The sequence below is a fragment of the Ixodes scapularis genome, unplaced genomic scaffold (assembly GCF_016920785.2).
Source record: "Ixodes scapularis isolate PalLabHiFi unplaced genomic scaffold, ASM1692078v2 PGA_scaffold4__175_contigs__length_147842914, whole genome shotgun sequence".
Classification (NCBI taxonomy): domain Eukaryota; kingdom Metazoa; phylum Arthropoda; class Arachnida; order Ixodida; family Ixodidae; genus Ixodes; species Ixodes scapularis.
Window position 1 is genome coordinate 124,781,703 of NW_024609879.1, and position 144,179 is coordinate 124,925,881.

The 144,179-nt window shown below is 46.1% G+C and overlaps 2 protein-coding genes across 2 annotated transcripts in view; one reads left to right on the plus strand and one right to left on the minus strand.

The window, feature by feature from the left end:
* Nucleotides 1-137,392: 137,392 nt before the first annotated feature.
* On the plus strand, nt 137,393-142,018 carry LOC120836462. The gene is made up of 2 exons (XM_040205380.1): nt 137,393-137,626; nt 141,317-142,018. The coding sequence occupies exons 1-2, from the start codon at nt 137,393-137,395 to the stop codon at nt 142,016-142,018; spliced, it is 936 nt and encodes a 311-aa protein (XP_040061314.1).
* Nucleotides 142,019-143,703: 1,685 nt separating this feature from the next.
* The window catches only part of LOC8040103 (alpha-(1,3)-fucosyltransferase C-like), a 7,148-nt gene continuing 6,672 nt past the window's right edge, over nt 143,704-144,179 (minus strand). The window contains exon 2 of the mRNA XM_002413936.4: nt 143,704-144,179. This exon is cut by the window's right edge and continues 379 nt beyond it. Within this exon, the coding sequence (XP_002413981.4) occupies nt 143,704-144,179 (476 nt within the window).

Below are 144,179 nucleotides of genomic sequence, written 5' to 3' on the forward strand. Positions count from 1 at the left end.
CTAAAACATTAATACCAATTGCTCCGAGAGAAGGAAAAATAAATCAGGTGACAAATGACACATAAGAAATATTCAAATTGCGAGGCCTACTGTACAGATATGTTAGAAGGTGACTGGAGAGGAGAAAACCGTCGATCACGGCGATCACGAGAGCTTGGCTTGTCCACGCAGCTCCGCTTGGGAGGTTTGGACGGCGCATTGAGCAAACAGGTATGAAGCCACCGGAAGTAAGTGGCTTCTCCCGGAAGCGAGCGCTTGACAGGCTTTTCAAATCCTCCGATTGCTGGTTCGAGCAGCGTACAGAGCGCTGTATTTTTTTTTTCTCGTCATCTTATGAGAGCTTGTTTGTTGCGCAATAACATTCAGACCCGAGAAATCTCCTGGGAAGCCATTCGATGTGGAAATCTTGAGATTCTAGTTGATCAAGAGGGGCATATCTCCCACGTTCAAATGCCTTATCCTTGAAATCTAATTAAACACGGGATTATTAAAACCCTCTGAATCACGCAAAAACGCGTGGACCAAGACATCCATCGAATGCACTTGGAAGCCCAGCAGAAACCGTACTTCCGGGACGAGAGTCGAACTTTCGCTAGCTTCACTCGCGCCAGACTCGGAGAGCAGCTTACAGCCGCCATTGCTGACCTTCTTTGGTCTTACCGGTATGTACCAATTGACTAAAACAAACCGTGTTTTTTTTTTTTTTTGGGGAGGGGGGGGGGGGGGGGGTTTCCCGCGCATTTGCGCGCGCAAGCGTTACCCCCTAATTCTGAAATGCTGTTCGTCTGTCCGTTTTCCCCACTAAATTTAGCGAGAAAATCGATATAACGAGACCTGCGCACGAATTTGGTTTCTCGGCTAATCTTAGCGGGAAAAAAATGATGTCACGTGACCTGACGTCACGGAACGCAGATTCAGCCAATGAACCAACGTTATTAGACTAGCTCAGTTGCGGAACTGCTCATAGAAGCTGCTCCCACGAGCAGTACATCCCCCCTTCTGCCCCCACGGCTCGCCTTCCGTCGTTCTTATGGTAACTGCAGTGTGTTGTTCTATGAAATACGTATACGTTTTGAAGCACAGCGTCCAGATGACGTTCCAGCTCTGCTCCATGGCACACGCTGTTTTGAAACGAAAATCAAGATGGCGCTTTAAACGACGGGAGGCGTACAGAAGTGACTGGAGGTAAGTTGTGGAACTCCCCCTCCGCGGGAGTTCCACAACTGAGGTAATCTACTAACGTTGCAACGAACTGGCCTTGGTGTCACGGGGTGAATAGACCAATACAGCTTCCGCGCTAAATTTAGCGTAGAAAAATTTACGTCGCGTGACTTATACACCAGTTCAGTTTTCCCGCGGCGGGAAAGTGGCGTGACGTGACACACCAATTTCCTCACCAATTCACTAAAATTCCTTATATAGAACTTCAAAAATAAAACTCGCTGCCTTTTTTTTTATGAACAATGTGACGAGATCGTTACACAAGGAAGAAACACGCCCGAGACACTGTCGGCAGACTGTCTTCTGCACGATGTTTTGGCAGTGCGACCGCAGGTCCGCAGCTCTTGGGCGGTGTCACACCGGTTATGCATCATACAAAAGACAGTCTGCAGACAGTTTCGAACGGAGTCAGTGTGAGATTTGTGCTTCGAACGCCGCATGGCAATAACGAGTTCAAGGAGGAAACTTGGGCACGCGGCAATAGACTCTTTCCGAAAGTCAGTTTACCCACCCTGTGCAAAGCCAAACCCGGTGGCCAAACCCCGCGTTCTAATGGCTGCTCTGCACAGCTTCTCCACACCAGAAAAAGCGAACGTCTTCAAAAGCGTAGTGCAGAAAAGAGAAAAAAAAAATGTTGTTCCTTTTACGTGACCTTCGATTCATAAAATCCAGGGTGCTTGATTTAGCCGAGCACACCGCCATTAGAGCGGCAATATTGTTGTCGCCTTTGGGACTGCCACGAGGTGACTCTGACTTTTGACAAGGTTCTATTCGGATTACAGATATTTGCGGTGACTCGGGCTTCCTGGCTGTGTTTTGTACGATGTATAAGCAGGGTGAACCCGGCTTTAGAATGACCCACGAACATGGTTTAGTCAGGGAGAGGGCACCACCGACCGAGATATACCGGGGCTAGGGGGCATCACGCGTCGTCGCGGTATGATACACGACCGCACTTTTTTTTCTTTGAGGTCGATTATACAGGACCGCTGAACAATCGGCGAATCAGCCCCCCCCCCCCCCCCCCCCCCTTTCCCCCCGGGGGGTCACAAGGGCACGTCACGTGCCCGGGGCCGCGTGCCCTGATTGGCCCGATTTCCGGAGGACCCCCGCGTGTTGTTGGTGTCTTCGGGTACTAGCGCGCGGGGCGACCCGGCTGCCAGAGATAAGAACGGCCGGCCTCTGTGCGTGTTTTGAAGCAATACCACCACCTGGAAGAGAAGGCCTGCGAATGACGTCATCGTTTGTGGATCCCCGACCGACCCGCCCCCGAGCGGCAAACGCGCCGAAGCTCGACGCAAGTCGCCGCAAAGCGTCAGACGCGCGTAGTCTCGGCGTCGCCGCATATGTTACAGCGTCTCGTTCGTTGTGGGACGCTGCGAGACGCGCGCTGGCGGCGACGCTGACGCCAGCTATGCGGAGCGCAAGTTCGTCTGCTTCTGGTAAAGGGGTTGCGATGATGATGACAGAACGCCAAGCTCTTATTGGCTGATTGAAATAAATAGTGGGCACACCTCAAGACGTCTTGAATTGAGGTCTACCCACTATCCTTCCAATCAGAGCCAATCAGAACTTGGCGTTGTTCTGACGTCACCGCAACGCCTGCACAAGATGCAGACGAATTGCTCTCCACACACGCGGCACTGCGTTGGTCCACTAGCGGTGACGTTTGGCGGGGAAAGGCGCAGGCCTCGTATCCTAGGTGGCATCGCTTGGAGCCAATCGTCGTACCGGAAATGTTCCATTTCGTTGACCGCGCGCGCATTTACATGGTGTGAATATTGCCAGCGATCAGGTCACTACAAAGTGAGTCGATTACTATCGGGAATACGTTCTTGTTCGCAATTCGTGCGTTTTTTGTGTGTGTTTTCTTTTTAGGTAGAGCAATGAACCAAGTAACTCAACTTTTTTGGACTGCTGATGAAATTGGGATAAAGGTTTTTTTTCCGGTTGACATAGATCGTTCTAAAGTAAAAGATATTTTGTAGTTTTGTTTTTCCTGCTGATTATATTTTATATGGTTTCTTCGTTTATTTTCATGAATGAAGAAAGATAAATAGCTTCTGATAATAGCGATCAAAGTTTAGCGAATTAAGACCTTGCTTGATTTCGTTGCGTTTGATGAAGTACAAAAAGAAAATACAACCTAGATGCATTAACAAATGGCTTGTTGATTGTGCCTTCTCCCAATCGAATATTAAAACAGATACGATGTAAATGTAAATTAAATGCGCAGCAAGTACGGAACGAATACGAAATTTATACGAGAAGATTTGTCAGCAAATATGAAGTAAATAGAAAATGAGACAACGCACAATAAAACCGATGTCTAATAAATAAATAAAAAAATTAATGGTTAGTTTCGAAGGATAGTACTGTTAAATTTGTTATGTGGTTTAAAATTGAATAATTTCACGAAAGGCTTTCAAACGGAATTAATTATTTCCTGGGGAAGGCGACACCGACTAAATATCATAGGTGTCTACGCCTCTAAACATGAGGGCCACAATATAGTTTGACAGCGTTTTTTTTTTTTTTTTTTCTGCACAGATAAACATTATCTAAGGAAAGTAACTTTAGACTTTATTTGAATCAGTTTCTATAGCTATTTTTACGTCTGCCCAGGGTGCGGGATGGTTTTATTAAATCGTGGGGCGACTTATAGTCATTTGGACTTACGGAATATCCTGACATTGTTATAGAGCGACGTGACACGCCCTTGGAAAAAACAAAAACAGAGAAATAAGTCATTAGCTGTTTCTGCATGAGGAGTTTTGCCTGCCAAAGTAGGGCGACATTGGTATCCCCACTGTATTTGAGAAATTTAGCTACTGTACGACTGCTAGCCTGGGGTCTTTTACGTGAGCCAGGCAGTAGTGATTTGCGACCAGATGCCGGTAGGGTGCTCATCTGGATCGAAACGGGGAGGGGTGGGGATTGAACGATCCCTATAGAGTGTGACGTGCACACCAGCCGCCATATTTGTATAGTGGTCAGTTGGAAAGGAAGATGGTGTGAAGATGCTGCCTCACTGGTTTTGGTGGATTTTTCAAAACATTATATCTGATTTTTTTTTTTTTTTTTGTGAATGTAGCCAACACATTTTTCATCAAGATATTGTAAACGTTGAGTGAACTGTGAATAACAGCAGATACTTTATGAACACAGCTACACCTCGCGGGAAGAGGCGATTCCTTCTTCGGATAGGTAAAAACATTGACCTGTATAGTTTTAAATAACTTCTTGTTACATTAGACTACATATTTCTTAAGACTACATATTTTTTAATACAGTGGGACATCTCCATACTGTGGTCAGTGAGTCTAGAAAAAAAACTGATAATAACCATGTTTTTCTTTAATGTATCGGTACAGGAGACGCCTCGTTAGTTTTAGCATGTGCAAGCCGTGTGCAAGCAAGTTTTAGCATGTGCAAGACGGAATATATATCGATATATTCCGTACATCAACTTCTACTAAATGCTCAACTGCTAAAAAAAAAAAAAGACAACCTTGGCTATGGTCTAGTTTGGAATTGTCGTTGAGATCCAGAGGGGTGCACCAACCAAATACTATTAATATTTCTCTCTTCATTTTTTTTTTCTTGTGTACAATGGCGGAGTTTCTTCGCTATATCGGTATATTCGATATATCAGTCTTTACTTACGAAAGGCAATACTGGAAAACCTGCTGTTTAGTTAACCAGTTAAAATTATATTTTTATTGCGCACAAAGCTGAGTAGCAAGATACTCTTTTTTTTTTTCTGTCGTGCATCACAAGTGTAGTAGCTCCGTCCCTATATCAATATCTTCGGTGTGTAAGTATAGACGTTTTGAAGCAAATGTTCATGGGCGCCGCCATAACCGACCTTCAGTTTTTGTTTTCTATCTATTTGATCACTTTGCTCCATCCTTACCACAACAGGACAGGTTATTTTGCCACTTAAGACCCGACTGTGTCCTTCTCCCCAGCATTGGCCTTTGTGGAGGCGCGTCAAGGCCCGCATCAGTGGCTTCGTATCTGGGCAAGCTGTAATCTGACCCGTGTGCAAAAGCGTCCATAGCTACACATGAGGGGTCCTACTGTACCAGAAAATACATTGATTAGGGAACAAGGCTAGCGGTGTAACGAAAACCAAATGCTGTTTTTCTCCATTTTTTTTCTTTCCACGTATGCAACACGTGGCTGAGTTCCTCGCCCTCTCTCTCTCACGAGAGAATGTTGTCGAGTTCCTTTTGCACCGGGCCGAAAACAAAGTGCTCCCAGAAGAACTCGCGCGCTGTTCGACTGCAATGAGAAAGAGAGAGACAGCCCGAGAGGATGAATGGAGGCGCGCGGCCATTGAAATGTCAGGGCGGAGACGTATCCGCCACGCAGAGGTATTGGCGGTAGCCATCTTTGCCTTCTCTATTGTTTCGAACGAGAAGCGCAACTGCCAACTCCGTGGTCTCGGCGTCGCAGGCGAAGGAGTATAAACTGCGAACGCTTCGCAACATGCAATATAGAATATACTACAAGTATTTGCTACTTTTTTTTACTTTTAGGAAACATCTGGAATCCGCGTCAGTCCTAGCTCATAGAAAAGTTAGAGGCCGTTGAAAACAGAGACACTCTTTTCATCCTCCACAACTGTGCTCGCACAATCATAACCGCGCTAAAAAAAAAAAAAAAAAATTAATATTTCTCTTCCTTGCAGATCGCCGCAATGTGCCTCGCTTGTCGAGCTGTCAGTCCCCATAAACGCCATTTCACTATTCCTAGGAGCGAACATCTTTAAATGCCGCCTCCTCTGTAGTTATGATCAGTGTCCGGCTCCCGGGTGATGTAGCAACCTTGCAGGATCCTGCTAATTTTCAAAATGCACTCACTGCCTTGCTTAGAATGTAACAACCTGATGACTGCTTTACTGTATCTTTTTGTGCGAGTTAGCACGTATTTTGATGTTTTATACCCCTTTTTGGGCGCGATTTAAGGAAAACAATAAATGAAATCAAATGAAAAAGTAAAACATGTTGCTTTTTTGCGAAACAAGGCAAAGGCCGAAGCTTCCCGTAGCTTCGTACAAGTCATACACTCTATAAAAAGAACTGTTAAATCACTTCGTTTTTTTTTTGTTTTTTTTTTTACCGTGATTGACTGTCTTTGTGTTCTGCCGAAAAGAGATGTCATAGACGTTGTTTTCGAGTGCGTGGCATTCTCGTCTGCCAAAATTAAAGAAAAAAGATTAATATAACCTTTACTTTTTTTCTTTTTTAACGAAAGAACAGAACTTGTAACGATACATCGCACGCGGGCTTGCGTAGCCAAATCGAAAAGGTAATTACACGACTCTCGCAAATTCCCGTCGCACGACGATGTCGGGCGAGACTGGAAGAGCGAGAGCTGCGCGCGCAGGTCATCGGCCTCAATGGTAATCACAGGCGTACTCCTTACCTCCTTATAGAGGCCGCCATTTTTGTGTGTGTGTTTTATTTTTTAACGCTTGGTTCACTTTTGCATTTGGTGTTTTGTTTTTCTTTCTTTTCTCACTACGCCTTTTACTGGTTTTACCGCTTCTCTTATATTTCTCTCTTCCCTTTCCCTTCCTCTCTTTTTGCTGCGTGCATACGTCTGCTGAATAAAGCGTACGAGGGGGAGAGAACGATGCCAGTAGTACCACATTTTCAACGGCATTCGTGCGTGCGTGCGTTCGTCTATGACATTACACTGTCGTGACACTGACCTAAATACGAAACTACACGTTCGCTGGCTCTCTCTTTCTCTCTCTCTCTCAACAGGTATACGCTGGGCGGCCCGGCCGACTTGACACTGTCTCCCGGTGTGTCGCCTGCCTTGCTGGGCCAACGTCTGCTGGGGAAAAAAAAAGCGTCGTCTGCTAGTTTTCGGTGTTCCATTTCAACGAACGCAGGGCTGCAAAATTGGACTCGCTTATCTGCATTTTCTTTTCTTTTATCCGTGCGTACGTTTACGTATTTTGTGCCTGTGCCTTCCTCCTGGCGGAAAATGTCGACAACTATTCTGACTTGAGGCAAAGGACTTTATGTTCTGCCTATTTCTTATCGTTTGTATATGGTATACTTAATTATAAAAAAAAAACAAAAAAAAAACGCTGACTCAATGTAATGAGCCACAACCTTCGTCTCTTAAATCTCGACACCGTTTTCTTTTGTCGAATACTCCATCTCTAGATAAACAAAATCGCATTTGCAGTAACACATTTTTAATAGAATGACTTTGTTCAACCTCTACAGACCTGTGTAGCTCTCAAGTTTTGCGCAGCGCCCCCGGCGAGCAAGATTGGATGTGTTTAATGTCGCGTTTTCGTTGTGCGTTACATTGCGTGCTTTGAAACGCTGTGGACAGGCGCCGAGGCACGCTGAAAAAAAAAATCTTGCGCACACCTGTGGATTGTGCATGATGGGATGGGCTAGGACGCCGTTTCATGTCAGCATTAAATGGTCTCGCGGATACTAACCGAGCGCGCCACTTTTGTGGTCTATCCTCCCCATTTCCACACCAAACACGTATCTACATCAAAATGAGTGAACCAATCTATTTTTCGAGTGACACGCTATACCACGAAGAGCGCAAGTTCGTCTGCTTCTTGTTTAGGGGTTGCGATGATGTCAGAACGTCAAACTCTTAGTAACTAACTAAATACAAAAAAAAAAAAAAAAAAAAAATAGTGGGTAGACTTTAAAGGCTTTTACCATTGAGGTCTACCCCCACTATCCTTCCATCGGAGCCAATCACAACTCGGCGTCGTTGTGACGTCACCGCCACTCCTGCGCAGGAAGCAGACGACTTGCCCACCGCATAACGGTCGATACGAGCCGCCGAGGACACTGCTTCTAACTTTATGAGAGAAAATAACATTATAGCCAAACACGCACATTAATCGGGCTTTCTAGCTCCACTGTAATGTTTTCTTTTATAGATAAATAAAAGATGTTAGAAATCGTACCTTTGGACGAGATGTACTCCATTCGAGTGACACGTCCATCTGGGTGACACGTGTTTAGTGCGTGACGCTGTTAGCGCGAACACGACTTCGGCGTTTCTTTTTTTTTTCTTTTTTTTTTTTCGAGAGGGTATCGGTGGGTATCAATATTTTTTTTTTTTACTTAGGTTAGTAGCCCAACTCAGCACTTTGCACCACTGTACGGCAGTTTTAATGAGAGTCCTTCAATACTGACAGAAAAGCAGACAAGATTGACGATGGCTTGTTCGCGCTAACATTGCTGCGGAGCGTGCATGTGATTACCACGCGCTAAATTAAAAATAAAAAAAAAGGTAAAACTACAATGCAGGAATGACAGTCAAATTATTTATGCCACTGCGCAGGAAAGCTCCCGAGACGGAAGCAGCGGTTGGTAGGAGGAAAAAAAAGGCGGGAATCCTCCGCGCTTTGCAGCGAGCGGCCTTCAACGGCGCCCATCCAAGGCCCGGCGAGGAAAGCACCGTCCGAGTGCCGACTACGACAGCCGAAGGAGACATCTTGGAGGAAGTTTTCTGCCTCGAATGGCTCGAATCAGCGGTGGCGGGAGGGAGAAAATGGTGTTTCTCTCTATCTCTCTTCCTCCTTTCCAGTTTTCCTCCTCGATGCGCCATTTCCGGTTGCGAAAGACAGCTCAGTCGAGGCTCTCTCTTCCAAGCCGACAAAGTGCCGACGGGATTTGCGTGTCTGTTTATTTCTTCCTATCCTCGTCTGCTCGTTCTCCAACTGAATCTTCGTAAAGGACTTTGTTTTTAGTAACTTTCTTTGTGACTGGGGTGTATCGATAATAAAATTACTTAGTATGACTTGGTTAGTCCCCAAGGTTCAAACTCCGTTGTGGAATCGTAGAGCGACACAATATGAAAGTAGTAAATTGTTTCGGTGCATTGGATCAATCACTCTCGGTCAATTCTCCATGTTCCTCTAAGGTCCAGTGTGACACCGCATTTATCGAGTCGTAAGTATAGGCCAATACACGATTCGTGATTTCTCCGTGAATGTTTATGACAGCAGTAATGTGTCGTATCACCAGCATCGTCATAATATCCAACCTTTAGAATACAGACGCATAGGAGAAAAAAAAATTATTCAGTTCCGAAAAAGAAAAAAAAAAAATGCAGCACCAACTAACCAAGCCGTTAAAATATATGGGAACGTGGCTAGGTTGTGAAACACGCTACGAACATATTCAAGTTCAACATTGTAAAACCCGAGACGTAGGACAAAAAGGAGAAGAAAAAAGGGGACAAAAAATATACCAATAAGCCTGAAATTTCAGACCGAGCTAAACAAATAAATTATGTATGACGAGACAAGAACACCAAGAGGTTCCTCACCTGGTTCCGCTGAGCGACACTTCTATACTGAGCTACATTTGTGAATGAGCATGTTTTGCTCGTTGGAGAAATCGGCTTGACTTTGAGCGAAGTTCAGACCGAAAGCGCTAAGCTCACAAGGCGATGGGAGCATGTATCCTTCTGGCTAGACCAATCGAACGCCTGCCTTTTACAGCCCCGCTCCACCCTCTGTGCAATGATCAGTGCAGATCACGGTGTGCGAGATGGACGGTGCACTGATCCAACCAGCGAACACCTAATAGACAGAAAAGCCATAGTGCTGAGTGTTCTGCGTCGCCTACAAGGAGCAAACGCAGGATACAGATCGAATGAACGCGAGAGCTGCTGTCACCATTCGGCAAGGACTCGTGTTCTCACTGATTGGACTCCCGAGTCCCGGCCGAACGCTGACACAGCACTCGTATATCCAATCAGTGCTCCGCGGTTGCCTTTCGTAGGGGACGCCGGACATTCGAGCGCTACGACCTTACCATCTGGGAGCTGTTTAATGAGCAAGTAGCTTCCACCGCCGCGTTGTCAGCTTATCGGGAAAGGAATTATCGGGGAACGAATCGAACGCTTCACCAACTACACGGACGGTTGACGACTTTTGTCCCAGGTCCTCCCCCTTCTCCCCGACTGAACCGAAAGCGGTTTTCGGGTGGCCTTGACGGACCTTCAGCAGGGAGCGAGGGAGCCACGCGACTTTTGTTTGCACACACACACACACACACAAAAAAAAAAAAAAAGAAAAAGATTTCCTTTCCATGATGGTCTGGAAAGGGGGAAAGTGCGCTGAAAGGGGAAGGGGAGGAAGAGTGCGAGGGAAAACTGGGTTGTCTGATTAAAGACCCCTGTTCCGTTCATCTCTCACCTGACAGTGCGGTGGAAGGTACGCGGTCTTCGGACCAGTCCTACATCTGTCTTTCACCACGTGATCACGCGCCCCGCTCATATCCGTGCGCAGGAGGGAGCAGGGCCAGGTGGTGGAAGGCAAGCGGTTGATTGGTCCAAGGGGCGCGTAGCTCCCACCGCGCTGTCAAATCAAGAGTAAACAAAATTAGGCTAGTTTTTTTTTTGCTCGAATTCGTTTTGTGTTTCGGCGCTTTATCTTTGCGGCCGCGGAAATGATGGTCTTGAACTGCGACGCGAGGACGGACGTCCGGACTCGTCATTAAAAGTGTTTAGAATGTCGATTCCATTTCCGTTCGGCGGTTGACTCGTTTATCATCGTCGCCACCGGACCCCTTTTTCCTGCAGTTCCCGGCAATCTTTTGCGGAGAAAAAAACAAACAAAAAACAGTCACCGTACGCATTTCTCCGAATCGCCGTAGGGACACCGGTTAAACGGAACCGCGCTTGTCCTTGCCCATATACTCCTTCGCGTTCGTCCCCTGTGTTTGCCACGAGTTGACTCGGGACATTGTATAAGGTCGAGGCAAACGCTCTGTCGTCGCCACGCCTGGAGCCGCCACTACGTAGCGCTTAGACTATTGACACCCCATTCTCCGTTATCTGTCGTGGGCGACGCCATTTCGGTGCTCAGCGCAGAGTTGCGCGCCATCTAGTAGAGGTGGCGTGAATTATCCGAGCCCGAAATTGTTTTGGCGCACGTACTCCGAACGTTTATTGGACACGAGCACAGCGGCCGGCGTTCGGAGACGACTCGTATCCAATCACAGGCTTCGGGCCCAAAAAATAGCGACCGCCAATGTTGCTTGATGGGGTTACGATTCGAAAATGCGAATTTCCTGGGCTTTACTCAGATACGGCGTCGGAAAGGTTAGGCGGTATCGTCTTGCTCTGTACCGTAGACTGTGTAAACTTCAGTTTATTTTTTTTTTTTTCACCGCACTGCTTTGTTGGTTTGTTTTTATATGTTCCTTCGCTACTATTATTATTTGACAACTCCAGTACGCCAAAAGGAGATTCCAGTGTTCGCAAAACAAAAACTCAAAAACCTAAAAAAAAAAAAAAAAATCTTATACGTGAAAAAAAAAAAAAAAAGTCTTGAAACATTTTCTTTTTTTTCTTTTTAAGTAACTCATTGATAAACGGAGAATAATTCATTTTCTCGCACGCCAGAGATATTTTACTTGTGTGAATTTGAGGTACCTGTGCCGCATCGGCATGCAGTTGCCGTTTTTTCTTATATTTTACTTCACTAATATTATGATCTTATCGCTCCACTACTGAAGAAGAACATCTCTGCTTTCGCAAAGCGACGCCAACGTTAAAATTGAAAAAAAAAGGAAAAACTTAAACATCTAGCACAAACAATAAAACTTTTCAATTTTTTTCTTTCTTCTGAAGTCACTTCTGAAATCAACTTCAAGCCGAGTTTTTCTGGATTACTCAAGGTCCGCGATGCGAGAGTATCGCCCTTAGGCCATTTAACCTATATGCGGTTTCAAAACCCCCACTAAAAGAAGAAAGGAAAATACGCCATAAAGAATTTATGACGTCACGCACAAAGCTGAAGAAAAAACACACGCACATACAAAGAATAAACGTTACCCGGAGCGTTCGTACAAGCAGTGCCCAGATAAAAAAAAAAAAAAAAAAAAAAAAAGAAGATAGTAATAATAATAATAAAAAAACACATTTTTATTTCGAAAGCTACTAAGCCCCACCGTTCAACGCAGGTAAAGTAGTTTGGCGTCGGTATAAGTGAGCGCGATCCGAGGAAAATTAGCACCCTGCGTGCATTCGTTGCAGCTTGTTGCGAAAAAAAAAAAAAAAAAAAAAAAGACATATCGTTTTTCTAAGAAGCGGTCAAGTTCCCCTTTTTCTTTCTACTTGCGCCAAACAACTTGGTCTTACTTCAAGGGTGTTAATTAAAATAGAAACAAGAAAAGAAGAAAGCAGCAGCAAAACAAAGACGACAACGAGGAACGATTGTTGGCTAAGAGTCAGGAAGACGCTCACCTTCCCGAGAACAATGAATCTAGCCGTCTCTATTAGATGACGTCATCCCTAGGGTTACGTCATCGAAAGCTGGCAACACGGGGTCATAAAAACAAATGGTAGCTCTCTCACTCTCTCTTTATATATTTCCCCACACTGGTATAGCATGAAAACGACACCGAATGTTGCCGAGTGCAATGAAGGTACAAAATGAGTCGGAAGAACTTAGCAAAGCGTCCGTCTCGTACAACATTTTTTTTCTTCTTCTACTGTATAGTTGCTTGCGGGTTGAGAATAGTGGGGCAAGCCCCTCCTATAAAGCATTCCTGTCAGTCTTGTACACGCTAGTATGAAAAAGTCATGGATTGCAATGACTTTTGGTTTAAAAAGTATTTAATTATTACTTAATTACCCGAGGCGAAAAGTCATCGACCTTTACTTGAAAAAGTAACCGTAACTTTTCCGATTACTTAAAAACTTTCAGAACAACATTTTTTTGCCGGTTTGGAAATGGTTTTCTTGTACAATTCATTATTGAATTAGAGCCAGCGGATTACAAAGTACTCAACTTCTCAATACACCAATTGTTTTGTGGACGACCCTCCCGTCAGAGTTTACCTCAAAAACTGCCGTAAAAGAAGTCCGGCTCTTCGCAAAGCATGACTTCAATTTTCTCCTTTACGTAGAAAATTAAGATATATGTAAATGTATTTTAGATTCGATGTGCGTTATCTTATCAGGACGTACTCGGTGTCAAACGCCAAAAAGAGCATCGCTTCTTCCTCCGAAAACAACCAAATATTGTAATACCCTCGTTGTACGGGCACACCCAACTGCAGTTACGTTAAGCGGCCAATTAGCGCACAACACTTGCGAACAGCATCTGCAGTCAAAGCTCTGGGCGAACGTACAGATGGGCATCTTGAGCACCCATCAGAGCAGTGCACGCGCACTCTTCACCTCTTCTGAAATAGCTGTCTCAGAGTATAGTGCCGTATTGGCAACGTGGTCGGCCCACCACGTGGGCCGACCACGTTGCCCACGTGGTGGACCGCGTTGCCCACCACGATTGGCCGAATGCTGACTATGACGTCAGCAAAGGATGTCTCATCGACGGAAATGAGAGGAATGTAAGAACTTCAAGTTTGACGGTGTTGGCAGTGTCGCTTTGAGAGCGCTATGATTTCAGGCTTCCACCATGCCCATTACAAACATGATCGAACTTGTTGTTCACAAGGTAACGACGTCAAGAAAGGTAACCATAGGAAGGCGCCACCGAAACATCTCGACACTAATAGCTGTCAAGGGCGTGTGAACATAGCGCAAAACTTTCTTTTTTATTGAGGTGAAAACGAGTAGTTTCGGGGATTCATTGGTAGGAAACTTGCAGAGACAAAGGACGGCATGGGAAAATAGTAACGGATTCATGTAATTTTAGTGCTTGAAAAAGGAGTCAGATTACTCTTGAGCTTACTTCCTAATAAAAGTAATCGAATGATCAAAAATTTAGTCCAAAAAGTCGAGACCGGTTATAACGAAATAGCGGCTACAGCGAAGTGATTTCCGATTCCCGTCGACTCCGTTATAACCGCTCTTGACAGTAATCGAATACGAGCAATTTGATTACTTGCAATGACTACCGTATACAAGTCTGCAAGCTCCTGCTTGCCACGACTGGTGGTTCCCTCATCACCAGCGTTCGCACTGCTAAAGTGAAAAGAGTGGATGGTGATGCGGGTGGGAGCTTTCCCTCCTTTTTAAAACTGCCACAGACTACGATATATATATATATATATATTCTAAGCGATAGCTTTTTGGGGCACACTTCACTGAGATTTTGTCCTCGTAGGCTTCGTAGGCTACAAGACTAGAAAACCTTTATTCTTTCTCCGCTCCTGGCACGAGGAGAGGGCAGTCGGGAATCACCTTCGTTCGTACCGCGCGAAGAGAGCGAAGAGAGCAGCCCTGGGTATCCCGCCGTGAACGCGCGACGAAGGGAGAATCTTCGTATCGACTGCTAGAATGTCTGGTTTTCAAACATTACTCGCGTTATTCGAAATCCCTATTTGGCAGTATCCAGTTGCTACGCGTAATGTTGGATGATTGTAGAAACTTTCACCGCGCTTACCCGCTCACTTGACGGGTCACAGGTGGCAGTCGTCATTGGCATTCACGACGCCAACCACGACGGCTATTTTCTCGCTCGCATCTCTCTGGTTATGGAGTAGCCGGTGTAATTTCTAGAATCGAAAGCACGCAGGGAAGCTGGTTGGTGAATGAACCACGATAGGGACACACCTCAAAAAGGGTAGCTTCGTTACTTTTTTTTGTAACGTCCGGGTTTGCAACCATGCCTCTTTTTAAGAGTAAAAAAAAAAAAAAAAAAGACAACCTCTATTCACTGTCGGTTTTCAATTCGTACCATTTCTAGTGACAAATGAAAAACTGCGTCTTGGAAGCGATAGAGAAATCGCCTTGATTCTAAGCTCGTTGTCGCCTATCGACAAGATTCAAGTCTTGCTCATGTTTCCGGCCTCCACTACGCGTTCTGATTCGTACCAAAATTGTGTAGTAAAAAAAAAAAAAGAAGAAAAATCTGTTTTTGTGTGTGAAACGTGTACGTTTTAATGAAATAACCAATGACTGATTTTAAATGTAGCTATAGTCATTTTAATACACAACATAAAGGGAGGCATTAGTAACACACCGCAAAAATCATAAAGTCGATTTTTTTTTTTTTACTGCAGGTTTTAAGGTTAAAACCAGTAAATGTTCTTCCTTTTTTTTTTTCGCCACAACGTAACGTGGCAGGTAGAATTTAAAACAGTGTTGCTGGACCGCTACAACGATCCGTCCCTCGTAAAATGACCGGGTCGTGTGTTGGAGCACTAGTGTGAAACATTGCACGCAGTATTTTGGAGATAGTTGGCCACCTGGGCCACGGCGCTATCTCTCACAAATTGCGATGTGCTCACTCTGCAGATTACTGGTCTGCGTTCTGCTTTCCTTGCGGGAAGTATAAATGACTCCCGAAGGCGGACAGCAACCGAAGAAGCGTTATGTGTGAGGACTCGGAGTGCGAAAACACACAAACAAAACTAGTTGCAACAACGGAAAGGATTGCAATCAAAGATCTAAAACCAACCCTTTCAAAAGAAAACACGAGAAATAAAACAGTCTGGTGCTTCGTCGAATCCTCTGAGGAAGAATAAAAAAGCCACAGCTCATTTGACCAGGAGACTCGGAGGACCCCAAGGCCAGGAACACTCGCTTCCTGGAGCAAATCTTCGCTTATTCCCGGACCGTCATCTGCAAAGGACCAAGCGACGGCCATTCGTGGGCTCCTCCCTCGCCGTCCATTCAAGGAAGGGCTGCTTCGAAATCGCCCATCTGTGTGCTTCCATTTCCGCCGCTGCCGCATACAATGCAGCGATTACCGTCCCCTCTCGGTTGCTGGGACTCGAGAGAGAGCTCAGCCCAGCCCAAGGCCAGAGTCCGAAGAAGGGGGTGAACTGTGGAGGGCGCGGACAACTTTCCTCCGCCGCCAGGCGGTGACGGGCAGAACGACAATGCAGGGGCGCTGGAGTTGGTGGGGACGCCATGTTCCGCTGAACAAGAACTTGGGGCGTAGCGAATCTGCCGAAGGTTGTGGCTTGAGTAGATTAGGGCGTTGGGGAATGTGGTCGGTCGGCTTATTTTTGGGAGGGGTAGAAGTACAACTTCAAATAAACTTTGTACTGTCTTTTCTTTTTATGGAACAAGAAATTTACTTTTTTCCGCCTGCATATTCGACTTTGAGGCGTTGCTGAAAATATGAACATAAGGACGGACAGAACGACACTTGAAAGATGTGTCGTTCTGCCCGTTCTTGTGCTCATACTTTCAGTGCCGTGCAATCGCAACCAACGTGCTTACTTTCAAAACGTAGATCGCTTTGAAAGCAGCGGCTAGCTTTTTTCAACTATGCCAGGGAATCCAGTGTGATTTTATCTAGCCCTCGAGCCTCCATGTTACGCACAGTGAGAAAAAAAAAAGTTTTAGCTTTTTGCGTAAACTGGATGATGACTAGGCTTTAATAACGTCGATTTAGTTGCAAAATTAGGTTTATCACCGCGTCACAAATCTACCTGCGCACTGCTCTTACACCTTAATAGTTCAGATTCAGGGCATTATTTAATGAAAATGTGCATGGTCAAACACGAAAACCATCTCTCTCTCTCTCTCTCTGTGTGTGTGTGTGTGTGACAATCGATTTTCAGAACTACTTCGCTCAGCGTAAGAACTATGCTCAAATCTTTTTCTTTAGATGACGAGTGTATTTGTTTTGTCAAGACAGGTGAATGTTACAGACGCAGTAAGATGTACGTAAACAGCTCGTCAATGTGAAGGTTAGTACGAACGAAATATTATGTCTGCGCACAACCCCCACTTACACGAAAGCAGAAAGTAAGAGATGAGAACGCTGGTTTGGACTTGGCCCATAAGCTAACGAAACAACCACGTTAAACTCGCCTTATGCCTGATTCGCGTGTCGTGATTTTATTTGCGCTTTCGCTCTTGCGACGTCGCTTTTGGCGCAAAAAGAAAAAAAAAAAGCGTAGTGGAAGCTGCGATGTTCGATGTCGCAACTTCGGTGCCGGAACGGCGAAATCGCAAGCAAAATCGCACCATGCGAATCAGACTTTAGGCTTCATCAGTAATTATCATCGGACCAGAATCCAAGCCCGAGTTTTTTTTTTTTTTTTTCCTTCTAAGCCTAATCTTCTGCACGATTCGCCGTACAGACTTGCGAAATAAGGAGAATGACTCGACAAAATTTATCGCGTGTTCCCCAATCCAACCAGAAGGAAACAAAAACAAGCGCAAAAGAAAGAAAAAAAAAATAAAGAGTCGAACCTGAAATAATAAAAGAAAAACGAAACCAAAAACAAGTCAGAAATAACGTTTCCTACGCGCGGCGTCGTCACCGGCACCACTGCCACCACCACCGCCACCAAAGAGCCATCAACAACAAAACGAGTCCTCTTTTTACTTTCTGTTTCCGTCCATTTTCTTTTCGGTTTTTAGTGTTTTTACTTTTTCGGCACGCCCAGTCGTCTTGCTACCCCGCTTCTTCAGTGGGTGAGAAAGAGGGTTGCCCATTTTCTCGGAACGGAAAAAAAAAGAAAAAAGAAAAAGGAACTAAAAAAAAGAAAAAAAAAACAAATGATAAAAACACTAAAAACCTCTCCATTCTCCTTTCGGTGCCACTAGGCATACATTGGGACGGCCTCCCCTCTGAGAGGGAGGGGGGGCTTCAGGAAAAGTGGACCCGACCGTTTGAGAAAAACCGGTCCAGCCAGTCCTAAGGAGAGACAGAAGTGTGTGTGTGTGTATGTGTGTGTGAGTGCGCGTCTGTGTGTGGTGAGCTGTTTTCTAAAAAGAAAGTTGTGGCCGCGTGCGGCGTTCTCTTTTGCTGCAAATTTTTTTTCTTGTTCGCTCTTTCTTTTTTTTTCTTTGTACTGGAGAGGGAGATCGTCTCCCGACGCGCTCGCGAAGCAACGGGGAAGCTCAACTCGACGTGAGGCGGGACCAAAAAAAAACAACAAAACAATGAGCTAACAAATAAAAGGGATATAAGCGGAACTTGACAATGAAATGAATACCATCAAAGACGAAGGTTAACAACAGTACTTAAATGGGAACCGACATGAAAACGGCGTTTTTGTTTTACATCGTTAGCGGCACGGTCCGTACTTTCGTAACAGACTTCGCAGCAATCTTCTGCCGAATTAGGAACGGAGCAGCCTGAACAAGAACAACTGGGAGGGAAATGCATAACGGGAAGGGACTCCATGTTCCAATTGAGAGCTCTATAAAGTGGCCCATAAAACTTTTGAACCAGATAAAGGCAAAACTCTGCAGCTTTGTCATTTGGTCCGGACAGGCAGGGCTACATTTGAACGGAGGCTGGGTATTCGACGATGAGAAGGTTATTTATGCGGATAGAAATACATGGGTCTCTTTTCTGTCAAACACCCAGCATGTGACGAAAGTTGCGAATGAAATGAATATGACCAGAAAGGGAAGTTTAACGGCATATCTAAGACATAAGTGAGACAACAAAAAACACGGTTTTTGTTTTGTGCTGTTAGCGGCACCGTGCCTACTTGTGTAATCAAGCAATCGTCTGCAGGAAGCTCTTGGTCGAAAAGTCGGCCGAAAGAAGAAACGGTAGGATTTAACTCATTTACAGAACTAAAAACCGACCCGTAAACCGTAATGTCGCTTTTCTGTTCTTTCTTTTTTCTTGGAAATTAACAATTAAATTCGAATATCGCAGCACGCGAACATTTATTGAATGTCGAGTTTTCCTTTAATGGTATAGGTTGCATATACTATTTAGTAAGGGACGACCAAGACTGATTTTAAGCAATGTGTAAGACATATTCGTGGATGGCTGTTTTAGCCCACGGGATTTACACTCCCTGATTCTGAGATGCTCTCAATCAACCGTCGCACACCCGTTTCCCTAGGTTCAAATTGCTTTGAATCTTTGAAGACCAGCCTAATTAGTTATCATATTCTCAGTTTATCAGATTTACGTAAGCATGCGAAACGTTTTAGCTCAGTGAGTGTCAGCGTAAAAGTCAGTGGCATAATTACGTACCACTTGTCACTGGAGAAAAGGCAAAGCGGTTCGGCACCAAGGACGCGTTTTGCGTTCTCTTAATCATATAGGTTTCTCAAAAAAAAAAAAAAAAAAAGATGCGTAAATTTTTATTTTTGTTGGAATGTGCTAGATTTTCCATCAGCTCGAGAGGGTTATTCTCTGTGCACGTTTCTAACTCGTGAGGCTCTTAGGGACATTCGCAGACAAAATTAGTTGTTTCATTCCAGATTCCAGTTTAAGCGCTTACTGCTAATAACCTCACGGCTTGAACACATGAGGGCCCTTACTCTACATTGCCGGAAGAAAACGAGATAAAGTATATATATATATATATATATATATATATATATATATATATATATATATATATATATATATATATATATATATATATATATATATTTAAAACTGAGAAGAAACAAACCCTTAGTGAAAACAGCAACAACGGACGATTTAATCTTCGACGTTTCGGCCGGAGTCCGGCCTTCGTCAGGAAGACGAAGGCCGGACTCCGGCTGAAACGTCGAAGATTAAATCGTCCGTTGTTGCTGTTTTCACTAAGGGTTTTTTTCTTCTCAGTTTGATACCCACGCCTTCGGCCTCCCGCCACCATGCCCGTTTTATATATATATATATATATATATATATATATATATATATATATATATGACGAAAAAACAAATAATCCGATGTGTGAGCCCGCATATGTATGGAATGAATGAGCATGATCACTCTTCCTCACAATGCTATCTCCACAATGCCCGTCACCGGTCAAGCGCATATATATGTCTGATTGGGCTTACTATTGGCGTGGTATATGGACGCATTGTCGGGTTTTGTTTCATGCTTAAGTTAGAACCTCTCTGTTATAGTTTTCTTTCTTTTTTTTGGGGGGGGGGGGGGGTGGGGGTGGGGGAGGGTTTACAGTTGATATGTAGTACTTGGCACTGGGACAACAGCGGAAACATCTTTATTAATTTCCGCATGTTAAAAAATAAAAGAATTATTGAAGAACTTGAAGTAAAACGCCGATTTGTGTGACGATTTGTCAGTTGACCGTGGTGGCAGTGACGGATGTCCGCACTGTTTTTGCCGCTTACCATTCAGATTCCAAGCACTAATTACCGTCAAGCCGGAATACAAACTTTGAAAGAACCCGTTCCGTCCCCAAACTGTCAAGTAACCTCTTGGCTGAAAGCATCTGTTAGGAAAAGTTTCACGCGACAGAGATATTCTCACACCCAACCGAACCTAGCGCTTTCGTCACTCACATCAACATCACGAGAATTAACCAAAACAAACCCTGTACGGCGTAACCACAAACACACAAAGATTCCTAAACAACCCGTTAAAAAAAAAAAAAAAAATCTATCTTACATCACACACTTCAACCAAACCGAGCTCAAGTAGGCCTCGGAGACTGGTCGTTCCCAGCCTTCGCAGCGCACCAAAATATCGTCTGCTTTCGCGATTGCGAGCAGACGACGCAACCAGTTGGTGGAAGCATACGAAGAGCCGTCGACGACGCTCCACGCAGCAACCTTGCATCTGCGCATTTGTTTCATTTTTTCATTCCGCGCCTGCGCGCTTTTTTGTGTTTGCTTTAATTCTCCCGCCTCGCTGTACTTTTTTTTTCATGAATAAGGGGGTAGAAAGAAACGACGAGGCAGCGGGCGTCTGACTGTCTGCTATCATTTTCAGACCCCCTCTCGCTCGCTCGAGGAAGCGCGACGATACGCTTCTCAGAACGACGGTCATCTGATCCTCGCTTTTCTAATTATCCGCGAGGAGGCGACGATAAAAGTTGGACCGACATTAGGGGCTTGCGTTACCCGTAAACAACCGTGTAAGATTTCCTGGTAGGCGTTAGTTTTCGACGGCGAGATGTACCCCGCAGAAACAAAACATGTCGGGCGCACAGTCTCTTGTTTGAAGACCAAGTCTAGGCTCACACAGCACCGGGCGTCTGGAACGCGCGTTCGACTGTCGTGTTTTAGCGTTCTTCCCTGTCCCTACGTCAAAAGTGGTACCGAGGTGGCATCGAATGGACGTTACTGAAGCCGTTGTGTCACGCTGTCGGACGTCGCGATCCTGGCGGTTGGTGCTAGAAGGCCCGGCAAAAAAAGTACGAGCGAACGCGAGTGCCGCTGTCGTCGTGGAGTCTCGACTCCTGGCTGCCGAAGCTTCCGTGATCTGCCAAGCTGCACATCGACCTGCAGCAGAACCAGGCGTCTGCCACGTCCACTACCGCTGCTGTCACACCGCCAGGATCGCGGCCGGCGACAGCGTGACACGCTTATGACGTCATAAGGCGACGCGGTAAACACGCCAGTCGGAGACGCGTTCGAGGCACTGTGCTAGGAAGGTATGCAGAACGCAAGTCTGTGCTTCTTGTACAGGGGTCGCGATGACGTCGAAACGCCGAGCTCTTATTGGCTGATTGAAAAAAAAGATAGTGGGTTAGACCTCAAGGCATCTATCAAAAAAAGAGAGAGAGAGAGAGAGAGAGAGAAAGCAGACGACTTGCTGTCCGCAGACGCTCAAAGTATGGGCACTCTTTCTTTCCCCGTTGTCCGGCGCAGTTACGACGTTAATTCTTGAGATTCACGTCACGTAACGCTTGTGTACGGCCAAGCTATCTAGTGACTTCAGGGCAGGCATCTTCGGGACGACGCCCATTTGGTGCTCAGAGCCGCGCGTTTGCGACAGCTATGGTTCCTAAATGCAACTTTTTTGAGCTGGAGATAGGGTTGTTAGTCGGTCGTCATGGTATCCTCTTGCTCTCTTGTAGACTGCTTTGCCAAGCAGCATGATGGGAAGTGCTCCTTGTATATTCTGTCAGGTATCGACAAAACCTATTGACAAATGGCAGCATTGCTTGTACCCAACAATGTGGCAGAAGTGTCGCTATATACTCTGGAGCGTAGCTCACTCAGTGACTCTTGCCGAGTCAAACCCTATAGTATTCGATGCGGCGCCATATCTTGATTAGATTTGTGTTCGGCTTTGATCAGCCTGCTAAACTTATACCCGTGTCACACGGGCAACTCGAATGCCATTTACAACGAATGACATTTGTGTGATCGGCGAATCAGCTCGCAATCTGTCGCGCGTGGAATGCGCCACGCCCGGAGTATCGCGCGCTGATTGGCCGTCCGCTCAAATGTCATTCGTTGTAAATGGCATTCGAGTTGCCCGTGTGGCACGGGTATTATTCAATTTTGACTTGCACATGTAGCGGCTTAGGAAGTTGAAGTGAAAGACTTGAAACATGTAGTATATGTCGAAGGTCATCGTGCCTATGCAAGGCTATGCCGCGACCCCAGTCAAGCCTAGCGGCGAAAACACGAAGCTCTCGAGTGTGTCAAACTTCCGCCACTTGTCGAAGTCGAGCCTTTCTGCCGAACCTGTGATCCGTCCGCAGAAGTGTGTCAAGCTGGCCGAGTTGGTATGATGACACGGTGCAGCCAGTGACGTACCAACTTGGTCTTGAGGGGGGGGGGGGGGCAAACCATTCCCCCCCCCCCCCCCCCCCAAGGGCCGCCCTTGGTATCCCTTGGGTGCCGCCGGCCAGTGTCTGCCCTGCCCAGTGGCGGCAGTTTCAGGGGGGGCAAAACACACGCTCCCCCCGACCTTGAGAACTGTGGGTGGGGGGGGGGGGGGGGGGGGGCAAGCGCCCCCCTCCCGGTTGGTACGCCCACGAGTACAGCCCACGAAAAGACAAGGACAGAGAAGAGGAAGTCAGCGCTTGTGCGTCGTGCATGTTTTTCTCTGTCCAGGTCTTTTTGCGCGCTGTACTGTTCACCAACACTTGATCCATCCGTCATAATATCCCTCTCTGCAGAATGAAGACGTAACGTCATGGCATTCTCCACAAAAATAAAATTCAACGTTCGTGCATTCTCATCTTTTCTTTTTTCTTTTCTCCAGAAGCCTGGCATCCGACCTACAAAAGACACCCGACATTCAAAAGACACTCCCCGTCCCCTTTTTCCTTTCAACCGAGAAACCACACGCCCAAAAGCAAAAAAGAAGTAGAAAAAAAAGCAGAACGAAACTAAAGTCACGAAAACCAAGACATCTTCACGATCTGCCCTAGACCCAGAGACCGTGCCCAAAACCGCCCACTCCATTCAGCCGAAAGAGAGAGAACTACATTACCAGCCCGCAAAGCAGCCGCTGAATCGCCAGCGGGGCGACCTTGCTGAACGGAATACAACGGACCAGCCAGCGGCGACGACCAGCAAAGACAAACAAAGCTACAGACACAATGGAACGGAGAGCTCCATTGTTCTACGTCGTTTCAACTCCGCTCGCTGGCTCCCGGCGGACAGTGACGTCACGGATCAGCGGGAGCACGCTTCAATGACGTCAGAGGCGAGCTATATATAGAAAGACTCGTTCCGGTAAACTTTGATGGATCGGAATAGTGCAGCGAATTAGGGAAACTGAAGAAGCCGTTTATTTAGCGGGCGCTATCATGCGTGGCGTGACTGGCTATGACCGTAACGTCAATGGTTGCTCGGCGTCCGACAGCGCCATCTATCGGTGGCGGAGGCAGATTGAGTGCAGTATAGATCTAGCGTAGATATAGATTAGGTTGGTCGTTGGCTGGGGATCGGAACATTCTCTCGTTCAAAGTGCACTGCATTCTAAATGACTGGTTCTTCATCGTCTCACAGCGACACCTGTCGGAGGTGGTAGGAGACTTATTGCAGTCGAACTTACGAGCATCGATGAGATGTTCGGAAAAAAACATGCTTCCAAACATGCGTGAGGTTTGTCCGTAGATTGTTCTTTCATGGTGTCTGCAGTGTCTTGTCACGTGTTCTGTGCGAGCAGTCTGTCTCTGCCGCTTATTTCCACCACCAATGGTAACCCTGTGCGTGCTCGACTTTTATTCTCCTTTTTTGTTTTGTTTTTCTAATTTACGCGTGCGAAAGAGCAATTAAGAATCTTTGCCGGCGGCAGGAGAGAGCATGCCTCAGCCGCAGAATGCCGGAGGCTTAACGCGCGTCGCCATCTTGAGTGTTATCGGTCTTTGTCTTCCACGCGCGCACGATGACAATGGAGGCCGTTCGCAGACACACGCGCACGGTCACGCGGCCCGTACGTATGTACATACATACACGCAGCCGAGATTTGACAGACAAATTGACTGCAGACAGGAACCGACAACCTCGGGCAGAATGACTCAGCCGGCTGGGAGGATGTTTAAACGAGGTAACAAGAGGAAATGTTTACACATAAAGAAATCTCCACACTCCATCGGCGAATCGGTTGGCAGCACCCGTATAGAGTAGCGGACGTCTCGAATTATATACAAAAAAGAAACAAAAACATATTTAACTACCGGTTTTTATAAAACAGATGTATTTATTACGCCCAAATTCGGAAAGTTATAATCCGAAATTATAGTACACTACTTACGTGTACTATATTGTTCTCATTTTATGTTTCCTGATATTTTTTTTTTCTTTTATAGATCTTCGTAACGTTACCGTCTCAGACAAAGACCGGAGCAGTTCGTCAAAATTAAGCTAAAAAATAAAAGTGAGGTAAAAGTATAAAAAAAATGGAAAAAAAGCGAAGAGAGAGAAACACGCGTGCGTCTGCGTAGAATACGATGATGACGTCACACACCTTCTCACTCGAGGAAAGTCCAGTTTCGGTTCGGCCGGTTGTCGCTACTTTTCGTGCGTTGTATTTCGTGGGCGTTGCACTTCAGGAGGGAAAAACGCTAAATTCAGACACACATCGCTTCCCATAGAAATTGAAAGCGATATTTTTGGAAATATATTTAATCGTATTTAACGACATTTTAATACCACGTGCCTGTTGTCCAGCCAGGGGTCCCTGGCGCATACTTGCCGCTTCAGTAAAAGAAAGAAAAATATCTCAATCGCATTAATGACATCTCTTTGCACGAGGCGGTAAAAGCCTCCTTGTTTTTGCCAACTTTTACTCTTCGCGCCAGGAGGGAAAAAGAGACGGGAAAGGGGAGGCGGGTGTACTTAATTTAATTTATTGGATCCCAAAGTTAATATAGTGTGATAAGAACCGTCTCCACGTTTAAGTGTCTTAAAGTCAGAAAGAAAAAAGAAAAAGAAACGTCATTACCTTTTTTGTTTTACGTTACACAACAATTCTGCCGTAAGAGAGGCCCGAAAGCTTGCACTTTTTCTCCTTGCATTTAGTAATTGTCTTTCATCTCGCGTGGATGAGTCAGGGCTGGCTTTAGAGGACTTTTGTGACGACCAAGTGGGAGATATTTTTCCAACAATCGAGAGAGGCGACCGCGGATAGGGAACACTTTTCGTTCGTGTAAGCTAAAAATATAAAAAGAAAGTAAATAACGTTAAGAAAAAATACTAGAGAGAAAGGCACATTTTTCGGGTTTTCAGACTTTTTTTGTTTGTTTCGTTTAGAAAGAAACTTCAACTTTATTTCCTTCAATTTGGGTGATTTCTGGAAGATACCTTTTTTTACATAAAGGCGACGCCAAGCGGCGGCAGCTCGAAGTGCGACTGGCGTCCGGGAGATGAGTTGCTCTACCTCTCCTACTAGAGTACTAACTGCGCCCTCCGCGATTCAGCTTGCAGAGGAGCGAAGAGAGGTAGCGCAGCTCTCCCTCCAGACGCCAAGCGTAGTTCGAGCTTCCGCCGCTGCGACGTGATCACATACTCACCCTAACGTACATATTTCAGAACACATGTACCGAAAACGCTGTATTTATCGCAAGTGTGGTGGAATCAGCACTATCTTTTTATCAAGCATCGTTTCGTGCCACATATCAGTCGGGAAACTAAAACCGAAATGCGTAGGCACACGCACACAAAGCAAAAGAGGGAGGCAAGGGAGGTGGCGCAACAGCCTTTCCGAAGGATACCAACCCTAGTTCAAGTCTTCGCCGCCGCAAGAGGATCACATACGTATTATAATATTAACACATCTTTGAGAACGCATACCGGAAGCGCTGTATCTACCACAAGTTAGGCAGAATCAGCACTATGCACACACAAACAAGCACACACACTAAGAAAAAAGAGATACAATAAAAGCAAATGACCCGAAGCACTCCTGGAAGGCTATCTTGCGAAAGGCTCCGTAAAAGACGGCTTCCCTCCAGCAAAAGTCAACATTGCATCGTCGGAAAAAGAGGAGAAGGGGGAAAGGAACGCCTTGAGCTGCGCAAACATGATAAGGCTTTGCCTCTATCTGGGAATGGGTCCAAATGCTCTGGCGTGGGGGAGGCTACCACGATAAGGACACTGCGCCCCCATAGATGTCTCCTATCGCTAGTTTCTCTTATCGCACACAGAGGGGCGTCCGTTTTCATGTGGCAAAAAGCTTTTTGTCACCTAAGAATAGCAGGAGCACCGAATGGTTCATCCCATTAAGATAAACTTGCGGAAATGTTAGTTTGATACGGAGTTGTATAACGGGCTCACCTGCGCAGCCCTGAAGTTATGGCTGCCGTAATCTTCTTCGTGAAGCCATTGTAAAAATCACTGCACAAGGAAAAAAAAAAGTGTCCCGTCATCGTCCGTAAAGAGATTTATTATTCTTCGTGAATGAGTTCGCCTCTTCACAATCAGCTGTGGAGTATCACGTGCAGCGTGATTATCAGCGGCCTTGGATAATAAATGAAAGGAACACAGGCTGCATGAAAAATTGCCTCGTCATCCTCCAGTAGGAGAGGAGATCTAGTCTATATTCTGTGTCGGTGTCAGTCTCGGTGAAGATGAGTTTACCTATTCACAAGGAGCTAGGGTGTGTTTCTAAAACCGCTTTATCGAAGAAGACAGGCCGCGCGAGAGAAAGCGCTTCGTCATCCCCCCGAGAGGGGATGGATGGATGGTATTAGTCATGCTGTTTGTATCGGGCGGTAGCTTGCGCCACCTAGCCTAGAGACACACACACTGCTCCCTCTTTAAAATTTTGGTATAAATTTCGTCTCTCCTTAAATCACCTACCCCGCCAATATTCCTTGTTATCACATTTTTCTAATCCTTTTCCACAAATATTCTAATCTTCTTTTGCGACTAATACATTCTGAATTGTTTCGATGACAGTGAGTTTGATGATCCACAGGGAGCTGAAACATGTTTCGGCGGCATCCGCATTATCAATGGGAGACATTAAATAGCAATCAAGTTCCCCGATTCAGACGAAACACACGTTTGGAGCTTCCCAACAAAGTGGCGCGCGCCATTCCTTGAAGGAAGACGGCTTTTTGTCTCGTAAAATGTGATTCGGTATGCGCCGCGTTGATTGTCGTTAGTCGCAAAAGAATACATCGAGTGACTTTAAACACGAATAGAGGAAGACAGGCTATCACGCCGTGTCACCGCCATCGCTGCAAGTTGCAAATACGCACTTGGCAGGGAAATCCTATTTTCTCCCTCCCTCAAAACTCCTCCTCTCCCGTCATTCGTGATACGTGCCAAGTATAATCAATTCCAAGTAACACGGATGAACTTGCAAAACAAGACGGCAAAAAGAGAAGGCAAAAAAAAAAAAAACGAATACGGGCAAGAAACAATTTCTTTTTGCAATATTAAATACGGAAAAAATAACAAAGAAATACCAACCCCATTAAAAGAAAAAAAAAAAGGAACGTAGTTTGTGTGTGACCTCAATTCGATGGCGTCGGCTCTTTCTTTCTCTGACTCTCTCTCCATCTCTAATGTCTCCCTTTCTCATTTTGCGAAGTCCTCCTCACCACCCAGCGTGTGTCGCCTTTGGTAGCAGTTCATTGACCCTGAAGCGTTCGGTTTTCTTTTGTTTGTTTTAGGTCTTTTCCCACCTTTTACTTTGCGTCACTCTCGTCGTCGTGTGTGACGCGGACACGATTATTTTTTTTTCCCCCACGAGGAAAGCAAGTTAGACGCTCCGACGACACGGCCTATCCTCACGTCATAGCGTGACGTGACTATCGCCTAGTAAAAAATGAATAAAAGAAAAGAGAAAGAAATCTCGAGGACCTTAGCATTAGGTGGCCCGTGACGTCACTAAGTGGATAAAAGCTTAAACGCGAGTTACGTAGCCTGCAAATTACAGGTTTTTCCCCCATTTCGTGTCTTTGTTAATACTTGTATCTTCCTTTACTGAAGAAACGATGATAATAGGCATGTCAGAAAGAAGAAAAAAAAAAATAGACTCCTGATATCTAGAAACTTGCGATTGTCCGTCGTACTAAAGACAGTTTTGAAGGTCCCTGTCCAACCCGTTGTGTAAACTCATTTCTAAAAAAAGAAACAAGGAAAGAAAAAAACCTTCGGAATACATGATTTTAAAAAGAAGAGAGCAACTCTTTCACGATGCATGACGTGAAAGCAGACATTTCTATGTATACATTCGAGGTAAAGGAATGAAAAATAACCCCTCCCACTGCAATATAGACACTAGATAATTTTTCTAAAAAAATTGTTTTAATGGTTCGACGCAAGCAGTTTTAACAAAACCCAACGGAGTCAAACGCAACTGCGTAAACGATCATTTACTGTAGCTTTATGAGCGTTGCACGAAAGCTCGAGGCGGACACAGAGCTTCTGGTAGAGATCGTATACGCTGGTGCAACGCGCAATGGAACAGGAAGGCACGCGTACGCTCAAATTTTGACGTCATAACACTACGATCGAGTGTGGGCGCAGGTTATAGACACGAGTACTGCACTTTATATGATGATTTCCGGGAAAGTCCTCAGGGGGCGGAAGATCCACACTTCGACAAAAGCTCATCGTCGGCCTATGGTCCAGTAGCCAAAGTGCCTCCGTCGTAATGCGATGATGATGTTTTATAAAGAAAACAAACAAACAAATAGATTTATCCGGTGTGGAATGAGGGTCGTCGGATTTCGAACATGCACAGTTGCTACATGCCTTTTCTGCCAAAACATCGCACGCCGTTTTGTCCGTCGTCTGCAGCAACCAATCCGAACCGGAAGTGAAAGGCGTATATCTCCACGAGCGGCGAAAGAGGATCTTGTAGAGCAATTCTCACGAATCGCGATAGATCAGACACCGGATATCCGGATATCACACTCGTCTCATCGCAAACCACACGCTGAACTACGTGCTTGGGATCCTCTCGAACGCGTTCGTGAGAATGCAAAACCGAAACAGTACACCCCCGTCCGCCGCAGAACCACCATAGTTCATTCCCTCCACACGTCGTTCTTTTTTTTTCTTTCTTTCCCTACATCAGCTCGCACGCGTAAACGCAACACTATCTGCGCTGAACTTCGCCCACCCGGCAGACAAGCAAAAGCGGCCTCCTATCTTCTTTTCGGCACGACTCGGTAAACGGCGGAAGCGGCGGCCCTGCAACGAGCCAATCGGAACGTTGCAAGCGAGTCACGTGGCAACGTACCATCGGGGTTCACTCCTTTCGTACATAGTTGTCGCGTGGGTCGCGAGGCTTAACATATTTCGATATCGAAGTCGTTCTTCCAGTGAGTGTAGTACCACTGCCGATAGCGGAAGGTGCTGAACGCAGGCTGTTTTGCACAGCCTCACTGCTGCGGAGGAGGTGATGTTTGTGCACGCGGGCAAACAAGCCCAAACGAACTCCCCTTATAAAGGGACGCAGTTTCGTTTTAATGTGACACTGTCGGTATAACCGTCGTATGTGCGATCCTCGAAGAGCAAGTCGTCTGCTCAAATTGCGCAGGAGTAGTGGTGACGTCAGAGAGACGCCGAGCTATGATTGGCTATGATTACAAGGATACTGGGTAGACCTCAATGCTAGATGTCTTGAGGGTATACCGTCTAGTTTTTTTTTAATCAGCCAATAGCTGCTTTTCATTCTGACATCATCGAAACCCCTGCGCATGAAGCAGACAAAACTCCGCATAGGCAGGCGAGCTGGTTGTTATTCGACATACTAAAACCCGAAACGGAGTTTTTGGAAAAAAAGAACAAGCGTTGCGTTTGCCGTCTTTTTTTCTCCCCCTCGTCTTGGCTGTTTAGTGTGTCGAAGACCGATATATTTCCCTTTGGTCCTTAATAAACGAAGCTTTTAGGTTTCTACGTTCTGTATCGCAGGACACATTTGTCTTATCACAAGCCACTTACGTGGATAAGAGTCGCGTTGTCTCTACTTCGTTCTGCACATATATCCTCAGTTCACCAAGGTGTAGACGTCTTCAACGGTTTGAACATTTCTCTTTCGGTTCACGAGAAACGGAGACGCTGTTTGAAGCCTGTGTGCCTTCACAACCTCGACGGCGCATCATGAAACGCAAAAACGACATTTTAATAATCCATACATCGATAGAAAAAAATGATTACTTTTACCACCGCGTTTGTGGAAAACTTGAACGACAATATACCTTCTTTCAACGGAACTGCGTTATTGCGAGTGGAATTTAGCAACATACTAAATTCTCCGCTCGGACAGCGTACAAAATACCCGGTGTCCATTGCGGACATGAGGTATTCTGCGGCCAGGACGCAAGCACCTTCGAAGCCCGTTTGCTTAATACATGCTTCCGTCTTATCTGGATACTGGAAGACAGTTTTAAAGTGCTTTATACCGCCCCCCCCCCCCTCTCCCCAATCCCAAAATTACGTTTGACGTCACGTGACCTATAAAGTCATTTAGTTTCCCGCTAAATTTAGCGGAAAAAATATATGTCACGTGGCCAAAGCAATTCCCTCACCAACTTAAAGATCGCTGCACATTTTTTTGTGACCAATATGACAGAATTGCTATACAAGGAAGAAGCACGCCTCAAACAATGTCAATAGTCTTTTTTTTTTTTATATGATGCATTAAGGTGTATCCACACGACGGACCGGGCCGCGGACCGATTGATCACGTGATGCGCGGCCCGCGGACCGCCCGGCTGCAATGAGCATCCACACGGCGGACCAAAAGAGCAGACGACAGAGTGAACGGGCCGGTCTAACCCTCGACCTCACAGCTCCGCCAAACGCATGCAGCGAGCTGCTTTGAGGCTATTTGTAAGGAGCCAAGATGGAGGTTGAACGAAAGAACGAAAGAGACGTTTGGCCGCGGTGGCCCTGGCGTTGACTATTGAGGACGAGGAGGACTTAAGTTCAGCGAAAAAGGCATGGGGACATCTTTAGATGATTATTTGAGTAGTCGTCGCGACTATTGTCCCGCAGAGCAGGGAATTGCTCCACGAGCGCGATGAGGTAAAACTACACTGTAGTAAAACGTTGCATCGTCGCACAACAAGAGGTTCGCCTTCTTCGTCTTCAACAATTGGCGCCAAAAGAAAACGATTTTGGATTTGGATTCCAATCTAAACGACAAAAGTCAGCTTGTTGCCAGACTTAGCGTTTCAATTATACTAAAAACGCCGCGGTCCGCCGCCAAGGTCCGGGCGAGAAAAATGGCTTGGCATTTCTCAGAAGCGCGGGCCGCGGACCACCGGCGGACCTCGAAAACCGGTGACGTAAGATCACGTGATGCGCGGCCCGCGGACCGAAACAGCAATCCGTGGCTGAACGGTCAATACTATACTTTCCTTTACAAATCGCTACTGTGCAGACAAAAGCACAGCCGCGCGAGCCTATTGGCTACGTTCGCGACCGAAAGCGTCGCTGTGGTCGGCCTTCCACGATGGGCCGAATACCGACTATGACGTCAGCAAAGGATTTCTCATTGACGGAAATAAGAATAACGAAAGAACTTCAATATTTTGACGCTTTTGACAGTGTTGGGTTCAGAGCGCTATAATTTCAAGCTTCCACCGTGCCCATTACAACCACCTTCGAACTTGTCGTTCGCGGGGTCATGACGTCACAAGAGGGAACCGTAGGAGGGCGCCACCAGAACATCTCGCCGCTAATAGCTCAGCCGATTGCTTTGTTTGTACGAGGACTCAAGCATAGAACTTTCCAAAGCACAGCTCCTAAAACTGTACGCGCTCAAGCCCGTGCCTTCGAAGTCAGCACTGCTGACAAACGACCAAGACGTTATTCTCACGTGAGGTTCATTCCCAATGACCATTTTACTTAAAGGCGTCCGCTTCCAAGTAGTACGATAATGGACACTTTTTCCGTAACGAGTGCCATCTGCGGAGTTGTCTTGGAACTACAAATGAAGGGCAGCCCAACCTGCCTCCGCCCGTCGGAATACATTAGCGTCGTGCTATTGTATGGATCTTAGTTGCCTTTTATGAGCCATACTAGCGTATACGCCAACAAGAATGGCCGAAAAAGATGAAATACGCGCTAAGATATGTGCTGAATATGTTGGTCGACGGAAACTTTGCCCACCGAAAATGACGACAGCGGGAAGCAGGTTCAGGGGAGGTTGTACTTATGTGCAGTAGCATACTGAAAAAGGAAAAAGGTTCGCCAATGGAGGTAAATTAAAAAAAATACAAAAAACGAAAAAAAAAAACACGAGTAATTCGTCTTTTTTTTTAACATTCGAATTGGCATTGCTATTCGGGCACTCAACGTGCGCTTCTCGCTTTTTTTTTCTTTTTTCGGAGAGGACATTTTAATGGTCCCGGCATCCCTGGCCTCAATTCTTTCGGAGACAAATTTGCGTTTCGAGCACTATAAAAGGTCGCGCGTTTCGTCGTCCGTCCGATACGATGATTTGTCCCGAGCGTTGTCCTTCTCTGTGGATAGATTAGGCAAAAGGGCAGCATAATCGCATTAGGCTTTAAGCGAGCTTATTTCCCTGATCCCCATCCATCAGATGGACTCATTCATGAATGCCGTCGTTAAGCCAGCCGCAAGGCGACACGTGTAATATGTTAACGTCCGTAATGTCCCTTTCTATCAGCAGCGTACAGGGCAGCTCGAGGAAGAGTGGCTCGAATGACCTGTAGTTTGTTTGAATATAGAAACAGTTTTTATTGTTACAGGTACCTCATAACGACGCCCGGAGAAGGGGAAGGAGGAGCAGGTTGCCCTTGAAGTAGACCTGCTGTGGGCCGTTACTGAGTAATTATCCCACCATCCCCCCCCTCCTCCCCCCCCCCCCCCCCCCCCCTCTTTCCCGGGACCTTCGGTCACTATGGTGACTGTCTATAACCAAGTGACTCGCTACAAGTCTCTCTGGGACCTACGTTCTTTGGTTCTTTTTCTGACTACATGGGACCTATGGTCCCTATGGTGACCGTCTGTAACCAAGTGAGTAACTATTGGTTTCTTTGGAACCTATGGTAGTTATGGTGACAGTCCATAAACATGTTAGTGACGATAGGCCTCTTTAGGGCCGACCGTCGTTATGGCGACTATCTATAAAAAATGTTTACGACCACTGGCCCCTCGGGCCCTATGGTCACTACGGTGACTGTCTATAAACAAGTGAGCGACCACCTCCATCCGTCCCTTTGATTTATGGTTACTATGGTGACTGTGACTGTCTATTAACGAGTGAGGGACGACGAGTCTCTCTGGCACCTATAGTCAGCTATGAAAGAGTTTGCGCTTTTATTCATTTCATACTTTTAAAATTTATAGACAAAATAAATTACTGTGAGCCTGAAGAGATGCCAAATGCTCCCGTTGCAAACCGGTGACTCATGTGCAGCTCTCACGACGATAGAACGCACGTGTCGCGTAAAGTACGCGACTGGCATTGTTTTGCTCACCCTCCCATAGACTCTGAATTATTAGGAAGAGATTAGCGGTCTAATCTTTTCCAAGATACCCGCTATTTACGAACAGGTTCCTTCGGTTTCGAACGCAGCGCTGGCCGCCAAAACTCTCGACGGCCTAGCGGCACGTTGATAAGATGGAGTACTGTACGAACCGCGAAACAACGTCCGCGTCGAAGGACGCATCGCCGGAAGGTCGCTATCGTCGCGAATAGCTCACATAAGTAACAAAATTAATAAAAAAAAAATCGGAAAGGTAATGAATTTAACGCGCAGGATTAAGGCCTCAAAGGGATAACCTTCAAGAGCTTTTCTCTCCCCTCCCCTTTTCAGGATGAAAGTACAAGAGAAAACTGGCTAGGTCAAAGCACGCACGGGACGACGCAATCCTTCGCGTGTCTAGCCGCAAAAAAGGCAAGCAACGTTGTCGAAAAAGACAAAAAAAAAAAGAACGCAAGAGAGAAGAAACGAAACAAAAACACCATAGAGGAATGAAAGCGTACACCTTGGGGGGGGGGGGGGGGGGGGGGGGGGGCTTTTGAATACGTGAAAGAATAAAATGCAAGACAAGACGGCCTTCTATCCGTCCAACACGCACTGCTGCCTTCCCCTTCCCCCCTTTGGGCCCGCAATCTTGTATTGCGTTCCACGAAAAACGTGCAGCAGCGTGGAAGCCAGGGGGATGTCTGTAAGGACCTCTTTATGTGCGTTGTTAGCTCGGCCGCCTCCGATCACAACCTGCCTGATCTTCTGTGGACGACAAGACGTTCGGTAGACATCGTTATTCTTCCATCACCTTCGCTCCGTAGGAAGCGAAAGTGATGGAAGAAGCATATAACAGCAGACGCATCCCGGCCAAACTTCTGCAAGGAACCGCCAAACGCTTGCACTTCCTCTGTAAGAATCAATGACTTCAGTTCCCAATGCTTACGAAAAGGGAGGTATACGTATGCTCTTGGATACGATACAAGCTAAAATCAACCACCAAAAACGTCGGGCAAGTATTATAGACTGTTCCTCAAATCCTGACTTTGCAAGAAGAACTCAAAATGATCTCAGACTCAGACTGGAAGGTGACTTACATGGCAGATTTCCTACATGAGGTATGGTCTGTTACTGTTTAAGAAAAGCAGGAACAGTTTCTTTCTTAATTAAGGCCCTTCACTCTTTTCAGTTTAGCAGAGCGAACACCGGAGAGGAGGCGAGAGATAAGAGGAGAGTCCATTCGACTCTCCTACGGCGTTTGCTCTGCAAAAGGGGAAAGAATTGAGAGTACGTAGTAGTCCTCAGGCTCAAGGTACCCAAAAGAAGTCGATGACGTGTCCCTCTGGCGGAGCACGCGCAGACAGGCGTAGGGTTCTCCAAGAGGTTCGCCCAGCCTTGTCTACTTTGCACGCATTGCCCTCAAGGCTGGCGCACTCTACAGTTCCTACTACAACGCAGGCAACCAGTCCCGAGGCTGCGTGTTTCCTGAAAGGCAGCCCCCGAGAACTGCGAAGGTCGCGTTGCGCGCCGTTTGACGGCCACGGATTGTATCAAGGGTAGACGCGCGTGTCTGCGCTGCGGGCTGGGGGATTAATCCGGCCGCAGACCGAAGAAGCAGATAGCCGAATACGGGTAGAGGCAGGAAATGCTGGGGACACTCGGCGAGGGGAGAGGTACCAAGTCGTTAGGAGCACTTAGGGTGACGTCTCACCTCTTAAAGCTGAAATTGGTGAATACACGACAAGAGCAATCGCGCTACCAAACACATTCTGGTCGCTGTCGGTGTGAAAGCGCTCTGCGGGGAATCAGTTTGGCAACCATGAATAGGCTTTTGCCTCGTGGAAATGTTGTAGACTAGGTGTAGCAAGTTAGAGATAGCGCCCAATACAAAGGGTATAGCCACTACCATCCATCCGTTCATCCATTCAAACGGGTTCAAAAATCGGGCAGTGAACACACATACACACACGTGTGTGTGCGCGTGCGCGCGTGCGTGCGTGCGTGTGTGAGTGTGTGCGCGCGCGACCAACAAAGCGCGGTACCCAGCTGGTCCGGACCCAAACCAACTTGTAGGAAATATTGCCTTTCTGCACAGAATATAATCTTTTTACCGTCCTCCTCTTCCAAAACCACAAGAGGAGCCAAGGAAGGGCGAGAAAACTAAAAAAAAAAAGGAGGATTAACGTTTTTTTATCTTTATGGGCACAGATTATTCCTTGTTCCATCGTTTTTTTTCTTTTAAACAAAGCCGATCCATAAGGCATTCTCAGTCACCTCAAAGGCCGACGTACCAATCTCGGTTTTCTGCAGGGAAGATAGTCATCTTAGCTCTCCCCTCTCCTAAACTGCGAGGGGAGGCAAGTTGGGAAAAGGTAAAAAGTGGAGGGAACGTAGGAAAGGAGGGGGCCGGCAACAGTGAAAAGCGCAAATTGTACGTCGGCCTTTAAATACCTGTACATGCACAAACCGCTGTATAATGCACATCTATCGCAGCGACCACAATAAAAGAGAAAAAAAAAAAAAAAAAAAAAAAAAACCGGATGCGCAGATTGCTCGACCAGTTTCCTCCGATCGAGAGGTGTAATTTGAATGCCCTCACGGTTGTCTAGGGAATTCTTCCCGCCTTTTATCGGCCATTTGTTGTATCGCGAACGACGCACTGATGACGTTTGGCTCGGGAATCCGGCGAACAGCTCCTCCACGGTTGCCAATACATCGCTCGGCTGCCAGAAACGGAATTCAGAAGGACATTACCGCGTGCAGGAAGTGGGAAGTTGCTCGAATGGGATGGCATGTGTGTTCCCTTCTTGATGGAAACAGCAAGACCTTTCTCGTCGATTTTTCTGGCACGCTGGATGTCTGCGGAACGACGTGACTCAGAAGAATGATTTCTCGAAGACTTTTCTGGCATGGTTTGGTGCCAAAAACATGCTGCGCTAGACGGTCTCCGACGTTCCTGATATAGCTTTGCTTTGCACACAGGGAATTTCAGAGTCCACGGGGAAAGACTAGTGGAAACGCTACAGGGATCCAAGACAAGATAAAAGACAACAGGTGCGATATATACTGATATAATCGGTTTCACGTGAGGTCCGACAACAGCCAGCACTGGGACTTGGGGGAGCAATTTAAGCAGCAGCGCTAAAAGTGCGTCACGGCGCTCGTTTGTGTTGTGTTGTTTTGTGTTGTGTGTGTGTGTGTGTGCGCGTGTGTTTTGACGTTCTGGACGACATTCGGAGAAGGGTATAAAAGCGTTGCACGAAATAAATTTTGCTAGCTGAGATTGAGGCGCTTGCCTGCCACCTTTCTTACGTCCCTTCTGATATATTCTTCAAATTTTCCTTCACAGTTTAAACATCATGAGAAAAATGCTGACGTGTCGAAGATCTGAAGTCATCGGATAATTAACGCTTAGATTTTTCAACTCACGCCCATATACTTTTCTTCTCAAGTAATCGAGTAACCTAATTGACATTTTTAACCGAGAGTAATTATAATTTTAATGGATTAATATCTTTTTTTTAGTAACGTGCGCAAGATTGGCCCCTCAGTGAAGTTCCAGCCTCCAACTGACTCGTGGTTGCCAGCTTCCTTCCTTTTTTTTCTTTTCGGGTTGCTAAGCGAGCAGTCGGCTGCTGACCTTGAACATCCAGAAAAAAGCGCCCCTTGTGCGCAAGAAATCGCACGATGAAGACACGTCCGGCCCTGGTGGTGTCTCTGGCTCGTCTGGTTCTTGTCCACCAGGGCTGTGCTGTTGACTTTCCGGCGAAGGACACGGGGGAATAAGCGGCGTGCCTGTTGCCTTGCTCTAAACTCCCCTCCTTTGGTTACAAAACAGACAAGTACAACGAAAAGTGCACTGAAGACCAAGGACAGATACCGTGTTTCTTTGATCTGTGGAACTCGTCCCGCTGCTGTCAGACTCGTTCGCGGCACGGTACCGATTATACGAGTCAGACCACTTGTGGTTAATAGCGTTTCGAGACCATTTTTGTAAACTGTTTCTTCTCGTTTTCCTCGATGCTGCCGGTAGGGTGGTTCTGACGACTTTTTACAGAGGAGCTGTTAAGGGCTATAGGTTCTGCAGTTTCGTGTCCGAGGACAAATAAATCTCGACACAACCCTCTGGACAGGTAACTCCATCTATAGACCAACACGCTGCCTGACGTCACGCAGGTGCGGTGGCGCTGTCGACGGCACTGCGCATGCGCAGATGATGCACTTCACGCGAATTCGGTTTCTGCTAACGCGCGGTGCCCATACCTGGTGTGGGCAAACGAGGGCTTGTTTGTAAACAGCATGTCGGTCTATAAGCGACGGCGGTAACCAGACAACCGGCTTGCCGATTGTCTGGTTGCCGCCGCTGCTCATAGATGGCGGCACATAGTACAGCTCCGCTGCTCTTCCTTCTTCACCAGACTGGAAAGGCTGAAAGTTTTTATGAAAATTTGGCAAGTGAAGCTAAGCTTTTAGCTCTACTCCTGTATAGGGCTGTGCGGCTGAAGTTTCGCCGCGCGTACGCAGCGCCACTCCTCCCCCTGGCGAGGCGCGCCGATACTTGTTAGAAGTACGAGGAGCAGACGACGCAGGGGGCTGGTGCGCTTGTCGTGCTGGCCTCGCGCTTCGTAAAGTAATGTACCGAATGCAAAAGGCACCCAAATGTCACAGCATCGTATTATACAGAAAGGTATCCGCCTCCCGAAAAGTTTTGTTTAGTTCCTGGGACGGGTGATTCAAGAAAGATCGCCAGAAGCATGAATCGCCAGCTGTGCGGAGGACGTTTGTCTCTCTTGTCGCGTGATTCAGTAATGCAGCTACGCTTGCTTGTCACATTATAGGGAGCTTTCGTAGGTCACACGCGAGAGCTTGCAGGGGTTTTGCGTTGGTTGGGGGCGGTATGAGCTGGCGCCCGTGGGGCCCGCAATCCGACACTGACGTTCTACGATAAGTTCCTAATGTAATAGCTACAATGGTTCCCCATGGCTGTCTACAAACGAAACCCGAATATGCAGTTACCATTTTTTTATAAAATACTTTAAATTTGGGAACCAAGCTCACTTTGGTTACCCGCCAATTTTGTTCCCCGATGCTAACAAGAGAAAGCGGGTAAACGGCAACAGACTTGGGGAAAAATTAGGCAGATAATCGTAGCCCCTATTGCGTACTGGCTTGGACGCGTAATTGAAAACAAATTGACGGCTGTATTTTAGTTTTTCTATATAATATTAAAATGATGTAGTTAGCCCACAACAGGCATAATTACTTCCTAAGTACGTCACAAAATTAGACTCTAGAACCTCCCTGGGTCGACCAATTTGAGCGTGTTGGCGATTTTAGATGTTCCTAATGTAATAGCTAGGATGGTTCCCCGTGGGTGTCGACAAAATAAACCCGATTATGCAGTTACTATTTATTAAACAAGTTTAAATTTGAGAACCCAGCTCACTTTGCTTACTAGCCATTTTTTTTCATTTTTATACATTAGTAGAGACTGGGTCGAGAAAACTAGAAACATCAACCGTGGACAGAAAGAGGCATCTCTCATACACGGTTAATATTTTTAGATTTTTCGCCCCAGTCTCGGGCGATTCATCTAAATGGTTAATATACACACCGGCTCGCCTGCGCTCTCACAGTGATTTCTATCAATTTTGTTCCCCGATGCTTACAAGAGAAGGCGAGTAAACAGCGAAAGATTTGAGGGGAGGCAGATAATCATAGCCCGTATTGAGCACTGACTTGAGCGCATAGTCTAAAAGAGATTTACACTGACGGCCGTACTCTAGATTTTTTTTTATACTATTAAAATGATGTAGTTAACCTACAACAGGCATAATAACTTTCCCAAGTAACTCTAAAACATCAAACCCGGACATTCCTCGGTCAACCAATAAGAGTGTGTTGGCAATGTTAGATGTTTGAATTGAAAGCAGCATAAAAAGGACGAGGACAGTGCACGCCACAAAGGCCAATAACTAAACCTTCAGGGCTGAAATTTAAAATCAAGTAATATTTTCTTGCAGAAAGAGAGAGAGAGAGACATGTAATATTGACGATGCTCTCCTGGCACACAGACTCAAGATGTATCAAGTTTAATTGTACCTAAACAGCTAACAAAGCAAATAGTGACGCAAAATTTTTTATTTGTTGTGCACCGGAACAGTTCAAAATTATCATTCTGCGGTCACATAAAAATAAGTTTAAAAAATGGGACTCTTTACAACGCAAATGCAAGTCGATTGGAGATCCCTTTCTTCACTAATAAAATTAAAAGTGGGTTACTGACGCACGTGCATGAATTGCGATTCTACCGCTTTGAGGGCAGCGACAGATGCGCGCAAACACAGCAAGGTGTTGCGGCGTATAGTAATATATATATATATATATTTGTTGTTGGACCCACTCAAAATAAAAGCGGAGGCCTTATTGACGTACCGTTTTGGTTTTTTATTAGAACTTGACCCAGCGTTGCGATCAGGCTGTACGTGCCTCGTCATTAACTTCACCCGGATGAATTAGAACAGGCGCGGCATGCTTCCAGCAGCCGGTAACTCTGAGAAGTGACCTGAGTTCAAGGTGTGTATGCGACAGCGCAGTTGTGCGCTAAAAGACAAATTAAACAACATTGCATCCTCATCTTTGTCCGAATACTCCTGACTTTGAAGAGCTAGAGAAACCATAAAGATAAAGAGCATTTATCTCGAGGCGGATGTTAATGTCGACGCTGTCTTGCACTTGCGACACACACTTCGCAAACGACAAATATTCCTATGCCTGGATTATTTGCTCTGCCCCGGAGACCTGACACACAGACAACCTTTCTCCGCGGAGGTTCGCCTCCCTAAAAAATGATCGCAGTTTTTTAACGGACAGAAAGCTTCAACGCGGTGCCCGCCATTGCAACTGGCAGCGCGATGGGACGGGCGTACGGCTAAGTAGGGCGAATTTGGGCCACGGCGCGGCGCCACTGGTATCGCTCCAGCGCGCCCCCTGGCCCAGCTGAACGGTCCCATATGGCGAATCCCAGTAATTACGTCGTCGTGTCAAGTTAATATGAAGATGCTACTGCCTTCTTTTTAGGGCCAGTAATCGGGTATTGTCATGCGAACCTTTTTAACCGGTGGTAGTTTGAAATTGTAGTATATTCGTGTGTAATCACGTAACATGCACAAGATTACCACTGATAGGTGGCGCCGTCTTTTAGTGGTGCCACCTTTTAGTGACGTCCTCTTGTAGTGGCATTCCGAACTTTCTTGGACATCCCTCTTTCGGTGTTTCTCTGATAAATGCACTAAAATCAGAATTTTACCTGAACAACAACAAACATCGTAATGATCCCCAGGAATATTTCAGATAAAAGCCATAAAATATTAATAAGCAGTTATTGCAAGTTTGGACGCTTCTAGGTTTAGGCCGAAAGCCTTACTTGTCCCGTTTCGCGAAAAGGCGGCGGCGTTGTGCCCGAAAGATGGCCACAAAAATACGTCAATAAGCACGCGCTGCTCAATCGTATGTTCAAAAACGACGCTGTCCTCGACGTCGTCCTATACGTCGTCCTAAACTTTAATATGTGTAGAAACATTACTGGAAAGCATTTCACCCGTGGGACTATATTGCTTTCGCCTTCCTACACGTATGAAGTGTCCTCCTGTTATGTTTAATTCCGCAACACTACAAGGTTTCTTTTTAATTGAATCATAAAGGCCGCATTAAGAAAATCATCACTTTTAGATTTTCTTGACAAACGATCGTAATGTCCCCGAGGACTAGTAATTGCCTGGGTATCATAGAAAGCAAATCAGTTAGAATTCTGACATTTTCCTGAGAACTTCCCATTGCACGGAATGTCCCAAAAGGTTGGCCATGCGCCATCGTCCAGAGGGGATAGTTTTTAGTGGGGGCGTCTTTTTGGTGCTGCAACCTTTTAGTAGGGATTTTTAGTCAAGTAGTCTTTAAGTGGGGATGTTTGCTAGTAGCGCCACCTTTTAGTGGGGCCACCCTAAAGGCTTTTAAAGTGTGTCTTACCATCGTTTTCCTAGAGTAATAGACATGTTTTGCCAACTGATCAGCAGGCACCCAACTCACTGCTCTTAGAAAACGATTAGCCACAATGGTTCTGGCAATCCTAACGGCATCACGCGGACACGTGGTCGGCACGTGCCGGAGGAAGGTCAGTAAGCTTTTAACGCAATGGAATCACCTAAATACTCGACTGGACATTTGCAGTGAGGTCATTCTTCTCTCATTTAATACCGGAGAGAATCAGTCAAAGCCATTCTCAGAGTCCACAGGCGCCTCTACGGCCTGTTCCGGTGATGGAGTAGGACTAACTTCCTGGCCTGTGAAGTTGTCTGTCGAGAGAATGCTGCCACCAGTCCATTTTTCAGGCGCGCCCATCGGATCGTTGTGTAACGTTCTTGATGTTAACTGATGACTTAATCTGCTCGTTAACGTTCTCTTGCGACGGGAACAAACAGTCTTGCCTTGCAAAGCAGGCCCCATCTAATCAGGGCGCACCGCTTACTAAGCATTAGGGAAAACTGCATTTTTGTTGTTACGTCTCTCGTGCGGAAACAGTTCAACCGACAAGTCGTACGTATCTCAGTGCAGGGCGATTCACACACTCGCGACCGAGTGCGATGGTTGCTATGGAAACAGTTGCGTCGGCTCCAATAAAGCGGGGTAAAACGGCGCAGCGTTCCCTGAATCTTGATCTCTTCATTTCATTACTGGCATTTAATTTCAATTGAAGCCTCCTTCTCCCACCTGGACACAAGAAAGAACTCACCGTGTGTGTCTCACAGCAAGAACAATGGACGGATGAATACGGCTGAGCCTTTGAAATCGGTCGACGGCTAGCGCCACCTGTCGCTGGATCTGCTAACCAAATGTTGGGACTGCCGAGTGCAAGCAGCTGCCGCTAGCTGCGCGAACTACAGCTCGCTCGCACCGCACGAGAAAGAAAAATAATATTAATAATTGTAATAAACTGCGACTTTGTTGTATTTATTTACCCTTTTCCTGGAGTTCTGTTCCATGCGGCAAAAGCTACAGGGTGTTCCAGCCAGGGGGGCGAGGTTTAAGTGCAGCTAAAAAGCCTTGTCTGGCGCCCCAAGCTTGCTGTATTTTTGCAGCGCAGCTGATTGATTGCAGACGTTGCATTTCGTTTGCTGTCTACTCTAGTCTCGCTACGCACGCGCTGTGTAGCCTCCGCTATACTCCGCTTGCACTACACACGAGGGAAGGAAGTGAGGGTGCCCCAAGCGGGCAAACGCGGGCAATTGTTGGGGGGGAAGAGAGTGGAAAGAGATTTCGTGCTTTCGGGCGCACGCAGTTTTTCGAAGGGGAGGGGAAAGGGAGTAGAAGTCGGGTGGACCCATTATCGGCGCCATTAAATGGCCGACTGCAATAAATAAGCGCGGAGCGCGTTCCAGAAATGCAGCAACGCATAACTAGAACATAACTAAGACAGAATAAAGAAATAGAGGATAGGCCCGGCACGCAAAGCACACCACGACACTTACGAAAATGGGTAAGTAGTCGAAAGGCGGGATAAAAAGCTATAATCAAACAAACTTAAGAACACAAAATAAGAAACGAGACCCTTGAGGCGTACGGGTGAAAGAGAAATGGTGTAGAAGAGAAAAAAAAAAAAAAGGAAAGAGAGAAGAGCAAAGATGGGTCTTTTGAGAAAGAGCTTTGCTGCTGAAGGAGAAGTAATCTCTTCTCGAAAGTGGCGCAGCCCTAGGGCGGAGGGCTTAGGCTTGACTTTGGCTTGGCTGGGTTTGGATTAGAGATGGGGGAGAGTTGTTTGTAAAGAAAAAGCAAGGGGCAGCAGAGAACATCCTGAGGCAGGGGAAAGTTGTTACTGTTGTCCGACTGTTGAATGAGGACGCTATTTAGGTGACAGAAGCACGCAAAGAGAGCGACTCGAGAAAGATGGTGAAATAGAGGAGAAACGAATTATCCAGCCAGAAGTGCTAGTTTTCTTTCTCTCTCTCTTTCTTCTTTCTCTAGGCTAGGGCGCCTTGTTGGAACTGATGAAAGAAGCCTCCCTTGATTTATTTTTCTACTCCGGTAGGGGGCGGTTACAGTGGAGCGGTTTTGATTGCTGTATGGAGTTCCACTCATAGACCCGCGACGAACTTTCTCTCTTCCGAAACCGGCAGTAAACAGAAAGCAGACAATTAAATGATAAAATAAAATAAACAAACAACATACGAACATCGTATGGCTCACGAACGGAAGAGCTGACTGTAAAAACGGAAAGCAACAATCAATAAATGTATTTACCCGCAACGTTACCAGCACGCTCCGATTCGTTAAAAGCCAAAGCTCTAATTAAAAACATTAAAAAATGAATTAGGGGCTTTCTTTGATGACGAGGATGTTTCTAATTGGAATCACGTGTTTACCATAACAAATTGAGAAATTTGGGTAATCATTTTGCCAGTTGGTATATTTTTGGCCATCCCTGACCTGCGCCGTGGCTAGCCAACACCACATAAACAGAAGGGCTCCACACGCGTCATCATAGTCAGATCGATCGAGGCGAGAGATTGGGCACGAGTGCTGCGTCAGTGTTCGGCTGCGGCTCGTGGCCAATCAGCGCGTCGAAGGTCGGGCTCGGGTCCAATAGCCGACCGAGCGCGATCCGACTGTGATGACGTTTCATAGAAGAAGAGGAAACCATGCGGAGGCCTTCTGTCTAGGTGGTGGTGGGCTAGCGGTCTGTTACCGACACGAGTTTCTTCCTCTTTGAAACACCCTGCAGCTTTACACGAATATCTAAAAGTTTTCGCAGAAACACCCGGCAGAGGGTGTTTCTGCCATATACAATGCCAATTTGGTTCTTCACGTACACAATTTGTCGGCTACCGTAGACACTCCGGACAGTTTTAAAATCCACGCGTTTTGTATTTCGACTCCCGGATGTGTCACGTCACACCGAGCGAGACTGATCGCTGTCGGCCGACACAATGGAAAAACAAAATACCTAGGGTTAACTGACTGGAATTAGGATCAATAACAAAACACACACGGCATAAGAGCCCTCGACAGTTGTTGTTGGCCTCGTGTTCCGGTACTCCGGTACTCGTTTCCTAACTTTTTTTTCTTATTTCTGGAATAGACACTTTTTTAAAAGTACGCGCCATCTTGTGGCTGCTGCGCCAATCATCCGAGCTTGCCATTACTTCGGCATTTACTCCGAGCATCTATGGGACACGAATATGACGTCAGCGTTCGGCGAGCACTCGGAGCCAATCACACGCTTCGTGCTCGAGAAGCGGCGACCGCCAATGTTGCTCGATGAAGTTTTGAAAAGGGACAATTGTTTGCTAGTGACATTGCGATATACGATCATGTACGGGGTGGCCTAAAATAAAATTCACAATTTCTTTTAACAAAAAAACAAACAAAAAAAAAAAACAAGAAGAAACGCATCGTTGATTGTTCAATTTCATGTTCTGCCCAAATGTCGGGGGTGGCCAAGCTGCTGCTCTTCGAGTGTTAGGAGGAGGAGGACAGAACTTTATTTATAATCTTTTAGATTTGTATGGTGAAGCTGATACGTGGAGAGACAGCCACGTGTTAAAGTGCGGCTCGCGGCTCCGTCCTCTACCCCCCCCCCCCCCCCCCCCCCCCGCCCCCCGTCTACGAGCACTTCCACCCAAAAAGAAATGGAACGCGTTTTAAAAATCGAAAGACAGGTTGCGGTTCGGTAGTGTTGTGCTACTGCTACCTTACGTACAGTTGGACTGCTTTTGACTCGAATAGATTGAGAGTAAGTAGTTCGAGTTTCGTCGATTGCTCGAAACAAAAGTTGTTGGAGTTTCGCGGCACTGTAGAGTGGCGAACAGGTTCGGTCCGCCCTCGCTGGCGTCTGCTCGTCGTCTCCCTCGTGTATATGCGCTTGGGAGACGGACGAACCGCAGACATGTCGTCACGTGATCCATCCGTCCGCGGATCAGTCCCTGGTGCGAATCTGCCATCAGCGACGTGCACTACCATTAGCGTCCCTGTAATCGAATTTCGCGACAGATAGCTTTACCTGCAAACTGATAATGCCTGCACCAGGGCCGTACCCAGAAAAAAAAATTTCGGGGGGGGGGGGGGGGGGGGGTTTTGCGGACAACGGCGGCCATTTTGAAAGTGTCTATTGTCTTATTTTCGCCTATGAATCATGTGCATCGGTGGCATATAATGGAGAGTTACAGCAAACCGGAGAACCGGTCCCGGTTTGGTACCCGGTAGCCGACCGGCGCCACTGCGCGTGCGCAGAGGTGGAGATTAAAATCGGCTGGCTGCAAGTGCACCGACCAGGGCCATACCCAGAAAAAAATTTCGGGGGGGGGGGGGGGTGAAAACCCCCCCCCCCTCCCCCTGGTTACGGCCCTGGCCTGCACAATTGCCGGTTAACGGCGAGACAAATCCTGCCAATCACGGCGATGGCACGAGCGAATCCTGTCAATGACGTCGAGGCAAATCCTGGTCGTGACGTTACGAACAGAAACCGCAAGACAGGGCGCCACCGAAACATCTCGACGCTAATAGCAACTGACAACTTAAGAAGGGAAGGGCGTGGTAAGTCCTCATCGTCTCACCATCGCGCTGCGGCTAATCAGGTCGTAGCATTAGCCGATAGGAACGCCGCGAAACCAATCACGAAGCAAGAAGCGTGTGTACATAAAGAGCCTAGGGAACAGTCACAGACTGTTCCCCAGCTATCCCTAACTCTTTAGAGGAGCTAGGGAGCGCAATCCCTAGCTATTGGACTATCGGCTTCAGAATAAAGCTGCTTGCTCGCCTCTTCTTGACGTGAAAATATGAAGGAAGGCTTTTATATTAACTCACATTTAGCAAAATCAGAATTTTTTGCGCGTCGTAGACCCAACCAGTCGTAAAGCTATTCTACGACAATCATCCGGATGACAGCCATTTTGATAGGGACTAGTGCACCACCTACGGGCCGTGAAAGTTGCAAATATCTGTTTTTATATTTTACGCAATTGTTCTTTTAACGTTTCTAGCCGTTTAGGTATACCAATAAAACAACTTAACTTGTCAGCAATGAATTATATGAATAAACATTCATTACTCATTAGTTGTAAAAATAAATGGAATCTACACAATCAATTCTCTGAACTATATTAATCGCGCATAAATAGATGTCTATTTGCATTGAAGACAAAACAAACAGCTTGTCGGCACCTCTGGTATCGCATAAAAAAGTATAAAAGAAAAAAAAAAGAACGAATCAATTCGAGTTTAGAGGCTCCATATTCATGGTATCTCCAAGGACACGGCCCTCCACCACACAACCAGCGGCGTATACAACAGCATCTTCTCCGGTTATAAAGCACACACTAAAGGCCGTTTAATATGCTAAAAACAGTTAGTATACCCAAGAAAAAATTGGGATGCACCCAGTGTACTAGCGTTTAATCTCCCGTACCATCGCTCCAAAGAAAGCGAGGCAAGGTAAAAATAACACAAAAAAAAGAAGCAAAACGTAAGTACAAAAAATAAAAAAAAAAGTAGCCAAACTAGTTCGCACGCAATCTTGTTTTTCACGTAATTTATTTTCGGGGTCTTTATATTTATTTCTTCGGGCTGCATATACGCTTCGTTTTATCCGATGCCCGCTTTATATGTTGTTCCCTGTATTGTGTTGGGCGCTGCTACTTTTTTTTTTAATTTCGTTCTTTTTTTTTATTTTGTTCGCGTGAGCGCGCCGCGAGAGTCAGTGGAATCACGTACGTTGGAGAAGGCACGGTCAAGGATTTTGCGATAGCTGCGGCGTCGGCGGCCATAACGATGTGGAAAGTAAGCACCACAACAACGCACAAATGGTGGCCAAAAAAACCATAAACAAAACATGAAAAAAAAAAAAAAAAAAACACGCGCGAAAAGGCAAAATAAAAATGAAATAAAGATGGCGGGGAAAGAGGGCAAGAGGGAAAGAAACGTTAATCTGCGAAGGAACGAAAGCGGCCGGGCTCTCGTTAAATCTCGTTTCCGGTGCGTTGCATAGCGTGATCACCCCCTCGGGCTGCTCCTGCCCTTCTTGCGTTTGACTTTCGCTGCTTCTCATACGATGAATCTCGATTGGTTTTTGCTTTTATCGTATGTTTTATCCTTGCATCTTTGAGTTGTTTGGGGGCTGCGTTCCTGCGAAACACTTGTTGCACTGCTGCAGATTGTTGATGTTGTGCAGCGTGTTTGTTACATACATTTACGTCGCTGTTGTTCCTGTTTTCACTGAGAATCTCATTCACACGTGTGTTGTGAAGTTCTTACAAACTCTATTCGGCTGTTGGAAGAATGCACATAGTAGTAACTAAAACTTTTTTTTTGTCTGTCGTTGCGATTGAATTAATGAAGATCTGCCTGTCATCAGACCTAACGTTGCCGGAATATACTGTATCCTAGAGAGTTTTAGTAGTTCGTTTCGATAACTCTGAAAACTTAACACCCGATGGTTCGGCGCCGCCTTTGTGCATGCATCGTATCGTTATCGGGATCATCGGAACAATCTACTAAAACTCTCCATTGTTTTGGGTTGTCTGAAAAGCGCGTCTAGCTTCGCAGGTTGAGTGTTATCACAGGTACGGTTATAGTTGTAATGTTTTTTTTTTTTTTTTTTTTCTTCTCGCGAGACACGTTGAACATATAAGTCACCAGATATCGAATCACAGAGAAACGGTGTAGTGAGGATTAGGAATCTTCAATTAGATAACTCTTCATGATAGCTTCATCGGGAATATCGAGCATAGACAGTATGTAATAAAAGGACGAAATTACAGACTCCAGGAGAATTTGCTGTAACTAGACGAAATGCAAGTAAGATGGGCGCAAGTTAGCCAAAGTAATAGGTCACTCGACAGCTGTAATTTGGGCAAGTTTTCTTCGGTAGACCGTGGTACGAAGGGTTCAGGCACACTTTGCTTCATAAAAAGTTTTCTGCCTTCCTAAATATAAAATAAAAAAAAAGAAGAAAAAAAAAAAAACGTAATGAAATGAACTACGGATCGTTTTCTCACGGATCGGTAGAAAATAAACAAAAACTGCTTTTAAGTATTGACTTTTATGCGACCAGGTGCCAGCAATTTGATGTGTTATTTTTTTTTTAATGAGTTCAATTAGAGTGCGAGAACGACAACTTTTCATTGTCGCAGAGAGAGCACAATATTAATTACAGTCGTCTCCACGGTGTCCGAGGCCACCCAAAAAACGCACTTGAGCTGATAGCTGCAGCGCTTGTCCAGAAGCAAACCAAAATAACATTAACAACTTTTTTTTTTTTTTTTTTTTACAGTTGGGCGTAATTTAAATTCGGGACAAGACGTTCATTCGGCGTTTAGAGCTTGGCCGCTTTATATATATATATATATATAAATGCTTGAGCTCATTAAAAAAGAAATATAAAATACAATAGAATATAAAAGTCATCTTCATTTTCTTTGAAAATCATACAATATAAAGCCAACATAAGACAATAATGGCTTGTGCGTGGGACGCGACGGGAATCTCTGCTTTTTATTGCGCAGATAACTGAAAACAACCCACCAATATAAGTACAAATTACCGCACTTCCACCTCCTTTTACAGCTAAAATTAATTCCTCTAACTTGAAGAATATATATATGTAAAACACGTCCAATAATATTGAATTTGTATTTACATAGCTTAAAAGATTCAAGAATTTGCGACTTACAAGGTAATTCTAATAAATGAAGAGAAAACAGAATCTTTTATATTATATGTTTTCGGGGATACTCGATTACGTATTCCTATCACATTTTATGAGTCCTTTTTTTTCTTCGCAAGTACTTTTTTGTTATTTTGGGGGAGTTTATTTTATGTAGTTTAGTAAGGTACGTTGTTGGGCTAGTTGGTTCATCTTAGTAAAACATATAAAATAGCGCAACAGAAACAAGGACAAGAAGCGCCAGTCCTGTTAGCGCCTGTCCTGTTTACTTCTTGTCCTTGTTTCTGTTGTGCTATTTTATATGTTTTATTTTATGTAGCTTATCCGATAGTTTATTAAAAGCTTAGTTACGTAATATTTTCTCGTGGCCTCGCCATATTTTGTGATTATGAATGGTTCAACAAATTTTTTATTCGGTCCAAATGTCCTTTCGTTTAAAATTTCCAGCCTGCGCTCGTGATTTATGGCTATGCCGTCCTAAAACCCATGGTTTTAGGACGATCTCAACTGCATACGTTCATTCGCGAAGAAAACTAATATCCCGATTTCATGGTCCTGCGCGTTGTTTAGAAAGACGCGAGAGGTCGCTAGTTTTGTTCTGCCCTTACGGAATAACAGCGCACCTACCAATCCACGACGTGTGACCCACTCCGTGACGTCATTGGCGCCCCCACCAACCGTGCTTATTACCGAACAGAAGTAGAGAAAAGAGTCAGAAGACCGTGATGGTTTCGCTCCGCGAACGCTAGGCCTACACACAGCCTCTCGCCGCAACTGGGCAACCTGCGAAGGCTACGGTCCAAGTCAGCCAATGAGCGCGTCGGACGCCGACACGTGACCGTACCAGTGCTGTCAAAGCGGCGGGCTGGGGAGACGGGGAAGCTGTTCTTGTACGAATTTTGAGCAACGGGCTAATCTCCCAGGGAGACAAAAGTTACGCAAAGAAGGCCAACCCTCTTCTCCAAGTCGGGTTGCGCTTTCGCCCCTGCACCTTTGGAGGCTGTCACGTGGTTAGCCTCGCTTACTCCGATTGGCTCAAAGGGACCATAGAGTTTGCTTTCTGCCAGGTTATAAAACGTCCCGTTCTCTCTCTCTCTCTTTCTCCTCCGGTGTTCCAACGCAACGGGCGGCAACACCAGGGAAAGCCCTCCTCCTTCTATTTCGTCACATTCACTCGAGGCACCATTAACCCGCAGAGGGTGGCGAACCTTTCTCTCTTTCGAAATTACGGTTCGAGACGTAAGAAAAAAAAACAACGACACCACAAGAAAGACGTACCGCGCGACTGAGCGCGAATTTAGCGGTCCGCTATTCGGAGTTGTGTGTGTGCGAAATCCTTGAGAAAGAAGCGCTCGCCATTTCTCACAAAAGAATGGCAGAAAAAGAAGCAACAATGGCAACCCAGCCAACCCCCCCCCCCCCCCCCCCCTCACCGGCCCAGGAAAACACCCACAATGTACACACAGACCCACAGGGAGACATACATACGCGAGCGGGCAGGCGGGCAGAAGACGCTAAAAGCGAAAGACATAAAACCAAAAAGGGCGGGAAACGTCTCAAAAGGAAAAACGGAAAATGGCGGGAAACAACACAAAAAGGCGGGAAACGGGTGAGTGCCATACGCACGGACCAGAAGTGTGAGAAAATAAAAATAGAGAAAAAAAGAAATGGACGGAAGACGACTAAGAAACAATGAAGATACAAGCAAAAAAAACAGGATTCAGCCATGCTAACGGCAGAGGAGGACCCATCTTGCGACTTTGAAGACGTGCCTCCGTTGCGGTCCTTCGAACTAGAGTTTTCTCCGAGACACGGTCGCTGGTGTGCGCACTCGACTGAATCGGAATAAACAATGGCCTAGAAAGCGGCCCAAGAGGAACAAAAAGGAAAAATAGAAAGCGTCAGAGGACAAACGTAATGGCGAAAGTAGACAAAACAACAAAGAAAGCGAAAAAGAAACATCTTGGCTCGTTGTGTCTGTAGTTGTTTGTGTCTGTCTCAGGCGTTGGTGCCGTCTACTGTTTTAGATTGGAATCTGGGTAACGGGGATTTTGATTTGTTTACACGGTCAGAAAATCAACAGGTGGTTCTGACGTCACGTCGCGGCGGTGGCGCTGCTGTCGGGGCGGCGCATGCGCATACACGTAACCTCACGAGAAGTTGATTTCTGCGAACGTAAACTTGTGTAAACATTATAAAAACAAATCGCCGATTTTTTTATTAAAAAACAATTGGTTCAGTGCATTACTAGACACGGCTTTTTTCAAAAGTTTTTGACTGTTGGTCCTCACCAATTTTTCAAGATGGAAGTTTTTATGAAAATACTAAAAACCTGACGGCAGACGTTCGCTATTCTCGTAAAATAATTCGTTCCCAAAGGGATACAAGATGTTTTATGGTGTAAAACAAGTGAAAAAAGAAGATCGTGACTTTTTTTTAGAAAGCTATTTTGATCTGCAAGTTTTTCAACATGTGACGTCACACCACGAGAAAAGCGCGGGAAGATTTGAAAGTTTGTTGTGTCAGCACCCGCATTTGCCGTTTTCTTAAAGAGAAACTGAAAGGGTTGTTATGCTCGCCAAAGCTTTTATCTGTACATGACATACGAGAGCTCAACTATGCAGAAAACAATTCGCGGCTCAAAATTCGGTTTCTTTCCGCCGCGGAAAACCGCCGGTCGAGAATTGGCCGGTTTGAGTCGTGCTCACTCCCTTCTTCGTGGTCACGCGCCGCTTTTCTATGGTTTAGACACAACCATCGAATATAATCGGGTCAGCGAAGGCCACACAGACAACATTAAATATAGAAAAGCGATATTACATTTTTTTTTGTGGCCTTTAAAAAGCTGCAAATACTTTGATTAAAAAAAAGTTGCAGAGTAACGTAATATTTATTATCTCTCTCATCCTCTATATTTCTTCTCCCTCGCCAGTCCAGTTTAAGTTTTGAGCAGTTTCGTTTTTTGACTTTATTAAAAAATATGTGACGCTGTAGCAAAACATTGATTGGATAATCTTCTGACACCATAATAAATCGCCTGGCCAACAAAAAAGTTTTTAGGGGTGTCAGTGTTTCTTTAATACCTGTTCTGATTTTGGAGATACTAAACAGCATTCTGAGAAAAAGTAGTATAGAGCCGGGAATTGTATTCAGAAAGTTTTGAATAGCTGACAAGACAGTAGCCCTCTAAATTGTATCGCGATATCTTTTTTGGGGGGATTTTTAATAATAAACGGCACTCCAAGGGCTTTGGGTGTACATTTAATCAAATCGCATATCGGATAGTGAAGCCCTATATATAATCAACGACTACCTGAAGTCATATAAAAAAAAGGAGAACTAGAAACTGCGAATTATTTTGAATTTTTCTATATATACAAGCACTAATATACACCAGACATTTGGAGATGTAAATTTTATAAAACGTAGTGCCAGAACTTAAAGGGACCATGAAATGATTTTAAAATCGAGTTTCATCCACCGCACGTCGTAAAAGGTGTGAAAAGAAACACATAAACACAAAAATAGGGAGCCCAAAAAAATTATTTGCTATAGAACTTTTAAAAGAAAACTGGACTCTTTTGCGCCTTCCTTCCTTCGCCTGTTCACTACGATGCATACGCAGAATCGGTGCACGTCAGCCGAATCCACATCGCCTATTGGGTAAGAGCCTACCTCACCAGCACCGCGATCGTAAACAATAAATAGCCGGCGAATGTTTCCTAAAAGTTTTGTTAAATAATATTCAGATCCACATTTTGTAGCATAATTAGAGATGTGTGGCGAAAATTGCCAAATTTGATAATGCTGAGAGCCAAGCGCCATCTATCGTGTGGTAAACGAAGCAACTACTGCGCGTGCGCAGTAGGGCAGGGCCGCCAGTTACTTGGGTGACGGCGACCGACGAACATTTATTTTCTTTGTTTTCCTTCCTCTCAAAACTCTGACTGACTGAACGTTTATTTTTCTACGTGTTCTTCCCGCGCGTGCCGACTTCAAGCAGCAAGAAAACAGTACTTAAAACAGACCACGACGAACAAGAACGCTGGATTCACCGACTCCGACGAAGCGTATAGGCCTAGCAGGCATTCCGACTCGGCGCTGCGTTGCTTCGTCGCAAGACCGTCTGCCTACGACCGGCTGGCGTGCTAAATGGAATATGCCCGCGCGACCCTTGTGGACCCTTCCCGTATTATAGTTTGATCACTGACCTCAATTCTAGATTAAGAGGTGAGGAGGTCAATCTCTTCCCCTTGTTTTCCGAGGCAGTGTTGACGAACACTCGTCGAAAAGGGACTCTCGTCGATTCTATCTTCTTGTTTTGTGTGATATAGAGCTGAAATAAACGCCGTATGGATTGCCTTCGTAACACGGTATGTACACTTTGTTATTGGTATGCCATTTTTATTCTGACAGACTGCACGTCACTGTCGACCCCGGTCCAACCTTTCTTTGCCGAGTGTCGCGTCAGTATCGAGTTGCAATCGTAAAAGAACGGTCCCGAAGCGCTTACCAACAGCGCGAATACAAGACTTCCATCAAGCGCGCGCGTCCGCTCCGAGTGTAAGCAGGTATTTACGTGGCTCTTGCTGACACTCGTAGTTCAAACGTATCTTTTTTAACGTCGGCTCGCTCCTGCATCTCCGAGGCCGCGAAAAACGCCATCTACGTCGCTTTGCAAACGACTGACACGGGCCGGCCCTTCTGCCAACAATGACGGGGTGGTGACAAGACTCGCTGCACTTCCCAGCAGGCATACCGGCGTATGGGACTAGTCCCATGCTGTCGCTGTAGCGCAACATATCTCATTGAATTTCGCTCAGCTGCGATGCGGCGATGAGAGGCGCCGATTCAGGATTCGTCGGTGACACCAGCGCAGTAAAACCTACCGGCGCACCCCAACTCGTTGCCGCTAACACTCCCATTCTCCTACTGCCGAGAGAACTTCCGGTTCCGGAAACGGTCTACGTCACGGCTTCTTTTGCGGTCAGTTGGAGAGAATGAAAAAGTCGATATTTCAATAATTTTTTGTGTAAAAGTTAATAAACCGAGACGAAAACGGATGCCTGTTCGGCATTCAGTGAACATTGACGGTTTAATGTAAAAGTTATCTGGAAAAAGTAAAAAGGTCATTTCATGGTCCCTTTAAGATATTTATGTTGGAGTTCTTAGAAGGTGCGTTCCTCGGGCCATGGGCTGTTTAATTACCAGGTGAAATAAAGCGTAGCGGTATTATTGCGGGGTTGTAAACACAGATCTCAGAAGGGTTAATCGTTAAGCCGGGGGCATAAAACGACAGTCAAACAGATTGGAACGCAAGTCACCACGAGGTCCGTACATCGAATGCCCTATCCCTTTTTCTGAATACGCAGACGCGCTGGTTTCGGAGACTCTGCTACGCTCAGCCATTTGTAGGAGAACATCGTACTTCTCCTTGATGAGGGTCATCCTCGATTTCATGTAGACCGGCGAGATGGTCCATTCTACCTCCGAGAAGTATACTCGGCTGAGAATGAAGCGCGGCAAGTATTCCCAAGACATTTTCTCAGCGAGGCAGCAGACTCCCCGTCGCAGAGCGGGATGCCGAAGTGACACTCACCCGACTCACCTATGACCATCTGCTTTCCCGCACTGTGCGCCACTTCTTTTTTTCTTTTTCGATTAGCCAACAATAACTTTTTACAAATGTCTTTCGCCTTTCAGTACGGGTAAATTTTTGGGTAAATATTTAGCGTTGCGTAGCGTGACACGTCTCGAACCTTTTCTCCTAAATCAGTTTCGAATCGCAGCAGCAACTTTTGGCGTGTTCTAGGCTTGGTCTGCCTGTGAGGCAGACCAAGCCTAGAACTTGGTCTGCCTCACAGGGGCGACGAGTCTCCCAGCTGTAGATGAGCAATTTAGCTTAGTTCACAAGAAGCAAGCGGCAGTGTCCGAGACGGCTCGTGCCGTCTCGAGCCTTTCACGCGCAGAGTTCGAGCGAGGTTCGAGCACGTGCTGAAATACTAAAGTTCTCTCGATGCATTGCGGCAGCGGTGGCGTAGTCAAACTGGCTGGTGAGATGGGTCTGTTCTCTCATAGACCCGTTGCTCTGGGGATGCGACCATGTTATGATGGCTGAACCATCCAGGTGGCTCGGTAACGTTCGACTTCGCGCGTGCCACGTTCAAATGCAAGCACCTGAAGATGCGCGATAACAACATTTCTAAAAAAAAAAAAAATTAAAAAGAATTATGCAGCTCGCGGCCGCAGAGTCCTATTAAACTTTCCTTTCATCTTTGGCTTCTTTCATAGCTTCCGTGAGCACGTATGCGTCACTTACGTGATAGCGAAGCCGAAGCAACTCGCAAAAGCACGTCCTCCTGAAAGATGCTCGCATTGCACGACAGCGTGCTTCACAGGGACGCCGAAAGCTCGCAGCTCGCTCTTGTAGCCTCTGCTACGCTGGCACTTAGAATGGAACGGAGTAGAAAAAATAGTGAAAGCCGTTTACAACCCCCTGTAACGCCGAATTGGAGCGCAGCTCTTGAGGAGGAGGAGGGAAGGGTACTGAGGGGAGGGTAGACCCCTGCTCCTCCTCCCCTCATTCTTTAATATGCTTCGGGGGGTCACGTGACCTCGGGGAGGGGGGTCACGTGACCTGGAGGGGTCACGTGACCTCGGGGGGTCACGTGACCTTGGGGGGGAGACCACCTGACCTCGGGGGTCACGTGACCTTCAGGGCATCACGTGGGGTCACCTTGGGGTCACGTGACCTTGAGATGACCTTGGGAGGGGTCACGTGACCCCTCCCAATTTCGAACCTACTGAACATTCACCGCGACTTATTTGATACAATAGAGCCCGCTTCCTCTTTACAGACCATTTGGGAAACATTCAAAAACGTATTTTCTAAACCTCTGTAATTTCTAATTTGACATGTGGAAGAGAACACATGTTTGAAACTGTAACCAAAACACTCGTTTTGCATCTTTGTAATTCTTTTTTTATTCTAAATTGTAGTTGTTTCATTGCAGTATTCGTGCTACTATATTTTTGTTTCCTCTGTTACGGCTGCTTGTGTAGGAAGTGCATTCCGGTGCTAGTGGCCTAGTCAGGTAAGCTCTGTTGTCACCTTTCGCCTCAGCTCCAATACTGCTCTGTATCGTCTAAGAAAAAAAAAGATAATAATCAATTTGCCACTGTAGGTCACAGGAGGAATGAAGGTGACCCCAGCTCGAGAGTGTAATTTTTCGGGGTGGTTTGGAGAGATTCCCAAACTTTGTCGCTAGCCATGAATCAACGCTTGACACACTGACCCACTTTCGAAATTCTAGTCATTCTCCAGACACAACAATCGGCGACGAAAAAGAAATTCGCAAGTCCTATTATTTTCACTTAGTTTCCCATTCATCATCGTTTAGCTTGTCGGGCGTTTTTCGTAATGAGCGTTGGTAAGCTCCTTTAACGAGCGTTAATGTGTGCCACATTTTGTTTTTTCGGCAATCGCGTTTTGCAGTGCTAACGCGACTACGTCTAGTAAATTTCACGCAATTACAGTCGCAAACGAAATAAACTAGAAAATCCGGTCATGCTATCATCGCTGAACCGATCATAACCAGAAAAGCCCCAATGACTCGCGCTTTTGCCGCTGTTTGATTGGTACCATTAGCTCATAGCGTCAGCTGTATCTGGACTTTTCGGACATTAAGCGTCTACACATATGCGTGTGAAAATTACAAGCGCACGGACTGAATACGTCCACGCGCACGCATGTGCGCACATACACGCACACGCACCAGCGCGCGTGGGAGCGTGAACTAACTCACGTATAGTTTACTTCAAGGAGGGCGCTAGGTGGCGCAAGCCGAAGACCAATTCAAAGGGTTCAGCCATACGCATTAATCCGTTCATCCATTTATTCGAGTCAGACAGCTGATTGTTTCTACTCGAAACTGGGAAGATCCTAATTGTACTTGTATAGAGATGAATGTGCAAAACCGCGCACGTTTTTTCTTCTTTTAAATTTCTATTGTACATTGCTTTCCATTTCTACATAGTGTCTCTGTGTAGCGAAGTCCTGGAGCTGTGCATTATGGGAAAACTTGAATCCTTTGGAAGGTTGTTGCGGTGGGGCTTTGAGATGCAAAAGTGTATATATATATATATATATATATATATATATATAGAGAGAGAGAGAGAGAGAGAGAGAGGCGCCCGTTCCCGGCTTGAGCGGCGTTGCCATCGCCGAAACCGGACGTTGCATTATGGGACGTTTCCCATAATGACGTCACGCGTGATGTCACTGTGACGACACAAGGATCACAGGGAGAAGGAGGAGGAGGAGGAGGAGAAATATTATTCCGCTAAATTTAGCGGCAAAATTTTCCCACTAAATTTAGCGGGGAATTTTTAAGCTGTATTTAGCGGGAAATGTAGCGAAAATTTCCCGCTAAATAGGAGGGGAGCGGGAGGGGAGGAGGGACATACCCTCCCCACCGTAGCCTCGCCTCCTCCTCCTCAAGTGCTGCGCTCTAATTCGGATATACAGGGAGTTGTAAACGTCTTTCATTTTTTCCAACCCATGCAAGGTCGACGTTATTGTTTGAAGACAACAGTGACCACATTGATTAACGTATACGCATAGCTCACGCAGTCCTTTCTTTGTATGAGGACACACTCTTATGATGCATCGAACGTTCAAAATAATTAAAAGGATCCGAAAAAAAAAATACACAGACAGAAGGGGATCTACATACCTACAATAACATTAGGAAATAAACGCTACTATGGTGACTACGGAGGAATAACAGCACACAGGCTATTTCATTCACTGAGGGCATGATTGTATTTTAACAAAAATGTGCGGGAAAAAAGAAACAACAAAAGCGGCAACCTAAGTACACGCACAATGGGACACGCGAAAACCGGAAAGAGCTCGGGAAAACGGAACTCGATCCCCGAAACACGCAGACGACACCTGAACCGTGTCGCCACTTCCGGTGCCATGCGGAGGAGCGTCGCGTCACTTCCGGAATTGCGTGCACCGGCGCTGCCGTACCATGGAAACACGCTCGGCTTTCCACCGACCCGCAAAGGGGAGAGGGGGGGAGACCTCAATCAGCACCGGGCATAATCGAGCCAAAAGACAAAATGAAACAAAAGCGAACAAACGAGTCGTCACAGGCAGCACCACCGAATTGCCGAGTTGGTCGAGCGTACACTCGCTCGAGTCGCTGAACGACATTGGGAGCGATGTAATGGCTCTAGGAGTGAACAGTTCCGCTTCGTGGGGGTGACAATCTGTCGGCCCGCCTCGCGTAATATTTTTTACTGCACTTCGTTTTACCTATCGTCCCGACGCAGCCGACGCTATACACCAACACAGTGTTTACCAACAAGCCCGCATCGCCCACACCAGGTGTAAGTACTGCGCGTGCGCACAAACCGAAATCGGGAGGAGAAAAGCGTCTGCGCATGCGCAGTACCGACAGCAGCGCCACCGCAGTCGCGTGACGTAAGTAAGTTGAGTTGGTCTATGCGAGCTGATGGAACCGAATAGACAGCGTCGAAAGTGCACCGTCATGGTGTGCGTCATGTTTCCGTATTTGTTCTATATCATCGCCGAACCAATCGTAAACAAAAAAAAAAGGCCTAGTGAGTTGCAGTTTTGACGCTGCTTGACGGCCCTGCGTCCGGACTTTAGCCGTAACTGTAAGTATTTAGCGCACTTTCTGTTTTTGTTTTCTTTTTCTTTTAATATATTGCCTCATATACCGGGTTAAATAAACTATTAGTGCCCGGACCCGCGTAGCTGGTTAGTCCCGACGGGTACAGTAAGAAGCATAAACTGTCCAATAGAGCGGACAAAAACGTCGAGTCATATAAATAGCGGCCGCAGGATCGATGGACGCAAAGAATATCTGCAACATAAACACGATCTATCGTAAAAAGGTGCAGTAAGTTTCCTGAAACACGAGAAAACGTTTTCAATTTTACATTTGCACGTAAATTCGATCAGCCTTTGTTCTTAAGTATTGCGACATGGTTTTATTATATACAGACAGCAATATTAAGCACTCCTGAAAAAAAGGACAGATATAAAAAAAAAAAAAAAGAAAACGAGAAAGGTAGTTTGGTGACTCTATACCTCGTATTTCATGCCCTTACGTAACACGGGGAGAATATAATTATGACCGCCGGTAGTAGATTTAGTTTTGTTTGTTTTGAGTTTGACTAATAGTATACGCTGTTCAACGAAACGGTGCAAGCCGGGGTCACACCGCTTACACATAATACAAGAGACAGCCTGCATACAGATTCGAACACGAGTTCCCGCGAGATCCGGGCTTCGAATGCCGCGTGGCATTTGAACCAAGGATATTTCGGTAACTCGTGTTTGCAGACTTTTTTTAGAGCGCAGCTCTTAGGGGCCCGTTCCCGGCTTGAGCGGCGTCGCCGTCGGCGTTGGCGTCGCCGTCGCCGTCGGCGTTGGCGTCGCCGTCGCCGTCGGCGTCGGCGTCGGCGTAACCAAGGTCATCCCAAGGTCACGTGACCCCGAAGGTCACGTGACCCCTCCCAAGGTCATCTCAAGGTCACGTGACCCCCTGAAGGTCACGTGACCCCTCGAGGTCACGTGACCCCTTCCAAGGTCATCTCAAGGTCACGTGACCCCAAGATGACCCCACGTGACCCTTTGAAGGTCACGTGACCCCCAAGTCACGTGACCCCTCTGAGGTCACGTGACCCCCGAGGTCACGTGGTCGCCTCCCCAAGGTCACGTGACCCCCAAGGTCACGTGACCCCCGAGGTCACGTGACCCCTTCCAAGGTCATCTCAAGGTCACGTGACCCCACGTGACCCCCAGGTCACGTGACCCCTCTGAGGTCACGTGACCCCCCGAGGTCACGTGGGGTCACCTTCGGGGTCACGTGGCCTTGAGGTCACCCCCAGGTCACGCCTCCCCGAGGTCACGTGACCCCCTCCCCGAAGTCACGTGACACCCCCCCCCCGGAGCATATTAAAGAATGAGGGGAGGAGGAGGAGAAGGGGGAGGGGTCTAGTCTCCCCTCAGTACCCTTCACTCCTCCTCCTCAAGAGCTGCGCTCCAATTCGGCGTTACAGGGATTTGTAAACGGCTTTCACTTTTTTTGTAGTATGTATGAGTACGAACTGTGTGACCCCGACTTATGATATGAGAGAGACCCCAATTTTCGAAAGCAGTAGATAGAGATAGCTCTGCCATTTCGGTGAAATGACCTTCACAAAGAAGGAGGAAGCGTCATTGGCTCAACGTAGACTGGGCGTGGCCTGAAACACGTCCTGCGGCTAACCACACGCTGCCGAAAATCCCCTCGTGGTGGTAGCGGGCAACATATGCAAACCCCGATCAGTTCATTCATTTGTACCTGACCGGAGTCGAAAGTTTACAATCTTTAATAACTGAAAAAAAAAAAAAAGAAGCACGCGTGCCATATTTATACAGTAGCGCCAACAATATAACTATTTTCTTATTTCTCATAGCAAACAGCTGTGAGCCAAGACCGTTTCCTTCGTCATACGATGGACGAGCTGAAGTGGTGGGAGTGCCGAGTTGCAGAGCAGCGAGGTCAAACTGCTTCCATCGGGGGTTGCTGTGTGATTGACCGTATTGCAACGCAGGCAATGTGCCAACGCGCGCTCTTCTAACTTAAAGTACGAGATGACTCAAAGACCGTCGTCTGCCCCGTGAGTCCCCAGCCTCGTGACGTCAAGCGGAGAGGTGCGAGTGCAAAATAGTGTCCGACCGCATCCATCCGAGGGGGGACCTTGACTCGGTGTCGCGAGGCGAAGAGGGCAGACGACGGCTCCTGATCGTTATGACGCTTGTAAAGCTCAAAGCCCCCGGGGAAACCCGGCATTGTGGACGGATACGAAGATAGTTACCTCATTGTCTTCGGTTCTCCCCAACGCGGTGCTTTTACAAGCACGAAATGTGCGTAATCTCACACGCACACACACACACACAAAAAGAAAAGAAGGAAAAGCAGCGATTTTTATTTTTGAGGTCCTATGCATTGATTCGCAGTAGATAAAAGCGATCTTTTAGATTTGTTTGGATTTTTTTCGGACTGATTTTTTCAGGCGGTTTTTTTTTTCAGCCTAAGCCAATTTATTTTCACGTCAATCTTCTCCATAATAACCACCCCCCCCTCCCCCCCCCCAAAAAAAAAAAAAAATTTCAACAGTTTGTTTGGAGAGTGAAGGAGAACGTTTATCTTTATAAATTTATCCGCCAAATTTAGAGGGAGAAACTTAATGTGCGTATGGGTCACATGAAGTCAACTTTTCCGCTAAAGGAAATTGAGTTGCTTTGTAGGCATTGGCGATGGATGGATGGATGGATGAATACGGCTGAGCCCTTTGGATCGGGCGTTAGCTTACGCCACCTAGCGAAACCCCAGCCAGCTAAATCCCCAGCGAAATCGAAGCCACGTAGCGGCAATGCCGAGAAGCTCAAGAGATCGAGGGGATCTTTTCGACTCTGTCGCCTGCAGGTCGTTTCAACTCTGCTGTCTGCTATTGCTGCTTGGTTCTCGTAGGCAGCAAAGAAACAAACGTAGCTTCCAGTAATTATTTTTATGCTTCCGCCAATTCATTCCTACGCACTGACTAGAAGAAGGTTTCTACCGTCGAAAAATCGCTTTGCTTTCGTATGTAACACCGACTTTACCGGCTGCAGTATAAGATATTTATGGTGGTCCGCGTGTTGAACACAGAAAGCGACCCACCCACCATTTTGCCTGACCAGAGCGCCCCCTATAGTTTGCTGGAGCCGCGAATATGTAACGTAACATAAATTTACCCACTAAACTTAGCGGGGAAACTGAATTGGCCTACTATGAAAATAATAATCCCGTGAGAAGGAGAACCAGGGGACCTACTATAGACTACATGACTTCACTTTTCTCGCTAAATGTAGCGAGAAAAAAAACATACACCCAATAGACCGATCTCTCTAAAGCCGCGGGGTAACACTGCTCCTACCAATCGTACGAAGGACAGTCTGCAAACACCATTCACCGCAATATTTGCAGTTCGAATGCCGCGTGCCGTGTTTTCGTCTTGAACTCATTGCCCTGCGGTATTCGAAACACCTATCTCGCGGTACTCGCGTTCGAATCTGTATGCAGACTGTCTTTTGTATGATGTACACCCATGAGCGATATGAAGGTAAACATCCCTCTGCTTGTTTTTGACGCTCCTGCAAGTTTTGGAACAAGCTCTGTTCCAGAAGACGGCTAGAACCCAAAGTTTAGACCCCAAGCCACGTACCATTTGAGACGTTTAAAGATAATATAGCTCTAGGGAGCCGTCAAACATGCAAGAGACCAAGTAAGGTGTTCACCTTCATATTGCCGGCGGGTGTAGAAGCAGTGTGATCCCGGCTTAAGCGTTCAACGCACGCGTGACCCCGCCATAACTTTAGTTCACAGGGGGCAGGCTGCACTGCACGAGACAGCTCATGCCATCTTGTGGTCTACGCGTGCAGAGCTCCAGCAAGGTTGTCTCGCGTGCAGCCCGACGAACGTTTCCTGGATGCATTGCGGCAGCGACGGCATAAGGGAACGAACTAGCTGGTGAAATCCGCCAATTTCTTGGCACAAAAATATGGAACACCAGGCCAAACGATCTTCGATGTTCACGTAATTTTAGTCAATCACTAAACGCTACCTTTTAGTTTTGATTTCTCAAATCACTTTGACCCTCATACTAGCCCCCCCCCCCCCCCCCCCCCTGCTTTAGTAAAACTGCCATGGCTCTATAGGATTATCTAAGTCTTGTACTCTTTCTTTATTCTTTATTCAAGAATTACCCCGCATTGCCCGAGGGCGTTATTAATGCGATAGCATTAACTGTCTCCTGGAACGAGCTGACGTCATCAGGTTGAAGCGCGAAAACGGCACCTAGTTTCCTTCGGTTCCACTAGCTGGCACGCATCGACGGGGCTGCCATTGGCCGCTGCGCTCGTCAGTTTCCACGACCGCTCACCCCATGGCGCTGCGTGTCCATCAGCGCGCCGTTACCACAGAGCGCCCAAGGTAAGCGTGCCCAGGAAAGCACCCGCGCTGACCGGCGACGAAAGGTCCGCAACAGTCGAAAAAGGGAGCGGATGAGCGGCGTGCATGCTTTCGCATTTGCAACTCATAAGAAGGGCTTAGGTGTATACCTCAAGCTTTCTCTTTTGCGAAAACGTTACAAGCGTGAAAAAAAAAATCTTTTCGGTTTTAGAGCACGCTTGTTCCTCGACAACTTGTTCTATTCCTGAATAGTCTTGAGAAAAAAAAAAGAATTAGCGTAAATGCTCGTTCTGGCACGCTATTCTCTTATCTTAAAACAGTGGTCGGTCTGACTGGAAGTAAAGTGCGGTAGTTTTAGGTAATTATCTTTGTTAATTACCAGCTTGCCATTAAATATTTGGAACACAAATTGTACTCTTAGTTTCCCCTGTCGAGATGAGAGCACCAATTTCATTCCCTTTTCATATCAGTACAACTATTCTTGCGCTAGTATCGTCCCAGAACAAACCTAGCCGCCCTATACTGAATTTTCTCTTTTTCTAATTTTTCAGATAGATATTCTTGTGCAGGGTCGCATACAGCACAAGCATACCCAAGGACTTCTCCTACACAAGTCAAGTTCGCAGTTTTCTTCAAGTTTAGTTGGGAACATTTTAAGTTTCGCTGTACACAATTCAATGACCTATACCTGCCCTTAAAATCACGTCATCGACTTGAGCGTTCCATTAACAGACATGGAATTTATTTTTTGTTGTATTTTCGTTTAGTTTTTTTTAATTACCTGTGTTGCCCACTAAAAGCCTCAGGTGCCTCGTTTCGATAAACCCCAGGATGGGCCCATCCGCTTTTTCACTAGCATGTTTGTGCACCTTACTCATAATAAAACGAATTGAATTTGAATATACATATGTCCGTGCCCCTCCCCCCTTCCCCCCTCCCCTCCCCTCCCCCCCCCCCCCCCCCCCCCCCCCCCCCCCCCCCCCCCCCCGCTCTGCCAATGTCCCGTCTTCCGCGTCTGACGCTCCGTGCACATTCCACGCCATGAATACTCCGCCGCCGCGTGGAACAATCCAGACTCTCGCAGTGAGGGCCGTAAAAAAATTCCTCCGGACGTTTACGGCATCTTCCGCGAACGGCGTCCAGTCATAACAACTTGCTGAGTCATCCGATGCCCCCGATCCGTCCCCCAGGCCTCACGTGATTTCTTTCCAATGTCACGTATACCTGCCGTCGCCCTGTCACTCTTTTGTTCTTCAGCGCGGTCAGTTTCGTATACCTGTTGGCGAGGAGATCCTACGGTCGCGCCACCTTAGCGGCTAAGTTGAGAACGAATCCCATGGGGGAAACACCAACATTAATCATTTCCTCGTGCTCGTGACGCAGCACTCGGCTGACGTAGCCGAACACTGCGTCTGCGTTCGGCTCAGGTTCGTGTCCAATGGTTCGAAGCACCGAATGAACACGAGTCCGATTCAAACGCCGATTCAGCACTTGAATCCAATCTGTGGTCCGTGCTCGATCGGGGAGGTTGACGTAAAGGAATGCAGGGCACAGGCCTTCTGTTGGATAAACACCGATATCTGTCTTTGCGGAACAAGGTGGGTAAAGTGCCCCCGAAAGGTCCATACCCTCGCCATGCGGTCCTGCCTTATAGACGCTTTGCACACGAGCTATATTGCAGCCGCCATTACTGACCTTCTCTTCTCTTACCGAGATACCAAGCCACCGAAGCGCGTATTGAGGAGCCTCCACAAAGGCCATTGCTGGGGAGAAGGACACAGACGGATCTAAAATGGCAATAACATGGCCTGCTGGAGCAATGATGGAGGGAAGTGATAAAAATAAAAGGAAACAAAAACTGAAGGTCACTTATGGCGGCGCCCATGAACAGCTGCTGAAAAGCGTCTATACTCGGCTGCCAACTGAAAAATTCCGAGTCATCGGACTGTGAACCCGTGACCTGCGTCTGCATGGTATTCCGCAGGAGAGGAGATATACTGCGCATGCTTAGAACGCGTTCCAAAGCCCAGTCCAGAAAGATGGCGGCGCACAGAGGGCGATTAATGAAATGGTCTATACATATATACATACAGGGTGTTTCCGAGTGCAATAGACCTATTGCAAAGCTAAACAAACATCACGGAGAGGGATTGGTGTTCCACGCTCCACACACGCACGCCTTCCCCATTTAAAAGATTCGAAGTAAATAACCAAAATAAAGCGTTGACGAACGCGGGTGCAAAATGCAATTGGTTTTAGGCATTTGCTTCAGAAAAGTTACTATTGCTGAGGCCAACACGTGCGTCGCGTGGAACACCAATCCCGGCATTCTCCTTGATGCTTGGGTAATTTAGCAATAGGTCTATTCGGGAGTAAAAAGAGAAGTATAAATAAACCAATAAACAGTGAGTACATTTAAACTTTCTACATATGTCTCTTTAGCTGCTACATTTATTATACTGAAATATTGTGAGTGTGGGTTTTAGGGGGAAAGTATAAGCATAAAAAATACAGTATTTTCCTATGCACAGAGAAGAAATTGCTAAAAGATCATCTGGGTGACGCAACAGCTTACAGATGGTGCATCATGAAGCAAAGAAACATGATAGTTTCTTTGAGATGAACACTCAAAAGCAGTTCTAGCAACTCTGAGCGGTATCTGGTACCCTTTGTGATTATATAGCCGCGTCAATAAAACGGTTTTTACCCCTTTCCTTCTTGTGCGCATAAAAAAAAGCGTGGTATTTTATGCTTAAACTTTAGTTCTTCTCAAAGCCATATTTATGGCATTTCTCTATGATAAATGCCACATCTAAAGACATTCCTGCGAAAAGCTTAATGCACTTCGTTTATTAATTTATTTCTACAGTTTCTTTTACGCCCGGCCGTATATTGACGAATAGACCTCGTCTGAAACCGAACAATACGACGTCCATTGACGCGGCGTTGCAATACACAGTGCCGACTGCCGAAAGCAAACAAAAGGGGGTTCTCTGGAAGTTTCCACCTGCCCCGCAGTGTCTCTGACGGCAGTCGCAAGACGCCCTCATGACTCAGCAACTCACATCACTCAGGAGCAGCTGGCGGACGGAACGCGCGTACGCACAACTCGCTCGCCTATTTCAAGCCCTGGGAAAAAAGACAACGGGCGCCGGCTGGAGTCTGTGTCGTCGTTATTTGTGCCGTTCGATATAGCCGACATTTCGTAGTAACCGCGGAGCGGCGCGGCGCAGAGTCAAGTGTGGCAGGGCCAAAGTTGACGATCTATCTGACGAGTTAACGACCTTCCCCTAAGTATCATCGGCACGTGATCAGGAGCTCACCATCTGTTCGAAGCAAAAGTGCTGAGGATGTCAATAGCTATATAGACTCTGTACAGACTTCCACATCGTTGATCACTTGGGCAAAAAATGCAGAGTCACTGGGGCCTGGGCTATGGACGCTTGTGCGGAGTTTGTTATTCCCCGGAAGAGAGCTTCTGCGAATTCTTATAAACGATTTTACAGCCTAGCGGACAAATATGACAGACCGCAGAAGGCGATTATTCGAAAATGTCTATGGAGCGTTTTTCTACGACGGTTGCCATGTTGAAGTATGACATAGCTGTGTTGGGTGACAAGCAATAAAGTAAGCAAAAATAGTTTAAGCATAACTACAATTTAAAAAAAAAGTATACCCAACGAAAACCTAGAACTATCGCTACCAACCACTTGAATTCCAGCGCCCTCCAGTCGGAAGATAAAATGAATTGCTATCTTGCCCCAACTCAGTTACGTCAAAATTCACTGTAGGTAGCGATGTAGACAGTTGGGCGAGTTGGTATAGATTGAACATATAGTTACAGTTGCGCACAAAAGGACAGGGACAAAGAAGAAGAACACGTCTGTCGTCTACGTGTCCCTTTTCCCTGTCCCTGTCCTTTCGTGTCCAATTGTAACTATGTCAAATTTCAACATGGCGGGCGTCACGGAAAAAATAAATAAATAAAGACACAGTGTATACCTCTACCAAGATTACTAGATTCACCTCTGTTGTGGAACTCCCGCTGAGAGGGGGTATACCCCCCCCCCCCCCCCCCCGGCTCCCCCTCACTCCCTTCAGTCGCCGGATGGATGGATGGATGGATGAATACGGCTGAGCCCTTTGGACCGGGCGGTAGCTTACGCCACCTAGCCATTTTGCTTTACCATTTAAACTTAGAATATTTCCAGTTTATTTCCAGTCGTTTGAAGCGCCATCTATCGATTTTCGTTTCAAAATTGTGTGTTTCATAGAGGACGCTGAAACGCCATCTAGACGTTGTGCTTCGAAACACACCTATCGAATACACACCAATTTGCCAGTAATCTTAGTATACAATAAATATATAATCAGCCCTAACACCCCCACGACTTCACTAACTCAAAGATAAAACGAACACAAAATTTCATAAGTTTATTATCTATAAAAAAAGAAGAAAAAATGAAAGCCGCTTACAACTCCCTGTAACGCCGAATTAGAGCGCAGCTCTTGAGGAGGAGGAGGGAAGGGCACTGGGGGGGGGGGGGGGGGTTAAACTAACCAGGGGGGGGTCACGTTACCTTGGGGGTCACGTGACCCCCAATGCCGATGATGTCATCACTGACGTCACTGATGACGTCATCAGTGACGATGACGATGCGCGTACCGATGACGTCATTAGTGACGTCACTGATGACTTCACCAGTGATGATGACGATGACGATGCGAATGTCGGTGACGTCATCAGTGACGGCGCTGATGACGTCATCAGTGATGATGACGATGACGATGCGGATGCCGGTGACGACATCAGTGACGTCACTGATGACGTCATCAGTGATGATGACGATGACAATGCGGATGTCGGTGACGTCATCAGTGATGATGACGATGTGGATGCCGGTGACGTCATCAGTGATGATGACGATGACGATGTGGATGCCGGTGACGTCATCAGTGATGATGACGATGACGATGTGGATGCCGGTGACGTCATCAGTGATGATGACGATGCCGATGTGGATGCCGGTGACGTCATCAGTGATGATGACGATGACGATGTGGATGCCGGTGACGTCATCAGTGATGATGACGATGACGATGCGGATGCCGGTGACGTCATCAGTGATGATGACGATGACGATGCGGATGCCGGTGACGTCATCAGTGATGACGATGACGATGTGGATGCCGGTGACGTCATCAGTGATGATGACGATGACGATGTGGATGCCGGTGACGTCATCAGTGATGATGACGATGACGATGTGGATGCCGGTGACGTCATCAGTGACGATGACGTCATCGGGGGGTCACGCGACATCGGCGGGGGTCACGTGACCTCGAGGAGGGGGCCACGTGACTTCGGGGAGTCACGTGACCCCCCACGAGGTCACGTGACCTTGGTGGGGGGCTCGCGCGGTGCATTATGGGACATTTCCCATGATGCACCGCGCGGTTACGCCGACGCCGACGGCGACGGCGACGCCGACGCCGACGGCGACGCCGCTCAAGCCGGAAACGGGCCCCTAACCCATACAAAAATGGTCTATGGTTGTCTATGCAAATTTATATGGCTGTTTATCACCCCCTATGGCCCTCTATGGTCGGCCATAGAAATCCATAAAGACAGCTACAGCCAGCTATAGAAAAATCTATGGCCCTGTGTCTAAAGACTGGGAACCAATACATTTTCTTTACCCGCTTATAGATAATTCTATGGACACAAGTCTAAAGACTGGGAACCAATAAATTGTCTTTAACCCTCTATAGAAAATTTTATGGCCCAGAGTCTAAAGACTGGGAACCAATAAAATTGCTTTAGACGCCTATAGAATATTATATGGCCCCATTTCTAAAGACAGCGAACCAAGAAATGTTTTTTACCCGCCTATAAAAAATTCTTTGGCCCCGAGTTTAAATACTGGAAACCAATTATTTGTCTTTACTCGTCTATAGAAAAATTTATGGCCCCGAGTCTAAAGGCCAAGAACCAATAAATTTTCTTTCCACGCCTATAGAAAATCACTACCGGCGCTTACTTTTTAGTAAAAACACTCCACGTTAGAAAATTAAATCAATACTAAATTTTTGTAATGGAGGTGACAAACCATGACCCAAGATATGTTCTCTGCTGTTGCAACGAGTCGTGAAAATTAGTAATATCGTTTGTTTGAAGAAGCCATTAAAATATTTGTGCCACAATTAAAATTATTTATTACCCCCCAAAAGTGAAAATAAATTACAATGGCGCCGAACACTGCAACCAAGCAATAGCTTGATTGCAATCTTCAGCACCAGTGTACTGCATGTCATCACTGCATTGTCAACGTGATTCATCAAACTTATTAAAAAGATAATCAATAAATTTTAGTTAATTAGCCTAATGATCTACATTTGCTTTTTTCAGGGTGTCGAATTAAGAGATGGGGGCTATTCCAAGAGACAATTCAAATAATGTATTAAGTACGAGTAATATTTGCTCCGCCTCTCCGTGTTTTTGAGACAAATGATGGGTCACCGGGAAAGTCGGATTCAAAAATTAGACTGCTATATATACAGCTAGTGCGAACATAGCATACGTTCATACTAAATGTATAACTGGCAGTCCGGTGTTGCTGCGTTGTTGCTGTTCTGTGGGGTAGTGTTCTGCTTGTGTTGTGTGTACTCTGTGTGTTCAGAGATGTATGTATATCTACCATGTAGCGTTCACAAGTTTAGGGAACTTGAAGTAAATTTTTTTAGAGTTTGCTGGCTAAAGAGAGCCATAGGATAAGCCATAGAGGAGTCTTTAGCCAACCATTAGAAAAGCTAAAGAGCGCTATGGCTGGACAGCGATAGGGCCATAGACAAAGCTAAAGAGCCCCATAAAGGCGACCATAAGAAATGCTAAAGACAGCCATAGAAAATTCTTTAGCTAATTGGGCCAAATAGCTAAAGCCGACCATACAAAGAATTTTCTATAGCCGACCATAGGACATTTTTGTATGGGAAGAGCTGCGCTCTAAAAAAAGAAAGAAAAAACATGCTAGCAGTGTCCGCAGCTACATCACAAGGGCTGTTATGTGAAAAGGCGCGCGATGTCAAACTTACTTTCAGGTAGACGATAAGTAAGTATCGCTATTAGAATTAGTCGTGATACGTACTCAATAGAGTCAAAGTTCCATTTCTCTACGAAAAGGATACATTTTTGTTTTGTTTAATAGCTGCCGGGCGTTGAATTTTACTTTTCTTTGTTAGGAATACGGGATCCTTGACCCGTAAAAGGTTTCTTGTCTTTCCCATTCATTAGTCTTCCTCCTGTGCTCGATACGGTTACGCCATTTGTCAGGAAAAATGCGTCCTCTGTTTTGTCTTCTAGCCGATCGCAGCTTTCCTCTTGGCTTCCCCAAGCACGCACGTTTCCGTAACCTATCACTCATCCGTCCACAATTGCGGACAGCGGCCTCGGAATAGTGACAACTTCGTGAGCACGCTCGTTGGAACGCCTAACCTGGTTTTGAATTCTCGAATGAACGAATTGACTGTTTCGGCATCATTTCTCCGAAATAGATATGTTCTAAATTATATACCTAACCCTCAAAATAATCGCTATAAAAATTAAAAAAAAAAATTACACGAGCGTATTTTAACGGAAATAAGGAGCTGCAACGGCCCTCCAGGCTCTTTCGGCTCAAACTGCTAGTTTTCAAAACGTTTTGGGCAAAGCTTAAACAATTTTTTTCTTCTAAACGCTTAGGCCTCAATATTTAAACGATTTAAACCGCTTCACAGCTTGTAAGATCACGGAGCTCATGGAAACTGTCGACATGGCAGGAATCCCGAAATATCGAACCCAGAGATATCACCGTAAAGCCGCATTCGCGCTGCTCGTGAAATGATGCATAGGTTATACGCAGCCGCCATTAGCTGGTCTCGTCGCTTCCGGCGTGAAGCGCCGCCTGATTGGTTCCGAGTTTGTGCCGAGCTCTGACGCAGCACTCGTGTGGAATGCGTTTCGATCCGAGTGCACTCCGAATGCTGACGAAGCGCTCGTGTCCAATGCGTGCTCGCAGTGCATGACCAACTAATGGCGGCCGCACATAATCTATGCGTCATTTCCAAAAAGGGTCTACCCTCTGCGGTCGCGCCTCAATCATGTTCGTATAGGCCAGCACGCGGCCCTGTCGACGGCACTGCGCATGCGCAGACGCTTCCCTTCACGCGCATTCGGTTTCTGCGCACTCGCAGTGCCCACACCTGGTCTGGGCAAACGCGGGCTTGTTTGTTCACAGCGTGCCGGTCTGTATGCACGTTTCGAACGTGTCTAGAGAGAGCTTTTGTGTGATCAATGTGACGTGAAGAAGTAGGCCTCAAGCAGTGTCTGCACTGCAAACTGTCTTTTGTATGGTGCGTTGATAGAGTGGCATGCAGCGTGGCTCTCTCCTAGCCCAAAATATACGACACCCGTCTTACGAATGCCTTCTTTTTTTAATTTTAGTTTCGTTCAAATTACAGCCACACATAATTTCAGAAATGTTTTTTTTTTCTCTCCCATTAGATTGTCCCATCTATATTCGACTGACGCGCAATAAAAACATTCCAATAGAATGCATTACAAATTGCCAGATAAGGCAACCTGTTCGACAGCGATACAAATTGAAGGAGCCTGGACGTTGTAAATTTTTATTGTGGACGTTGCAACAACGATCTGTGTTTCTGTAAACTTTTATCGCGTTCCATTTTTGCTGTGCCTGATTTGTTTCGACTAGGATTAATTCGTGTGCTTATACGAGACTCTCTTATCTTTATATGGGACAGGCACTTGTCACGGTGCACTGCGCAGCCTTCGTATTTCCCGTCTTCTTCTCCACAACTTTAATGTTAAAAAACGCAAATTGTATATAAAAAAAAAAGAAAACACGTTAGAAGTCTGTAAAACTGTAAACAGACGTTCAGGAAGACGCCCATCAGCGTTGTACACATACCTCAAAAAGCGGAACGAAAACTCGTTCCTCGTTTCTTTTCCTTTTTGGCAACGCATTCCCGTTACAAGTTCCATCTATGAGAAAGGAACTCGTTCCCGTTTAAAAAAATGAAATTTATCGATACATAAACGTTTTTGTTTTGTATTTTGCCAATTTCCATATTTAGTGAGATCAAATGAAGTCTTTCCTATATATATATATATATATATATATTTATCCCATCAAGTGGCATCATACAAATTTGCCGTGATGGAAAGACTTAAAAAGAAGAAAACCACCTGAAGCGAGGTTCCATTTATTGATATACTCACCATAACAATCTCAGAATTCCACCCTATCCATGGCTGTGGCGGGCGATTCAGACGAGCCAAATCTACTGTCAGCCGGGAAGAAGGAGAGCGGGAATAATCTTAATATTCTTTATTAAAGAGTCACCCCACATTGCACAACCTCACACGTGTCAGACCTACAAAGTCTCTTGTTCGAACTTAACAAAACTTTCTTCTCGATATTGCTGTCCGCAAGACGAGTGAGTGGAGAAGACGGTAGGGCACCTGGAAGGAGGTCAGGCTTGAAAACTGCCAGTCCCTCTTCATGAAGGTCGGATTCCTTGTCCAGCTTAAAGGGGCCCTGCAATCATATTTAAAGGCCGACGTACAACCTCGGTTTTTTGTAGGGAAGAAAATCCTCTTAGCGATCCCCCCTTCTAAGCTGCGAGGGGAGGCAAGTTGGGGCGAGGTAAAAAATGTAGAGGATATGGGAAAGGAGGTTGTGGACGAAAGTGGAAAGCGCGAAGTGTACGTCGGCCTTTAAGCGTCTAACTTTTTTTGCGGTTTCCACGTCTCTTGGGGTTTGGGCAAGCCAGCGGGAACGGAGAGAGTAGCTAAATATCAGTGCGTCATATTTTAAGGCCCGCTTCAGACGGGCCAACTTTTCCAGCAATTTAGAGGTTGCTGGCGGGTTGTTCCCTAGTGTTCTCTAGATCGACGCGAATTGCTGAGATCGGTTCCGACTCGAACAAGCGGGCAACTCGGAGCAATTTGAAGACGTTTGAAGCGGCTGCAGCCAATCAGGGACACGATATTTTCACGTGACACCCCTGTGGTGGTGATGATGACAGCTAAAGAGTTAGTTCTGTTTTGAAATGGATCGTTTTTGTAAATAAACAGTTTCAGAAAAATGAGTTAGTATTCTCAGCGCCGTTCAAAGATATAAGAACGCGTTTTTAGCGCGTAGCTTGGAGTCTAAATAGTTAAAGGAGAATAAAATTTAATGATGATGATGGCAAGTCGGAGCAATTCGGTTGCTGCGTGTGAACGCGGGCGGCCCGTGTTGCTGGTGCTGCGACGTCAAGTTGCTGGGTGAAATCGCTCCGTCTGAAGCGGGCCTAACCGGGCGACGCGGAAACCTCCTTTACCTACGGGGGTGACCCCCGGTGCCGAAAGCGCGCGATATGTGACGTCTTAGGTCCTGGGCTTACTACTGGTCAGAGCGGCTAAAAGCTTTTTTTTAGTCGAAATACAAAATAAAAGTGGCGTGAACCGTTTCAATTATTTATGAAAGTAGTTTTTGTTCAGTATTTTTGATCAAAAAAGAAACAAATGCAGTTTACAAAGTACGGAAACAAGAAATGACCCGTTGACATACCCGTCACCAAATGGCGGAAAAAAACGGTGGATACTAGAAAGGTTTAGTGGGATAAGGCACCGACGAACGGCGAGCGTAGAAAGGTCCAGGATGTAAGCGGCGGCGCTGCGCTCGAGGATCCGACCGTTTCCTAGCGTTCCGAAGTTCTTCGGCGAGCAGCTTTGGCTTGAGGTTTGGCCACTTGGCGGCGTGGCAGCGCGAAGTGGCTCCCCTTCTGAACTGATCTTTAACCCGTGTTTGCTGTCGTTTTTAGCCAATGAAGTGTATGCCGAATTAGTCTTTAATCGCGCAGCAAATGCAATGCGAGCCGCCCTGGCCGCCCGCTTCATACAGCCTATTCAACACGTGCTTTAGTGGCGCCCTCTTGAGCCGTCGTCACGGAGTGCGGCAGCCGTGAGCGCTCGATGAGCTCACTACCCCTCCTCTAGTTCACGGCCACTCAAGCCAAGACCAACGACGTCGTGAAGGAGGTTATTTTTTGCTTGTTTTTGTCATTTCAATTTGCCTATAACTTTTAAAATAAAGCGAAATTCGAGAAAAGAAAAGTTTCATTAGCTACTACGTTCAGTGCGCTCAGGGTTGGTGCAAATTAGAAACCAGTCAAAACGGTGTTGCAGGGCCCCTTTAAAGGTGGGAGAAAAGTGGAGAGGGAATGAAGGTTAATTTTTATGCATCTTTTAAGCGACCAGTGTTCGAGCCTTGTAGCTTTTCCTCACTAACTTTCATAAAAAGAATTACAATCTCTTTGTGAAAGTTAGTGAGGGCTGCAGTCGGCCTTAGATTTCCGACAGCATGGGGACTCTTGGAAGCAAAGGAAGTAGCTGAGTATGAGACGTCTCTCTTTTTGCGTCTTTTCCTTCGACTAAAAGTTCCGTTTCTTGTGCCGCATTCTCGTGCACTGAAAAATAAATCAACGTCCACCAGCTCGCCTGCAAACGACTGTTACCAAGCGAGGGCCTCGCAAGATAAACCCTAATATATGTAACAAGAAAGTTAACGAGATCCTGCTCTTCGGGAAGATATTGTTTTTACACTATTTAGAGTTTCCCCCTTTAGCAATAAAATAAAAATGACCTCACTAGACGAAAAAGAAGTAACGCCGTTCCTTTCCCCGTTCCCGTAAAAACGTTACGAGTTCGCGTTCCTCCTAAAAGGGACGCGTTCCAGGAACGCCATTTCGTACAACTCTGCAAATGCAACAATATTATAAAAAAATACGCAGTAAGTCTACTGTCCTCAGAGGGGAAAAAAAAAAACGGCGCATTCCTGCCTGCCCCGAACGAACAACTCCAAACATAACGAAAAAAAAAAATCATAACGACATGCTTGATGCGTCTGAGATGTATACAACTTCCTAGATGACTGCCCAAGTCATCGAGTCCTACGAAACACGTGGAGATATATGAGGAACTGCACCTCGCCAACATGTTAAAACAGTGTCCCCCCGGTACACACACACACATACACATTAATTTTTTTTTCCCGGAACGTCGGTATTTACAGCGCCAACTCCACAGAACCTGACAAAGGCGGTGACAACACTTTTTCCAGCTAATCGAGGGGAACATTAAAAACCAACTCGCCCGCTTTCCATCGTCGTCCGTTCAGTAGCAGAAAAACAGCACCAGGATGTCGATTTCTCCTAAGCTGACCAGCGCGGTGGGAGCAACCCGTTCGCCTGACCAATCACTCGTGTCCCTTTCGTCACGTGACCTCACTCGCTGCGCGTGGGCATGGGCCGGGGCAGTGATGACGTGGCGAAAAAGAAACGTGCGTTTGGTTCGACGAGCTCGCAGTCCCCACCGCGGTGTAACCTCAGGGGTGAACGGGGTGTCGCGTCTGCCAACCTCTGCGGATTACGAGCTTGCACGAAATCGCATTAATGCCTTCTAATCGATTCCGCTCACAGGATGCGCGTTCAGCCAAAGAACCATAACATATTTGTCAAAACCCGCAAAAAGAAAAAAAAACGAAAGCAGAAAGAGCGATGGCGAGGAGGAAGAGAAAGCCGGGCTTCCTCCACTCCGTCCGCATCGTAAAGTAGGTCCTACAGCGCCTGTGACGTCATCCGTTTACAACCAATCCTCGGTAAGGAAAGCAGAGAGAAAAACGAAACGGACACGGCGTCGTGCGTTTGGCAGACGACGACGACGCCGGTCTTTCGAACGTCTGCTCGTTGGAGCCTCGCCTCGAGGGTGGGCGGAAGGGGAGCGCGGGCGTGTGCGTCGGTTGCGCGAGCACGGGGTCTTCGTCGCTTAGACCTTTTATGAATGGTTGAGGCTGTACTATAAATTACAGTTGATAACAAACGTGGTCTTTTGCTCGTGAAGTTCGCGGACTATAGTAGTAAAAAAAGAAAAAAAGATAAGCGTGTTGTTTATGACAGTCCTCTCATGTTGGCCACACAAAAACGGGCTGCAGACACGTTCGAACTTCGAAGAGCAGAAACGCACGAAGCAAAAGATAAGCTTTGGTTCTATCATCATGCCTGTCGGCAACGTGTCTTTTTTTGCGATAGGAAGTGACGTCACTCGGCAGCTTCCGGTCGCTTTGGATTTGTAACTCTTTCAAGCACCCACGATTCGCTACTTGTATTAACAACCCCTCGCGTTCGTCGCTTTATCTGCAGCAAAACTGTCGTGTGCAGCAGAACTGTCGCTCACCGTAACAGAAATGTTTCAAAGAGTGCGTGCCATCTGGTAGCCGCTGCGGCAACTATTCGAAGCCGCACCATTTGTTTTGCGGGGACGGTACACTACTGGACCCGAGGTGACGTCAGCATTCGGCGTGAACTCGGTTCAGCTCGTATTGGACACGAGTGCTGCGTCAGCGTTCGGCGAGGACTCGGATCCAATCACACGCTTCGTTGTGGCCCAAAGATTGCGAACGCCAGTGTTGCTCGACGGGCTTTTGAAAAAGGTTCTGTTATGCGTTTGAAACTTTCTTCCGCGGCGGACTAGAATAATGCCGTCGCAAGCGAGGGGGTCCTCGATCGAAGTCGAACACGCCGCCGTCTATCGCCGAGTCTCTGATGTAACTGGGGCGTACGATAATGCATTAGGCTAATCGATTGTCTGAGCCGCCATTAATTAGGTGCGGACGGCCCACTTCGGCCGCATTCGAGCACGCGCCAAGACGGCGGGGGAAGGGGGGAGGGGGGGGGGGGGGTGGCACCACCAACAAGGTCGCGGCACATGATGGCGCTCTCAACGGAAACGACGGCAACGAGGATCAATCGAACAAAAAGTATGAAAAAAATAATGACCCGAATTAATCCCTAGTAACTACATTAAAAAAACAAAATCTAGGAACAGCTTGCTTATTTCTGATTGCTCATCGTTGCTGCACAGAGCTTACATCCGTGGTCCGCCATGCACACCAAGTTCGGCGGATGGCAGAAACAACTTATAGATTCCCAAGAAGGAAGATAACCATTGCTGTTAAGCCCCCCTTTTTCCGGGAAAGTTTGCTACTTTTTGATAGACTCGGACTAATCGCCCCATTGCCGCCGTCGCACGACACTGCACACCATCCCTGATCCGGCATCCACCCTCCGCCAAGTTTTTGCCAGGATAGCGGGAAAAGTTTGAGAAAGGTCGATGAAGGTTTTCCTCAAGTTTGAATTTTGCTCTGACAGGGTGAGGATCTCTACTGGCAACACTGACACCGTGATATAAGAGGTAATGTGGGCCACATGAGGGCAGTATACAGCTGTTGCCGACTGGTTACAACATGCCCGTTCGTGTTTGCGTTGTCATCCCCTTTTTGATGACACAAAAATCCTGGGGGGACATGACAGCAGATTCGGCAGGGAAATCATAGAATCAATCGCGATGACCACAGCAAAAAACAACGTGTCTAACCCTTCCCTCCTGCTGACGAAAACTGAGGTTGAATTTTTAAAATCCGAGATAACCCTACCACCCTGACTTGCACTTCGCGTTTCTTTTCTTTCCTTTCCTTCTCTCCCCCTTCTTTCCCTACTCCTACTGGGTATAGTCGGCTGCTCGCTGTTTGAAAGTTTACTCGTCTGTTGCTAGTTGAAAGATGTGGTTGTGCTGTCCCTGTTTTAATTGTTTTATTCTTTCTTCATCCATGACCAAAACCAACACGCTCTTCTCCCAAGCGTTACAAGAACTTCGATGATATAAATGAAGTTCGTCAATGGAAGAACTCTGATAATATAAATGAACGATGGCAAAGCTCACGGCAGCAAAACAAAACAAAACACGCTAAATATTGCGTTTTTAGACTGTCTGCTCGCCTTGCAAGTTATACAACACGTCACACCACCCCGCTGGAGAGAGCGGGAGAATTTGAATGGTGGTTGTGACATCACCCTCATTTAACGTTTTCTGATAGCTATATTTTTAAATTCAAAGAAAATATATGCATACCGGAAAGAGTAGGGCATGAATATATAAAAACTGTGTTTAAACAAAAAATAAAAAAGGTATTTTTTTTAGGTGCAATTTAGCGAGTGTTGACCAAGGTTGTATTGCAGTCAAAGATGGTTGTATGAAAACTGCGCTGATACACTGCATTGGCGTCCCGTCATTTCTATAATCTTTCACGTCGAGATCAACGAACAGATTCTGAACCGTTTTGGGGTCTCGAACTACCCACAGAAATCTCGAAACATATCGGCAACGGTGAGCTCGTCCCGCGCAACCCGGAAGCTGATTTGACGTGCGTCAGCGTCATGCGTCCCTTCTCTAATCAGATCATCGCTCCCCCGCCAGGGCAGCGAGCTCAGATTTCGCATTCGTCGCGCCTGGAACGCTGCGCTGACGCCTGCTTCCGATAGCTCGGCCAAGTTGCTCGAGCGACGCGTTCCCCCTGATTCACGTGATCGACATCTGAGCCAAGTGGCGTTGACGTCAGCGCCGGAAGTTGCTGGCGTCATTGCCTTATGGGAGCATGTTGTCAGTATTTGTAATGATTAAAGCGGAGGAAGCGAATTGAAAGCGCTCGCAAAAGGTTATCTCGCGAGCTGCCGACGTTTTGCTAAATGACAACTGAGTCTTTTTAGCCAATTGTTTTAGCCATACGTCTCTTGGCTAGTGTCTCAGTTGTTTCTTAGTGAAATTCCTCAGCTGTAGCTGTTTCTTAGCTACAGCTGTCTGCAAGTCTCTAAGTTGTCTTTTAGCTAAGCCTCTTAGCTGCCTCTTTGTTAAGTAATACCTTGTCCTTAGCAAAGTCCCTTACCTGCCTCTTAGCTCTTTCTCAGCAGTAGGCTTAGCGAAGTATCTCTTAATCAAATATCCTAGCTATCTAATTCCTGTATCTTAGCTGTCTCCATAGGCGTGCGCACAGGGGGGGCAGGGGGGGCGGCCACCCCCTCTAATCATCTAGGGGGGGAGGGGGGGGGGGGGCGCAAAGTTGGCCCGACTCGAGGCGCGACGGCGCCGGCGGTATAGGCCTCCTGCGCTGAAGCTTTGAACAAACTGTAGCGCCCTCATTTTGGGTAGTACAAGCTCACCTGATTGAGCATAGCCCTACTTATGGCACTTTGGTCGAGCTTTTTCAATTCTATGTGGTGCTAAAGAGCGAAGAAACAACTTTGAACGCCAGAAATCGGCCAAACTCAACGTTGCAAGAGAATCGAAAGTGCCAAATTCAACACACCACCACTAGGGCACGCGTCTCTTACCTCTGGGTGGTGACGTCACAACACCTGTGTCGCGACGCTTTAATTTTTTTTTCTTTTTGATGTCTACTTTGGACGCGTGAAACGGCATCTCTTGACTCACGCTCTCAGCGTCTTAGCTTTGACGGCGTTCGAATTTTTGTACTGTCTTTGCATTTTCATCGTGATCTCGCGCTCCGCACCAGAGCAGTCACGCTTCTGCATGCGTGACAGTTTGAGACGCTAAAATTTGTACTACCCAAAACAAGTACTAACAAGCCATACTCGCAGCACCCTCTGGGCAGCGCAGGAGGCCCATGGTTTCTTTTTCGACGGCATAAAACACCAACGCAAAAGTTCCCTCTCTCTAGTGCGCGCAACGAAAAAAAAAAAAAAAAACAACCATAAAAACACGCCGCGACGCAGTCACTCATCGAACAGTTCGCGAAGAAATCGCGTAGAATTTTGCTTTAGACTTTTCACGATTGGTGAAAAGTACTATATCTCCCACGTGCTACACATTTTCAGTAATCTAGTCATAAAATAATTTTGTCACCACATATAACATACATCCATTAGTTTGTATAATGTTTGTTGAGCATGACATAAAGCGTGCGTGTTATCTTGTTTCTATTACATGTTTCTATCAAGCGCCAGAAAGTAAGATTATGAACTGTACATTTGGATGCACAGAAGAAAAACAAATGGCATGTCATAGCGTTTATCTTCAATAATTACTAAATATTGTAACTTGCTGTTTCGCGTATTTTTAATCTGCGGTATATTCTCGTGCTTTTAAGCTTTGCTATTGCGTTGTTTATTGGGTGGCGTTTTTCGCCCTCTGCATGAACGTTGCAGACGCCATATGACAGCTTTCGCCATGTGTAGGTGCACCTAGCGCCACTAAATAAGCTACGCTTCAGAGTAACGACACTTCGCCATATTGTGTCTTAAAATCATGGTTGCCAGTTATCTGAAGCTTTATCTGAAATCACAGGAAACGCTTCTCCGCCCTCTACAAATGTTTAAACAGTTCGCGACAGAGCAAAGCAATCTTAGATGACCTTCCTAACACCAACTCTAATGCTGAGGAAGCCTCCCTTATGAATCAGGACGATCGGCAGTTGTGTCTGCTCTGCATACGAGCCAAAATGGCGGCGCCCACAACAATGTCGGGGAACGGAGTGCCGATACTCTAAGCGCAGCTCATTTAGTGGCTCGTGCACCCAGGCGTTTGCCCTGTATGTGTACTATATTTTCCATACAAGCAGAGTCACGTTGAGGAAATATTTTTAAATATTCTGTGCTGTTAAATATGGCATATGTGTCGTCTCTTTCTTTGGTTTAGAAAGAATAAAAAAATTTTGTATGCGCGTTCTGTCACCGACGCCTCAGCTGCGCAGGGACTGCCATTTCTTTGCGGACGTTTCACAAGAAAGTGAAACCTACTGCTTAATAATATTTTGTATATGTTACAATTCAATATTGTTGAAATAAACGTTTCATAACCATATCTCGTCTCAGCACAACAATATGAGCGTAAGGACATCAGTGGAGGTGCGTTGATAGGAAGCGGGGGGGAGGGGGGGGGGGGGGGGGCGGCGGGGGCGCTTTGGGGAAACCTCGCCTCCCCTAATGAAAAATCCTGCGCACGCTTATGGCTGTCTCTTAGCTCTTTCTCAGCTAAGTCCTGTCTTCAAGTCTCTAAGCTCTAGTCTCAGAGTTGTCCTCTCGCTTGTGTCCCTTAGCTAAGCCTCCTTACTTTCTCTTAGCTGCTTCTCGGCGAAGTCCCTTAGCTGCCTCTTAGTTGAAACGTCTTAGCTGTCTAATAGAAGTCTCTCGTGTTTCTTAGCTAAATTTTTCAGGTAGATATGTATCTTACCTGTATTTTAGCTAAATCCCTCATAGACCTTTTTCACAAGGGCGCCGACATCTTGAAATATTGTCACTTCCAGGATGTGCCAAAAACATTGTTTTGCCGTCGCCACGCCAATAGAACACATTTACTATATAAGCGTAACCATCACCCATACTCGTTTTGTCTCCACTCTATTTTTCGTTTCTTTTTTACTATTTGCAGGTTGAAATGGTTTATTCTTTTTGCGTCGCCCATACCTCATATGCTACCGGTGGCTGGGGACGATGGTAAGCGAAAAAGGTCTATATGCCTCTTGGCCGTTTCTTAGTTAAGTGCTGACTGGTCTGGCAACATCGATTTGAGATGAAAATCGGACATTATTTTTATCTTCAAGGGGAACGTATACAGGCGAGCTGCTTAGGAAACTCTGTAATCTAAACCTCCTTCTCCTTGTCTCAGGGTTTAGATTACGATACTTCAATCTTACCGTTTTTGTCGCCTGCCATTCGAGGCCGAGCGTTTACAATCAGGAAGACTATTCAAGTTCCCGTGAAGCAAGAGGAATCCTTCGCGTGACTTGCCCCCTTCTGATAGCCGATACAATCTTAATCTCTCCCTGTATACATTTCTATACTCTCGCACGGGAAGTGCGAGATATATGTGCCCGGATGCAGATAGGGGCAACTGGGACACTTCGAGGTATCTCTGTCGCCTCCTTTTCCGCTCGCCGTCTCGCTAAACAAAGATAGGGGCAGTCCATTCGGTCAATATTGACTACTCCGCGGAGGGTTTTGTCCCTGACAGCGCGATAGCAGTGCCTCCATTTGTTCCCAAGCTGACATGGAGGTTGGAACGGCAGTCTGCTCAACCCCGCATCAATAAAAAAGGAGATGGGAGGATTCTACGTGCCAAACCAGCGAAGGTCATCTGACACGCACCTTGGAGGACTGAGAATTAATTTCGACAACATGGATAACTTTTTTTTGACGTGGTTGCACGGCATCTTTGGATTTCCACTTGCCAGGGTCAACGACGCAGGGCGGCGCTCTTTTGTTTGGAATGCATCCATTTTTAAACCTTTGGTGGTTCCACCAATCACACACGTCGCGCACGTAATTCCCCGAAAAGCGTCCCCAGTGGGAATAGCCCTTACTGGGGGATACGTAATATCTTAATATGTACACTTTTGTAGGGACGGCACTTACAGCACTGGTACAGAAACAGATACGTCTTCCCGAGCTTTCAATCAGGAACTAGACACAAAACTGTAACTCACAAACACAGATGCACAAACACGCATGCACACATGCGCGAGCACACAGCACGCAGAAAGGCACAGACACACACACGTGCGTATGCACGCACTCGCACGTGCATACATACACAGGGGCGCGCGTGCACGTATCCGTAAATGAATGAACTCGCACACAGACGGGTGAAATAAGCACAAAAATTCCCTTAATCATCCGTTTAAAATGCGGAACCTCACACATATTTTAAATCCCCCCCCCCCTTCTTTCCCTTAATAAGCAAGCGGACACAACAGAACATTCCAGCAGGCAAATAAATTTATGGCTAAAAGAACAACCACAAAATGTTGCGCAATGTTTCGAAGTGGTAGAGAAAAGAAAAATAGACATGCTTGGGCAAGCGCTGTTGGGTGCGAGTTGCGGCTGGGAGGATTATTTTTGTTGTACACAGAAGAGGGGGGAGCTTCTCTTATTTTTTTGTCTTCTTCTTTTGGGGGCGTAACCAATTTCTTCTTGGTTTGTTTCTTCTTTTTTAGTTCTATCTTTGCTCTTGTATTTTCTGTTCCAGGAAGCCTTGAACTTCACTTTCCGAGAATAAAAGCCAGAACGAAGCGCGGCCAGAACTCACGAACCGGAAGTTTAAGCAAAGCGGAGCTGAGAGAGAGCGAAAAGAAACACAGCCGGACGCAGAAGCATCGATGCCATGTTTCTCCCAGTGCAGTTTCCATAAACCTTAAACCTCTTCTTCCTTTTTAGTTTTGTATTCAATTGTTCTTGTTGCTTAATGTTATTTATAGCGTTATCCACCCCCCCCCCCCCCCCCCCCGAACACACGCACTCACAAACCAAGCCGTTCATCGAAAGAATTTGTCACTTTTTTTCGAGCTTGGTTTTCCTTTTTGCTGGCCCTGCCAAGCGAGTAAACGTAGACGAAAAAATAAATAAATGCAATGACCTTCAAAGAGCGTTTTGATGTGATAGACAAGTTTTGTTAGAAGCCTGCAAAGATAGATCGCAATTAAAAAAACATGCCGTTACGGGAAGCTTACACGGGCTGTCTGTTGTCATGCTCCTAGTCTGACTCGTTTCTCTTTTCGAAAAGGGAACGCTACGGTTTTCGCATGTTTCGATGTTTGAGCAATTTTAAAATCTTTTTTTTTTTCTTTCGTAACTTAAAAAATAAAACGAAAAGAGGATTAAAATGTATTCAATTATGTATGCTGAGTTGCGTTATACTCTGGATAACTGAAGCTCCAGCAGTCTGTCTCTATTCACGTTTACATACTTGGTGCCAGTCATGGGTAAGTTACTTTTAAAAAGTAATTCGTTACAGTTACAGTTACTTTCACAAAAAAGTAACGAAGTTACCGTTACAGTTACCGCAACAAAAAAGTAACTCGTTACAGTTACAGTTACTTTCAAAAAGTAACGACGTTACTTTTCAGTTACTTTTCTATAACACAAAAATTAAGGAAAAACTAATGTTTGAAAGAAAAAATATAGACACGAATCAGTCGGGCTTTCACCATAGCGGTAAATTCAAACTTAATAATTTAGCTGGAAAATTAGTCAATATTATGAAAAGAATAAAGACAAAAATTGAACTGGATGTGTTTTCTCAGATTTGAACACGAAGACTTATTGTCGGAGTACTCCTTCTTGCAAAGTTTGCATACTGCGGTCAAATAGTTAGCAACCAACTTCACCACAGAAAAATACTCTGTACGCCGGCCATGCTTGTTCTTTGTTCTGTTCTCATCAACATCCCTATCCTTGTAGCATTAGCACATTGCTGGCTCGTTGACGGCTGCGCTGTGTTCGTGGACTCCTCTGATATATTTCAGTTCGTACCCGGCAAACCCGAAACAAGCCCTGCGCAAACAACAGTAAATTTTGCCTCCACCGTTGAAACCACGCCGGAGTAGTGGCGCAAATCAATATACAAAACATGCGCAGTGCGGAGTAGTGGCACTAATCAAAATACGAAACATACGAAGTTCCCTCCGCGTGTATTGTTGTTTCACGGTTGATTCAACCTATTAAAATGCGTGCGCAGAAAAGAAAAAACCGCAACATAGGTAGTGCTTCAATATACTAAGATGTAAGCGTTCAGTCACAAAGTACAAGCAAGTGCGTAAAGATAACTACATTCTTCTTTTTTTTTTCTTCATCAAATCTACACGTGGCTATATTCGGATAGTGACTCGCGAGAAAGAACGTATTCTCAAGTTTGTGCAAGGCCAACTGACACTCAAAATGACGGAACAGACACTTTGGAAAGTGCAAGGAATAGCTACATTATACTCGTTAAAGGGAAGCTACGGAGCTTCTTGAAAAAAATGAGTTAGAAGTGAATTCTAGTGTATTTTTACCTCGTGAACCCGAATACCAAAACCATTTGCCGCGCAAGTGTTTTTAAACGCGAGAAAAACGCGAGAGACTGTCGCTGTCCGTGACGTCATCGACGGATGTTTTGGCTTGCCAAGGCTAGGGAGGCGGGGCTTCAGGCCTTTTTTCAAGTTGCTCCTATTGCTCTCCGGCGCGTCGCATTGAAATATAATTGTGATATCTGCTATTCTAAAGGCCAAATGAATGCAATTCAAGCGTTTTTTCTCAAATGTAGAAGTGCCCCATCTTCCCTTTAATGATATATTATTCACAAAGAACTGAAAAGTAACGGCAAAAGTAACTTCGTTACTTTCATCGTTACCTCAGAAAAAAGTAATAGAACTACAGTTACAAGTTACATTTTTAAAAAGTAACTCGTTACAGTTACAAGTTACCGAAAAAGTAACGAAGTTACAGTAACGCGTTACTAGTAACGCGTTACTACCCAAGACTGCAAGTTGGTGCCCAAGTTAAAGCCTTTCATGTTACATTGCATTATTTTTGTTTATACATGTTTTATTGAAACGACGATTAAAAATTCCTCGATTTCTCTAAATGTTTTACGTGTAAAGTGGTTTGTGTCATCAGAGTTGTCCGTGAAATGGAATCCGAGTCGAGCTATTTTAACAACTCTTTGTCTGATAATCCTTTTAGTATTTCCGGGTGAAAAAAAAAAAAAAGAAAAACAAAACATTTTATTTGTTTTGACCACAGCTGCTCTCAGGTTTCTCCGGTCAAGGCGCACCTTATATAACGAACGTGACAGGAGAAACGTACATGGCAACTTACCGAGTTCCTTCCTCGAATCCTCTCGACCAACGCGCATGCGCAGCAACCAATTGCTCCAAAAAACAGTGGCAAACTCCATTTCGAATAACTTGACGCTTTCAAAGAAGGCGACATTACCTCTTATTCAGTTTTGCACACGTTACACACAAAAAAACCCCAAAAAGTCAGTCACAATGAGTATTATTTTTAATTAAAAAGTACTCAATTGGAATACTTCTTTACTTGAGACTAAAAAGAATTAACCGTTACTTCAAAAAAAAAAAAAAAAAAAGGTAACCCTTACTTTTCTGATTACTTCATATTTTTAAAATATAGTTTTTTAGTTGCTTTTCTGCCGGTTTGAATACGGGTTTTTGTAGTGTCCATCATTGGATTAGTATCGCCAATACACAAGATATATATCTTCTCACTCGACCAATTTCGGTAGACTATCCTCTTGGCAAAGAAATGCGGTTCGAACATATCTTGGTAGGAAACTTTTAGAATCAAAGGACCGCCAGTAAAAAGGGGATGCACAAATAGTAACGACTTCAAGTAGTTTCAGTTGCTCCGAAGGTGATCAGATTACTGTTGCGTTTACTTTGTAACAAAAGGTACTCCAATGATTGCAAAATTACTTTAAAAAAACGTAATCGATTACAAATATAATATGATTACTTGTAATGAGCCCCGCGTCTGCTTCTTATTATACAATCGCTCTCCTTGGGACATCCATTAATTCATCTGACGTGTGGACTATGTCGAGCAAGTTCTGCGTATAATTAATTCATTGTCGTGATTGAGCGGCATATGCATTCACGTTTCGCGAAACAAGGCAGCACAATACAATCCTGTCTCTTTAATGTAAACACTCCCCCCCCCCCCCCCCCCCACCTTGAAAAAAAAAACGATTGTTTATAATGCGAGTTTTGTACACTAAGGAGACATTAATGTGCACGTCATTACTCAGTTCGTCTCCGAAAACGTTGTCTGAAATTCCCTCTAGTATTTCGCGTGGCTCTGGCGAATTTAATACAAATATCGGCCACGGATAAAAGTAATGTCTGTTGTTTTTTATGCTTAGATTTTATAGATTGAGTTATAACTAAATAGACTATCGCAGAACGTGGTTTATTGATCGAAAGTGCCAACAGTTGTTGTCTGTCACTATAACCGACAAGGTGTCACAATAGAGAGGAGGCGAGCGGCAGCGGCGTACCGCTATCTCCAAAGTGGAAATCTACCGGGATGCATCCAATTCCGAGACCAACTTTTCCACGTAACCTCACAGGGTTGTTCACCCGACCCCATCGACCTGACACAGAGGAAGCAGACAGAAGACGAAATGAAACAAGCACAAAGAAAATGAACGACCGACATAAACAAAGCGCATCCGACAAACAGAACCAACGACAAATCAAACAAAGGAGGAAGCGCAAAAAGAGAATCTCCCGCAATCTCCGATACCGCTTGCCGATCCCCTTATTCTGCGAACCGTGAGGTTTGAAAGGCCGGCCGCTGAAGCGGATTACGCTCACTCTCTTTTTGTCTCCGCGCGCAGTTAGGAAAGCTGCGCGCGCATGCCTGCATGAGGAGCAGATTCCGCGTGTGTGGGATGTACCGCTCACGATTACCGTAAACTACGCTACCCCTAAGCGTGAATATGGTTACCGGGATGCGATAACCGGAACGGTTCTGATTGGTAGAGGGTAAAGTGATCTGTGGTTATCGAGGTTTCGCTTTTAGTTAACGTAATTTGTGCTCACCATAGGTAAACGTTAGTGTTAGAGTTACTGTAAACTATAGTGACCCTTAGCGCAGCATGCGGTAAACGAGACTTACGGTAACCGGATCACTTTTGGTTACTAGGGTAAACGACGTACGGTTACCTAAGTTTCGCTTTTGGTTAAAGGGATTGTCCAATCGAAACCGGAAGTACTTAAGTTCTTGCGCTCGTTACGTCGAGGGAGCCTTCATATAGACAAACGTCATTTTTATTTTGATATATGATCTCCCGTTATTAATTAAACCTTTCATGATCCTATGTACGAAGCTGCACCCCGAATTTCGCCAGTGTCAATGGCTGACATCCGTAGGTGCTGCGTGACGTCACAAAACGCAAAGGTTTCTCGGATGGTCGGGTTAACAAGCGTTGGTCGATGGATGTCTTGTATTTTGTTTCGAATTATATAGTCTCCTAGGCAGTACCCTACTGAAATACGGTTCTTTTAATGCAGTTCCCAAGCACGTGCAAACAAAGGCACGCCTTTTAGCAGGATATTACTCGCAGACAGCCATAAGATTCGAGCAAACGTATGCCGTTTCGCGCAAACACAACTGCGACGGACGCCGATCGAACTAGGGGCGCTTGCAAAGCAAAGGATGCAGTTTTCGCCTCTGGAGCGGCACTTAGGTACACGAAGCGGCATCTGGGTACACATTTCTAAACCCTGAGATGGGGAACGATAAAAACATTTGGGCGGATCCACTGGATCGGTGATCAGGCTGCGGGTCATTCCCTCAGAGGCGATGTCCGCGGGTCGAAGGCATACGGCGAACCGTTCATCATCTTGTAAACCCTGAGATGGGGAACGATAAAAAAACGGACGAACACAACAAAATCTACGTTCAAATGCATGTCGTCACTTGACTTGGACGAGCTTGGTGGATCGTAGCTACGCTCTATTTTCACACGCGGGTCAAACATATATCGGGCTGCACGCGTGCTGAATACAACTTCTGGTATCATTTCGAGATGGCCAAGCTGTCGGTTTCGGTTTCGCTGCATATTCAAGGTCTGTTTGATTCGGCCAGGAAGTTCTGAACTATAGTCGGTTAGAAGTCAAGAAGGTAGCGGCAAATGCCCCTTAAAGGGAATCTTTGCATTTCGACGATAGGTTCGCGGCATCAGGATAATTTTGCGTCGGGGGAGTCACTGGCGGGAGCGCTCGGTCGGTATACCGGTCACCTCGAAGACGAAGGCCTGACGATAGCGTCTTGGCCAAGACAATTATCGACCGTAACTTTGTCGTCGAGTTGAAGCGAGAATCGGCAAAAAAGAATGCCGATTCTCGGTGTTTTTCCCAGGCCCGTTAGTGGGTGTCCACAGATACCAGCGGTCAAGGCATGCAGTATTATGCTCAGCTACGGCGACATGCGAGTGCCAGCCAACGCACTAAATCCCAGACCTCTGCAATGTATCGGAGTCGTCAATATGCATCCAAGAGCAACTGAAGGCAGAGACCATCAAGAAGTCATTACCTTTCCCGTGTCTGTAAGTAAGAATATCAACACTGTGGATCCCCGCATAGCATCAAAATGAAACAATTTACGTGAGCCAATATTTCAACACTCACCACAGGGAGCCAAATTTACGCGAGCAGGTGCCTAAAACGCTTTTAGAATATCATAATCAAGCAAATTCCTACCCTCGGTTATGAGCTCAATTCCGCGTCCACCGCGGGTACGTTATTATCATAAATGAAAGGAAATGCAACCTCCGTATCGGCGTTATTGTTAAACATAGCAGACATTTGAGCAATCGCTGCGAAAAATGGCACCGCGAGCAGAGACGGACGAGGAGTTCTGCTATCGCCGTCTGCTCTTGTCGTCTGCTTCTGCACGGACGCTGAACCGAGTCCGGAGCCGGTGCAAGATTTTGAGGAACTGGGTCTGAACTCGTTCAGAACTGGGATGAATCGAACGCGCCAGTGCAGCGGTCGTGCAACTTCCGGTTGAATCGAATGCACCAGTTCCTGCACTGCCGAACTAGTTCAGCCAGTTCAGGCGAATCGAACAGACCTAAATTGATTGATCCGATTTGGGCGAGGAGTGGGTGGACGTAGTTTAATATCGTTGGCACAGCATCACACCTCAGCTTACAAGCCTTCTGTCTGCTGAGAGCTCAGCTCGTAGCTTTCTTCTGTGAGATGATTGCTGCATAAGCAGGATCTCGATCTGGACGGGAACCCAGTCCCTACGCACGACGGCGATCCACTTTGCTCGTCACTGCACGTCTCGCGGAAAAGTGTGGAACGTCATGTCTTGGCTCGCATGTGCTGCCCGGTGGTTGTGGCACCCAACCGCGCCACAAAAATCTCACCCAACCACGAAACAAGTCGTGCACAACAACAAAAACAAAGCACGCTCTGGCGTTCACTCGCAGGCAAACAACGAGACAAAAATGCTCGCTTTATGTTTTGTCAGAGCTTCAATGTTGCCTACGAAAGCAGCGTTTACGCTAGAATGCGATTGGACCAGTATAAATTCAATTACTCACGCAGAGGGGCATATAAAATTCGGATATTGCACGTACGATGCTTCTCGAGGCAATAACAATGATATTCAGTTGTTTTCTCGAATACAGAATTTGACCGGACAATGCCTTTAACGTAGTTAGCGGTAACCCTACGTGAGCGTTACGGTTACCATAAGCTATATTAAACCTAAGCGTAATCTACGGTAGTCAGAGGTTCAGGTCACTTGAGTAAACGACCTGCGGTTACCGAGGTTTCGCTTTTGGTTAACGTAATTAACCTTAAACAAAGTCTTTACGATAACCATAAACTACGTCAACCCTAACCGTAATCTACGGTAACCGGGACTTACGATAACCCGAGGTTCAGGTTACTAGGGAAGGCGACCCGCGGCTAGTAATGGTTCGCTTTTGCTTAACGTAGTTCGTGGTAACCGTTCGTAAACGTAAGCGTTACAGTTGAACTATGATGACCCTACGCGCAATGTACGGTAACCGAACTTACGGTAAAGGGAGGTTCCGGTTATTAGGGTAAACGATCTGCGGTAAGCGGGGTTTCGCTTTGGGTTAACGTGGTTTACGGTAGCCGTAAACGCAATCATTACGGTTACCGTAACCCGTAACGCTTACATACCCCTCAATTATGATTTTGCATGGTCACGGACGCTGTCCGTCCAGCCAATACAATTATACATATTCTCCTCCTCACGTCTTATTTAAACGCGGCCGGCATTGGTCGTCACACCACACAAAGCTGAACGCAATCATTACGGTTACCGTAACGCATGACGCTCACATAACCCCTCAATGACGATTTTGTATGGTTTCAGACGCCGTGTCCATGCAAGCTATTCTATTATCTTCTCTTCCTCGCATTTTATTTAAGCGCTACCGGCATGGGTCACATCACCTTGCTGTTTCAAGACTGCGAATAGTAACAGCCTCCTGGTCGCACTTGCTGAATACTGTAGTACCTTCGCATCGAGATCAATAGATCACTGGGTTAACGTCTTGACTAACCCTTGTCACTACATCACGACACTTTCTTGGCAAACCGGATCTCAATTTTATGACCGATTTCTTAAGGTTATTTAATCACATATTTGTATGATTATCGTCACAGTGATTTCTTTTGTCAATATTTTTCTCTCCACTAGCTCCTAGCCTCCTTCTGTCTTCACGTCTTGTCCGACTGTGTCTGCAATATGCCCAGCACATGGTCATGTTGTTTTCATGCATCGCCCACGTATCGGTGGCACACGTGCCAGAGCGATTGCACGAAAGAGAGAAAGGGGTGGGACGAAACGGGGGGAGGGGGGGGGGGGGGAAGGAGAGGGAGAGAGAAAAAGGTACAACTTGCAACCGAATTGAGCTCCATATACGATACAAAGATGTTTCCGAGCAAAGCGCTTCCAAGAAGTGACTGCCTGCCTCTTGGCATGCTGCCAAAGCTTCAAATAAAAATACAGAAAGATAGAAAAAAAGGCTTCGTGTTTGGGTTTACGCAACATCGGTATAATATTATTGAGCGTGGAGGGCATATTCCCCTCTTGATATAAGCATGCGCAATACTATGCGGAGAAAAGAATAGGAAATAATAGCCAGAGTTCCGGACGTAGTTATTAAGCCAGCTTTCGGGCACGGAAGTCACTGATAAACTAAAAAAAGTGTCGATTTTTCTGTCTCATTTATCCAAGAAAATTTATATTATTGACGGTACACTATAGGTCCTAACCCCCCCCCCCCCCCCCCCAAAAAAAAAAAAAAAAAAAAAAAAAAAAAACATAAGACAAATAAAAAAAAGATCGTAAAAAGAAAAAGCACGTACGTTGCTGGTTTGTTCTGCTGTCACTTGTATTTTACATCTATAAAATATGTTAAAACGGTTAACACAATTTCACTCGTCTGCGTGAATTCCGCGGCTGAGGGTGAACACGATGACACAGTTCTTGCATAACACACTAATAAAAAAAAAATTCTTCTTGTAAACTTTATTTTATTGGTTTCCATATTCATTTGACATTTTAGGTTTAGTCGTGCTATTACACTTGCTCTATGCGAGATTGAAATAAGAAAAAGAAGCTTGAATCGCTCACTCGAACGCGGGCGATATTTGCCCAGTGACACGATGAAAGAAGTTTTTCCGCAGACAAAACCTAGGTTCCCAACTGATGCGATTACGGTGCTGGCTCTCTCGCATGTTCGGTTCATTGTTGGACACCATTTGCCCACCCTCTAAAGCTGGAAGACACTGTCCGGTTTGTTTGGTGTCTTAAAATTGGTATGTCACAAGAGAGCTTCATCGTGCAAAACAAAAAAAAAACAAAAAAACAAAAAAAAAACCCCTCTTTTTCCGTGTTTTATGGAGATAAACAATCAGACGATCGCTTTCAGTATCATACCATTATAAAAACAAACAAAAAACTTCCAGCATCATACAAAAAGTATTTTGGTTGCGCTTTTTACCGAGGGTCGATAGTACAGCTACCAACCTTCATTCGTTTTCTTTTTTTATTAAGAATTTTACGTGGCTTGCCATCACCACATCTGAGTTACCAGGACGGGGTCAACTTATGCTAAGCGCGGATAAATGTAATTTACATCGAATGACATTAACTGATCGGCCAATCAGCGCGCGCCCCCCCTGGCGCAGTACGGTGCACTCGCGACGCTCGTAGTTGGGGGACCGCGAGCTGTTTCGCCAGTCATTCATGTCAGTCGATGAAAATGACATTAAATTTTGCCACGTGGCAGGGGCATTGGACATCGAAAGTATATTGCAGTACACAAGTATGCATTCAAAGTGTATTTACTGCTCCATGGAAGAAAAAAAAATAAGTTGGGATACTTTTAGTGCACCGCTTTTCACCCCATGTTGTCAGTATTCGAGCGATACTCGTCTGATTGTAGTAGAGTTGCGTTCGTCTGGAATATGTTGACGTTGCGAAGCTTTGTAACTTGCTACAGCATGTTCGCGCAAACCGCGATGTCGGATTAGTCGAGGCACGAAACGCAAGCGGAGTCCTTCCCGGCTCCGTTCGTCGCGCTCGTTCCGAGTTTGAAACTGAAACCGGCAGAACGTGAAAGCACCCCACGCACGCGGGCGATAAAAGAGTGGCAAGAAGCAGGCGCGAGCGCAACACAGCACAGCGATTCCACGCGCACCTTCGGCGAACGGGTCCGCCGAGCAGGGGATACCACAACGACGTCATCGAGTGACCCTGACGCCGATCTCCCGGTACAGGATGGAACCAGAAACTTGGCCAGTCGAGGCAACGACGGCATCGGCGAGCAGCCAAGGTCAGCAGGCCTCAGGCATCTCCGGCCCTCAAGAAGACAACCGCAGAGAGGAGGCCAACGAGAAGCACAAACAAGAGTTCGCAAAGAAGACGACGTCGACCATCGCTTGCAATCGCTCCGGCGTCTTCGCGGTCCTCGCTAAGCCTCGGCGTCCGGTCTCTGCTAAGCCTATTCCTCGTCTTCCCGCCAAGGACGATCGGGAAGGGGGAGGGGGGAATGTTGCCTCTTCCAATGCGGGTTTCTTGATTGACGGCTCGTAGACGGCTATGGGCAAGACGGGTAGCACGTGGCGGACAGTCCCGTCTTTTTTCTGTGCATATTTTTAACGGGCGTTTTGTAAATGGCGTCAGCGTACGGCGTTGCCACGTGTGGTACCGTGAAAATATGCCTCATATCAGATGAGGATCTTATGAATGAAAGGCGATGGAGAAATCGGGTCACGAACTTGGTGATAGAAAGGAGAGCGTGCGTCGTTCAGTCTTATTCGTAACTTTCAGCAATGGTGGCTCCGCGGTGTGAGGGCTCCCTGCGCGGAGTGCAAGTTCGTCTGCTTCCTTTGCAGGGGTTGTGGTGACGTCAGAACTCCGAGCTCTTATTGGCTCTGATTGAAGGATCGTGGGTAGACCTCAAAGCAAGCAGAGCTCGGCGTTCGGACGTCGTCACAGCTCATACAAAATAAGCAGACGAACTTGCGCTCCGAATAGCTCCTGGATTATCGCCTTCAGAATAATGACATGACGTGGAAGTATGAGGCAGGGCCCGTATAGAACCCCTAAAAAAATTCTGAAAACAGAGAAAAAAAAAAAAAGAGCTAGGTCTGGCTGAGTACACTGGGCAGCGGACGCCATCTTGAAGAGTCTTCACGGTTTGTTTACTTCGCCCCAGTACAAGTTACGTGGTGTGGTGAGGATGTCGTGGTTGAAATACAGCTGCCGTTTCTTTATCACGCACTGAGAAATTCTTTTTTTTTCTGCTCGGACTAAGATCAAACGACTGAGTGGCATCATTAATTTATTAAAAATGAGAGTGAATTAGATCCCTGAACGCTCTTTATGTTTTTTCATGATATGCTTGCAGTATGTACGTAGTAAGGGGGGGCATGGGGCCCGCCCCCCCCCCTCCCCGAAATCTCCCGCTTTGCTAGGGCCTCCTCTCCCCCTCCCACCTTTACAGCATTTTGTCATGCCCCCCCCCCCCCCCGATAAGATCCTGGCTACGTGCCTGGCTTGCAGCCACCTTGTCGTGAAAGATAAGTGAGTGTCCGTGGCTACGCTAGTTAAAAGACTAGCAGTTCCGTCCTCGTGTTATTCTAGAATCAATTCCCGATTAGTCGCCAGCTTATGCAACACGCAGTGCACAGTTGTAGGCAATCCGGTGAATACGGGCGCACCGACCATCGCTTCGCTTTCCAGTCCTTTTGACTGCCAAATTCACCAGCAGTTTGGAGACAGCACGCGAAGCAAGTAGGGTTCGTGTCTAGAAATAGTTAAGGGAAAACAGTGTCCCTTTCCGTTTGCTTGGATGGCTCTGAGCGCATCATCTGTGCATACAAGTTATGTAAAAGCCAATATCACAATCTCACAGGGCTGTTTCTGAATTCGGCCACAGATGCTAGCATTTTGCACACACACATAAATAAAGTAACGGCCTTAAAATTTTTCGCACGAAACTAATTTTAATTTAGAGTTAAAAAACTCAAAATAAATCAATTCATTGCCGAATTATTTTCCCACGCCTTGTCGAACGTAGTTGCTAAGCCGATCGATCATTGAAAGACAATTGTTACGCGTATGAACTACAAAAATATTGAGATAACGTCACTTTGAATTGTACTAAGCAGTCTGAACGCTGTACTAATTGAACTGTTTAAATCTGCCACAACAAGCACCACCTATCCTCCGCGTCTACGAGTAAAGCCTCCACGCCAATAAAGCCGTACTCAAAATAGATAGCTGCACACTTCATGAATAACAATAGCAACTCTATCTGCAGTGTATCAGACTCACTCACAAATCTCCGCGTCAAACAAGCCTCGCCATGCCGAACGGGCAGTCGCCACCTCGATCATGGTAGTCTAGAGAAATGGAGTGCACCGAATACACCACCAAATGCGTAGCGCATAGCAGCTTATAAGTCTCGCCACTGTTAGCCACGGTGACAACGAACAACAATGCAGCAAACTAACGTCTGGAAACCGCATCGGTTTCTGTCTCCAAATTATCGCTTCATCAGCCATCAAGAGGCCGCCATGAGCAAGTACAGACGATACACACGACACACACGATCATAGCTATCGGAGTGACCAGACTAAAGTGGTAATAATCTGACCTGCTATGGTAATGATAAAGGGAAGTAAACGGAATAAGAGGAAACGAAAACCGAAAGACGGGTATAACGGCGCCCGTGCGCACCTGCTGCAAAAGAGTAGCTGGAATCGACGGCTATATCATAGCCGTGCGCCGGGGTTGGCAAAAAAGAAAACGCATACTGAGCTCGAGGCATTGTTAGAGTTCGGCTATTCTCATCACCGGAGTGGTTGGACACGAGCTGCTACCCGAGTATCCGCCGACGCGTTGATTGTTTACGAACCGAAGTCTGCAGTGCTCACGCAGTTTTCGTGTCCAGTCCATAAGCAGCGCTCGACTGTCGTCGTCAGACGGGTGGTTTCGATCCCATCAAACTTAGCGAAGGCAAGACGCGAAAAGAAATAGTCCCCTTTTATCGTCGCAATTTAGACGCGACAAAGAAGCTTCTGTGTCAGTGGCAGTCTGTGCGATGTACACTCGGGCCAGACTACAACCAGTACGCCTATGCAAGGTCACGAACACTCCCACCCGATATCGTTTCGTGACCCCTTACGAAAGCAGTCATGTTGCGTCATTGCCGGTTCTGCCTACTGTTTTATTCGATCCTCGGTGTTTCAGCGTCCGGGATTGCATGGTGCTTCATAGCGTACGCGAGGAGGCCTGGCAGCGGCTCTAAAACTGAGGACGCAGCATCGTACGTCACGGATGAATCTGGATGAAACCAGCTGCGAGGTCACGGCGGTTCAACGGAACTTTATCTTGCTGGTTTGCAACGCCGAGGAGCACTTGACAGTTGACGTTCTTATTGACTCCCATAAGACCCACGGAGAGCTACGGCAGAGAGAGAGAGAGTCTAAAAGAAGAGTGAAGTCAAGGTCGTGCAAGACGTCCGCTCCCCACAACTCGTTTTAGAAGTCCCAATTTGATGACCTGTCCGAGGAACATGCACTTTGCTTCCACGAATGGACGTGAGGTGAGGAAATTAAACCTGAATGTTAACACGAAGAGCAATAGCAGAATTTAAGTATTATACAGAAGCATTCCCGCCTCGAACTAGTCGACAGGGCAAATCGCAGGGTTAGACCGGCAGAATGTTAGACTCTCCAACAGAATGCGTCAAACGAATCACTGACACCATTATTGACTCCTAGAAAGATCTTCCAAGGGGTTTCGAAATGGAGTTAGTTTATCCAAGGGTGCGTAAAGTCCCCGTTTACGACAGTCCCACGTTACCAGTTTTTTAGGCTAAAGATATAACGAAAAAGAGCGACAACTTTACGATCCGTCGAGATATATTTTTCTCGTCACAAACGGGAACGCGTAAAGCTATGCAGCCGTTTAAAACCCCATGACGTCTTGTATATTTTCACAGAGCTTCGGATCCATGGCAGCAGAACTTTCCCAGATTGCGCGTTCATGCTCGAAAAAAAAAAAAAAAGAAAAGTTATTGCACATTTGGGAAACAAACCCTGGATAAATATAACATATCTTAGATATGTGTGTGTGTGTGTGTGTGTGTGTGTGTGTGTGTGTGTGTGTGTGTGTAAGATAAAGACAAAGAATGAAGAGGGGCATTCCTCGACTAAACGCTCTTCTGGAGAGGCACAGCTTACGGCCCTTCTTTCTGGACGCGGAGGAACTTGAGTGTAAACAGGCTAGATAGCCGCTGTTCGAACGTTTTTAAGTACATACATATATTAAATATGCACACTGTGTGCGTGTGTGTATGTATAAGGAGGGAAAGAACGAGGGAGAGAACTGAAAAGCATTCCTGTGGACCAAACGCTGTTCAGAGAGGAACGATTTTTGGCCCCTCTTTCTGAAGGCGGAAGAACTTGCGCGTAAACAGGCTGGATAACCGCGTTTGGAAAGTAGTATAAAAAGTAGTGCCAAGAACACGCGAACGGGCCCTCTTGATCGTCTGTTTACGCTCCGGCCCGAAGACCTCGTAAACGTGTTGTAAGAGAAAACAGACTTCGGCAAGCGACTCGATATACTCGCGTGGGTATATTGGCGTGCGCCGGCGTGCCAAAAAATAAATAAACAAACTGAAGGGAAAAATCTGAATGGCACTGCAAAAAGAAACACACACCAAAAAAATTTAAAACAAATAAGTAAATAAACGAGGTGTCCTCCCACATGCCGGAAACATCTTACGCTTTGCTTCACCTTACCGTGAAGCGCACACGATGCTACGAGTCATCGGAACCAATTGCGTGCCGCATGAGTGCCACGTGACCCTCAATGCGCGGAACGTGCGTTCATACGTAACATGTTTGCGATGTAGGATTGGCAAAGGACGGCTCGCAGCTTTCAGCGCGGTCCATTGTATGGTGTGAAACGGAGTCTTTAGAATGGCGTTATCTCGATCGTGCGAGCCTCCCCCACACTCCTTTTCTCCTGGATTTTGTTTTTTCTATCAAAGGTATTTTTTTTTTTTGTGAGGCAGGTCACAGGATTTGGTCGTTTACATAGTTTGTAAGCAGGAGACAGTAGAAGGTTCGATCTGCTCATGATACGCCTCGGAGGACGTACACAAAAAATCGTCTGCCTCTTTGAGCAGAGGTTGCGGTGACGTGAGGACGATGCGCCGAGTTCTCATTGGCTTTGATTAGAAGGATAATGGGTATAAACCTTAATGCTAGATGCCTTGATTTTTTCTTTCAATCAGCCAAGAAGAGTTTGGCGTTCTGACGACATCGCAGTCCCTTGTGCATGGAAGCAGACGAACTCGCGCGCTCCGCCGATAAACCCACACAGGCACACTTCCATTTGGCGTCGGTGGACACCCCGACCGACCCGCCCCAGGCGACAAAAAACGCTGCAGACGCTTTCAGCGTTACAGAGTTACTCGAGCTGCCACCAGTCGGCGCGCCCTTCGCGCGCTTTCCCGGCCGCCATAGCCGACCTTCAGTTCCTCGCCGTTGCTCCGCGTTGTGTGCTGCACAGGCCACCACTGGAGCTTCGTTTTCGTGTTCTTTTACGTTGCGCGTTGAAATCTTGGATTTTCTTTAGGTCCTTTAGATATCTTCGACTTTCATCTAATCATTTGATATTTATATTTCGACATAGCTCTTGCATTTTCTTACTGATGGAATGGAATCGGACAGCGAATGGGTCGACGATAAAAGATTATGAGGCTTCAATGAACCATGTAAGTCAGGGGTTTCCCGAGGATTCTAATCAAGGGGGGGTGTCCCAATGGCTTGGGGGGGGGGGGGGGGGGGGGGGGAGGCGGGAGGTGATGCGAGAAGGTAGATAAAATATAAAACTGTTTCTTTTTTAGTCCACTAGCTAAATTACAGACGTCTATTAACCAAATGCTCATACCCGTAATGCATGTTTCCCTTTCTCCATATATACACCTGAGAGATGGTGTTTTCTGCTTGATCTGAAAAAAATAATTTTATTTTATTTTTTCCTTTTTTTATTTATTTTTTTTTAGATTCAAGGGGGGTGTCCAGGAAAACTAGGGGGGGTCTCAACCCCCCTAGAGGGGGTCTAGGGAAATTCCTGATGTAAGTTCATCCCATTTTTACGTTTTTGTCGCTATTAAAGGGCAGTCAACACTATTGCGACATATGTTAATTGCAACTGACGCAGTAAGGCTTCTCGCTGCATGAGCGCGCTCGTTTCCGTAAAGCCGACCCGCCATGTAAGCGATTTAGCGTGCGACGAGACGAGCGACGGAGCTTTCTCACTGTCATCCGTCGCATCGCTCGGTCTTGGGATTTCTAGAAAACGTCGCTCACCATCTTGGTCGCTTGCTCCGTCGCTTCCATGCGGTTTGCCTCGTCGCGCGACTGACTGAGTGACAGCGAAGCGGCTCGCCGTCGCTTATCTGGTCGCTCGCCAAATAGCTTACATGCGGTTTATACTCAATTAATTTCCATGCACACACCATTGAACCATTGGCGCCTCGATATTAAGTATAAACCGCATGCAAGCGATTCGGCGAGCAACGAGACAATCGACGGTGACCCGCTTCGCTGTCGCTCGGGCAGTCGAGCGACGAGGCAAACCGCACGGAAGCTACGGGAGCAAGCGACCAAGACGGTGAGCGACGTTTTCTAGAAACCCAAAAAACCGAGCCATGCAACAGGCGACAGTGAGAAATCTTCGTCGTTGACTCTCGTCGTTGTCGCCGTCGCACGTCTCGTCGCACGCTAAATAGCTTACATGCGGGTCGGCTTTACGGAAACGAGCGCGCACATGCAGCGAGAAGCACGACTGGATAACCTTACTGCGTCAGTTGCAATTTGCATAAGTCGCAATGGTGTTGACTGCCCTTTATAAGCGACAGAAACTTTAGAATGGGATGAACGTACACGGTCGCTGAAGCCTCAATCTTGTATCGTCGATGCATTCGCTGTCCGATTCCATTTCATAAATAAGAAAATACAAAAGCTATGTTGAAATATAGATATCAAATGATTAAATGAAAGCCAGAAATGATTAAATGAAAGCCAGAAATATTAAAAAGACCTAAAGAAAACACACGATTTCAACGCGGAACGTAAAAGAACGCGAAAACAAAGCTCCAGTAGTGGCCGGTGCAGCACAAAACGCGGAGGAAGGGCGAGAAACTGAAGGGCGGCTATGGCGGCAGGGTCACGTGACGTCAAGATGGCGGCGTCCATGAAATGTTGCCTGAAAGGGTCGCAGACGGGTCCGTCGTGGCGTCGCCAAGTGCTAGCGTCGTGCAGCGTCCCACGACGAGTGCGGCGCTATGCAAACGTGTCGACGCCAAGACAAGCGTTGCCGCTTTGCGTCTGTTCCCGTCGAGCTTCAGCGCGTTTGCCGCTTGGGGCGGGTCGGTCGGGGTATCCACCGACGATGACGTCATCCGCAGGCCTATGTCTCCTAGGTGGCATTGATCTAGTAGCCGCTGGTGACGTATAGTCGTGATGTCGTCTGCTCCTTCCGCAGGGGTTGCAATAGTCGATGTGTATACAATTTATTGGCGGTCTACTACTACTACTACTAATAATAATCGTAGTAAAGATAATAATGGTATTATTAGTAGAGTCAAACGGGACATACAATTTATACAATGGCTCGGATTCGTCGTGTCACTGTCCAGTCTCCTCTATATTTCTTAGATACACATAGACATAGACACACAATACTCACGAACCTGAGCATCTCGTGAGTGTTCACGTAGCGCTCACGGAGAAGCAAAACGTAATTTTTTTGTGCCACCACCCCGAGGAAGGGAGGAGAGTGGGAGAATAATGAGTAATATTTTGTGAATTCGACGATCTGCTATCAGAAATCGTTAGCGCAACGTGGATGGTATATATTGGATACGAAACTAAGCAAGCCGTTATTTGACTCGTCTTCGACGAAAAATAGACATTTCCGGAAATATGCCGCGCCTCCTGTCGCTCTTTCGACGCACTAATGCGTAGTAAAGATAATAATGGTATTATTAGTAGAGTCAAACGGACATGCAATTTATACAACGGATCGGATTCATCGTGTGACTGTCCAGTCTCCTCTATATCTCTTAGATACACATAGACATAGACACACAATACTCGCGAACCTGAGCATCTCGTGAGTGTTCACGTAGCGCTCACGGAGTAGCAAAACGTAATTTTTTTGTGTCACCACCCCGAGGAAGGGAGGAGAGTGGGAGAATAATGAGTAATATTTTGTGAATTCGACGATCTGCTATCAGAAATCGTTAGCGCAACGTGGATGGTATATATTGGATACGAAACTAAGCAAGCCGTTATTTGACTCGTCTTCGACGAAAAATAGACATTTCCGGAAATATGCCGCGCCTCCTGTCGCTCTTTCGACGCACTAATGCGTAGTAAAGATAATAATGGTATTATTAGTAGAGTCAAACGGACATGCAATTTATACAACGGATCGGATTCATCGTGTGACTGTCCAGTCTCCTCTATATCTCTTAGATACACATAGACATAGACACACAATACTCGCGAACCTGAGCATCTCGTGAGTGTTCACGTAGCGCTCACGGAGTAGCAAAACGTAATTTTTTTGTGTCACCACCCCGAGGAAGGGAGGAGAGTGGGAGAATAATGAGTAATATTTTGTGAATTCGACGATCTGCTATCAGAAATCGTTAGCGCAACGTGGATGGTATATATTGGATACGAAACTAAGCAAGCCGTTATTTGACTCGTCTTCGACGAAAAATAGACATTTCCGGAAATATGCCGCGCCTCCTGTCGCTCTTTCGACGCACTAATGCGTAGTAAAGATAATAATGGTATTATTAGTAGAGTCAAACGGACATGCAATTTATACAACGGATCGGATTCATCGTGTGACTGTCCAGTCTCCTCTATATCTCTTAGATACACATAGACATAGACACACAATCCTCGCGAACCTGAGTATCTCGTGAGTGCTCACGTAGCGCTCACGGAGTAGCAAAACGTAATTTTTTTGTGTCACCACCCCGAGGAAGGGAGGAGAGTGGGAGAATAATGAGTAATATTTTGTGAATTCGACGATCTGCTATCAGAAATCGTTAGCGCAACGTGGATGGTATATATTGGATACGAAACTAAGCAAGCCGTTATTTGACTCGTCTTCGACGAAAAATAGACATTTCCGGAAATATGCCGCGCCTCCTGTCGCTCTTTCGACGCACTAATGCGTAGTAAAGATAATAATGGTATTATTAGTAGAGTCAAACGGACATGCAATTTATACAACGGATCGGATTCATCGTGTGACTGTCCAGTCTCCTCTATATCTCTTAGATACACATAGACATAGACACACAATCCTCGCGAACCTGAGTATCTCGTGAGTGTTCACGTAGCGCTCACGGAGTAGCAAAACGTAATTTTTTTGTGTCACCACCCCGAGGAAGGGAGGAGAGTGGGAGAATAATGAGTAATATTTTGTGGGTTCGACGATCTGCTATCAGAAATCGTTAGCGCAACGTGGATGGTATATATTGGATACGAAACTAAGCAAGCCGTTATTCGACTCGTCTTCGACGAAAAATAGACATTTCCGGAAATATGCCGCGCCTCCTGTCGGTCGCTCTTTCGACGCACTAATGCGATCCGATGTATGAAACGTGAAGGAGTAACCATCATTAAATACAGCATTTTACAGTTTCACAACGCTAAGAAAGCATGACGATAACAAAACGTATCGGCTTTGTGGTGTATTCGCTTTGTTTTCTTTGTGTTCTCAACTCGCAGGGGTAAAACAGAAATATCTCAGAAAACAAGTCGTCTGCTTCTTGCCCAGAAGTTGCAGTGACGTAACAACAACGACAAACTTTTATTGGCCGATTGAAAAAAAAAAAAAAAAAAATAGTGGGTAGACTTCAAGGCATCTATAGCATTGAGGTCTACCCACTATCCTTTCAATCAGAGCCAATCGGAGCTCGGCGTAGCTCTGACGTCACAGCAACTCCTGCTCAAAAAGCAGACGACTTGCTATCCGCATTGAGCCACTTCCAGGATGCATAGGGAGCATACGAGCCGGTCCGAGCGTACATAGGAACGGCCCCACAATTCCCCGCTCCGCGCGGTGCCATATGGGATTGATGAGGGGCCTTATGGGATTTTTTTTTAGAAAGGTCTATCGCAGTCTTTACCGTTTCTGACGTCCAATAATATCAGGCCCAATTGAGCTTTTGCAAGAGAACGGAATACGAAAACAAACTAAAGACGAACCCTGAGTACAGAGGCCAAACAGTGTTTACTTGACTATACGTTTCACCGCGTGTTTACTATCTGGGTTTCCTCACGTGCGGTGCAGTAGCGCAGATAGCAACGAGCTTGCTTTGCCTTTTTTTTTTCTTTTTCCTTTGGAATTCAGTTCCTCGAATACAAAAAAAAAAGAAAAGAAAAATATATGTTTGCGAAATTTGCCAACGGAAGAGATAAATTTTCTCTCGCATCCATTTATCTTCTCTTTCTCTCTCTTCCTCTGCAGTATGCGGAGGCGTTGCATAAACTTACAAGCGTCAACCAGAAGAAGAAAAACAACAAAACACAGCATCAACACAAACGTGAGCAACAACCAGCCGACCCAGCTGTATTTTTGCAACAATCCCTCCCCTACCCCCGTTCGCTCCACTGATGTTATTGTTAGAGATACTTGGGAAAGCCAAAATAACCTTGGCCTTGAATTCCGCTCGTTCGCCAGCCGAACGCCAGAGAGCGCGGCAAGCGAGAAGGAAAGCCAATGTTGCTAACTTTCTTTTCGTTTTGATTTTCTTCTCTTCTACACGGCCGTCTTTGGAGAAATGGCCTTCTCTCACCCCTTTATCTTTTGTGGTGTGTGTTTGTAGTTGTACTTCGTTAAACCTTAGGATGGACCGCAGCGGCAGCTACGAGTCGTCCCAGCCAATCGAAAGTTGCGAACAGATCACGTGACAACGCTCTCCGCTTTGCGTTGCCGCGTCCTTCTCTAAGGTCAGGTGACACTTACAAGACACGGGATTGCCTGGGATTGCTCGTAGCGGTCCACTGTTTAGGTGAAACCAAGTCCGACGAGTGGTGTGGGACGCTGCCAAGATGCCTCTCGTGTGTGTACTTTTTTTCAGGACTGAAGTAGCGACCAGCTAAGGGACCTGTCTGTGCAGTTGATTGCTCGATCGATTAACGGCCGTCACAATTTCCTCCGACTGCATTTGTTTGCATTCATTCATCGAGCTGCCTGGCTTTCAAGGACGGACACCTTGGGGCTTCATAGAACGATGATTTACCTCTCCTGGGTGGATCGAGTGCGGGGAGATACCATTACGCACTCTGTCTCCGCTTTTGAACGAGAAAGCAGGAAAACAATTAGACACGGCGCTTTTTTTCTTTCTTTTTTCCTTTCCACAGCTATAGATCGTAAGCTGCACGTAATGGCCGTGTGGTTATGGGTGAAAGTTCAGCAGTAAAGGTGTAGAACGCGTATCGGTACCCGCTTCTGTAGGGACGTACACGACACGGATGGCGCTGAGATCGCCCGCTTGTTATGTAAACAAACTTCCACTGCCATGCCTAAAATATATATATATGTATATTTACTTTACAGGAACTTTTGTATTAATTTCGTCTAAAGATGCTGAACGGCATACCGACCCATAGGATTTCTTAGCTGTCACCTTTGATTAAAGAAAGCTTGCTCTATCAAAAAAAAAAAAAAAAAAAAAATACCGTTTACGGTTTTTTTGTTGTTATTAAATTACAGTATAGGCCTAGGCTGCAAATTGCCAGTGTTCTGTATTTAGAACGTGCCTGCGTGAACGGCGGGGCACAGGGAGCAACTTGGGAAACTCGCGGACGAAGCGGACACTAGTCGACACCTGCAAAGGATTCATAAGCACAGAACTGTGAACCCTTCAATTCAGCACTTCCAAAAGATCGCAGGCCCACGAAGTAGTTAAACTTACGGTGACCACCTCGGGCATATTAGCCTGGTCTCTGGTTTTATATATTGTTCTTCGTATAGAGACTACTCCAGTGTTTTTTTAGCGGAGAATAAGTTGCGTTGTTTGCCATTGCGTGACATCGCACAAAATCAACTTTTAATATGTCAGAAATATAACCCCATTTAGTAAAGGTGCCGTACTTATTATCATAATGCATGATGTAGTGACGGTGTATTATTTTAATAATGTTATCTTATACTGTGTTATATCGTCAGTCTTATGCCGTATGTAGCAATCTCCTCCTATACTGTACTCTATTGTCCATGCTATCTTACTCTATTGTGAATGTCATCTTATACTGTATGATATATTGTTCATGTTGTATTATACTGTACCATGTTATCGTATTACCTTCCTGCCATTATATTGTATTTAATACTAAGATTACCACAGACAGCCTAACACGACTACGATGTTGTTTTGAGCACTAGACTCATCAAAATGTACTTATGCCAGATAAAAGGCACCCGTAGTAGAAGACATGCACACGCATTTCCTTTACGGCTGGGGTGTCGATTAAACATTTTTACCCCTTTAATCGCCACTCTTTAATAAATTAATTATTCGATTCATCGGTATCGCTCATTACCATGCATAATAGTTTTTTTAAAAGTCAAAATTACATTTTGTTGTTGTCTGTGATGAATATATGATAAACGGCGCTATGTAAAAAAAAAAAAAAAAATCGGATATCAAATTAATCTTAGTGTGTAGTTGAGGAGAGCCAAAACACACTCAAACTCACAAACTGCTATACTTTGACCGCAGAGGCGAAAGGTTTGTTGAGACCACCCGTCAATGCGAGCTGATCTGATTGTTCGCAGTAAACTCTGCTGCGCTAAACGGAAACTCACACGGCATTGACGTAGCTGGGACACGTATAACTTTCTTCACTTGTTTAGAGTCATAAATCTCGCCCATCGAGTTTACTTAGGGCCAAAATTTTACATAAAGTTTGCCTTCATGCAGGTGTACTCGTTCACGTCTGCGTCATGAAAGCGTTAAATTAGTGCCTTTTTCTTTTTTGGTACAAATTTAACCGATTATTCGGTAACAAAGATTAATCGCGATTATAGCATTAATTGATTAATCGGTAGGTCAATCGATCAAGTGCCCAGCCCTAATATTTTTGTCCAGTAAACTGCAGAACATCAACGGCATTGTGTGACGATAAAAATATATAATTTATAATTTATTATCGCCGGTCAACTAACTCGTCTCCTCAAAGTTTACGTAGCCGCGTTTTTACACAAAACAAATTCATAAAAAAAAACTTCGCATCACGAGGGGAAGTAACAGGTTGCGCAACGAATTAAATCGCACGAGCCGCGACAACTAGCGCCATCTCTCGACCATCGAGCAAACCAGACGTACGTGGAAACGTGAATCATCTGGCGATGGAAAGAATCTTCGTACGCAGACACACACACACACACACGCACACGCTTGACACACGCACGCACCAAACGTACATTCTCAAGCGCAAACGAACTCCGAGAGTTCGTAGAAAAACATCTTATTCTCGAGATTGGGTTGGGGTGGGGGCCCGAGGGGGCCAAAAACAGCGTAGCCTCTGCTTTTGTAAAAAAAAAAAAAAAAAAAGAGAGGGGGGGGGGGGGTGAACGTGTATGAGGCAAAATAATGGAATAAAAACAAAAGAAGGAAATAAAAGTAACATATAACTAAATATTCCTTTTTTTCTTTGTTTAATTTGTGTCCGCATTAATTTGAAACAAAAACGGGAGGTCATTCTTTTTTGCAGAATAGCATGTCAAGAAAAACAACAAAACACATTGCAAATTAGAATTTACAAGAAAAAAAAAAAGCTACTTCATCGTAAGGTTAGGGGAGAGAGACGCAATATATATTATATATCGTTATACGGTTAATTACGAAGCTAGGCGAAATACCGATACTTGCTACGATTCGTAGACGTTATTGCCCCCAGTGAACAGCTATGGCTGTCCATCTGTAACTGTTAAAGAGAATTCACAACTTTCACGTTGTTCAATCAGATGGGGTCGTTGCATCAACCGCTTTATATGTCAATTCAACGAGCCGTCCTATGTATGCCGAACTCGGGACGTAGCGCCTGTCAGCTCAAGGACATGGTGCCATTTAGTGCCACCAAATAAGTTGCGCTTCAGAGTAACGACACTTGGCCATATTGTGTCTTAAAATCATGGTGCTAGTTATCTGAAGCTTTATCTGAAATCACAGAAAACGCTTTCCGCCCCCCATAAATGTTTAAACAGTTCGTGACACAGCTAAGCAATATTGCGTGACCTTCCTTCCTAACACCGAATCTAATGCCAAAGTCGCACTTTCGAATCATGACGATCGACAGTTGCGTCTGCGCTGCATACGAGCCAAAATGGCGGCGCCCGCAACAATGCCGGGGTACGGAGCGCCGATACTCTAAGCGCTCTCATTTAGTGGCTCTAGTGCCATTAAATCAATTCTGACGTAACACGACTGTCCATTCATTGCGGGGGCTTATTTAAGGCAGAGCCGTTTATACTGAAAGAGTTCGACCTTCTTAAGGAGATTTTGACAGCCTGGCAACCACAGCAGCGTAGTCTGACAACTGGGGATGACTACTTCCGTCCGCCATTTTGTGGCTCTGACTGATGGAAACTTTGTGCTATTTCTCAGGAATAAACGAGACGAAGAAGTAACGCCATTTCGTGTTATCGCGAAATCCGCTGGTTCTAGCGGGCACCAAGTTCCGCCCATTGGCCAAACTCTCTCTATAAATGACTCTGATTTAAGGGAACTAGGGGCGACGCCTAGGTATCCCAACGGCGCTTTTTTTCTTTAATGAGCAACATACACCGGCATTATTTTTTTTGTAAGAAATGTGTAGTTTTGAGAGAAGTGGCAATTAGTAGGTTAGCAAAATATATTTGGGCAATGCTTCGCTTGCGGCGTAACATTCGTCCATGTCGCCAAATATCTCTGCGAACCCCCCCTCTCCTCCTCTCCCCGAGCTTAACTGATATATCCACAATGAGCGTGCATCCATGGAGGCTAGGAGTGGAACGTTTGACGTCAACGAAGGTAAGAGGTCGTCCGCTCTTCTTCAACATCTTGCTTGCAACGAGCGGCGCCGAAAGGGTCGCTGCGGTCGCCTCGTCACGATTGGTCTGTTCGCTGGGACGACAGTAGTAATGTGATAATCGGAAGTGACGTCAAAAGAGGGACTTAAAGAGCGGGAGCAAATCGCGTTACGTACTACGTTTCCCACATCTCCCGCTAGCAAGCTGGCGAAGCTTCACTGCACCCTAAAATAATGTCCGTGTGTTCACTTTTTTGCAGCACGCGGAGAAAGACAAACAGGGAGAAGAGCAAAAGACGGAACCCATCGAATGACAAAGTTCAAAATACGAATAGATCTAAAAAGAAATAAAGAAAAGAAATACGTTGTGCACAGGCGAAGCCTGGCAGATCGCCACGAGACGCGGCCGCCGAAAGCGAAAAGGTTGAGCGGCAGACAACGGATGAGAAGAGAGGCATGTAACGAGCGCCCTGCTGCGGCGAGACGCTGAAACTTGTCCCAAGCTCTTCGCGTTCCTCGGGCTACCGCTTCTTTTCTCGTCGGCTTTCAAAACCATGTTTCGGGTCCTCGCCGCTCTAAAAGCTGTGCGCTGACTACGCAGATGGCTCCCCGAGAAACGCTCAGTACGCTTTTCAGACCTAATCGCATTCTGAACTTTGCTATTAGTCAGGATCCTTCTATCGCTCGCCGTGATTGGTTGGCCTCCACGTTCTGTAGGGAGCTGAACTCCCATGCCTTTATCTGTAATGTGGTACGACGGTACATTGAGAGACACACATACACGTTACGAAAAAAAGTAATCGATAACAATTACAATTACGGTTAAAAAAAGTGTTCAGTTAAATTACTCGATTACTCGAGAAGGCCGTTACTTGAAAAAATTACCGTTACTTTTCCCTTACTTCAGATTTTCGAAATGACATATTTTTCTGTCAGTTTTAAAACGGGTCTTCTGTACTGTCCAGTGCTGGATTAGTATCATCGTAATTATAGACTGTACTCATCTTCGTAATCCACAAATTTTGCTGAATCATCCTCCCGCCGGGAGCTTGGTTCGATGATCTCTTGGTAGGAAAGGTATGCAAACAAAAGGCGCGCCATCAGAAAGAGGAGGGAAAAAACAGTAGCGATCACCAATAATTTTAGTACTTCCAAAAGTAATCAGCTACCTCTCGTTATTACTTCCCAATAAAAATAATAAAATGATTACAAAATTACTCAAAAACATAATCGGTTACTAGTGATTTTATTAATTATAAGAGAGTGACTGTACAAGTCTGAGTTTCAATCGACTTGCGTGTGCAACGCTCATTTCTTTGGACGAAACTTCGAAATCTGCCTCGCTTCACAAGGTACAGAGTGAGAGGGCATTGCTATGCACGAGGAGGAAACGTAGTATGTACGTATATCTAAGGAAAAAAAGAAAGAAATGATGACAATAATAAGAAAACCGAAGCGAGATCCTCGTTCTAAAACTGGGACCTGCATGCATCCGCTATTGCCTGTTGTCGGATCGGCGCCATTTCCCCTTCGCTTTCTTTCCTGTTTTTTTCTTCTCCCTCTCTCCTTCTCTCTCTCTCTGCATTTCCTCGTGCCGCTAAGCGTGTGACATGCGCTCTTCCTCGATTACTGTCCCAGAATATGATGGCTCGCTTCTATTTATAGGCTGCTGTACCGAACATTTATTTACCCCGCATACGCCGACAAAAAGCGGCCCTCAGAAACCGCGACCTAAGTAAGGGCTGGAAGAACCCGTACACGCTCGTGCAAAAAAAACCAAGCGAAGATCGCGCACAATGCAGAATCATATAAAAAAAAAAGGTTTTGCACTATTTTTTGGGTGACAGACAACAGTACAAAACTCGCGAATCATAGTTTTCATGCGAACGCATTAACTGTCCCGTGAAGCGAGGCCGGCATTGTCTGAAACCGTCTGTAGCAGCGAAACGGCAGTTAAATTCCGATTGGCCAAAAGGACACAACGCAGACGCATCGTCACGGAAGCCGTAGAGCGCCTGCGCAGTGGGGGAACGTGACGTCACCGCCAGAGCGCCGTTTGAAAAAGGAAAACGTGGCGCACTGCTTGTAGGAATGCGCTGCGTGTAAGAATGCTTTCCCATTCCTACACTTAAGCAGTCTTAAGTGTCCTCTTTATTTATAGTTATGACTGCTGCCCTTAAGAAAATATCTATATAGAATGTAGTTCTTTAAGGGCAGCAGTCACACCACTGACTGCGGCTGATGCGTTATTGACATTCTTACCTTGGACTTCCGGCGGTATCCAGAGCAACCAGGATGTTTCCACCCTTATGCAAAACCTCCTTCTTTTGACGTCACAAAAAGGGGGCAACGATGGCTCTGACGTCACGAGTCCTTGCACATGCGCAGTGCCCATAGCTTCTTTGAGAAAACGCGCTTGTTCGAAAGCATTGGGATTTCCTCATCTTCTGGCTGGAACCTTTGCTTTTCACCACTGCAATCCGAGCAATGAATTCGAGGACAGCCAGCTTCGTCTTCTCGTGGCATTGAACGGGTGTTTAGATTATCGGAGAATTTCATCGCGCACAAAGCAACATTTCTCGCCGGATTTCTCTCGCGTCGTTCAGAATGGCATTGGATTCCCCTCTGGATCGACTTGACTTTTCTTTTGCTTAGCTTATGCAGAAGCTTCTGTATCGAGCGATTTCACAATGACGTCCACGTTTTCGATAAGCCTCGTGCACTGCCTACAACTTCGAGGGCATTTGAAGGTTATCTCAAGGCCATCTGCGATTGTTGCAATACTTCGATAGCTTTAGAGCGATACTCATACCTTTCCCCGAACAGTCTGGGCGCTGAGCAGAATTTACAAGTTGCCCTAATGGCGTAAAGAAAAGGACATGACTGGTCTCTCTATACGCAACTAATTCCGACAAATGTATGACCCATTCCGGGAAAATTTAAAGAGCAGACGACGAAGCTATGGTGTCCGTCCGAGCTGCAAACAAGTCTACTCCGTTTGCAGTAACGTAACCTTTTAATATGTGACCAATAGAGCCACTAAATAAGCAACGCTTAGAGGATCGGCCCTCCGTTCGCCGATTTTCAAGCAGGCGCCGCCATATTGGTGCTTAGAGCAAAACAATCTTGCACACATTACAAAAAAAAAGTAATCGATTACAATTACAATTATTCTTGGTTAAAATATTCAAATAGATTAAATGATTTCTTGAAAAGAAAAGTAGTGGGCCATAACTCGAAGAAGATAACCGTTGCTTGTACTGCTTTAAATATTCAAAATTAAAGACTTTCCTGCCACTTTGAAAATGGGTCTTTCGTAGCTACCCATTATTGGTTGAAAATCACGGAACCAAAAAAACCCCTTTTATTTTTTTTATTTCGTGGTGGCCGTTATGACGATTTTTGACGTATAGCTAAGGTGGGGCAAAATAGCAAATTACGTTATTTTCCGAACAAAAGGAGCTAGAATTTAAGGTTGTCGCGCCTACAGTTCTATTCTTTTCAAGACTTTACTATTTTTGTTTTATTTTAGTGATGTTTAAACTATTTTTTTTTTAGCTTTTGGTAGCTCAATCCAACTACGTTATATTTCAACGTGGCGACTGCAACATGATAAAAAAAAAAAAAAACTTTCTATACACTACTTATCTTTTTAATTGGCCAATTCTGCTGAACCCGCCCGTCGGAGGATTCCATTTGAAGTTTGTGTCGAGTTTCGTATTTCCCCATTCTCGAGGGTTGCTTCAAAAAGTTTTGTATACACCAGGTCACTTGCGCCCTTAATTAAGTATTGTTCGTTAACTTTAGTACTTCGAAAAAAGTAATAAGATTACTCTTATGATTACTTCCTAATACGTGCACTCAAATTACTCTTGGTAGGAAATATTCAACTCGATTGCTCAATTACTTGAGAAGAAAGTTAGTTGACGGTTACTCAAAGAAGTCCCCGTTTCTTTCACTGCTTCAAATTTTCACCATTAAAGGTGTTTCTGTTGGTTTGAAAACGGGTATTTCGTCGCTGCACATAATTGGAATAGAATCATTTAAACTATACACTACCTATCTTCTTAATCTACCAATATTCGTAAAGCATCCTGCCTGAGCCATGGTTCGAGGATGCCTTTCTAGGAAACTTGCACTAACAAAGCGCGACAATAAGGAAGGCGAGGACAATAAGGAAGGGGAGGGGGAAACGGTAACCGATTACAAGTAACTTTATTACTTGTGCTGCAAGTCTGTTACAAGTCTGGTATAGGATGGGCTCAATTGGCGATCAGTACGACTAGAAAATGCCACTCCTATAGATACGGGGTGTCGGTACCTCAGCTGATATCGCCTTGCTCTTTCGCAAACTGTATTTTTAACATTCTCGGAGGGCGGGAACTAATCCGTTTCTTCCGATTTCAGATATATACAAAGCTTCAGACGACTGGCAACAACAATTAAAAGCGCCGAGATGGCCTAAGCGTCGTTCTAAAACGTGGCTTACTTTGAGGTTGTAGTGAGGAGAAAAAACAAATTAAGTTTTCTTTTTTTGCTTCGAATCTTGAATGATTAGATTATATCACTGATTCTCTCACTTGAACCTCTACCACGGTCGTGCACGGTGTTAACAAGACGTCAATGTTGATCGAGAGTGCGCTCACAGCTTGACGGCTTCATGTTGGAATTATACAGGGGGCGGATGCAGGTATTTCTAGAAAGGGGGGGGGGGGGGGGGGGGGGGGGTCAGGTGTATGCCAGCGTATCATATGTTTAAACTTTAAAACCTCCCCCCCCCCCCCCCCGTTTCCAGGCTCCATATTTTTACACATGCAGAATACAAGAAGGGGGGGGGGGGGGGAGGTCAGGACATCCGGACCCCCCCTCTGAATCGGCCCCTGGAATCATACTGGAATCCAATGTTAAAAACAATAACCGCACCAGTATAGATTCGATATCAAATCTGTGTCCTGGCACAACGCCTGCGACAGTATAGTATGGTTTATAATACTGTCTGCCGATGGCGCTGTTCCCACTTAATTCCAGTACCAAGATTTAAAAAAAGAAAAAAGTTTGGACTCCCGACAACAAAAATATCTTCTTCAACGACTTTCTACTGGGAACGTGTAACACTAACACGCCATTTTACTTCACTTTGTTCGGATCGCGGTGATGTAAGCCAAAATATTTGCTCCTTGCGATCGGACTATACATATTACATTTTACTCTCTAACTACACCCACTGAACGAAGGGTGCATTTCCCCGCTAAATTTAGCGGAGAAATTTACATCCCGTTATCTATCTGACGTCATGCAACCTGATTTCACGCGACTTTTACACCAATTTAGTTTCCCCGCTAGATTTAGTGGGCAAGTTAACATCGAACCGAAAAGCGATAGGTAAAATCCAAATCTAAATACTTAATTCCACAATTCATTTTATCCATTCCATGCATTACTGGACTTTAGAACGAACGATCACCGCCAATTCATTTCTTCTAATCTTGACGGCTTCATGAAGTCGTCCAGCGTCTTGCTTATGGAATGGCGGCTTATTCGAATTTCTGTATATATCGAACACGCAGATCTAAGAGTTCGCTAAGACTCAAGAACCGTTCCAAATAATTCACGAACGAAACGGAACCAAGGTTTCTGCGGGCGGGCCAATATCCAGGAAGACGTAGGCGCGACGTGTTTACAAGATTAAGCGCCTCGCCAACGAAACGACGCGATTCAGAGAAGCAATCCAGATCGTACTTCGTACAAAAAACTATTTTTTTTTTTCTGTTTGTACCCGGGCATTCCTTTTCTTAGTTTTTTTTTTTTCTTTTCTTCTTCTACCACCCCTCTCTTCACAATCTACGAGTCGTATACGTCGTATGGTAATGAGGTACACAGGATTGCGTCAGGCTATGTGGCCGTGAAAAGGCCGCCATGTTTGGGCATGAGACAGAAAATAAAAATCAACAAATACCTAAAAAAAAATATTCGTTCAAGTTTATGGTCGTTCCAATGACACCCAAGGTAAAAACAAAAAAGGAAAGAAGAGATTTCACTCGACGCCGAGAATTATCTTCAGAAGACACTAGCGATAGCTCTCTTGGCACACGCATCCGAACGCTAGAGTTATCGTGTGCGATAAGCGTGGATGTGGTATGCTAAGCTCTTTTTATTTTTTTATCGGTGTAGGTTTTTTGAAAGATTAGCAATATATTTGGCTTGGAATATGGTTGTAAACGGCTCAAGATGAAAGGTCTGTTTACGCTAAGAAACATAAAAAAAAACACCCTTTTCTCTTCCAGGACACGTTTTTCGTTACACGTAGTACACCTGGAGCTACTAAAGAAAGTTATTACGTTTGGAGTATCGGCAATTGATTCCCCGATTTTCTGGTGGGCGCCGCCATTTTGACGCTCGGTGCAGAGCGGGCGGAATTGACGATCGTTACATTTTCAAAATGCGGATGGACGAATGGATGGATGCTAACGGCCGGTGTACCCTTTATAATGGGCGGTAGGCTGCGCCACCTAGCCTAGACTCATTGCCTAGACTAGGCTTACCCGTGAGGTTGAAGTTGGTGTACGGTGTCAGTAAGCTCAGACGATGATCGTTTCAGATATGTCGCAGACTGTTTTAACATTCTAGGAGGACGGAAAATTGTATCCCGCGACTTCAAGTAAAGCTTAACTTGTCACTGGCAGCATTTAATGGCTTTATTTAATTACTCATAACACATCTACTACCGTAGTTTACCGGAAAAAGAGAAGTGATCGCCTGTTGGTACTGTACTGAAATATCTCATTAATACCCAAATGGCGAATTAATTAGGCGTTTTAGCTGCCACACGTAAATGTTGACTGTCGGCCTATCCTTACTGTTTGGGTAGTTGAGAAATTCTTAACTCACAGTAATAATGGGTCCCGGTAAACACTGCTCCATTTCCTCAATATTTGAGTAGATTGTTAGCAGGCTACGTATACTCCTGCGGCTGGGGTACTTGAAATCCGTTCTTAAAGAAGGGTCTACAACAGTAGGTGTAACACAATAAAATTATTATATCTTAATTGATAACCATTCCCACCTACACCTTCTTCTCTTAAAGCTAAACACAAATGAAATGTATTGGCAACAAAAGGAAGCGGATGAATCTCTCGCGGCGCATCTTTAGACTTTTTTCCAAGCGCGCGTTGTGCTACGTCGTCTGCTACAGTCTCTGTACGTCTGCAATTCGAGAGTTTCCCATCAAGGTTGCCAACTGGCCAGACCAGTTTCTGCTAAAGCGCCTTCCCCCCCCCCGTTTGTTTTCGTTTCTGCTTTTTTTGGTTTCTATTCGATTATGTATATATAAACGTCTTGCCGCGCGTTTCTTTTTTTTTTTTTTTTTTGTGCGTTCGGACAACATCAGTCGTTTTCCATTCCGTTCTTTCTTCGTCTTTGCGTACGCTTTTGTTTCTAACTTTTTTTTTTTTATGTTTATTCTACTTAAGTTATTCCTCGTATCGCGCTCGCATGGCTGAAGGGCTACTTCCACGAATATCAAAACAAGGTGAGGCGATTACCATATCACTTTCTTTTTGCAGTCAACGATATTTGGACGAACTCGCCCATCATTGACGTTTGGCACGCACGCACCACCAACGTCACGGAAACTTGTTTCAGTGTAAGCGGTTCGACCAGCCGCATTTTAATCCGTATGAAATTAACATACTCTCGTCTGTTTCGGCAAGTCGGAACATCCCGCACAAAAATAAAAGGAACAAATGAAAGGACGGCCTATAGATCGACGAGTTAAACATTCACCAAGCGACGCAGTGGACATCAATGAATTCGTGATACAAGCTTAGATGTAAGCAGCGAAAAGCTCCCAGTCGGATTTGTTTCCCTGTCACTATCAATATTAGTAATCATGGGGATAAACTCTGACATGTTGCGTTGCACTGGTTACGTTGAATGTCGAAGTCATTCGAGCACTGAGATGTATACACACCCTTCGGATTTAGAGACTACAAGAAACACTTTCAATTATACCAAATGTAACGTGGAGTAAAATGAGCTGTATTTGTTTTTCGTTTTTTTCTTAGCTAAAGCTTGTACTTCAAGCGTCCAAATCGTCATTGACATTCAGCCTGTTTCCCTAAAGTCCAGCCGCAGCGTCGTCATTCGCTTAGAAAATAAAAAGGATCAACTTGGCGAATATTTTTCTCTGTCTTGTTTTTGCAGACGACGAAACCTCAGCGTTATCGGAGACCAGCTCGGCGTATATCAGTTCCAAAATAGCAGACGACACCGGAATACGAAACGGCGGTCGTGCTCAGACAGCTCGCCTAGCCGTCTGACAGGACGAACACTGATTGGTCCGCTTCGCGCGAAGCGTTCGTTCGTCGTCTGGACTTTGTCGTCTGCCCAGATATCCTATCGTGTACTCGGGAAAAAAAAAAATACAAAAAAAAAAAAAAAAAAAAAGAAGCAGGAACGACCGAGGCTTAATAAACAAAGGATGTGCACACACATTCGCTCAGATCCACAGTCGGATAGTATATCTGCTCCGATAAAACGTATCCTGCAGACTTTGAGTGGGGAGACGCGAAAAGTTAAACATGGGCGTTCAGGCAAGGGGAACTGAACATACATTTTAGAATCTTGTTATTCCTTGGCAGCAGCTACATCCAGTTAGAGTCACCTTAATTAAAAGGAACGCACGGTGTGGCTTTATTATGTGTCACGCATCTTGCTTCGTGATTGGTTCTTTGGCGTCTTGAACGGCTAATGCCGGAACCTCATTGGCCGAGGAGCAGGTAGTGCAGGGTGAGGCCGTGAGGACGGATTTGTCACGCCTTGCAAAATTCAAAATAGTATCCTATATACCTGAAACTAGGCACGTGAACTTCGTTCTGCAAAAATATCTGTGTCAATTCTTTTTTTTTTTTTTTTTTTTGAGCTCAATTCAGTGGTCGTGATGAAGTAATAAAATAATGCAAAAACGGCGGCCGTGTATTTAGTATGTCCTATTCCAGATGTTTGTCGTCCTGCACAATGGTTCGCGAGCTTGCCGCCAGGTTGGGCATCCTTCGTATATTTAGTTAATACTATTACTTATCGCGATTAGCCTGTTCGCCACCTCGGCAACTTTTTTCTTTTAGCGTTTTTTTTTTTCTTTTTAGGGGGGCGGGAGCGAGTTCGCAAACCGGTGAGCAGACAAACAGGCTGGTACACACACAATACACGGCCGCCGTTTATGCTATATTTTTTTATATTTCACCACCTTTGAGTGGAGCTTTTAAAAGAAAAAAAGAAAGTAGACATAAAACTTCTTTCAAAATGACGCACTCGTGCCCATGTTTCGGGTACGTACACGTTTGGACTTGGAATTTCGCGATGCGTGAGTTGTGCTGGTCCTTAAGGTCGATCACCATGTAGATGCACGGACTAGGGTCAATAAATAGTTTTAGGGAACCGTTTTTGTACATCCGATACGGTGCAGAAACGGTTCCCTAAAGCTCTCTACTGACTGCTTACTGCACCAGCAATTTAGCCCCGTGCTGTACAGTGTACACGATTGCTAACCTGGCATCGTCAACGTCCATCACGCTGCGTTGACCGCACAAGCTCATGTGGGAACACCTGTGTCATCCAGACCAAAACAGACCGGAACCGGAAACCGAACGTAGGAACTTTCCGCTCGAGAAGAGAAAAAAAATTTGCTAATCTTCGTTTTAGCATAGCCGCGACGCTACGAGCCAATGGGACCAATCAAAGAGCGTCAAAAGCTCAAATCTACTAGGCCCTTTCGGTTCATGATCGGCTCAGCGATGATATAGACACGTACAGGAACATGACGAACACCGTATACGACGGTGCACTTTTGTCGCATGTCTGATTAGCCCCACCAGATTCAACCGTCGGGCCCCTAGCGACAAAAGGGAATTTTCGTAAACCGCTTTCCTCCTCAAGTTATCCGCAACGAAGAAACTGCAACTGCGCCCGCGCGCCGCTAGCCTTGACTGAAGAAACCCGGATCACGTTGCATGTTGCGAAGAGCGTTGTGGGACGGCGGAAACGATCTACAGAGACTTCCTAAAGTCGATGACTACTCCCATAGGGACGAACCCGGCGTAAGTTATTTGTTTGTGTTCCTGATACATGCAGCGCTCGACTGACGCTAGCGGAACGCTACGTCAACATTTGGCTTGGTCTCGCTTTCAATCGCTGAAAACCAGCCTCTGCGCATGCGCAGTGCCGACAGCAGCGCCACCACAATGGCGTGACATCAGACACTCTTTGACGCTAACAACGTCAACAGACCCTTTTCAAAAAGCGCGCGCCATCTAGCAGCGGCCAGATGGCGCTCCAATCACCTGAGTTTGCCATTGGTTGGGCACACACTGTGACCATGTAGTGGACACGAGGCCTGCGTTGCATCCAATCACACGCGTGGTGCCCAAGAAATGGCCACCGCCAATGTTGCTTGACGGGTTTCTTGAAAAAGGGTCTATCTGAGCAGCGTATGGTCGTTTCTCGCTCCCGAGGGACGAGGCCATAATCGTGACCATTCAAGCACAGACCTCTTGTCCTCCACTTCGTCGTCGTTATGAAGATAAACATCGCGCTGTCCTCGTAGCGACTTCACGCTCCGGAGTCCACTTTCACTTTCTCTATTCACGCACACGTCCCTTCCGCCTCGTCTCTGTCCCTGCCAGGATGGACTCCGGGTGGTGGCCGCACCTTCGACAAAGAACCGGCGCCGCCATTACAGGGAAGAAAAAAAAGCTCACGCGACTTGCCGCCGACCTTGACTCCTCAGTGACGCTGCGATTAGCGCGTTTTAGTTTCTCGGTCAAGGCGGTGCATTTCCATAAGTGGCGTGGGCTGATGCGTGGAGAGAGGGGCTCTCTTTGGTTTCCACAGGACACGCACGTTTCCATAAATAGTGTTTACGCCTGGCGTCGAGGCGTCACAATGGCGGGATCTGAGGCTAGATTACACCGCAGATAAAAGCAGACACCGCAACTGTACAAAGGGCGAATGCTACCCCTCCCGAGCCAATCAGAGCAACGGAGGCGAAGCACGTCACAGCTAGCCCTCACCAAAGGTGTGCTGGGGGGAAAGGGTGAACCGAGCAGGTTGGAGAGGAGAAACTGTTCTCACACCCTGGACCCTCTTTTTTGTGTTCCATACGTTGCTTTTGTCCGTCTCGGAGATTATTAGCCCGTCAAAGTATTTGGCCCGTCACTAAAAATTCGTACAAAATTGGTTTTTCTCCCTCTCCTGCCTTTGGTTCCGACTGCACTTCGCGCAACTAGTGGGATAGAGTGTAGCCACGTGTTACCCACCAACGCGCTGATTGGCTCACTGCGACCTTGGCCTTCCCGTTTGCCAAGTTACGGTGACACACACACACACAGACGCGTACACATAGAGAGAGAGAGAGGGAGAAAAAACGCTTGATCCGACTTCTTACTTACTCTTTCTTGTTCTCGTTGAACATATAAACGTTTTCTGCAAGTGCGCCGCCATCTTGAATTGACGTCACTTCCAGTATGGGCGAAAACATTGTTTTGCCTTTGCCACGCCAATAGAAAGTATTTAGGATACAAGCGTAACCGCCACACCTTCTCGTTTTGCCTCCCCTTTATTTTTTACTATTTGCAGGCTGAAACGTTGGATTATTTTTTCGTCGCCCATACCGGATACGCCTATTAGGTGGCTGGGGATGAGAGTACACAGAAAAGGTCTGTGAGGCCCGTTCGCACACTTGCAACTCCTTAGAACCGAGTGTCTTGAAACCTCTCAAATTTTTTAAAGACGGGAGAGCACACTGGCACGCTGGCGCCGTCTATGCGGTGGCCCTGGAACTGCATTTAACAAGAGCAAAGGTTTTCCGGTATTTCCGAGGTCAGATGTGCGTAATACCTATGAGAACAAGTACTGTAACCTTCATAATAGCTTTTCCAGCCAAGAAAGAAAGCATGATGCGCGAGAAAAATAGAAAATATGAGGGACCACCAAGCTTCCACTCTTACCCAATAGATGGCGCCAGTGTGTCCTCTTGTCTAAGGGGCCTACTCTTGTCTAGAGTTCCTACAGGAGCCAGAGTTGCGCGTCTGTTTTCCACGTGCCGCCGCGCCGCTATTCGCCGAGATCCGATCACGTGAGGAGCCGGATCAAGTGCCTTGCAGCAAAGTAGACGTTGCACGCGCCCCGGCGTACGTTCCCCTGCTTTTGAGCGCGCCGCGCGATCAACATGCCGTGCAGGAAAGACAGCGCTATGGAGATGAACGCGCAACTCTGGCTTCCGTAGGGAGCCCTCGTCTCGTCGAGATATTTTAAGACGTTCTAAGGCACACGGTCTTAAGAAGTCGCAAGTTTGTGAACGGGCCTATATTCGTTTATGGAACTTGTGCTGAGCTACCAATAGGCCACCGTGCGACCGAATTTGGAATCATGCGAAAGCGAGAATACCGCCGTGCGTCGTCTGCTACGGGGGCTCATGCAGAAGCATGGATCTCGACGACGCAAGCGCGTTTCCTGCTGAGCTGAGTCCTCCTCATTAAACGCTTGGTGTTTTTGTTATTGTTTCAGTCTACTAAAGGTTGTGTTGTTTTGTTTTGCATGCGTGGAAATTCAGCAAAGCGATTATTATTAAGTTGGATGCTTCCATACTCTTGGTGTTGTGGTTTGTATACAACCGCTCGTCCCACATATTTTTGTGGGACGAGCGTAAGCATAACTTTTATAAAACATTGAATCTTGATTGGAGCTGTGGTTCGACTAAAAAAATAATCTGTCCGATCGCTACCCTCTAACAGGATATTCAATTGAAAAATCCGTTAGTTGATTTTTCACCGGTCATATTGCATAAAAGACGTTAAAATCAAACTTATTTTTACTACGCCGTAAATGGCATATTGCATTCCCATTTTAAACTTCACGTTGTGACGCCTACAGAAATTATGAACATGGGAAGCCTTTTAAAGTGAAGTAATTTTCAAGTTATTATTTAAACAGTATAATCACCCCTCGATGACAATCATGAGTATGCTGCAGTGGTTTACCACGCAAGCTTGTGTCCTAAAAGAAATAAATTAGTCTGAAATATTAAAGCAGGCATTTTTTACTTTTTCCTGACTTTTCCAGCACAATATTCAGATTAAATGACAAAAAAAAATATCGCAATTAAAGTATCACTCGAATAGTCTGAAGGTTAATCGATGAACTGCCCAGACCCTATATGCGTTAGGTGAGGGCGGAGGGTGATCGGAAATTCTGGTGAGCGTCTGTAGCCCTCATCAGTAAAGAGAGAGTGTCGCTGCTACCGGTGCCGTCTGTGTCGTGGTGCGGGTCGTTTGTCTGAAGTTGAAGAGCCTGCTATGTTTTGAATATAATATTATTTAGCCAGCAATTTATAATATTAGCCTCTTGACATCCGTGGCCCTCCCAGAGAAAATTGAAAATTGAAGCGGACTGCCCAGACTACCAAGAAAAGCATCTCATAACACGCACCCTAATGCCTTCCTTACTCTTGTTTACTCCACTCGCGGCAGACATATTAGAATAGTTTGTTTCACTTGTTTTAATTGCCCTGCCAAGGAAGCGTTTCCGGATTGTAACTAGACGAGGCACTCTCTTCTCATCGCAAAGTAGTAGAATTGTTCCGACTCCGAAAAACTTAGCCACACCATGGCACGGTAAAGGGAAACACTGGATGCAGCGGAACTCAATAGCACGAAAATTTTAGATACAGCACTAACTTCTCTTCATGACAAATATTTATATTACCGCAAAAGCTAAAAGTTTCAAAAACAAAAATGCATAGAACCTGCGATTTCCTAGCCCACAGTACCAGTATTATTATCCGGCTTGGAATTCATTGTTTTGTTGAATTCCCACGCTGGAGAACCGATGACTCGTTTTTAAAAGAAACAAATATTTAACATAAAGAGTGCAGTTCGCCCTCAGACAAGCATCCGTCGTGGCGATCCATGCTTCCCAACGTCTGCCTAGAGCGGACGAGCATCCACACGAGCGATTGTTTAAATTTAGGCCGTATGCTGGTAACAAGATTCGATCTTCACTGAGGCATCGGACAGTACGGCACCATTTTCCCCTAAAATATTTTCTTACAAATACTACGCGACCAAATCAACGCAACAATCTACAACGTGTCGCGCGCGAACGTGAAGATCCGATGGGCCGGCCATGCTTCCATCCCCGCTTTGATGATGATGATAGCGCAACAGTAGCGCCACCTCTAGGTGGAACTCAAGGTTAATAGTGAGTGACGGGCTAAGGCCCAAAAGTGCTGAACAAACTCTTCCCAAAGAGCCCCCCTCCCCCATTTTTTCACTTTAGTGGAAGGAACTTTGGAGAGGAGGCCAGGGAGGAACTCGCCACCTCTCTACTCGTGTTGTTGAAACCACGAGACATGGAAGGAAACTTGAAGACAACCCAGAAGGGACAGAAGAAAGTGGACAGACAGCGTCTTAACAGACAGTGTCTCGATATATTGAGACGCTGTCTTTCCACTTTCTTCTGTCCCTTCTGCCTTGTCTCGAAGTTTTCATCCCAGTCTTAGGGTTTAAACATCATGATTAACACACGCCAGTTCGCCTGCACTTCCACAATTTCTTTTATTCTCCGTCATTTGCTCTGCTAAAATAGGATGAGTGGAGGGCTTTGCGGAAAAAAGCCTTCAGCTGTTACCGACTGTTACCGTTCAGGTGCCATGCATTAAAGGGGCCCTCCGGAGCTTTCTGCAATCGTCTGTTTATGTTGTTATATTGCGTAGTAGGTGCAAGTTAATATGTATACAAAGTTTTAGATTACAAAACCGTTTATTAAGCAGATGGCAGAAGAAATATATCGGGACTATTTTCTCTTGGGAGACAATACCCCCATTCCCTGCCCATCGCTAAAACTTGACCAATGGAAATGCTGCATCTCGCGGTGAATGCAAACGTTATTATTGCAACACTTTTTAAGCTTGTTGTAAATTAGAGTTTGAGAAAAACGGAAACTGATTGTGGTGTGGGAAACATAGTCCTCAATTATCGCTCCAAAACCAGCAAAATATGTTTTCTCCCCGCAAGCTTGTTGCTAGGGGGTGACGCGTCGGCGCGTCGGCTCGTCTGCTTCCCGGGGCGTCTGCAGGCGTGCGTTTGCGGGACACGTGTTCCTTCTTCCCGTGGATCCCGACTCCAAATCCAGCTTTGCAATCCTTCCACGTCAACGAGTCAAACTTTTCCTTGTCATCCGTGGAATGCGACTGCGTATTGCAGTAGCAGCGCGACGGTGCGGTGCGACGAACGAAGACTGCCGAGCACAAAGTCCGGAGAGATTCCTCCGCGGGTCGGCGGTCGGCCTCGTTGGTGACGCGCAGTGACGCCGGAATCTTTCGCTTACTATTGGCTGACGCGTAAAGAGATGCCCCTCCCGTTTTCCGGGGTCATCTCAGAAAGGGGGGCGTGCCGGGGACTTTGATAGCAATTTTAATTGGAAAATCCGCCGCGCGTGACCGTAATTTTATGATTTTTAGGATCCTTAGGGCCCGTATATTGAGTTACCACCATAAATAGACCATCACAGAACGCTCCGGAGGGCCCCTTTAACGTCACATGAGGTGCCCTTGTGGAGGCCTTGCCCCTGAGCACGTACTTTCTGTAGCATTCATTTAGTGCCATCGAATCTGTTTCTATCGGGAAGAGGAATGACCACTAGCATGGTACGATGACTTCACGTCCAAGCCTTGTACACGTACAAGAAGATATGGCAGAAGGGACGAGGCGGCGAAAACCGCCTAAGGTTTCAGACCAAGGGACATAAAATGACCATAATATAGGCCGAACTAACACAAAAAACTTTTAACCACATGTCGCGACTCGCGTGAATGTTCTGCTTCTAAGTTCTATGACAAAGTGTCCCAATGAGCTAGCAGACTGTTGCAAAGTCCGAATCAAAGTTATCGAACGTTGAGAATAGACTCCACGACATTTCTAATCTTAATCTTTCCATCTCGAGGCTCTGAAATGCCGAATATATTTCCTCTCAATCGATCGCATGCTTATAACCTTCCAGCCGTCACTAGCCCACATAACTTCTAATTAAGAAAAGTGTGTATTATTATAATTTTGATGGTTCTTGATCATATTTCAAAAGGTGCGTTTCGCTCCCTGTAGCGTAATGGCCGCATGGACCCTAGAAGATAATGAGCTACGATGTCATTGCTGATGATAGAATCGTCGGCAACGAGATGCTATCTCCATATCACCAATTACACAACGAAACGATCTGGGTGCACCCGCAGTCGACACGCAATGGGAGTGCCAGCAGAAACAAGAGGAAGTGAACACGCCAACCTTAATGAGCGGAATCTAGGAAGTGTGCAGACAACCCTGGCCGAGCCCCCTGTTGTTTTTTTTTCTCGATTGATCGCCGTCTGCTACGTTTCAACTTACGTTGGACCACAGTGGACGCTACGAGTTATCGGAACATATCTATTGTCGTGTGAGCGTCACGTATCCTACGAAACGGGAGCAGCGACGTGCAGCGGGGTGCGTATAGTCCCGTAATACATTCACACCGTTTGATCGGCTGGAATATGGCACGTACACTCCGTCCGCTGCAGCAGGTCTGTCCGAAAAGGGGTAGTATATATAGAGCGCGCTGTCGCCTGTCGCTGCAATGGACGTTCCCTCGTGCTGCGCTCGTGACCGAAAAGTGGTTTCCCAGTGTGCCTAGATTACAGAGTGTTTCAAACCTGGTCGATCGGAATCACGTGATCTAGAGGCCGTGTTTGCAACCCGAGTTGCGAGGAGAAGTGACGAACGCGTTGATCGGTTGCAAGACTCTCTGCCTCTCCACCTGCTTTCCTCCTCGCCCAAAAAAAACGCGACGCATGCGCAAGAGGCACGTCCGCCATTAAACTGCAAGCGCTCTCCGTGGTTTTGAGTTGCACTCTCTGTTAAATCCAGGTTCGATAGTATATGAAGCCATGACTCGGGCCGACACGCACGCAGCGGAACTTCCCGGAAACCCGATTCCGCGGAGTCGATAACTCTTTCTTCCGGCCTCTGGGCATAATGGTCTGACGTCAGATCCGGTGGCCGCCATCTTGACCCTATCGGGTTTGCCGATCGTGCTTGTTTCCGCGAGCTGGGATCAAATTACTTGGCGGGCTGTCGTCGAGGGGCGATGGCTGTAGCACAATGGTCGCGTATGTGCACGAGGTCGGTTTCCCACTGGGAATGAACCACGGATCGCGGCTTTCGGTAATCCGAGATTAGAGAGTTTTGTACACGTTATTCAAAAACAAAAACAAAACATTTCATTTCTCGATTCAGCAACTTCGACTTGAACCTTATTTTTTCCCCCAAATAAGAAGAGAGGGAAAAAAATCCAGACGTATGTTGCTTGACGAAGCGCCTTTGCCACCACCAGCGAAAGAGCAAAATACGTTTCGGGTTATTTGATTACGCAGATAAGTTCAAACAAAAGGAATTATTCACAATTTTGGCGATGTGCATTGGTTCAAACATTTGCGCACGTGTATGGCCTACTGATCGTTACGACTGGTTTTTGGTATTTATACCACGAGATAAGAGCCATGTATACTCGGAGAGTTTGGCCTTCATAAGGAGATTATGACAGTCTGGCAGCCACAGAAGCGTAGTCTGACAGCCGGAGGATGGCTACTTCGTCCGCCATTTTGAGGCTCTGACCCATAGGAATTTTATGCGATTTCTCAAGAATAAAGAGAAAGAAGTAAAGTCATTTTGAGTTATCGCGAAATCCCCTGGTTCTAACTGGCAACAAGTTCCGCCCATGGGCCAAACTCGTCAGTATAAACTGCTCAGGACGAGAGTAAAGTCCCTCGATAAAATGCACGCTTACAAATACCGCCAACCATTGCTCTGGAAACGCGCAAGACACGTGCCACGAACGGGTGCTCCGCCGCCATTTTTTTCTAAGGGCGGCTCAAGGTACAGACCTTGTACACTGCCGCATTTGATGCTACTTTCAAGACAAACGCCCACATGGAGGGGCTTTAGACGAGATTATAGAGTCCCTATATAACTGCCTACGGGAGCAAGAGTTGCGCGTCTGTTTTCCACGTGCTGCCGCGCCGCTATTCGCCGAAATCAACCACGTAAGGAGCAAAGAATCCAGCGCCGTTCAGGAAAGCCACCGATAAACCGCTTCGGCGACGTTGCACGCGCCCCGGCGTATGTTCTTCTGCCCTTCTGCCTCCTTCTCCTCCTTTCCTGGTTTCGATGCGCGGCGCAACTATTAGCCGAATTCAGTCACGTGACAAGCAACGAATTCAGGGCCGCGCAGGAAAGCCGGCTCTACGTTCACCCGCCCAGGATGAACGCTTGATTCTGCTACCGCAGATAGCTATACAAAAACTCTAGACGAAATAACACACTGGGGCCACCTATCGGGTAGCCGTGACCCACTTCCGGTTTCCGTATTCACCGCAACTGGCTGGAGTTGATACCACGAGGGCGCCAGAGTATTTGGTGCCCCAGTAGACTTCCGGTTGTGTATTTGTTTATACTTCAGCAACGCACAGCGATCGGGTAAGAAAGAGTTTCCTTCGGAGAAGTGTCTGTAATATGTTGGCAAGAACATAAGCGCATTGTAGAAAGTCGAATAAATGACAAAAAAATGCGGAACACAAAGAAAAGAAAAGGAAAACCGGAAGCGCACGGGGGTCTGCCGATAGCCGGCGGTAGCGAGCTTGTTTGCAAACAAACATCGGTGAATATATTGTCCAATATACACCTTTCAAAAGTCCATGAAGCCACATTGGCGGTCGCCATTGCTTGAACACGGGGCGCCTGGTGGGATCCGAGTCCTCGCCGAACGCTGGCGTCGTAGTCGTATCCAACAGGAGCTCAAAGTATGTGAGCAAGCAATGGCGGACGGGCCTTGGCGCCGACTTTTGAAAGGGAGTTTATTGTTTTACGCATGCATTCTTTCAACATAAGCCCGAAATGATTTTGAAAATGTTACATCGTAATTGAATGTGATCTCGAAAATTAGTGCAAAAACCTTCAGTCAGCGCTGTTTTGTGAATGTAGCACTGCGTATGCGGGAACTCTCCTAATTGCACCCAGCGGCGGAGGCTCGCATGAGAGCTTCGAAGAAAACGGACGCACGTGATATAGCACACGACACTTGCGTCGGTCACTCTTCAAGCAGCCGATGCACCTAGCCGTGTGCATCCAAGTCCACTGTTCTAGGATAATTTCTGCATAAAATAAGACTTAAACAAGGCAAAATCACACACTTAGTGCCCAAGAAATGGCAACCGCCAATGTTGCTCGATGGGGTTTCGAAAAGGGTCTATTACGACTCGCATAATTGGGAATTTAAATAAAACTGGAATTCCCATGAAGGAAACGCGTTTAGTCGCGTAACGCGAACCCACATTCCAGAGGTGACATCACATCACACGCTCGCTTTTTATCTGTAACGTCTCGTTTCTCTCGCCCGCAAAATGTCGGTCGGAGGCGCGAACACGACACAGCGGGCCTAATATTATGCACGCCTCGAAGCGTCAACACCCTCGCAGCGCCGCTGAAAGATGAAGAAACGTCTGCGCCCGAAGATCTCTGTTTCAGCCTCGGATGGACCGAAGGGAACGCTGTGAAAGCCAGTCTAGCTTATCGTCAGCCGTGAATTGGCTTCCACACTGTCAGATATGGGCCAACGTGCTGTCGAGAAGGCGCCATCTTGCGGCACTGATCGTCTTGCTGGACCAATTACAGAGGAGGGATCAGCGTTGACAGCGCGCTTTGCTTAGTGTGTTGAGCTCGTGTTTAACTGCGTTCTTCGGTCCAAGTATGACACAACTCCGTCGCAGAGCTTGATTCGCCCTCCTTTCCACTTCGAAGGAGTGCGACTCCTCGGATATCAGAGTTCAACGCCCAGACGGCCGAGCTCTCGAGTAATGCAGCGTCAGTTGGTGAGCGGCGCTTCAGCTCCCACGGATATTGGCGCCCAAAGTCGGTTCCAGCCGTGTGCTTCCCCACGCGACGGTTAAATTAGTTTTTGAGAACTATAAATAGATTAGCATACAATAACATAAAACATAAATTTATTCGTAACACGTAGGTTTTCAATATACAGCGAGCTGGCATAAGCCTTGGGGGTTAGTGTGGCTGACTCGGCAGATGAAATAGTAAAACGCAATGCAAAAAAAAAGAAGAGAAAAACTCTAATTCAGGTAAAAAAAAAACATTCACAGAGCGAAATTGTAAATGGATTGAAGAGCAACAGTAACACCGACAATAAAATAGGTACAAGGTGTTTAGTGAAGAAATAAATTACGTCGCTTCAACAAGCCGGCTCATTGCGTGGGGGGTTTAAACGTTGTAATCACACGCGCTTGGTACTCTCAAGGCAAAGCCCCGCTTACAGTAGGGGAGGACCACTGGCTGAATGCTGTGCCGAAAAAGCCCCGCCTACACTAGGGGAGAACCATTGGCTGGATGCTGTGCCGATGGCCCAAAGACACGAGCACAACAATTCGTGGGTGACGGATTTGTCACCCATGCAACCGCCGCTTCTCGCAGGTTTGGGGTATCCGTTACGCATACGTCTGCTACGAATGACATTGCATTTCCGAGAGAAAAGAGAGAGCAAAGTTTAGAATTGTAGCTCTTGTCCATGAGTGATCATTTTCGCATGGCCAAAAATAAAGCCTCAGTCACCAGTGTTCACGTATTATACAAGTAACAGTCTGCATACACTGTTTTAGGTGTGTTTTTGTCTTGTTTTTTGATCATGTCACATTGATCATGCGAAAACTGGCTGCAGACATGTCTGAAACATACGTATGTATGAAGCAAAACATGCTTCTCCATCGCATGCGTGAGAATATCCGAATTCTCTCATCGTGTCTGCGGCGGAGAAACTCCATGTCTCTTTTGTATGATGTGTGAAAAGTGTTACTGCGACTTTACAGTAACCATATTTAGAGTGCTGTACAACACTGTCCCGTGGCAGCTGCCATAACATCGATATGGTATAGTTTTCAAGCTTTGAATGTGAAACGTAAATTTCTACGCAACTGTATGTTCTATTCTGTGACGCAAGAAAAAAAATGGTCTCTTTGGTAGAGCATTTCCTTGGGGAGTTTTGGGGTAGACCTTGTCAGGCAGATCTTTTATGGACGACGAGACGTGTAGGTTGCGACCCCTTATGGCGCACGCCTTTAAGGAAGTAATGGCGCCGAAAACACAGACAAGGACGTAGACGAAGTGAACAAACAAAAGGCGCTATTACACAGTGCGCCTCGTGTTCGTTCACTTCGTCTACGTCCTTGTCTGTGTTTTCGGCGCTATTACTTTTTCAAGGACTATGAACCAACTAGCCCATCTCTCCACTTTGGTGCATGCCCTTGAAGTCACGACCAACCAGGACTATCGGTGGCGACCGACAAGTTTGATGCGCCTAAAAGCACGGTGGAAGTTTGGAGTCACCGCGTTTCCGAGCCAACGCCGTCAATGTTGACAGTCTGATATGCTTTCCTTTGATGAAAGCAAAATTAATCCCGCTAAATACGTCGTATAGTGAACGCTTGACCAAACGTGCGAGGTCGACCACAGTGACAAGCATGGTTCGAAAAAGAGGCCCAAGAGTTAACACCCTATCACATATCTGCCTCGCAAATGGCTTGCCGAAACTCAGGTCAGTTTCGACTTTAATTTCAGTATTTATTTTGCATCCAAAGTACAAAATGGGAGCAAGGGGACGGAGGAAAAAGCTGCAGTAAATGCCGTTTGACATGGCTTTTGCCCCTATACATTTGCCAGCTTGGCGGGCAGAAAAAGTAATCAAAATATATACGAAATATAATACACAGTTAGTGGGGAATAACAGAGTGTAATACAACGCCTTTCTGAATACTGCACTGGACAAGGTTAATTCACGGAACGTCCTCAACTAAACTTTCATCCGCGGACGGTCGCTGAATTGTTTTGAAATGCTGACGGGCCTCGGCGGTACCAGCCGTTCTACAGGGGCACTTCACAAAAGCAAGTCAACCGTATACCTTGAGAAAGACCGAAGGACTCTAAGCCGTGGTACACCATAGCGCTTCAGTGTACTATACCCTCCTCTCACCATCTTTTCTTTCACGCAACTTCCCTTCCCCAACTTTCCTGAAATAAGGGTTTTTCAACAACAATACCACTAAACGTGCCCAGTCAGGTCTGGAACAAATGGCCACAGGCTGATAAAGACTACAGCAATAGACACCAGAAGCTTCAAACAGAAAGAAAGAGAGCACCTCTGATCAGCGACGTGCACGTTCCACTAAATAGATAGCCCGCTATCGCTGTGCACACTCCCTACCGAAAGCTTTTGTATACCGAAGTCTCGCTGGACACGCTGTCTCTCCAGGACAGTCCATTCGGCGTTCCGAGAAACGTCGTTAGAAGCTCGTGGCCTTATCGGCGTGATTTGGAACGTGTCGTCGCGAGTTCATTGCACGCGGCTCTTGAGCGATGACGAACGTCTTTTTACGTTCTACCGCAGTCGCGCGAAGCAGATTCCTCCGTGTCAGCTTCCGCCGGCGTAATCGGTTCCGATAAGAGACTTGAATGCCATCGTTGTCGCCGGCTTGGTTTCAGGTGTGAAGGTATCCTTTTGTCGCGTCGAGTACGCCGCCAACATGAGACAAAGCGGGAATGAAAAAAAGAAAAATCTACGAGAGCTGATATGAAAATAATCCAAGTGCAAGAAATGCGTACAAAGTATAAAGCGCACAATTTACAGAAACGCGTAGAACACAGCGAATTTGCACCTTCATCACCTGATGAAAAAAGAAAAAAAAAAAAGCAGACCTCAGTGGATTTTGCTAGACCTGAAACAGAATAACACCCCCCAGACTGAGAACCTAACCAGATAACTATGATGTTGTAACTTTGACGCTACCTGCAGCTAATGCGGGTAGCGTCATATTGGAATTTAAACGTTGGCAAGTCTCACGCGAAATCATTGGGAGTTGGGCGTGGCGACATCTATAGCCAGGTCTCGATCACACTCGGATTAGAACTTCGCCAATGATGCCACTGAACAAGTTATGCGCTTCAGGGTAACACCCCTCCGGCCATCTTGGTGGTCCTCAGTGTTACCAGCTATCTGAAGCTTCATCTGAAATTGCAGGGAAATGTTTTTCGTCCTCCTGAAATATTAAAATCGTCCGCAACAAAGCAAAGCAATATCGCCGGAGATTCCTGACATCCTATCTGGAGCTCAGGGAGTCGCCGAGTACCAAAATGGCTGCGCTTAGTGCTACTAAATAAGCTACGCTTCAGAGTAACGACACTTGGCCATATTGCGTCTTAAAAGCATATCGTTGCCAGTTATCTGAAGCTTTATTTCAAATCACAGAAAACACTTTTCCGCCCTCCACAAATGTTAAAACAGTTCACGACAGAGCAAAGCAATATTACAAGAGCTTCCTAACGCCGAATTTAATGCTGTGGAAGTCGCACTTCTGAATCGTGACGATCGGCAGTTGCGTCTGCTCTGCATACGAGCCAAGATGGCGGCGCCCACAACAATGTCGGGGAACGGAGTGCCGATACTCTAAGCGGAGCTGATTTAGTGGCTCTATAGCTGCGCTCACAAGAAACTTTGTGAATCTAGTGTCGATCTTATTTAGTGGCTCTATTCGCTGCAAATTTAAGACTTTATAAGGCCCGTGTACCGGAACTTGAGCGTGTCCAGATATGGCCAGATTAGAACAATGAAAAACTTCAATTAGGAGTTGAATGCGCTACCAGATCTTAAAGGGATACTGAACCAAGGAATCTGGTGTCCATAATAAGTGGCGCACGTTCTTTCCACGAGCCAGCAGCCGCCGGTGTGCGCGAGCACAGGCAACAAAAATGACGTCACAGACCTCCATTCGTGGTTGAGATGACAGTGAAATGTATGGGCTTCGGACCAAAGGAGAATAAAGACAAGTTTTTCATCTACACAGTGGTGCCTGGAGTAAAAAGTCAGCGATGAATTGGTCTAGCAAGCACGTAGCTTTCACTTGTAGAGATGAAAAGCCTGTCTTTATTCTCCTTTAGTCCGAAGCCCATGCATTTCACTGTCATCTCAACCGCGAATGGAGGTCTGTGACGTCATTTTTGTTGCGTGTGCTCGCGCACACCGGCGGCTGCTGGCTGGTGGAAAGAACGTGCGCCACTTATTATGGGCACTAAATTCTTTGGTTCAGTATCCCTTTAACGGAATATTACCACCAAGATTAGAATGTGACCAGGTCTGGAGTGACCTGGAAGATAATAGATACATACACAGGTCGGAACTTCATCGCTGCCAAATTTGAGATCAAATATTACCACCCAGACGGAAAGTTGGACGTGGTCAGACCCGCCATATCTGAAACTGGAGGCCAGATTTTGAAACCGGATGTAGCCAGATCTCCGAAGTTGGATCACTTGGATTCCAACTTAAACGTCACCAATTCTGAAACGAAAACAAAAATGTGTTTCAGGCCTAAGGTTTCGTTTTAGATGGGATAAAATATCGACTATAGCGATTTGAATGACTCCTCGTTTCTTCGCTGGGTTCGCTGGAGCGTTGTAGACACCGTCCTTCGGTTTGGTCCGAAAACTCAAGAACTTTATTCGTCATAATAATACTAAGCCTAATGTCCCGCCATTTAGCACTCAGGCCTGCCATTTATACACCAAAGGCGGATTTATGGCTCTTCACTGAACATCAAAATGGCGGCTCCCACAGAGTAGCTAGTAGGTCACGAATCCGAGTTGGTGCGTATAGATCTGGCAGTGGATTGTGATCGGTTGCAACGAAGGAACAAAGGAGGCCTCATCCCCCGATTCCCCAGAAAAATGACATCACTACACACCCCATACGAACGCGGCATTTTTGCTGACGTCACAAATAGGGAGGACCATCCGTCATCACCATTTTTTCTTCTCAAGATCGGCGGCCAATGGTACCAATGACCAATAAGCCTTTGTACATTGGGCATTAGACAGAGGTGCGTCACACTTAAGGTCTGTTCACACGATGCATCTTTTAGGCGCGCAACAGTTTCGCGACACTCAAGTTTCGCGAAATGTGCTCGTTCACACGTACCGCTTCACGTGCAACAACGATGACGTTTAGACTCGCGAAAATAGTTTGGGTGTTGACCATAAAGTGGCGCTTCAGTTGAAAGCCAACATCATCATCATCACCATTAGCCATTCAGCGTCATGTTCTCCATCTCCCGCCACATTCTAAGAGTCAAAACGCAGGCGAGCTGGTGAAGGATCATTATTAAGAAATAAAACCTTAAGACAAGGAAACAAAAAGGGACATACACACAACCGTCTTAAAACTAGCACAGCGTACAGCTGTCATTTACTTCCATTTACTTAATTTACTCTTAAATTGTCATTTACTAGTTGTTGAAGTGTCATTTACTGCCATTTACTTTATTTACTCTTGAATATGTATAATTTGGATGGAGGTTGACAAAGAAGAAGACTGTTGTGGAAGTAAGGTTTTGAGACGGTACTGTGTACGTCCCTTTTTGTTTCCTTGTCTCAAAGTTTTATTTCTTAATTATGACTAAAATAAACGCGAATCATCGTCATCACCAATTACGTCTTCGTCCATCGCTGGATTTTTTTCCGATATGCTACTCACTTTTCCTTCAGTGGTGGTTGACGTGCTTGCGGAAGCGCCGGCAGTATCCATCGTTCGTGGTTTCGTTTTTTTTTTTTGGGGGGGATTTGGCTCGGCTACAGCACCGGCAGTGAAGTGGCCTTCTCAAACAGCTCGCTCCCCCCTCAAAAGGCCACGTGAGAGCGCTTCTGAGCGGCCATTGGCGGCGCCCTCAGAGTGATTGACAGGACCGGCAAAGTTTCAGCAAAAGCTCGCTCCAGAAGCGAGGTGTGCGCGCAACTTTTTTTAGATGCGCGCGTCCTTTTCGGATTCGTTCAGACGGCGCAACCATTTCGCGAAACTACGTTTCGCGACACTAGATGCGAGAGAAAAATGCATCGTGTGAACGGGCCTTTAATGTCCAATAAGCATGTGGGCATTGAACGGCACGTTTTTTTTTTTTTGTTTTTGTTTTTTGTAAGCGGGGCATTTCTGCTGCAGTTCTTATGTTGACACAAGTTATTGGAAAGAGATTGAAGCGTCGCGCCCGAGCACATGGGGACAGAAATAACACGATTGATTTGTCTGTGTTCCTGACGCAGCGCTCGGAGCTGACATAGGCGATAAGCTGCGTCATCTTTCAGATGAGGACTCGTGCTCGATCAATGAAGCATACCAATAACCGAACCCAGCCGAACGCTGAAACAGCAGTCGTGTCCGATTTGTGTCGCGCGCTCGATCAAGGAAGATGACGCAACGAATCCAGTCCAAAAGCCTTGTGTCGGGTAAATACCGATTTCTCTGGAAAGCAATTTAAGCCGGACCTTACACAGTTCATTTTCAGTAACCTACACACAGTCACTTCAGAGTTCACGTGGGCGCGTAGTTGTACAAATAAGAAAACGAAAGAAAAGAAACAGATGCGGGTGGAAAAAAAAACCACAAATTGACGAATAAAGAAGAAAAAAAAAGTACGCCCCGACTTTGACCTGCATCGTAGGAAGCAGATGGGAGAAGAACGCGTGCGCATCATTAAAACCCGCAGGCGTACGCTTGAGAAGAAGACAGACATACAACAAACTGAAAAAAAAAAAGCCTGCGTGGCTTTGACCCGCATAGAAGTTAAGCATGTGGAATGAAGTGCGATAAAACGGGCTCTTGAGGAAGTTGAAACAAACTAACATTTCTGCACGTCTTCGCGCCGCGGCCTTCTAAGCTCGTCTCAAGTGCGGCGCGTGCAGTCGATCGAGACTGTCCTTTTGCGCAAGCGCATTGATGTCAGTGGAGTATACATAGGCAGCTTGGTGTCTCTCCAAAAATCATGTCCTCACAAACACGCGTCTTGGTTTTTTGCCACCGTGCACCACTTTTTTTTTTTTTTTTTTGCGGAATTTCGCGACGTTTTTTTAGCCACTTCCGGCCATTTTAACACCACCACAAATGGCCCGACATGCAGCTAAAGTTGTGTGGCCTTTGTTTTTATGAGCCGTTTGAAGGGGACAAGCGCGATAGGTTCCCCAAGCTTTGGACGCTAAGAAAATGATTTTGGAAATGCGACCAAAAGCGGAAGCAGACGTTACTGACTTCCACAAAAAAGCAGTGGGCGGAAAAAGCAAAAAAGTGAAGGAGCACATGACTTGCAGTGACGTCACGTGCACATCAGCGGCCATTGTGGTGGTCTTGCTGCTGAGCGCGTATACGATCGTGGGTAGTATGAGCTGAAACAGTCACAAGGTGTAAAGTCGGGCAAGTTGGTTGATGGTTATATTGAATGGGTTAAAACAGCACAGAAAGACGAAGGATCAGTGAAAGGACACACACAGACACAGCGCTGACTTACAACAGTCCTTCAACCTTCTTTGACCCACCTTCCAGTTTTTGACCATGAATGGAATGCGAAGTTGGGTATTGGGGCAGCTCCTACTGGTATTGCATGCAATTGCTATCTATTCCCCCATCAGTTGTCCTCGCACAATATGCTTTCAAATTCAGCCGCTTACTTCGTTCTGAAGTGTACGCAATTCAGATTCTTTCGGGACCATGGTGCAACCCGGTAAAGACACATTCACTTCTTTTTTTCCCCGGATCTGATCCGGGGAAAAGATCCGGATTCTAGAGTCCCTCGATATGTTTGCGTTTGGTTTGAAAGTAGCTTCAAATACGCCAGTGCACGAGGCCCGTGTCTCGAGCATCAATAAACCTATTGCTTTATTACCCAAGCATCAAGGAGAATGCAGGGATTGGCGTTCCACGCGCCGCACGTGCTGCCTACTTTTCTAAAGCAAATACCTAAAATAAATGGCATCTTGCACGCGCGTTCGTCAACGATTTATTTTGGTTATTTACTTCGAATATATTATGCGGGAAAGGCGTTCGCGTGCGGCGCGTGGAACACCAATCCCTGCATTATGCTTGGGTAATATAGCAAATGGTCTGTTGGAAGCAAATGGCAGCGCAGCACTGAAATGAGCGGCCCTTGAAAGCGAATGGCGACGGAGCACCCGCTTGCGGCACGTTTCTTGCGCGTTTCCACAACAATGGTTGGCGATAGTTGTAAAAAATACCTTTGTCAAGACGCTTTACGGGATCATAGAGTAACTGTATCAGCTCCGCTTTGCGGAGCAGAGTACCGCAATTACGGTGTACTAGAATACAGGGAAGTGTTGGGACCGGAGCGGCTCGCGTGAGGCGTGTTGTGTAGATCGCAATAGGTGTCGACACCGGCGCATCGGCAGTAGGGTAAGTATGGTGGTAGTTGTGCGCGTGCACCGCATGCACGCGCACGTGCGTGGGCACGTGCGAACTGCAGTGACCTTCTGCTGTCCTGTTCAGTGCAGCGCCGCGATTGTCGTCTACACGCGCAGCCTCACAAGTTCCCATTGTCGAGACGCGGCGGTTCAAACACTACCCCGTATTGTAAGTACACTGTGTCGCAATGGTGCTTCCAGGGCGGCCATGTTGGATCCAAATCCGCACTGCGGGAAGCGACCGTCGCTTCGGCCAGAGCCCCGGAATCGCGAGCTTTGCGATCGTTCTCCTCGCCTTCTTCCCAGACTTTGAAAACATGTTTTAAAAAATCGCTCGCGTTATAGGACAATGCGATTTTACCGTATCCAGTGGCTACACATAATGTTGAATGGTCAAGGAACCTCCCAGTTCGTTCTATTTTAGTCTAGGGGCCCTAAACTCGTGAAACTCAAAGTTGGAGCCAAAGGTTCGCGGAGCGCGGCGATTGGACGTCGGCGAAAAAAACGCCAAGTCATCGTCGTGATAGGCCAATCGGTGCGCTCCGTCAACTGCGGCCCCAACTTTGTGTTCGACGGGTTTAGCGACCTAGGTTGTATATTTCGCAAACGCAAAGCGTCCAAAGCGAGGAGTGGGCGCGGCGATTGTCGAGCGAACATGTCGCCTAACTACTGCTGACTCTTCCTAAAGGCGCTGTCATGCTTCAACGGATGTTCCAACGTGGAACGCAACATGACCAGCAACCTGACATCTACGATGACGCTCAGTAATTTCGTGCAGGCCGCTAGTCATCTTCACTTGCTGAAGTCCACCACGGTCATCGCAGCACTGGGATTGATTTCCGCTTCCGCGGTTACGTCACCTGTGAAACACCTACAAAGGGAGTTACCACAGCATTTCATCTTCAGTGGGCGCGGTGATTGTCAAACGAACATGTCGCTTAACTTCTGCTGGCTGTTCCTACAGGTTGGTTATTTATTCGGATCATTTAGAAGTGACAATATCACGATTGTAGTTGTGCCGTGCCCACGGTCTTTGTGTCTTATCACGCATGCCTGTTTGTTAGTATGTACGCTTCTTCTGTTTGGAGATGTGGAGTCAAACCCGGGGCCTACTACTGAAGAAATGTTTCAGACAATCATTGATGGCCAAACCGCGATTAAAAATGAAATATCCGAGCTCAAGGCTCGACGCGAACATAATGACAAAAAAAAAAAGGAAGACGTAACGTCTAAATGTACGGGTATTGAAAAAAAACTCTGAACGAAATACAAATGAAGACTATGCAAATTGATTCTCTGAAACAAACTGTAACCACTCTTGAGCAAATTATTATGGAACAAAGAGCAAAAATAATTACTGATCTTGAGGACAGGAGTCGCCGTTCTAGCCTTGTAATCCATGGCATCCCCGAAACGCCTAACGAATCGGATGATCAATTAAAAAGAAAAGTACTCGTGGACCTCTTTCAAAACAAACTGGGCGTTGCGTGCTCGTCCGTGGTGCGTGCTCACAGGCTTGGTAAACGTGGTTCCAAAAGACCGATTATTTTATACTTTCAGGATTACAATGAAAAACAGAGGTTCTGCGCAATGCTGAAAAACTGAAAGGCTCGAAAGTGTTTATAAACAATTATCACTCAAAGGCTACAACTCAGGAAAAAATTTGCTATGGGAGAATGCCATGCACGATAGAAATAAAGGCGCCCATGTTCATCTATTTAATGATAAGCTTCACGTGAATCACGACGTATTTGTATCGGGCGAAAACAAAAATGCACGCGCAAGTATTTCAACCCAGATAAAAACCACCCTGTCTGACTAACTTGCACCTAACCGTAAACAGTTTCGACTTTTGAACTTAATGCACGAAGTGTCGTCAACAAATCGCACGCACTTGAACCTATCCTTCTTATGCATGACCCGCATGCTTGCGCTATAACCGAAACCTGGCTCACTGATTACATTAGTGACGGAGAGGTATTTCCATATCAGTACAGTGTATTTCGCAGGGATCGTGACGGAAAGGGTGGCAGACTGGCTGTTTTACTTAAACCAGACATCAAAGCGGTACTGGAAACCCAAATAGAAAATCATGAAAGCTTGTTTTTACGCCTTAACTGTTAGGGCAACACTGTAATCCTTGGAGCTGTTTATCGGGGCCCCCCTCTGCTACTCCTGATTAGGGCAAATTATTTGACCATTTGTTTAAATTTAGCAGCCATGAAACAATCCTGGTTGGTGACTTTAATATCCCGTCCGTTGACTGGGCGAATATATGTAGTTCATCTTCTCAAACAGAAATTATGTTTGATATGGTGTTCACCCTTTGATCTGAAGCAATTAGTACAGGATCCAACCAGAGTATGTGGTACCAGTCACTCCATTCTTGGTCTTGTTTTCGTAAACAATTCGCTTGCTGATTGCACCATATCTGTTAAACAGGGTATATCTGATCACTATTCGGTCCTCTTGACATGTTTTCTTGAGCTTTTTCACCTAAAAAAAAAAAGAGTTATATATTCGCATTTCAAAGACTTTTCACGAGCTGTCGATACTATAGCATGCTCGACTATCTTGGCATACACCTTGATAATTTCACTGGTACAAGTATTGATGCCCTTTGGCTAAAGTTTAAGCACTTATGTGAGTACTGTCTTGATAAATTTGTACCTACGAACTACAAGCGCCTTAGTTGTGATAATCCATGGATTAATAGAAAAATCATACATGCCAAACGCAGAATAAAACCAGCGAAAAAAGCAAGGCCGATTAACTGTGATGTCACTAATTTGCAGAGCGATCTTCGTAGCCTAATTTCTGAGGCTAGGTACAACTACTTCTCCGATACGCTTCTAAAATTTCTAAGACAAGACCCTCAAAAGTTTTGGCACTACTTGACTGAAAAAATAAACCCGTTGAGCAAATCATGGTGAATGACACTGTCTCTACTGACCCAAGTGTTATAGCGTGTCATTTCAATGCGTATTTTCAGTCGGTATTTTCTGATAACTTTAACCATGATTATGTCCTTTCTACCGCATCGAACTGTTGATCTCAGTTCATAACTTATCACGGCATAGTTTCTTTGTTGTTATCACTCAAAACGAAAACAAGTGCTGGTCCTGATAAGATTCCAGACACGTTTTTACGACGCATCGCTGAGTCCCAAGCCCATTTTCTTCTCATTATGTTTCCTACATCATACTCGAACAGCTTGCTCCCAGAAGACTGGCGTACTGTGCCGGTGCACAAAAAAAGGTGATCGGCTTGCAGTTGAGAACTACCGTCCCATTTCCTTGACTTCTTCGTGTAAATTGATAGAGCATATCATCTGCAGTCAAATCAATCAACTGCTGGATAGCCGTAAATTTCTAACACAGTTTCAACATGACTTTCGCAAAGGCTTATCAACTACGGCCCAACTCTTTACTACCATCCATGAGTTTGCGCAAATCCTCGATAGGGGAAGTCAAATTTTTGTGTTTTTCTTGGACTTCAGCAAAGCTTTCGATAAGGTGCCTCATGAACCACTGCTTTTTTAAACTTGAACAACTTGTTCTTCCGCGTGTTTTTGTTAACTGAATTTCTGCATACTTATCCCATCGCACACAGTCTGTTTCCGTCGGAGGCTGCCTCTCTCCAGTTCTGCCTGTAACGTCAGAGGTCCCCCAAGGGAGCGTTTTAGGTCCTTTTTTGTTCCTGGTGCGCATTAACGATATTGTTTCAATGATTGACACAGAGGTTTACCTACGTCTTTTTGCCGACGATTGCAATATTTTCAAAGAAATAAAGTCGAGCTTGGATTAGTTACTGCTAGTCCGTAATTTGCAGTCAGGTGTATCATGGTGTGTTAGCTGGAAAATGAAGCTTAATTCTGTTAAATCAACACTTCCACGTATTACAAAAAAAAAAAAAAAAAAAAACTTTGAATACATTTGCATGATCGCGGACACCCCGGTTACTGTGTAACGGGAATGTAAATATCTTCGTTTAATTATATCAGACACACTGTCATGGTCTCCTCATATAAACCGTATTTGTGCCTCGGCATCCAGGAAGTTGGGCTTCATTAGAAGAAAGCTGAAAGACGCTCCGATTCAGGTTGAGCTACACGCTAACTATTCATTAGTAAGATCCGAGTTGGAGTATGCATATGTCGTTTGGGATCCATTCACTCAGAAAGACATCCGGAAGTTGGAGATGGTGCAACGTCGAGCAGTTCGGTTTATTTACGGAAAATATAGAAGGCTGGATTCCCCGTCTCAACTTATACAGGCTAACGGAATGCATACCCTTCAGACCAGAAGGAAACTGGCACGATTAAAATTCTTGTTTCGTTTTGAACAAGGGAAGACTCGCATAAACCCATTGCAATATATTTCCCCTTTAGAGTCAAGATCCACGCGGCACAGACATCAGTGTTCATTAACACCCATTTTTGCGCGTACTGACATGTTTAAGTTTAGCTTTACCTAAACGGCTTACCTCTCGAACTATTTAACGACACCAACTTTGTACAAGGTCTGGAACGTCTTGATGACTAGCATATGTTGCTTTGTATATTGCTGCATGTTCATCCTTTTCGCATGGACTTCTAGATTGTATAAACCTTTGTACTACACTGTATAGATCATTTTGTATTACTGCATGATAGCACTACACACTGCTTGGTGGTTGCTATTCTGCACCACCAGTCCTCACGTTAGGCGGCTCCCCCATACCTCGTGTGTCCCACACCAAATTGCTCGGCGTTACCCTTGACGACAAATTGGATTTCCACCGCCACATCTGCGATGTAGCGTCCAAAGCCAGGCGGACACTGGGCTTCGTTACCCATCTCTCTCGCGACCTTCCACCAGAGGCATTCAGAAACCTCTACACTGCCCTCGTCTTGCCCCAGCTGGAGTTTTGCTGTGCCATCTGGGGCCCACTGCAGCAGTCACGTCAAAATGCCCTAGCAAGCATTCAAAGAAGGGCTGCTTTTACGTTCTACCGCCGCAGTGCCCCCAGAAGTAGCCTCCTCAGTTACCGGGATGTTAGCACCGACTCTCTCCTCCGCAACGCTAACTGGCGGTCGCTACAACATCGAAGAGACGTTGCCTCCATCCGGCTGTTTTGTCGTGTTATGAGTGCGGACGACATGGACTGCCCCAACATACCACGTCTCAACAGGCGTCGCGGTCGTCTGCAACCGGTGCTGGCGCGCACTCTCCGCCACAGGAGAACATGTCTCCTACGAGCCGCTGAACTCTGGTTGGCCCTACCCCCGGAGCTGACCGCAGTGATTCCTAAGGACAGGGACTCTATAAAGGAACTTTGTCAATTGATATCCCGGAAAGATGGCTGGCACCTGTGACCTGTCTCCCGTTGGCTGGGAGCGCCTTAGTGCTGATAGTAGGTTTTTTTTTTTTGTTTTGTTTTTTCGTCGTTGGGTGTTGGCCGGTGTGGGCTGCTGATCGGATGTGGGTGTTGTGTCGGTGTTAGGCTGGGACTCGTGTCCACCCGGCGTGATGATGCGGCACTTGTGTCCGGTCTGCACTTGTGCTGGCCGATATTCGTTGCGGGGAGCTGTCGGTGCTGGGCGTTCTTGTCTGGCGGATTTTACCCTCTAAACCTGTGCAACCCTCCCTTCCCCTTTTTTAATATATATACATGTATATGTGTGTATGTATGTTTATATATGTGTATGTATATATTTTGTATATACTGTATCTACCATTTGCCTCCAGGTGGGTGGCAAGGGCACACACTGTGCATGGGCTCCCTGCCTTTCCTTGTCGCCTGCACGCCTGGTGTGAACTCCCTCGAGTGCAATAAAGAGCTATTGAACTATATTGAACTATTCTCTCCCCCCCCCCCCCCCTTTTTCAATATATCCTGTATATTTGCTAGTTGATCGTTGTAACCCTTTTTAATGTCGCGTTATTTATTTGTTGTTGTATGTGCGAATTGATATGTTGTACCCTACTCCTACTTGGGCCTTCAATGGCCTGTAATATCCTCTAAATAATAAAAAAAAAAAATTATCCGCCCGGAATTTGGCATTTGCAAGGGCGCTTCCCGCACGAAGGTCGGATCCAGCGCGGTGAACGGGACCGCCTCTACCCCCCTTCGGAGTTGGCGGCGGAAGGAAAAGGAACAAGATACTTTTGCTCTGGAAAAACTCTACCGGATCCGAGCTGCTAGCGGCGCCTGGCGGTCTCTATTGATTAGTATAGCTCATTTCTTTATTCGTTGATTTACACACAGTAAGAGTCGGTAAAAGATAATAATAAAAAAAAACCAAGGCCTGATTGGCATACCGGCAATGGTATATCTGAATTATTGAGCGCCTCACTCATGGTAAAGGCAAGCAAAAAAAAAAAAAAAAAGTTGTTAGTTGTTTATACGGCAGGAATTGAGTTTGCTAGAGTATGGCGACATTGTTACCCGCTGCAGATGAGAAACTTAGCAACCGCAGTACCACGGCTAGCCTGGGGTTTTCAACGTGGACCACGCAGTGGTGATACACGACCGCAGGCTTGTATGCGATGCTCTTCCAGATCAAAACGGGCAAGGATAGAGATTGAACCCAGGATCGCAGAGTTCTACAGTGCGAATTTTCGCTCCACGTGCTCTGTGCTGCGATGTGATCCCCCCGCATAATAACGGAGAAATTACGAAAATTCATACACATCGAATCTTCCGAATAGCCGCAACGACGCACCATGCCTCGATACTTATCGGATCCCATGCATGGAGCAGCTGGGGGCAACCATCACAGTATGTCAGTTAACACGTATACCTCCTATTTATGAACAATTATCACTCGATAACAAACAACCCTCTTCACCATATAAAATAACTGGAAGGGTTAAAAAAAAAAAAGGATGTCCACGATAGTTTAACAATATCTTGAAAAGCACCTCCTGGAAGCCTCAGAGTGTCAGACGACGTCTCGTTAAGAGACGGAGCTCCAGGATTCTGAATGACATACGACGTGTAGGCTACCACCGTGAGGCTTCCAAAATGTTCATTTTAAACTACAAGGGCTCCCAAACTTCAATCGTGATGAGCCGCTGCTTTCTTCTTCAGCACTTCTTGCCACGTCGAGCAATGAGCATCGTCGACGAGAAAACTCAGTAAATTATTATAGTGTCTGGGAGGTCCCGCAAACAGGCGATGAATTCCCTCGCACACCGTACAACCAAACGAGGGTCTTTCAATGGCGTAGTCTCTGTTCCAGTCCAAGAAGCGCTGATACTCTGCCGGCGTGTTATGAACACGCCACAGATACTTCCCCAGGTCGCTCGGAGACTTGAAGTCCGCAAAGTCTATGTAAGATCCCGGAGGCGCCACCCTGGCATAGTCCATGCCTCCCATCACGACGGGTACCATGCCGTGCATCAGCGGGAAGAACAGTTTCTCGGTGCTGTAGTCTTTGCAGATTGAATTCTCGAAGGCGAGGTAGAAAGAGTAGTGGACCGACACCTCTTCGTAACAATCGAGTCTCTTGCATTGCAGGGTGCCACATCTCC

Excerpts from the sequence above, each read along its gene's own strand:
- LOC120836462 (XM_040205380.1), top strand. The coding sequence starts at position 137,393 with ATGACCAGCAACCTGACATCTACGATGACGCTCAGTAATTTCGTGCAG. Across the intron at positions 137,627-141,316 it reads TCTGCTGGCTGTTCCTACAG|CACTACACACTGCTTGGTGG; the intron begins GTTGGTTATTTA and ends ACTGCATGATAG.